Raw genomic sequence first — 144,179 nt, 5'->3', positions numbered from 1 at the left:
TGTGTGCGTGTGTGTGTGTGTGTGTGTGTATTCATATACAATTGAGAGAGAATAATGGAGATGAGAGGCAGGAGGCAGGGTAGCGTGAGGGTGGTGAGGGTGACACCTGTTAGGGACACAGGATAGCATGGGAAGTCACAAGCAGAGAAGGTTAACACACATCATTGCCTCATGGTGCTGTAGGTGAAGTGTGACTGGGCACTAATGCGAGTAGTCCAGAGAATGCAAATAACATAATTACTGTAATTCTTACATGTACTCGATCTTCTAGTCAGTTGAAGACAATATGAAGAGGAGTTGAATCACGTTGTGCCCAATCAGTTTTATTTGAGTTTGTCATCCACGTCATATAATGCATATTTGTTCTTTAACATACGGTGCCTTGCTAAAATATCCACACCCACTTTTCACGAGGGCCGCTGTCCTGCAACCTTTAGATGGGACTCTGTAGCTGATTGGTTGCTGAGGAGGCAGTTCAGTAATTTGATGCCACTGTGTTGAACTGGGAAAAATCTAAAAGTTGCTGGACGTCTGGCCTTGAAGACTGGAGTTTGACACCGCTGTCATAGACCAACACAGTAGTGCAGAATTATGACCTGGAAGGGCATTTGCACATTTCTTACAAATAAAAATTTGAAAAGTATGACATGGTTTTATATTCAGACCCCTTTTTCTCCTACCTCTAAATAAAATCTAGTGCAACCACTTATCGTAGAATCTCACCTGATTAGTAAAATAGAGACAGCAAATTATTTGAATTATGAATACAATTGTTCTGTGAAGGCCTTAGAGGTTTGTTAGAGAAAATTGGTGAAAAACAGCCTTATGAAGACTAGAAACCCATGGCACGCACAAGGGCTATGGGTCACAGGTGCAAAAAAGGTGCAGACAGCCCTATTTAAAAGAGGAAAATGCATGTGCTACTGGCTGGCTGCTAATGCTCCTAGTGGAACAAAAGGAAAAGCAAACAGATCCTGTCTATTGTTACACTGCATTATTATAAATGATCCAGTTGCTGTTTTGATTTCCTTTTGTTTCGCTCTGCTTCTGTTTTTCTGAACTGTTACAGTTTGTTATCCTTTTTCATTACCATTTACAGCAACAGGTTTATCAACTCAGCCTCTGCCCTGACGAGATTATTTCTCTTCTCTGTTTATTTGCGCAGGGTGCTTCTGAGTTCGTAATTAGCCATGCAGAAGGCTGAGTTTGAAGTTGTTCTGCTAGCAGATGCTTTATGTTTGTGGTCCGGGCACACCCAACGAGGCAAAGACTACATTCTGCTTCACCTTTAATAAAAATATTGGATTACAGGTTATTGCCAGGAGGGCAGAGCTGAGTCCAGAGTAGCGGACGCACTCTGCCATTGGTGTGCACACGGGGGCAGCTGGTCTAGGCTAACAACACCACAGGAGCGCACACAGCTTGTTAGCTGTTGCTCGACTTAACTCGCAACAAAGTGGCCAATCAATATTAACAATATAACAGACAAACATGCCTGTCAATTAATTTATTAGAGGTTTACCTCCGTTGATCTTCTAATTCTTTTTGGGGATTCACCGGGTTCTGGCTTTTTTTTTGTTGAGAGTATTTGTTTGAAGAGTTCGGAGTTTATCAAAAAACAGCCACAATATTTAAGCCTGAACGTAATATTAGCAACCTAAAATAGTTAGTTGCAGAAGTTGGTAATAGCTTTGCTAATTTTAAAACATTACGTCATCATTGTCTTTCAATGGAATATTTATGTATGAAAAAATTTATTATTTTACAATGATTTTACTGAATTTGTTTTGTTTTTTTGCTAATATTGTACTGATATATAACGTATTTGATTGTGTAAATTGCTTTTTGGTAAATTAAACCCTCCCCTGGCATATGTTTACATTTAAACAACATAATCTAACCGATCCAGATCCGATTGCTCAGCAGTCTATCCCTCCTTCTCGCCACAGCAACAGCATATGAGGGGTCAAAGTGACAAAAATTAACTTGAAATGAATTGAAGGTGTGAAATACTGAACATGGTAAGAGTGCCGTAAAAACCAACTTGTAATTAATATCGCCTCTGTGAAAATTAGAATATGTGAATTTGGATGTCATTAAAATGATAACATATTAGATGCTAATGTTATAAATATTAAGGTTATCAAATTTAACGTTGCCTGTTTTCATTCACTGCCTTGATTTTAGCGCCCCACTTTTTGCCACTTTAGTTTTATCATTCATCGAGTTCACAGTGTAATTTTTGTTACTGCCGGTAGATTGGAATACGGCAGCAGCCCCGGCGCGACAGCAGAGTACTTGTAGTCCATAGCCATTCCCAAGCATTTTTAGTAGTAGGCAGTGATATCGCTCGTCCTTGTACGAGAACAGGACAAAAAATGATTTGCTTGAAGTTCTTTAGGGTCCAGAACTCGGCATACGGTGCTCTCAAAAGTTGCTTACACGAATGGAATGCTGTAGGATTATTTTCAGACTATGTGTGCTGACTATTTGTCAAAGAAAACAAACTAACCAAACTAAGGACCTAACTCAAATAATCACTGATGAATTGGGAATCAGGCGCCTTCTCCTTTTTTCGTTTTTGTTTTATTATTAACAAAGTACAAAACAATACAGGGCACAATATAAACAGACATTAGAATGCAAACTCTTGTTGAGGATTAAAAGCTAGAGGGTGTGAAATAATGATACAATAAATGAATAATTACAGAATGGAGGAGCAAGGCAACTTAGAACAAAAGGTTCATAGCAATCTGTTGTGAGATGATTCTAGAAGTTTTCCATTTTTTAACTTTACTTAATGATGAATTATATATTTTTTAATTTGTTAATAAAACAGGGGAATGAGGGCTTATTACTTCTCCACTTACTGCAATGAATGGGGTATTTAGCTAAAAGAACAAGAACATTTATAGCATTTGAGAAAGCTGGGCTTAAGTTATCCACATAAAGTAAAATGTCACAAACATCAAATGAAGGAATGTTAAGTTTGAGATTAATCCAGTTTCTAATGTCCATCCAAAAACATTGTGAATAATGACATGTTGATGACATGGGATTCTTTGACATACAGAAAACACATAAATCAACATCAAAAATCTTAAATCTTCTTTCAAGAAACACAGCCACAGGATAAATTGTATTTATTTTTTTTAAATGGGTCTCCTTCACTTTAGGAGAAATAGACCATTTGACGAATTTGGAATGGGCAAAAGTCATGGTTTTGTAATTTGTCTTCAGAGGTTTCTTGAAAGGATTTCTATTATAATCAAAGTGAATCTTTTGTCTCATACCATCGTTAATAATCTTGTTTGTTACATTTAAAGTCAACTAAGTTACAGTCGTTCACTTTTAAAGTGGGCATTGAAATAGTCACTTTTGAATACCCCCTGACTTTTCTAATTAATTGAACCAACGCTAATGGGATTGCTTTACATATCTTCTTAAACTCTTTAAAACAACTAAGATTGAATTTTCTAACAAAAGATGAAAAATCCAAGAGATCTCCGTGATAATCTAAAATATATTTTACAAATATGACACCATTTTCATACCAGTCTTTTATAAATATCTGCCAACAAACTTCTTCCAAAAATGGTCAAGTCCCTTGACAACCAACGGCTAAGACCTTTTTTCATTTCAACTAAACGATCTTAGATGTTAGCACCTTCTCTTCTTAATACATTTTTAGGTACTAGTATTCCCAAATATTTGACTTACTTTTTGACTCTAATTGATGAAATGCTTTGACATGCACAATTATGAATGGGTAGAATCTCACATTTTTATCAGGTGCCTTCTCTGGAAGAGGGAGGGAACACTGCACAGTCGTACAGCTGCCGAAGCCAGCTGGCGCCGAGAAATGCCGAACTTGTTTTTTTTTATTAAGTGGAATCTTAATAAACCGAGTAAATATTTGTGTTAAACAAACCTACATTCTCGCCTAAAAACATCTTAAAAGTTTTTTTGGGGTCAGAGAAAGCATATTATTTACCTTTTTTATTCACAATTTTTGCCACCATCGCCCACCATTGTTGCCCAAGCTCGACCAATCTGCTTCGACCCGCAATGAATCATGGGAAATTGTGGGTCATGAACTACAAAACTCCTCGGTAGCGACAGAGCAGCTGCCATATTCCGATCTACTGGAAGTAATAAAAATTACATTGTGAACGAGATAATTGATCAATCTGAGGTGGTAAAAATGGAGCCGCTAAAATCAAGGTAGTGAATGAAAACAGGCAATGTTAAATTTGATAGCCATAATATTTATAACCTGCCATACCAGAGACAACAAAGTGCTGGACTTGTTGTATGCCAACACCAAGGAGGCATACAGCTAATCACCTCTCCCTCGCCTGGGGGGCTTAGATCACAACCTGGTTTATCTCCAGCTTGGTTATAAACCGCTTGTACACAGTGAAATAGCTGTGATACGCACAGTGGAGAGATGGTCTGAAGATGCTGAAGTAGATCTGACTGTTTTAGCTCCACTGTGTGGGAAGAGTTCTCTGACCTGGATGCAGAATCAAACTTGGGACAAAAGATACATCCAATGAGTGTTTATTGACCAAGGTGAGGAGTAAAAACTGTACAACAAGGAAGGCTTCTGTGTATGTGATTCAGGAGGAAGAGGGGAGCAGTTTGAAGCAACAGTGGAACTGAACAGAACTGAGACAGATATTCTGAGAGGAAACAGAGGGGCTTGCTGTTTCGGAGTGAGCAGAGAGAATTAAGAGGAAGAAGATCCTTTTACCTTGTGGAGTGAGGCTTTGTGGTAAAGATTAATGTTCCACAGGGCGTTACCATAAAACGGGGCAAATAAAGGCTATCTTGGCTGATGCTGAACTGAATGTTGGAGAGCAGGAAGGCTGGTGACTGCTGGAGATGGTGGAGCTCCAGTGGACAACAGTGGGTGAATATTCAAGGAGAGGGCTGTCACAGAGAGTTGTTGCTGAAGAGGCCTGGTTCTGGTGTTGGAACTTTAACCAAGAACAGCTGAGCATCAGCCATCCAACAGCTCCTTAAATTCAATGCAGCCAAACAGGAGATTGCCGGCAGGTGTGCAGCAAGCAGCTCACCCACCAGCAGAGATTATTTGTTCAGAGATCTCACACATAGCCAACCTCGCACAGGATCATGACAGTATATAGGGACATTCGGTTGCGTCTAAGACAGGCTGGTCTGAGCAGGTCAGAGCAGACTCTACCTGCTATAAACACTGCAATCGTTTGGACTGCAGGAGTCCCTCCTGAAGACATTTTTTGACTCTATGGCGGCATCAGCCATCTTCTATGGTGTAGTATGTTGGAGCAGCAGCTTATCTACAGCTGAGAGGAAGCGGTTAGATAAGCTCATCAGGAAGGCCAGCTCGATGGCCCCTCAACCCAGTACAAATGGCAGGAGACAGAAGGACACTGGCAAAAATAACATCACTGTTGGACTGACTTCCACCCCATGCATTAAGCTGTTGCAGAAATGGAGAGCTCCTTCAGTGACATTTGGTTGTTTATTTTTTATGCAACAATATACATCCATACTTTGTACATTTTATAACTTACCCTACTCAGTTGCACATTTCTTTTAATCTAAGTATGCTTTAATCAATAACAACATATTTTTTATGTTGTAAATTTGCCCGTACTGTAAAGTCTCTTATTCTTATCTTTTATTTTTTTACATTTGTGTGAATCTGCACCTGAACATCCCCACTGAGGGATCAATAAAGAATATTTTCAGTCAAGTCAAGCCAAATTTATTAATATAGTGCTTCTCAGCAACAAGGTTCTCAAAGGAAAAACATTACAATGATACAGAAAATCAAACACAAAAAAACTAATCAAATGACATTAATAATCCTTGGGAGTTTACTGGTAAGAGCTGGTTCTAATCCATTCTTTCTAACAGAGATAATTAGCTCATTAAATCCTCTGTGGTAAGAAATCCATCCTGTGCTAGAAGAAAAACAATAATATTAATCCTTAAGATTGCAGGTATGACGCAGTGTGGTCCCATCATTCAAATAGTAACAGTCATGGGCACTCACTGAAGTCTAAGTAGAGAAGCTGTGTCACTGGTATAAAACATTTTTAGTCCAAACTTTTAAATACTAATGGAATAAGTGGTAGAAAATGACTGACTGACTGACTGACTGACTGGCTGACTGTTTGGCTTTCATTGGTATGAACTTGTTGTAATACAATCCTTCTAAGAAATCTAAAAATCTCAGGTCATTGGTGTAAAACAGCTTTAGTCAAATTTTCAAATACTAATAATATTTAGCTTTTGCTGGTAATCCTTCTGAGAAATCTGAAAATCTATGAAAAGTAATGAAATCACACATTAGGTAAAGTAAGATAGGAGGGAAAAAAAATCACATTTCAGACTCTGTTCTCAGCAGAATACAGTCTGAAGTAGTACAAAAGAAAACTCAGCAGGGGTAAGCAACACACACATAAGTAAAGATTTAGCAAGGATACGGTGGAATCTTGAGGGTGTGAATGTATAATCTGAGTGTGTTTGCAAGAATTATACTGTCAACACTGATAGAAGCGCCATTGTCCTTGAGAAGAGAGGTGGAAGTTTTATCAATTGGTCGCATAGTCCTATCAGCACACAGCTGGTAGGGAAGTGCTGCGGAAAAGTGTCGTGTTTATATAACATCCAGGAGATATTCTGTCGATAGCCAGTTAGCAGAAGTTGCCAAGGCCACATTGGGGCGCCAGATTTCCAATCATCTTTAGTCATTTCCATTCATAAAAAATCTTTATCTCTATCTGTTTTGGTCTGCCATGTAAAATTCCCCATAAAATGTATTGAAGTTTCAGGTTTTTAACATGAAAAAGGGATTTTCAGACATTTCATCATGCACCAGAGATGTTAACAGGTAATTTTCCAAGTCCAAGTTAAGTCTCAAGTCTTTTGCCCTAATTCAGAGTCAAGCCTCTAATGACACATTAAACATTTTCTCATCAAAAAGGAGTTGGCCAGGTATAAGAAAACAGTTATCCTCAATTGTAGCCCATAATGTGGAGTTTTTTAGAGCAGATATATGCAATTTTTCTTCCATTTCATTGAATTTTGCATAACATTTACAAGTTGTTAATTTAGCGGACCAGTTCAGTTTCAGTACAAATATCTTAGTGACACCAGCTGCTTAACTGAATTGTTAAATACTATCCAAACAGGCATCTACTTTTATCTCTTTCCTCCTACAGCCATTTCTCCTCCGTTCCTTTCTATTCTCTGGCTTCCCTGGATATCAGTGTGGACCAGATGCCAGTTTGTGGGACCCTCATATCTCCCCATTGCTCCACACAGACTCACACAGACTGCTACATATTGGTTCGTAATTAATGAAATTAGCAGCTTTGTCTGCTGAGAGGACTCCTGCATCTGTCTCAGGCTGACGGAAGAGAGACAAATGGGGTGGGGAGCCCACAGGGGAGAGGGGACAAATTGATGAGGAAGACACAGCTGATTAACAGGACTGGCAGTAATGACTAAAGAGAATGAGAGAAATTGTTTGCAGGAAGTTTGGGTATGAACACGGAGTCATGTTTGCAGCACTCTTAGAACAATGTAGTCTACACATGTTTTGTTACCCGCTTTCATAGTCTGTCAGCTTTATGGTTGTGTTAGCAGCCAGTTAATTAGAAGTATTGAAGAGAATAGATCAATGACTTTCAGTGGCTGCTGGTGAGAGGAGGCTTGCCAGATATTTGATTAGCCCCTCGCCCCCCATTAGCATGGATGGTGCGTGTCCCTAGAGGAGCATTGTGATGAAAGTGATTTTCTGATGGCTGTCCATCATCACCACAGCTGTATCACACACACACTCTTCCATTCTCAGAGTGTGAGGTTAGCATATGTTTGCTGCTGTCACTCTGTAATATTAACTTTGTGGTATTAATCTCTGTCTTCAGCTCAGAGAGAATCAGCTCTGCTACCAGTCCTTTGGGTGTCTTTAGTCAGGCTGCATGGTTCCTGTCCCACCCAACTCTGTGTTAACACACACACACACACACACACACACACACAGACACACACACACACACACACACACATACAAGAGCTGCGGTTTAGACTAGGTGAGTAAATTGGTTTTTATTCTTGAGGTATTTATCAGCCGCGGTGCCGCCAGTTGGACCAGTGGCTTCCGTAATGGATCTGATTAATGGCAGCTTATTAACAAAAGCTCTGTTGTTCAGACCCTCAGGGCTCACTGTAATTCTAGAGCTCTGTGCTGATATAATGGCCTATTTTAGGAGCTCCGTGATTAAGCACCATTAAGCGGCAACCAAAGCCAGGCCGTGGACAACTTCAATGGCAGCAAATGTAAACGCAGCCAAGTCCCTAGAGTCCCTTCATCCTTCTCTGCCTGTCTCACTCAGACTCCCTCTCTGTCTGTCTGCCTCTGTTATTGAAACAGAGTGCTGTATTTATATTGAGTTTGAGGAAGGACTCTCGGGGGGGGCAAAATTTATCAAAATTTTCTTCAAACACTGCAGATATATTATGTTGCTACAGCCATTGGCAAAATGGGAAATCCATGTTGTAGTGTGAGTAGCAGAAAGCCACTCAAAGAAAATATGAGAAAGAATTATTCTCTGCTTATCTGTTTGTGCTGAATGTCATTATGCACACAGCACGTTAGAAGCAAGAGTAAGGGCTGAGTCTGGTGTTCAGCCAAGCTGCATCATAACTGGGTGCTGAAGCTGGATCCATTTTGTCCTAACCTGCATGTTAATCTGGTTAGCTGGGGTTCAGACCACACAGTCAGACACCCACACAGCTGGCTCCAGCAGAGAGAGGGATTGGGGGAGCAACCGCATTTTAAAGTTTGACTTCAAATTGTTTTTTTTTTATTCTGTTTATTAGAGATTCAAATTAAAGCAACAAACACAAACTTCCATCAATGTGATGCTTACATCCAAAAGGAAATTAAAGTAATTTAGGGTATTTGTCTAACTTACGTAGGCACCGCATCATTAAGTTTTGATCAGGGCAAGGAGAACCATACTTTAAATGGGTAGTTCACAGGGAAGTTGAAGAAAATGAGTTAGCAAATATCAAATCAGCAGGTGTTACTTCATGAAATTACATTGGTTAATGCAGCTGGCTGTATCAATTAGCTGATCATCAGTGTGCCAGGATAATTTCCCAACAACATATCATAACACAGACTATGAAATTTGAATTATTTTGAACTCCTGAAATCTAAAACAATGGATCCATCTGACTAGCTGTTGGCCTTCCCCTGCACTGACATTGCATTATGACATCAGTCTACTGCAGGTAAGGGAGCTATTACTGCCAATATCTTCGCAGAACCTCTGTTCAAAATATTCAAACCATACCTTCTAAAGTATTTGCCCCGATCAAAAGTTAATGATGTAGGGCCTGAGAAAACGGAGATGAAGACACCAAATGACTGCCCAGAGTGAAATAAGCATTTGGATCCTTTGCTGTAAGATGCTAAGATGGCACAGTCGTTTGCTTTTCCAGGTCATGTACAAGATGAAGTGGACTGATACAGCGGCAGTGGTAAACCTACACGACCTAAGCGACAGAACTGTTGCTGTTCTGGGAGAGTCTACATATTTGATATCAACTTATATAAAGTAGCATCCAGAGGTAGAAACATTTCGAGGTTGATGTCTTTTAAACTGGTTAAATCAGCTAACTCAGAGTTTCCATGTGACAAGCTGTTAGCCTTCAATCACTCTGAGGAGTTCTTCTATTTCTACTAACTTGTTGCATTATGACATTTGTCTACTACCAGTAAGGGAACTATTACTAATAATGTTACAAAACATTACTTCAGATAATTTGGACTATCTCTTCAAACTCATGAATCTTCTCCTCAGTTTCTTACGTTGACTGTTTCTCTTCTGCTTGAGCTCTCTGTTCCTGAACAGGAAGACTCTTTACTGTCCACCTCCTCCCTCACTTCCTCTCTCCTTCTATCCCAGCCTTCATCTCTGTCCGGACCCCGCTGTTCTCCCCAAGCTTCTCCAGGGAGGGCAGTAATAATTATTATGTAAATAAATACGCCTGCTGTAATCACATTCGTGCCACTGATCCAATTAGAGGGTTGATAGCAGGCGGCTGATTGCGCGGACTGACTGCTGATGGTCAGGGCTTGTGTGTCTGTGTGGCTGTTTGGCTCAAGTAGCTGGGGGAGCACGCATTAGCAGACAAGCAGGCCAGTGTAATGAAAGCCGCTTGGTGCCGAACTGCATACAGTCATTCACTCTAAATAATGCTCTTTGACCAGGACCCTGCAAGTCTGCCAGCCTTGCAGTCTGCTTGCTGGCCTGTCTGTAGCTGAGGTGCTCTGCGTGTTTGTTGGTCTGCACTTTCGTTATCATGATCCCTGGCTCTGGATCACTTTCACCATGCATCATCTTATCACCAATTACTGCCTTGTTGTGATCCTCATCATCTTAATGACGCTCCACTGAGACCATCATCGTCAGAGCCTCATCCCTCACCCTCCACCTACACTCAGTTCAGCTTCAGCTAAGGCTTTTTTCAAAAGGCATGCCATGATTTCAAAAAGTAATGTAATGCATACACTAAATAAATCAATGCAGGTGTTTTAGGTATGTCTCTATAATTCTCACATTCGATTTCCCCATTTTTCTGTTCTGCAACATAGCTGAAGCTTAGTCAGATTGGTTGAAGAACATCTGTGAAAACACTTTAGACTTTAATTCTAACATAACAATGTGCAATGATATTGCCCTGCTGAAAGGCGAATCTCTTGCCCAGTTTGATTAGTGGATTGCATTACTAATGGTTGTCCTGTCAGCAGATCTTTACACCTTAGCTGTGGATCTCTGCAGCTCTTCCAGAGTTGCCACGGGCCTTTTTACTGCTCCTTTGATTAATGTACTCCTTCCTTGGCCTGTCAGTTTAGGTCGGCGTCCATGTGTTGATAGGTTTTCAGTTGTGCCATCCTCTTCCCATGTTTGTGATATTGGTTTATAACCTCTACTGCTTTAAAGTTTTCCACAACATACTTTCTGACCTGTCTGAGTTGTTCCCTGGTCCTCATGATGCAGTTTGTTCACTAATCTTCTCTAACAAACCTTTGAGGCCAGCAATAGAACAACTTCATTTATGTAAAATTCAGTAACACAGGGGGACGCTATTTACTTATTAGATGACTTCAAAAGGCAATTGGTTTTACTGGATTTTATTTAGGGGATATAAAATAGGCTGAGTAAAAATGCTGTATGCCACATATCAGATTTTTATTTTAACTGATTATCATTTTTCTCTTCTTTTTTTACATGTCCTGTCTGGCAGAGTAGCAATCATAATTGTTGTCTGAGTGCCAAGAAGAAGCCCAACAGATTTACTTTCACAAGTGGAGCATTATGGCTAACGTTGTTATGGTTTGTGAGATATAGGACCCCAGAATGCAGAGCAGAAGGCAGCATGACGGTAAGTGCAAAAGATTTAATAACAAAAAACTCACTCACTACAGGAGGCAGGAACAAAACAAATGGGCAGGCAAGACAGGCATGGCATGATCAAAAAACAAGACTTGAGCGTGAAAACTAGACATGAGCATGAGAGATGTTTCCCCTGACTGTCTTTTGTCTGCTGCTACGGAGGTCAGTGTGGAGAATGAGGTTGAGGAGAACTATCCGGATTTATCCAAGGTACCGCAAGAATACCATGATTTAAAGGAGTTTTTTAATAAAATCAAGGCCACAGCTCTGCCACCCCATAGACCTTATGATTGTGCTATTGATTTGCTTCCTAGCACATCACCCCCTAAAGGCAGAACCTATTCATTGTCTGGTCCAGAGCACAGGGCCATGAAGAGTTATGTTGATGAGGCATTAAAGGCAGGGCACATTCAACCCTCTTCCTCTCCTGCATGTGCTGGTTTCTTTTTTGTTAGGAAGAAGGATGGTTCAGTGAGACCATGCATTGATTATAGAGGCCTTAATGAGATAACAGTTAAAAATAGATATCCCTTACCACTCATGAACACAGCTTTTGATCAGATCCAGGGACCCAAGATATTTTCTAAGCTGGATCTAAGGAATGCATATTATCTGGTCCGAATCAGAGAAGGAGATGAGTGGAAATTGGCTTTCAACACGCCTACGGGCCATTATGAATACAAGGACATGCCTTTTGGACTTACTAACGCTCCTGCAGTTTTTCAGTCATTGGTCAATGACGTTCTAAGAGACATGGTGGGTCAATTCGTATTTGTTTATCTTGATGACATAGTGATTTATTCTCAAGATCTGGAAACCCACAGAAAACATGTCAGAGCTGTATGGAATCCCAAATGACATTGTTTCTGATAGAGGACCCCAATTTGTGTCACGTTTCTGGAAGACGTTTTGTGGTCTTTGTTGGGAATTTCTGTTAGTCTTTCCTCAGGGTTTCATCCTCAGTCTGATGGCCAACCAAGAAGCTGAAACCAAACTTCGTATCTTATGTGAGTCTGACCCGACCAAGTGGTCACAAAATTTTCCCTGCGTTGAATACGCCATGAACTCTATGCAATCAAGTGCCACTGGTTTGTCCCCTTTTCATGTTGTGTTTGGTTTCCAGCCACCCATGTTTTCAGTTCAGGAGAGAGGAGCTAATGTTCCGTCCGCCCAAGCGGCTGCCCTAAGGTGTCAAAGAATATGGAGAAAGGCCAGGAGATCGATGATCAGAATGTCACAGGTTCAGTCAAGAACGGCCAACCGGAGACGGATCCCTGCCCCTAAGTACCAGGTGGAGCAGAAAGTTTGGCTCTCCGCCAAGGACCTCCCATTAAGGGTAGAATCCTGGAAATTGGCAACCCGATTTGTTGGACCTTTCCCAATCTCTAAGATCATCAACCCTGTCGCTGTACGACTGAGATTACCCAACTCCATGAGGATTCATCCCACGTTCCATGTTTCTCAGGTCAAGCCCTTCGTGGAGCCCCAACTTAGTTAGTGGCTTTTCTGATCTCTGCAAAATCTGGAGAGACTACAAGTCACTAATCCCTCTTTCTGCCTCAGTGATTCCTGGAAGCTGTGAGGAGTGTTACCTGTGTGACGTTTTCCTGTGGCTGAATAAACCTTTTAAACTTTCAGTAGTGTCTGGCTGAATCTTGGATCCGCCTTTTTCTGATTCATAGCAAACGCTATGATACTCCGCTTGATATACAGGTCCTTCTCAAAATATTAGCATATTGTGATAAAGTTCATTATTTTCCATAATGTCATGATGAAAAGTTAACATTCATATATTTTAGATTTATTGCACACTAACTGAAATATTTCAGGTATTTTATTGTCTTAATATGGATGATTTTGGCATACAGCTCATGAAAACCCAAAGGAAATATTGGAAGGAAAAAGTGTGGCAGAAAACGCTGCACAACGAGAAGAGGTGACCGGACCCTGAGGAAGATTGTGGAGAAGGGCCGATTCCAGACCTTGGGGGACCTGCGGAAGCAGTGGACTGAGACTGGAATAGAAACATCCAGAGCCACCGTGCACAGGCGTGTGCAGGAAATGGGCTACAGGTGCCGCATTCCCCAGGTCAAGCCACTTTTGAACCAGAAACAGCGGCAGAAGCGCCTGACCTGGGCTACAGAGAAGCAGCACTGGACTGTTGCTCAGTGGTCCAAAGTACTTTTTTCGGATGAAAGCAAATTCTGCATGTCATTCGGAAATCAAGGTGCCAGAGTCTGGAGGAAGACTGGGGAGAAGGAAATGCCAAAATGTAGTACCCACAGTCAGTGATGGTCTGGGGTGCCGTGTCAGCTGCTGGTGTTGGTCCACTGTGTTTTATCAAGGGCAGGGTCAATGCAGCTAGCTATCAGGAGATTTTGGAGCACTTCATGCTTCCATCTGCTGAAAAGCTTTATGGAGATGAAGATTTCATTTTTCAGCACGACCTGGCACCTGCTCACAGTGCCAAAACCACTGGTAAATGGTTTACTGACCATGGTATCACTGTGCTCAATTGGCCTGCCAACTCTCCTGACCTGAACCCCATAGAATCTGTGGGATATTGTGAAGAGAACGTTGAGAGACTCAAGACCCAACACTCTGGATGAGCTAAAGGCCGCTATCGAAGCATCCTGGGCCTCCATAAGACCTCAGCAGTGCCACAGGCTGATTGCCTCCATGCCACGCCGCATTGAAGCAGTCATTTCCGCCAAAGGATTCCCGACCAAGTATTGAGTGCATAACTGTACATGATTATTTGAAGGTTGACGTTTTTTGTATTAAAAACACTTTTCTTTTATTGGTCGTATGAAATATGCTAATTTTGTGAGATAGGAATTTTGGGTTTTCATGAGCTGTATGCCAAAATCATCCGTATTAAGACAATGAAAGACCTGAAATATTTCAGGTTAGTGTGCAATGAATCTAAAATATATGAATATTAAATTTTCATCATGACATTATGGAAAATAATGAACTTTATCACAATATGCTAATATTTTGAGAAGGACCTGTATGTATTTTAAAAATTGGTTTCAGATCATTTCAATTGCAATGGACATGGAAATAGACACAAAAAGGGAAAAAAAGAAGTAAGAAAGAGAGAGAAGTTGGGCAAAAACAAAAAATGGAGGGAGGGAAACAAGAATAGAGGAGAGAAAGAAATAAAGATGAAGAGAAAACAAAATATTAGAAGACTGCTTCTACACCTGCCGAAATGTATATAACAACAGCAATGTTACTGAAAAGTGCATGGTACTAATGAATGCTGAATGTAACACAAAAGATGTATTTGGTGGTAACTGCAGCTCAATACATCTGTTAAAACCTGTATCCAAACACCTGTGGTTGTAAGTGTGAGTGTGCTGGTGTACATAAGGTTTTTCTATAAAAATTTGCAATAGCGAATGTGAGGACCTGCAGACCGTCCCCCTTGGATCTGAGACAGACACGAAGAGATCTTAGCCACAGACATCCAAGAGCCCCCCAGAGCACAGGAACCCCAGGAAGACTACGGCCAGGACTAGTGCAACCCCCCCAGAAAAGAGCAGAGGAGAGCCCCAGGGGAACCACCCAGCAGCCACGGTGCAGAAGCCCCAGGGAGCTCCAGCGACGAGTTCACAGGCCCCACCAGCAGATGGAGCAGATCTAGCCATGGACCCAGAGACCTGAGAAACCAGGGCACATCACCCCCTAAGCAGAGGGCCGACAGAGCCAGGGGGCCCAGGACCTGGCATACAGCCACCGGGAGTGAGCCGACACACACCAAAGCATCCAGCCCCAGACACCGAGAACCACCAATACACCAGCAGGCAGAGACACTAGCCACCGGCTGGGAGTGTGGCAGGGAGGAAATGGGCCCCACATTTGATGGGGTCCTAAGCTGATACAGTAGAGGGAGCAGCCCAAGACCCAACTTGACACAAAAACAGGCGCATACAGTCACAATCACATATTCGCACCCTCATGCCTACACATAAAGGCACTCACACCCACACACTCAATGTAAAGCCCCACAACAATGGACATTGTACACTCACTCACACTTCCCATACATACTATATACTCCCCCAAGGTTCAGGTACTGATACCCCAGAGGGACAACCAGCCCCCAGACCAAGGAGCTGGTCCCTTTCCTTCTGGGAAGAAGACAGGCAGAAAGCCCCAGCACCAGCCCAGACTACGGCCGGCACCACCCAAACCCGAACGACCCCGGCCCAGACCCCGACCCCAGCCCCCAAACACTCCCATCCCCATCCAGAGAGGGGGCCACGAACAAAAGAGGGGTCTACCTGGCCCAAAGGAGCCCGCCAACCAGAGCCGTCCCAGGACAAAACAGTTCCAACCCCCCAATCTCAACCCCATTAGAACTTCATCGTCATGAAGTCCAACATAAATTTCCCCACAGGGCAACCCCCAACCAGGACACAGATATCACACACATGCCCCCAAACCCAAACACCACAAATCACCTCCCCATAGGGCACACCCCCACAGGTGAGCTCCACCCTCAAAAAGCCAATGAAGACACATCCACACAGCTCCAATCACCCCATCACATCCTGCCCTCCACCAGACAGGGCGGCCCGACAGCAGGGCAAGGGCACCACGCAATGCCACCCCAGCCTCCACCAACAAGCGCAAAAGAGCAGACACCCCCGAGCACCATACTCACAACAATCCCCCCGACCCCACACCAAAATGGGAAAAACTCACCCAGCAAGAGGTCCCCAGCCGGTGCCGGTGTGGTTGTGCCACAGCAACAGAGATATCACACATCCTTCCATCCGTCCGTAGGGACATGCTGAAAACCACCAACCCCAAGCGCAAACCACCCACCAGGAACCACCCAGCAGACACGCAAACCCCACCCCAGTACAAGGCTGAGAAGCCTGATGCAACTGCAAAGCCTTGCAATGCCTCCCCCCCAGAACCCACACATGACACCCAGAGCTGCACCACAAAGGACCACCACCGCCATAGACTGGAGGATAGAACACAGCAAAGAGCACCCGCTCACAAAGCCCACTCTGTGCAACAGCGCCCCCACCAGCCTCCCAAAAACAAAGCACCCCTGCGAAAGTTCACCCCCGCGAAAAGAAGACCCACAACATCCAAACCCAAGAGCACATGCCTGACACCCATACACCAGCCAGAAGTAGCCCTACGAGAGAATCCATTCTGAAGCCCACAAAAGGCAAAGAGCTCACCGAGCTAAAACCAAAATCCCAGCCAGGAACCCAACCTAGGGGAGACACAGCGCAGGAACCCCAAGCCCTCAAGGCCAAGCCCAGACCTACCCAGGAGCAGCACGGCCACCAGGCCAGTAACCTATGTCCACCGGCACAGGCCCCCCAAAAGCATCGCATGCAGCCACCAGGTGTCACTCCCGAGAGCCACCAAAGCCCGACCCCGGTGGGGACCACAGCTCCAGACTTATGTAATCCAACAACAGGTCTCTGGTTAATACTAAGAAAATTTTTATTCTTGTAATTCATGTAGATAGTTTTCTTAGCGATTCATAAGGCAGTGAAATCCATGTGAGCTGAATTCTCTGTGGTGACATTGTGGTGAACATCCACTGACCTGTATAATGTGGTGGACCAGAGATGCAGGACGAGCAGAGACAGTCGGTGAGATGATCACTCTTTAATGAGGTGAGCCAACTTACAGTTGCCGGTGCAGGCTTAACAGGAGATCCAGGTAACAAAGTTCATGAATAAACAGTCCTGGTTTCTGGATCGCTACATAGACTTCAATGTAGCAAGAACAGACAGACTAAATAAGACTAACGACACCGCATGGAACAAAGGACAAAGATGAACTTAAATAAAAACGAAGGTGGACATGAAACAATAGGGCAGGTAATCAGGGAACACAGACACAGGTGTGGATCAAGCGTGCGGGGAGACAGAAGAGCAGGTGAACCTTACTAGGGAGGGACGAGAACATGAAGAGCCAGACACGACAAACTGTAAACAAACCCAAGAAAACCAGAACACAAGATGACAGATCTAAAAATACAACTAAAACCCAGTGAACAGAGCAAAACCTAAACTAACTAACAAATCAATAAGAAACTGAAAACACACCTGAAGCAAAGAATCACAAAATAACCATACACTGAAGTAAACAGAAAAACACTTGACTGAATAAATGTAAACAAATACCAAACCAAAACACACCATGACAAGGATTTTACATTGTATACATTGAAAACTTGACTGACAAATCCACCTCCCATTTTGTAATAGTAAGGGATATTGATTCATCTATTTTAGACAGTGTCCTGTATATTTTACACAGCAATTTGGGGGTGTTGAGACTAAGATACTCTTGACAGCATTTGTAACCCAAGGTTATTGAGTCTACATTTATTTTTTATTATAGATTTAATTTGTTGATATTCTAAAAATTTATTCTTGTCCATTCCATATTGTATAATTAATCTGTTAAATGGGATAAACTGAATTCCTTAAAATATATGTTCCAGATATTCATTTCCTTTACTCCTCTAATCTGGAAAGTTTATCATAAAATTTTTTTGTAGGATGTCAATGCTGTTCAAGATGAGTGTACTTCTGCATGGGATTAGTGAAGTCATTTTTAGATACCCTCACCCTGCTGTCAGAGAGGAGATGATATTAAGGCGCTTAAAGCATACATGTCATTTTATATTTGAGCTAATAAATGGTAGGCCTGAAATCTTAATATTATTGCAAAATGCCTGTTCTCCGTCTAGCCACGGTTCATCTAGAGGACTGTGTTTAAACCATTTTGAGATGTAATGTAGCCAATTAGCTGAGATGTATTGGTGAAAGTTAGGTAGATGTAGTCCTCCTATATATTTGGTCTTTTTAGCCTTTATCTTTGTAGTCCTATATCTTTGTAGTCCTATAAAACGCAGGGGTTTATCTTTCCAAAGAAATTTAGTGAACGAGGATTCCAGAGATCTTAACCAGTCAGATGATGGTTTATTTGGGATCACTGAGAATAAGCTATTGATTTTTGGCAAAACCATCATTTTTATTGAAGAAACCCTGCCCATGAGTTATATGGGTAGATATTTCCATCTAGTGAGATCATCTTCCACTTTTTTTAAAAGCAGGATGTGGTTTAGTTTTGTTAAATTTGCCAATCTAGGAGAAACATTAATATCCAAATATGTAATATTCCATGATTGCAGTTGTGTATTAAGGGAATTGTGGAAAGAACAATTAATTGGAAGAACTGTAGATTTTAACCAATTTATAGAATAATCTTAAGCTCTTGAGAAATAATTTATCAGTCTAATTACCTGAGAGGTTTGTGAATGCTGGAGAAAGAGTAATACATCATCTGCATAAAGACTGATTATCATTCTTCTTCTACTTCACAATTATGTTGTATTGTTCTATCACAGATAAATGCCTTAAAATACATTGAAATTTGTGACTGTAACCTCACAAATGTGAAAATGTTCATAGTGTAAATACATTTGCAAAGTGTTGTATATAAAATTAGGTTTCAATATTCCAAAAGACTGAGATTTAACAAAGACTGTAATCACCTTGCTCTCAAGCTACCTCAGAGACTAAACAAGCAAAGATTGACAAGTTGGTTTGGCCTAAAGTCTATTTAAAACATAAACATCAAACACAATGTAATTCAGAAGTACAGTTTTTTTATTTCAAAAAGTGTCTGTCTTAAGTCAGACGCCCCAACATAAATAATAAAACAGGAAGATGAACTTCAACACTGATGTATGATACCTGATGGGCCAAAAACTTCTCTTACATTGATGAGCCCTTTAATTAGAAGAAACAATTGCAGCATCTCGTCACCATCATATGTGTTGAAATACTGTAACATCTTGCAGTGTAGTCTTTTACTGAAAACAAGGTGGGAGGTCAATTTCAGTTGTCTATGATAAAATGTGTTTAACTACTGTCATCCCTCCCTGTGTTGGAGCTACTCATCTCAATCAGTGTTGTAGGGATAGTTAGAACAACCAGGACAACACCTATGTAGTCAGAAACTAGGGTGGTGGTCCCAGATTTGAAGAAAAATGGGAGTAAACACTATGTACTGTGCCAGTTATTAGGATATTAAACTATTTTGCCTTATCCTGGGAAAGTTTACTTTAAGGTGTTGGAAAGGAGGCTGAGACTCAATGAAACTCTGATTTAGGAATGGCTGGTTGTACACAGGTTGCCTATGTTCTGGGACTCAATGTAGTTTGACTGTCAACAGGTGTTTGATGGACCTCAAGAAATGTTATGACTCTGTCCAAAGTGACAGCATGTGCAGGACCGCTGCAGGAGTGTGAATGTGCCAGGGTGTCTTTTAAAGTCCATTAAATTGGCTGACTGTCCTTTAGACACAGCGTAGGTAGCTCCCTCAGTTGTGTATGTATGGGGACCAGACCAGGATAACGTCTGGGTGCATTTGTTTGGAGATGTTCCTCGGACATCTTACTGCTAGAAGGAACTACACATCCATTCTGGTGAGAACACCTTGGTATCTTGTATGAGAGGCAGGATAGCAACATAGGGGAGATACATTTCTGGGTATTCCCTCTTGGACCTACTCCTCTACAGCTAATTACAAATAACTGTGGAACCCTAAAGAATAGATTGATGAACCTTTAGCTTCACGGTGGGCTGCACGGTGGCGCAGTTGGTAGCACTGTTGCCTTGCAGCAAGAAGGTCCTGGGTTTGATTCCTGGCCAGGGGTCTTTCTGCATGGAGTTTGCATGTTCTCCCCGTGCATGCGTGGGTTCTCACTGGGTACTCCAGCTTCCTCCCACAGTCCAAAGACATGCCTGTTAGGTTAATTGGTCTTTCTAAATTGCCCTTAGGTGTATGAATGAGAGTTTGCATGGTTGTTTGTGTGCTGCCCTGTAATGGACTGGCGACCTGTCCAGGGTGTACCCTGCCTCTCGCCCATAGACTGCTGGATATAGGCACCAGCTCACCCGCGACCCACTATGGAATAAGCGGTAGAAAATGACTGACTGATGACTGACTGACCTTTAGCTTCTCATTATTTTTTACAGTTAAGGACAGTGCAGCAGGCTAACATAGCTAATACTTCTAGTACGTTTGCATACTAACACTTAAAGTGTCATAATTCAATTTTGTAAGGACACAAATGCAAAAGAAAACTGTTGTAAATATGAGTATTTAATTAATGTACAGAGTAAACTTACAAAGGTATTCCACTAGAAGAACAGACATGCAGCAGAGGAAATACCGGGGGTTAAAACAGGCAGGCAACAGGGGAATCCAGCAGTGAGCAATGAAAACCTGTGAGTTTAAATACAGAGGCTGGGTGGATAAATGACCAATGAACCAGAAGAGCTAATCAGAAGAAATGTGGTGCAGCTGTGGCAGAGAGAATGAAGAGCCACTGAAGGATTGAGGCCAAACACAGATGAGCAGAAACACAGAGAAGTCCAGGGAAGTAATGGAATCTAACTGAAAATTATCTCTAGATGTCGGGACTGGGGAACACTGTCTGGTGTGTGTGTGTGTGTGAGTGTGTGTGTGTGTGTGTGTGTGTGCTTAGTCCCTAGAAGGTGCTGGAGACCTTGGTGGAGGTGACAGGTGTTTCCTATCTTCGGTGATGAGCCCTGGTGTATTTAAACAGGAGGCAGCCAGCATTTCATCGCTCGAGTGTTAGCCTTCTGTGGTAGAGCTCCAGCCAACTTCTAGTTGCTTCTAAGTATTTACAGTTTTGATCTTTTGCTAATCTGCCTATGTCTTCTTTTGTGCGCTAGACCGGTGACTATCTGGATGTTACCCAGGCTGACCCGACAGACTGCTTCCCTAAGCTTACTCGGTTTCAGACTGTTGAAGAACCTGAGCTTCTCAGATGCTTCGCTGCTACTGATCTACTGGATCACTCCTGCTGGCTGCCTCCAGGCAACTCTTGCCTCACACCGATTCCGCAGAACCTGTCCACCCTCCACCGTTCTCAAGCAACCCAGCCCCGGCATTGTTCGACCAGGGACCATTGCCCACTCTGTGTACTAGGTGCTCTCGTACTTACCACACGGTGCTCCTCATTATGGTCAGCCCGAGTCCCTCTCCTCCTGGCGGAGTTCACACCCGGCCTACCGCTGCTGCGTACCAGAGCCACCCTGTATTCCTGAACACAATAAAACGTATTACAAACTTTTCTGCTTCTCCTGAGCGTTCTCTGCATGTGTGTCAAGTCGGTTTTCAAAACTATGACACTAGATGGATTAAGAACACAAAAACACAAAAGAATAAACCAATAAGAAAAACACCTAACAACAAGCAAAGGAAAAAGACCTAAAGAACAAAGTAAACAGTGAAGAAATGGTCAAAGTACCCTCAAAAGAAAATCAAAACTCAAACACATACAGATCATCACATAAAGTGCTTTATAATCATTTGAGACGCCATGCAGAACAATGTCTGAAAGCTCTTTAGAAATATTTTATAAAGTCAGAAAAATGACAATATTTTCCCAGTTTTTCTTGTTCGTTTCATTGCATGATTGCAGTCTTGCACTGAACTGACTCAGGTTGATGAATTAAATCTGAAGATGCTTGGTAATTGAGTTGAGTACCTTGCAAATTTGTAAAGCTAACTGGATGACATTTTCAAACCTTCATAACTCTAAAGCAATAATATTGAGGTATATCAGAATTTTAGAGTTAGAATTCACTTCAGAATTCCAAATATAATAACAGAAAGAATATTTCTTCTAAAGTCTAAGGTCTCTTTAAGATGTATTTTCAGTTTATAAAAACTGCAGTAAACTCAATTTGGATTATTGGAGGTAAAACATTTATTGAAAAAATATGAAACCTAACCGGTTATTGTGGTTTGTGTTGACTCTTCAAAGTCAATTATAAAGCTGGGGGAAAATCAGGACTTTGGATTCATCTCCATTTGTTTTGTTCTTGTCATGTTTTGGTTTGTTGGGAAACAGCAGAAATGTTTGACTTGTGCTCCACTTTAAGTGCTGAGGAAACCTGAGCTGGAAAAATGAGCAAGTGGTCTCAACATGATGACTCCTTACCTTAACAGATACCACAATCTGAGAGTGTTGGACATGAAATATGTTGGGGTTCTAAACGTATCGTTGGACCGCTCACCACAGCTCTGACTTCAATGGTGTCTGCCTGGGCAAGTAGAGGCATTAGTTTTAACCTGAACATTTGCCAGGGGGCCCTGGTCCCACCACCATGTGTTGGCTGAGTAGACTACTGTTAATGTTGGGAAGTAATGTATGGCTCCCAGTGCTAACTCCCTGCCTTTTACATCTCAATCAGGTCACTCTAGTTTATTTATATATTGTCGGGTGGTGGTGGTGGTGGGGGGAGTGTGGGGGCTAAAAGATTAATGTGGCAGTATTTTTTTTTCTCGCCCTCGTTCTGTATTTAGTTTGCAAAAAGCTTTTATAATGAATTTGAAAGGCGGCTCAGATCCAAGCTTTTGAAATTCCCAGAGCGGCACTAAGTGAAAGGCCCAAGCAGGGCAGCGTAGAGAAGCCAAAATAACAGAATGCTTTAACTTCAAATATGGAATAGATTTTATAAAAATCGAAATGAATTAATCTTCATTTTTCTCCCTGCACTGCTTTCTTTTTTTATTAGTTTCCTTCCCTGCCCCTGCATCTCCTCCATGCTCCTGTTGCACTCTTCTGCATTCTGCTCTTACCCACTCAGTCGCACGCTATTAAACAAACACTCCTAATATTTTGAGCAGGCTGGCAGTTTGAATTTCATCTTGCCGACGCATCTTGTTTCTCTCAAGCTCTGACTGTTTTGACATGCGGCCCGATTAAATTATAAACAAGCAGGCCTCCTGATGGTGATGCTGGAGCCACTAATTTCCCTAATTGTTTGCAGTTGTCTGGGAGGCCAGCCTCGGAGGCCCAGGCCTGATCCCCCTGACTGGCACTGCTGAGTTAAAGGGAACACAAAGAGGGGGAATGAGGAGGTGAAGGAAAAGGAAAGAGGAGAGGAAAAGACTGGATGGGTAAATAGGAGGCTTAGCAGGTAAAACAGGGGGCTGGGGTAAGAAATTAGAGTGGAGGAGTAATTTAGAGGTTCTCAATCAGTTCACCCACTGGTCTTCAAATCCCCCCATTAGAGAACAAAATGGCTGACCTGCAGGTACCCTGCAAGAACATCAGTTTATTGAGAAGGCTCTCTTGGTGTTTTCCTCAGAGCTTTTCTGAGTCATGTGCAGTATTGCAACTCAAACAAGCTTGGTTTTGAAACAGATTTTATCATTCTTGTCTCCAATTTGTTATCCATTTTTAAACCAGCCAATTTCCATTTTAGAAGATATTGAATTCTCCTCAAAAACTTTCCTGTAAGATGATATAAAAACAGTTTTGAATATATTTTATCTTAGTATTCCTTCTACAAACAGTCAGTTTTTATTATTACCATTATTATTGGATACAGAACCTTTGTGAAAACGCTGTTTTATAGGAATATAAGGTGACATTAATATCTATCACTGATGGTCATATTTCAGGAGTTAATTTTCTTTATTTGGTTTGTCTTTCAGGGTTTTGTGATTAATCTAGGTATTTAAAAAAAATATGTAAATGGGCTAAGACAAGATCTTTAAGCAGTTTAAGTTTCATAAATAGATGACCAGCTCACCTTTGTGATTTATCATAGGTTTAGACCTAAATCTAACCCCCAGCACCAGCCTGTTGATATCCAAAAAACAATAAACCACCTCAGAAAATGTCAGTACCAACAGAGACTATCTGGATATGAATCAATATGAACAGAAGAGGACATAGTGTGGTGTTGAATCACATACCTCCTTCTGTTCCTGCTATTTTATGAAAACCAGACCATCTTCGTCTTGATAATTCCTTCACTCACCAATCCAATTTGTAATGTGGCCAGTACATCATAACATTTTTATCTCATCTCTTTGTTGGAGATGAGCTCAGAGACTTAATTTTCCTTTGTTTGGTCCCTCCAGTAGCAGGATACGATTATCACTCTGTTCTGCATCACATGTATCCTGTATATACCCCTGGCAGTGTTAAGAGTTAAATAATCTTTTCATTTGGCCAATAAGTTTCATCTGGCTGGAAGTAGTATCACCATTTTAAAGTGGCCCAGGCATTTAATCTGATCAAGAATTGTAGACCAGAAATTACATAAAAGATCTTCAATGTCTCATTTTTTTTTTTTTTACTATGTACATAAAAACAGATATAACTTTTCTCAACTGATTCCTATTTTGACATGATTTTATTATGTTTTTTTAATAACCTTTGACTTTAATTTAACTGAGTACTCCACACCTGACAGAAAATTTCACAATAGTAGATCATTAGCAGACAATGCTGTAACAATCCTTAAAGAATCTTTTCCATTTTTAATTTCCCCATTATCAAAGAAAAACAAAGATGACGGCAATAATTTGGTTTCTTCCCTTTCACAAATTGATTCTCTTGTTCAATTCAATTCAGTTTATTTATGTAGCGCCAACCCACAACACATGTTGTCTCAAGGCACTTCACAAAAGACAGGTACATACATTCCAATTAATCCTAACCATTGAACGGTGCAGTCAGATTCAGTTATTTATTCAAATTGGATAAAACGTTTTTCTATCAAAGGAAACCCAGCAGATTGCATCGAGTCAGAGACTTGTAGCATTCACTCCTCCTGGATGAGCATGTAGAGACAGTGGACAGTCACTGGTGTTGAGAAGAGAAAAGAGAGAGAAAAGAGAGAGAACAAAAAGTTAAAAGCTAATATAACAGCAAATAATGCAAAATTGGAGAGTAGTGTGAGAATGTAGCGAAGAGGGTGTTAGTGGTCATTATGTCCTCCAGCACCCTAAGCCTATAGCAGCATAACTACAGAGATAGCTCAGGATAGCTTGTTCATAGTGTTACTTCATCATTGCGTGGTGCATTAGACAATGCAGCCCCCTTGAAAAAGAAGGTAATTATTTATAGGAGGCTAGCTCCTTGGTTTAATTCAGAGCTGCATACTTTACAGCACTGTGTTAGAAAATTGGAGAGAAAATGGCGGTCTACACACCTAGAGGATTCCTACTTAATCTGGAAAAATAGTCTACTGTTGTATAAAAAGACAGTTCGCCAAGGCAGAACAGCTTATTTCTCATCATTAATAGAAGAGAACAAGAATAATCCTAGGTTTCTCTTTAGTACAGTTGCTAAACTAACACAGTCATAGCTCTGTTGAGCCATCCATTCCCTTAGCTCTCAGCAGTCATGACATTATGGGATTCTTCTTAAATAAAATTGATTCTATTAAAAATAAAATCTTTGACATACTCCCAAAGATGATTACTTCATCCTCAGCAAGTGAGACAACACTGGAAGTAACTGTAGAACCTGATTTGTGTTTGGACTGTTTTGATCCTGTGGAGCTTCCTGAGTTATCAGAAATATTAGCTTCATCTAAACCTTCAACTTGTATGTTAGACCCAATCCCAACCAAATTATTTAAGGAAGTGTTCCCTCTGATTACCAGCCCCATTTTAGATATGATTAATCTATCTTTTGTAAATGGATATGTACCACAGGCTTTTAAGGTAGCTGTAATTAAACCTTTGCTTAAGAAACCTTCCGTTCTTATCTAAAGAACGGAAGACTAAGACTAGTAATCAAGTGTGTGAGCATTTACTCCTCAGAGACCTGTTTGAAGAGTTTCAGTCAGGCTTCAGCTCTGCTGAAAGTCACTAATGATATTCTCATGGCATCATATAATGGACTTATGTCTGTACTTGTCCTGTTAGATCTCAGTGCTGCATTTGATACAGTCAATCACAATGTTCTCTTAGAAAGGCTGAAACATGCTGTAGGGATCAGGGGAACAGCACTAGGCTTGTTTACATCTTATTTGTCTGACAGATTCCTGTTTGTTCATGTAAATGATAAATCATTTTTAAACTCCAGGGTTAATTGTGGAGTACCACAGGGTTAAATGCTCACTGCTCATTATGTGGGCAAATTCTCTATCTATGGTATGGACCCTCAGGTATTAAACAGGTTTCTAGGATTTCCTTCTTTTACCTCCGGAACCTTGCCAAAATCAGAAATATTATGTCCAGGAGTGACGCTGAAAAACTAGTCCATGCATTTGTTATTTCAAGGCTGGACTATTGTAATTCTTTACTATCAGGATGTCCACAAAATGCAGTTAAAAGCCTTCAGCTGATCCAAAATGCTGCAGCAAGAGTTCTGATGAAAATTAAAGAGAGAGATAATTTTTCTCCTATTTTAGCTTCCCTTCATTGGCTCCCTGTTAAATCCAGAATACAATTTAAAATTCTCCTCCTCACATGTAAAGCCCTTAATGATCTAGCTCCATCATACATCAGAGATCTGATTGTTCCATACGTTCCTAACAGAGCACTTCGTTCTCAGACTGCAGGTTTACTGGTGGTTCCTAGAGTCTCTAGAAGTAGAATGGGAGGCAGATCCTTTAGTTATCAGGCTCCTCTCCTGTGGAACCTGTTAAGGCTTGCGAGATATAGGACCCCAGAATGCAGACGAGCAGGCAGCGTGATGGTAAGTGCAAAGGTTTAATAATAAAAAAACTCACTCACAGCAGGAACAAAACAACAAACGGGCAGGCAGAACAGGCAAAAACAGACATGGCCAGGCGAGACAGGCGTGGCGTGACTACAGGACAAGAGTATTATCAGAATAATGTTTCCGCCAAAAACAACTGAACAGGAGTGTATATATGGAAAGTAAACCAGGTGGAGCTAGGAGACAGATTAGTTTGAAGCAGGTGAACTGGATAAAGATAATTAACAGAAAGTGGTTGGAGCAAGAACAGAGACTCTTGAATACAAATAGAAAAACAGGAAGCAAAAGCATAACCAGATCCGAAAACCAAACTTGACAAAACATGAACAAGACAACAAAACAAAAGCATGACCAGGAAAACAAACAGAAACATGATTCAAAACTTGAACTGTGAATAAGACCAACAAAAACCCAGAAACCAAAAACCAAACAACCCCAAATCATAACAGAACCAGCTCCTAGTTTTAGTCCGTGAGGCAGACACCCTGTCTACTAAGGCTAGGCTTAAAACTTTTCTTTTTGATAAAGCTTATAGTTAGAGTGGTTTAGGTTATCCTGAGCTATCTCTGTAGTTATAGGCTTAGGCTGCTGGAGGACATAATGACCACTTTCACTCTCTTTGCTAGATTCTCATACTACTCTCCAATTTTGCATTATTTGCTGTTATTTCAGCTTTTAACTTTGTTCTCTCTCTTTTCTCTTCCTAGAAGCTACACCTGGCCTGACTATGTGTCTACCTGTGACACCTTTCTGGAGGAGGACATCGTCCAAGCTGCTGCTGCCAATAACTTAATGCTCACCCTCTACAGATGATAAAGTTGGCCCTCTCTTTCAGTGTTTAATCGTGTTTCTCCTAGACATAGGTGCTGGCTGAACTTCTACTGTGACTAACTGTATGTGCTCTCTCTCATACTCTAGACTTGAAAACTGCCTCAGAGTTCATCTGCTTAGTTGTCTTTCTCTCCTAAATGAAGCCTCTAAATGCGTTATAACCATTAATGTTTCATTATTCTTTCCTATAGAAATTACTCCTAGATCAGTGCTTCTGTGTTCTCTTTGTGTCTCTACTCTGTTCTCTCAAACCCCCAGTTGGTTGTGACAGATGGCTGCTTACACTGAGCCTGGTTCTGCTGGAGGTTTCTTCCTGTTAAAAGGGAGTTTTCCTCTCCACTGTCGCTAAATGCATGCTCAGTGTGAGGGATTGCTGCAAACTCAATGCAAGCAACTGTCCACTGTCGCTACATGCTCATCCAGGAGGAGTGAATGCTGCAAGTCACTGACTCGGTGCAATCTGCTGGGTTTCCATAGATAGAAAAACTTTTTAACCAATTTGAATAATAAACTGAATCAGACTGCACTGTTTGATAGTTAAGATTAATTGGAATGTATGAACCCAACTTGAAATCTGTATGATTCGATTCAATTTACTTTGTGAAATGCCTTGATACGACGTGTTGTGAATTGGCACTATATAAATAAAACTGAATTGAATTGAAACTGAATGTTTTAAGATATACCTGTCTCACCTCCTCTCAGAAACAAACTTCTTGGTGGAATGATATGACATGATGAAAATGTAAATAATTTATTGCTGGGATTAATAAATAACAAAATTAATAAATAATTTTTAAAATCTCTAATAATAATAGAAGTAAATCTGGTAATACTTTCGGATCTATTTGATAAAATCCGACCAAAAGATATATTTCATCTTATTATTATTGTGTCTGTGTGTGTGTGTGTGTGTGTGTGTGTGTGTGTGTGTGTGTGTGCGTGCTTCACACCGGTGTTAAAAGGCTGTTGAGCCGAGCTGTGAATGTTATCCTTGCTGGCATCAACAGACAAGCATCGTTACCTTGCAGACAGCACTGGAGTCATATCACTACTGTCATCACCCAATCACTGGTGTCCCCTGTATGAGGATGCGTGTTTGTGCGTAAGAGTCCAATGTGGGTTCATTTAGCGTGACAGTGGAGATGGCAGCCTTTGTTGTTGAGCAGGTGAGCTAATACAGCCCTTTTATACAGAGGGAAGACCTGGGGAGAAACACGTACACACACGTCTCCGGGTACTGCTTATGCTCAGAGAAGGAAAAAAAGTTCTGCCAGTGTTGGTCCATCTGTTACACTTCCAGAAGAAATTATTTAAATTTGAGGTCACCTAAAAAAGAAAATGGAATTGAATTTAAAGATAATATACTGGAAAAGGCTTTGGGCTGAGAACAAACCACATCAATAATAAAACTCTACATGTACCCCCAGTGCATATTATACTGTGTCTTCCCTTAGTAGCTACTTATCTTTCTCCACACAGTCCAAAAACATAAATGTTAGGTAAATTGGTAAAATTGTGCTAAGGCGTGGTTGTGTTGGTGAATAAATGTTTGTTACTTCTTTGATCCACTAATCATAGGCATAAAAGTGATAAACACTGGGCTTTTAATGATGTAATAAAATAATTACTGTGCAATTTCTCTAATCTAGATATGGCCAAATTTATGCATAAAGGCTCAAATGTGTTCAAACACTCCCATTAATGTTTGTGTAAATGTTGCTTAGCAAGCTACCAGTCAAACACACTCTGTAGCTATCAACAAGCTATTTGCCCATTGCTAGTTGGAGAGCAGAATTGCTAGAGTTCATTTAAATTGGTTCTATTCCTGGCACAGACACTGCTTTTAAGTTGAATCCACATCTTTTTTTAGATGGTTTAGACTGGGGCCTTAGCACTGTAACAGAAACGTGCTTTTGCCCATCCATTTTAAACACCTTATTGTGTTCAAGTCTTAACCATGTTGTGATGGCCACACCTGCAGCCACACAGTCGGTAACCCCACACACAAACACTTTTTCATTTTGAGTTTTCATATACACATTCACTGCAGCAAAAATACATGGGTTTCTGTTTATATTTTCATTTGACAATATTGAAATACATTAGTTCTAATTGTAGCGTGCACATTTGGTTAACTTTTGTATATTTAATTTTGTCAAATATTTAAAATTTTCTGTGTTTTTTTTACTGGTGCTGTGGGGGAGTACCTTGAACAGAAGCAATGGACTCTGGCTGGCACACTCAAATTCCAGATTGACTGATTGGGTGATACCATCTGGAGTTCCACCATGGGGGAAGACCATGGAGTCTTTATTCTAATTTTTGCATAAGTTCTCTTTGTTTTGTGATTTGCTTATTTTGTTTAGTTATTAGTCATTCAAGTACATTTTTAAGCTAACTGTTTAGTTATTTTTGCCAGTTAAATTTCTGTATATGTTTTCCTTCCCTTTTCCTCATTGTGTTAGTCTGGTCTGATCAGCCAGTATTTAGGTCCCCTTTGTTTGCTGTGTATGAGGTCAGTTTGTTTGTTTGAGCAGTTAGTTTGAGGTTTTGTTATGTTTAACCCTGATTTTTTTGTCTTGAGTTTAGTTTCTTTATTGGACCTCTTTTAAGGGCATTGTAACCATTATTTAAAATTTGTTATTTTGGGGAAATAAAACCCATGTTCTTTGAAAATTATTACTGTGTCCTCATGCTTGACCGGCTCGGTCCTTCACACATGTACTTGCTGGTATGAAGTTAAGTTGAATAATTTATAGGTGGTCCTTTTTCTTAAATATTCCTACAGCTTTGTGCAATATACCCATTTGTCTGGCAGCAAAAGAACCTGTTGGCATGATGCTACGTCTACCTTGCTTGACAGCTGGTATAATGTTCATTTTGCCTGTTCATGTCGGCAGCTGCAATTTTCACATGAGCTTAGGAGTTGTCCATTTTGGTGCAGGGGACTATTTCTTGGTCAGCACAAAAGAAATTTGCCAAGTTTGTCACAAAGAGTGGTCAGCTATCTAGCCAGAATTATGGAATTAAAAATCTTGATGGCAAAAAAAAACCTCTTGTCAAGGAGCAACACTGTAAGGCTCAATTAAAGGTATTTGTTGGGATGTATATAAATGCCTGAGTTCAGTATTTATAATTTTGACCCAGTTTCAAAAGAGAAAATATACATTGAATTCAAATTTGTGCACTCACTGTTTTTGAAATATATTGAAGTTGTGTTTTAAATGATCATTCTACCCTGATAAAAACATGGTTCCAACATATCCTTATATGTCTCAAATTCATTCCCATGATCCGTAAATAAAAACCTTTCGCAAGAACATGCATGCAGATAAGCAATGGGTATGCAAAGATCTGATTTGTATGAAAAAAAAACATAATTGTGTGTTTTGGACAGTTGCTGAAGCATCCGATGGTCAAAGCAGTACCTGAAGGTCAACATACAAAAAAAATGCCCAGTGGCTATATCGGATAGTTTTGAAGCATTTGGGTACACATGAGGTAAGGTACACAAAAAGTGACTTTAATGAAGTCCTGGCAAATGCCAGTCATTGTCATTTACATACCTGAGGCTGGTCTTCAGATGTGGCAAATTACACCTTAATCACACTATTGCTTTTAGGTCCTTAAATTTTTTTCTGTGAATTTGTGAAACCAAATCTTACGTTAAAACTGTACTAACTGAGAGCACAGCGTTTCAGATCACAATTTAAGTGCTCTAAAGGTATTTTAAATATTTGGTCCTTTGGGGCTTTGATGTATCAAAATGTGGTATCTTGTATTTTAAGAATATTTTCCCAATATATTCTGTCATCACACTACGAAGAACTTCAGGACAAACTATCCATTGCAATCCATCCATTGTTATCCCACTTATACAACATTGGGTTGCAGGGATAACAGGTCCAGCAGAAACCCAGACGTCTCTTCCCCTCACACTGAGGGTTATAGCAAGACATTCCCTGGCCAGAGCATTGCCGAGGTTCGCCCCTCAGTAAGGTGTGCAATGGACAGCCACCAGAAGGTGAGACCCAGGAATGATCCTAATCAGATGCCCATAGTGCCTCAGCTGGCTGCTTTCTATTTGGAGGAGCAGGGGCTCTACTCTGAGGTATCACTGGATGATGGAGCTCCTCATTTAATTAGTAAGGGTTAGCTCAGTTATGCTACAGAGGAAACTACTGCAGTACAGACTACAAATGACTCAGGGGACCAAAGTTTTAGCTTTCTCCAGATCCAAAACAACACATTTAGACGAGACAATCAAACTCCCATAAACCCATAACACTGAAAGTGGCATCAATCATGACATCCTAATGTGTCTAGAGCCTTCAGCATCTCATGATGAATTGCATCCACTTCTGGCACCCTGCCACAAAGGATCTTTTAAACTGCCTTGACCAAATGCTATGGCAAACGAGTTACCCTTTCCCAAGGTTCTCAGACTCTGCCTTCACTCCCTAGACATGGTGACCGTATTAAGGAGATCCTCAAATAGGACCATGCTTTCCTTTTCTGGAGTCATTCAACTGCTTGCCCGAACTTCTTCAAGGCTTCTGCTTAAAACCCTTTCAACATAGCCTCTCCAAACTTCCCCCCAAATCAGAATTTTTCTTATTTACATACTTGTAATGCTAGTCTTCAGGTGTGATAAATTATACTTTAAATGGACTATGCCTTCTAGGTGCTTAGCTATGTGCTTGAGGTAGTGCATTTGCAAAAAACCCTTTCAATTGGAAGTTATTGAAAGAATGCCACTGTGTTTTTGTTTTTGTGTTAAAATATAATATGTTGTATTTAAGTAATATTTTTGAGTACTGCTTTATGCTTGAGTACTGTTTAAGTACATTAAACACATTCTATGTGATTAATAAAACCAAATTTTTTCTTCAGGTTATATTCTGCTCTTCTTACCTATATACTCGCTTATCTTGATCTATTCTTATTTTGCAGTAACCAGAGGAAGTGTGCTGTATGCTAACTGCTCTGTCAGCTGTTTAACTATTTCTACTGAAAAAGCCCATTATGTGACAGCTTGCGGTGATGAATATTGAATTCACTGTGTGCCAATGGTAATGTCTCCAGATGTGTGCAAGAGTTTTGGCAAAGTGTGCGATGAGATCTGATAAATTAGAGAGGAAAATGCACGCAATGCTGGAATCACGTGTTCGTTGTCCTTGCTTTAGTTGATTAGCACATACAAACACACACATCCTGCATGTATTACTTATTTTCGTAGTAGTAAATATTTGAATGATTCCTGTTTATCTTTGCTCTGCATGAATTGCTGGAGACCAGAGGTGGAGGCACCAGACGTCCTGCCAACAGTCTGTGTGCTTCAGTGTATTAAGATAAACAAGCAGAGGGAATAAGTGACAGGTATCCATTCAAGCAGGACAGGCTGCTCGGTGAGCTACAGAGGCCGTTAATGCCTAATGAGAATTCCCCATCCACACTCAGAGATGCTGAAAATAATAGTTACTGACTGACAGTTGGCTGCAATCTGCCTCATTCTTACAGTTTATGATGAAGGTAAAATGTCGGAAAGACAGGGGGAGTGGAAAAACATTAAGGTTCACGGAGGAACAGGTTTATGGAATTATTGTTGTGATCCCAGGATGTTAGGGGATTTTCAGGCGTTCTGCCCCTCCCCTACTTGTTTCTGCTGCTGCTTCTTCTGTTGAACTTTTTTCAGGCTGTATCCCTGTGTTCAGGGATTTTTTCTTCTACTCACTCTGAGCCATATGTTCTTGCAAAACTTTGTAACGCAGTAAAATGTATACAAGGCTAATGATGCAAGGATCAGGATTTAGTAGCATATTCCTGATCACTAGTTTTTGTAAACCTTTGACTTGTCAATATCAGTTTTGCTTGATTTAAAGTTTTCTTTAAGACCCACAATTTAAGAAGATGTGAGAAACAGCAATAAAAATAGACATTTTGTCTACTTTCTGCTGTGGTCATTATTTATTTTGTTTTATTTACATTAGGAGCATAAGTAACGTTGGACCATGTGGGACTAAGCAGTAGCTAGACAAATGGGTTTAGAGGAGTTGACAAGGGCATTTAATATTTGTGATTAGTGTTTTTAGCGCAGCTAGTATTATTAAAGCGACAGTCTCCAGGTATGCTTCCTACAGAACACCAATCAGGCATTATGACCAGCATGACTGGTCTGTGGCTGCGGCACCACATGCAGCAAACTGTGATGCTCTAAGTATTCTGGCATTTTAAGAATCACCTTTAACTTCATCAGCAGTTTGAGTTACACTGGGTTGTTTGCAGCATAGTCACCATAGCCCTCAGAGAATGTACTTTTTTAGAGATTTCACCATTCTGTCCAACACTTTTTAAAAAGGCCTTCACTGTGTTAAACTGCTATAAAATATACCAATGTACCATAGGTGATGTTCCAGAGAAATGTATAATGATAAGGAAGATGTGATCAAGAACCTGTTTAGTTGAAGTTAGAACCTGTCAAATAGTGTCAGTAAAAGGAACGATCATATATGGCTAGTTAAGAACTCAGGAACTTTTTGAAATAGGGCAGAACTAATTCACAGTCTGTTTTAACCTTTGAACAGTGATTTAATGTGTTAAAGCTGTAGTCTGTAACTTTTTTAAATGAGGAGAGGTAGAGGAGATTTTGAAATCTAACCACCTTAGCTCCTGCTGCTGCTCCGCTCCCCTCCTGAAGGAGCTGAAAGTCACGCCTACTATACATACGTAAACGTGCAGGGCGAGTGGTGCATAATTGCATCGACCCAAAAAGTAAAAACAATAGGCTCATGTTACGCAAGGTTGAACACACAATTTTAGTCCTCCCTTTTAGAGCTCTGTGTGGTCAAGCCCCAACCTATATTTCTGACCTTTTGGAGCCCCTCTGTTCTTCTTGCAGTCTGAGATCTTCCAATCAAAGGCTGTTAATGGTCCCACAAACCTGCTTTAAAACTAGAGGGGATAAATCTTTCAGAATTGTGGCCCCCAGGCTTGTTCTGGCCTTGAATGGATGCCTTGTTACAAACACACACCATCTAAACTGATCAGAACCTGATGACGTCATGATGGGTAACTTCTGTGAACCGTATAATAGTGTTTCATAGAAGAGTCTGAGACAGACTAAGGAACATACAGAACAAAGTAATCAGTGTGATTCAGTGTGATTCAGACCTTTGACCATAATAATTTTCTGTCTTTTTCCCTGCCATATCTCTGCTTCGGGACTTAATATCAGGCAACCCCAAGCACTGACTATGATTTCACTTGGGTCTATCTGTTTCGCTGGTGACATGCGCTGTACAATGTTAGCGATACACGCACAACTATGGGCACACTAAGGTTTCTCACATGGAATGTGCATGGAGCCGGCACCAGAGAGAAAAAGTAAAAAAAATTTTATCAGCTTAAAAGACTACAGGCAGACGTTGTCTTATTACAAGAGATTCATAAATCTGCCACAGCTGCAAATGATCTTAAATCACCTGAGTTTCCTAATCTGTTTTCCGCCTGCTATAATTCTAGGCAAAGGGGAGTAGCGATCTTAATTCACAAAAATGTTAACTTTACAGTATTAGACACAGTTACAGATCCAGAGGGTAGATTTATAATAATAAAAATATCTATACATAACCAAAAGATATGTATTGTCAGTATATATGCCCCAAATGTGGATGACCCCCCATTTTTCCATTCTTTTTTTTCTGCACTGTCTAAACACTTGGATTGCTCACTTCTTCTTGGGGCCATCTCAACTTTGGTCTAAACGAAGAAATAGACAGGCGGAGTACAACAGGGACTCAGCGCAGTTGGCAATCAATAAATATAGTTAGACAGTACATGAGTGATTATGGACTTTGCGATGCATGGCGATCTCTTCACCCTAATCACAGAGAATATACATTCTTCTCACATGTCCATCAATCTTACTCTCGTCTGGATTATTTCTTAGTCAGCAGCTCATTGTTGACTGACATTTCAGACACTGAGATACACCCTATAGCTGTCAGCGATCATGCACCTGTCTCCTTAACTCTAGTAAATAAGAAAGAAAACCCACAAAGCAAAAACTGGAGGTTTAATACATCATTGCTTAAGGACGAAGAATTTATAAAATATTTTAAAAAAGAGTGGACTTCATATTTGGAATTTAATGATATCCCGGGGACATCAACATCTGTTCTCTGGGAGACTGGGAAAGCAGTGATGAGAGGTAAAATAATCTCATTCTCATCACATAAGAAGAAAAAAGAAAACAAACATATACAGGAATTAAAAGAAATCATTAAACTGTTAGATGTTTCCCAGGAAGAGGAAAAGTTGGGCAAACTACGTAAAGCCAAACTAGAATTAAATGAAGTCATCGGCGAAAACACCCAATTCTTAGTACAAAGACTTTGTATACAAAACTTTGAACATGGCAATAAATCAGGCAGATTTTTAGCTAACCAACTAAAAATAAATAAAGAAAGAACAACGATATTTGCTGTAAAAGACTCGACAGGGAATACAGTTTATGATCCTGAAAGAATAAACAGCACTTTCAGAGATTTCTACCAAGCTTTATACTCACCACAGATAGACCCGTCAGATAATGACATTGATCAATTTCTGGATAAAGTAACAATTCCTAAACTATCAGGTAATCAAGCGATGGCCCTGGATGTACCATTGACTTCAGCTGAAATCCAAGAAGCTCTAAAAAGCATGCCCAATAAAAAGGCTCCAGGCCCAGATGGATTCCCAACAGGGTTTTACAAAGAATTCTGGAATATTTTGGCCACAATATTCCAAAGAATGGTGCAGGAAACCGAAACAAATGGCAGACTTCCGCCAAATATAAATTCTGCCAACATCACTCTCTTGTTAAAACCAGGAAAAGACCCAGTACTCCCTACCAGCTACCGACCCATATCCCTTATTAACGTCGATCTCAAAATAATCTGTAAAGCCCTCGCAAAAAGACTAGAAAAGGTTACTCCTCTCATAATACATCCTGACCAAACTGGATTTATTAAAGGTAGGCATTCATCCACTAATTCACGCAGATTACTTAATTTAATAGATCATTCCCACAGTAAAAATATTGAGACCAATATATTATCTCTAGATGCAGAAAAAGCATTTGATAGAGTTAACTGGAAATTCTAGTTTGCAACCATGACTAAATTTGGTTTTGGAAGCTCTTTCATAAACTGGATAAAAATATTATACAGTTCCCCAGCGGCATGTATCAGAACAAATAACCAAACATCTTCCCGCTTCTGTCTTCAGAGGGGCACCAGGCAGGGATGCCCACTTTTGCCCTCATTATTTGCTATTTTTATTGAACCCCTAGCAGCAGCAATCAGACAAACTACAGATATTAAAGGCATAAAATGCAGGAATATTGAACATTACATATGTCTTTATGCAGATGACGTATTACTCTTTCTCCAGCATTCGCAAACCTCTGTCGTTCAGGTGATTGGATTGATTAATTCTTTCTCAAGAATTTCAGACTATTCTATAAATTGGTTAAAATTGACAGGTCTTCCAATTAATTGTTCTTTCAACAATTTTCCTAATATACAACTACAATCAGGGAATATTACATACCTGGGCATTAATGTGTCTCTTAGATTGGCAGATTTAACAAAACTAAACCACATCCCGCTCTTAAAAAAGTGGAAGATGGAAATCTCTACCCATATCACTCATGGGCAGGGTTGCTTCAATAAAAATGATGGTCTTGCCAAAAATCAATTACTTATTCTCAATGATTCCGAATAAACCGTCATCTGACTGGTTTAGATCTCTGGACTCCTCCATCACTAAATTTCTCTGGAAAGATAAGCCCCCACGTATTAGCCTAAAAACACTACAAAAGACCAAAGATAAAGGAGGACTAGATCTGCCTAACTTTCATCTTTACTTCTTAGCTAACAGGCTACATTACATCTCAAAATGGTTTAAACACAGTCCTCTTGATGAACCCTGGCTAGATGTAGAACAGACACTATGCAATAATATTAAGATTTCAGATTTACCATTTATTAGCTCAAATATAAAACGGCAATTTTCTGTCGGATTATATAAGCCGTGAGACAGCCTCTGCCTCCATGTCAGATCAATCTCTCTGGGCTCCTTTAATTGGCTACATCACCTAGTGGGGGTGGGGCGCCCTTGGCTTCATCCTGTGGGGCGTTGTGGCGGATTCAGGGGGGTGTCTGGGTTGGGGCATTTGGGGTGTCCCTGGGCTGGGATCGCTGGGGGGTCTGGCACTGGGGGCTGTGGTCCAGGCCGGGGTGGGGCTTTGGTGGCTCTTGGGGGGGACATCTGGTAGCTGCATGCGATGCTTTTGGGGGGCCTGCGGCGACGGACATAGGTCACTGGCCTGGTGCCCGTGCTGCTCCTGGGTGGGTCTGGGGTGGGCTTAGGGCTCGGGGTCCCTGGGGCGTATCGCCCCCCGGGCTGGGGTCCTGGCTGGGCCTTGGGGGTCTTGGGTCCTGGCGGGTATGTTGCCGGGGTTTTGGGCTGGTGCATGCCCGGGCGCCCGGCCCTGGCTTGGGGACCTTTGGTGTATCGGTGGGCATAAGGGCCTCTGAAACTGGCAGGTAGGTCCCATCTCATTGCAGGTGCTCCTTCCTTCAAGGAGCACATTCTGCTGGTGGGGAGGAGTGTCTGCGGGAGGGGGTGGGGCGGTGTCAGCCTGGGTGTCCAGTGTCTTATGTGCTCTGGGAGTTGTTCGAATGTTGGGGTGGGTGTGGGTTTCCTTCTGAGGTGGGGAGGTGTTGTTTGGTCTTGGGTGGTTCCGGCTCGGTTTCTGGTTCCTTGTCTTGGTTCCGGTTACTGACGCTGGTCCCTTTTCTGTCTGGGGGAGGGGGTTCGGAGGGGTCTGCATGGTCCGAGTGTGCAGGCTGGCCGGGGTTGGTCTCGGGGTGGATTGGTCTCGGCTTCCGGATGGGTTTTGGTTTTGGCTCTGTGGGCTCTCTTGCCTTTTGTGGGCCACGGAGTGTAGCTTTGCGGGGCTGCTTCTGGCAGGGGTATGGGTGTCGGGCATGTTCTAGGACCTGGATGGTGCGGGTCTTCTTTTCGTGGGGGTGCACTTTCATGGGGGGCTTCGTTTTTGGGGGGCTGGTAGGGGCACATTTGCGCAGTGTGGGCTTTGTGTGCAGCTTTTGCTTTGGGTGCCCTTTGCTGCATTCCGTCCTCCACTGTATGGCGTGCTGTGGTGTTGGGGTGGTGGTCCTGTGCGCGGCGGCTCTGACCTCCGGGCGTGGTGCGGCAGGGCGGGTGTCGCTGGGCTCTGTGCTTGCGTCGGGCGTCTCGGCCTCATACTGGGGTGGGGTTTGCTCATTTGCTGGATGGTTCCTGGTGGGTTCGGTGTGCTTGGGGTTAGTGGTCCTCGCCGTGCCCCTACGAATGCACAGAAGGATGGGTGGTGTTGCTGTGGTGCTGGCTCAGGGGGATCTGCGGTCTGGCTTGGCTCTATCGTTTTTGCTTGGCTGACCTGGATGTAGGTGGGTCTGCGTCTCTGGATGGGGGTGTGACCTCTTTGCTCCGTGTGCTGGGGCCTTTCTGTGGCGCCCTTCGGCTTGCTGGGCCGGTGTCTTTCCCTTGGGCATGGTAGTGGGCAGGGTGGTGCATCGTGGCGTCTGCTTGACTGCCCAGCTGGTCCGGTGGTCTCGGTTTGCCTGTTATTGGGGGGGGGGTGCATGTACCTATCATGGCCTGGAGCTTGCATTTTGGGTGGGCCTGCCATTTTGGGTCGGGTGCGGTTTGGTGGCGGCCTTGGTGTTGAAGTGGGATGTGTTTTGTTGCCCTGCTTGCCTGGTTGTGGCTGCTGTCTGGTGCCGGGCTTCGGGGGCTGGGCGCTCTGTTGGCTCTGCCCTGTGGGTTCGGGGGTGGCTGGATGTGCCCTCCTTTGTGTGGCGTATTTTGGTTGTGCCGGGCTGGCTGGTCTGCTCCTTTGTTTGGAGTGGGGCCGCATTCTTGGCCGCTTGGGTGCTTGTGGCTGGGTCCTTTTTGTTGGGGGTCGGTGGCTACTGCGGGCGGCGGACTGGGTAACGGGGCTGGGGTTTGGGTCTGAGGGGCTGGGTGGTTCGGGTCGGGGGGGGGGACGTTGGTCCCGGTTTTCAGTTGGTTCTCAGGGCCTGTTACCTGTCCCTAGTTTTTTGCCCGGCGGATGTGCCTATGCCTTCCTCCTTTGTTGGGACTCGGCAAACGGGGGTGCCTATTGGGGTCAGCCAGGGAGCTGGCTCCCTGGGAGAGCGGTTTGCCCCCCAGTCTTTCCTTCCCCATTACCAGACACCTCCCTCTGCCAGCTCCATCACAATACCACTCATGGAGGGCCTTGTGGTGCGGGTGCGCCATCGGAGTGCCGCAAGGGTTTTCCATCTCTGCAGTCCCATGGCAGCCTGTGCCCCACTTTTATTGTACAACTTAGACACTCTCACCCACCCACACCCTCGCATGGCCGTGGTGTGCCATGCGGGGGTGCAGGTGGCCGGTGGGCTGGGGCGCCCCCGGGTTTGGGGGTGGGGTTGGCAGGGTGCCCGGTAACTGGCACCGCCGTGGCCTTCTTTCCACGGCTTCCTTCTGTGGTCCTGGCCCGGGGTATGGCGCTGGGCTGCGGTTGGCGGTCGGGTGGGTGGGGCGGCAGAGCATGTCTTGTGACTACACCGGGACGGCTGGCGGGGTGTGCTTGGCCTGGAGCAGTTGGCCCGCATGGCCCAGGTCCACGGCCGGTGCATGTATCCCTCTCGTGGACTGGTGGGCTGGAGCTGCTGGTACTGTCTGGGGGGGTTGGGCGGGCTTGGAGGTGTGCTGCTCTGCTGGCTGTCTTGTCCAAGGGAGGATCGGGGCGGTGGACTGGGGGGTGGCGTGGAGGGTCTGCGGCCTGTGGGGTGGAGGGGTTGTGTCCACTTCTAGGCGTGGGGTCACTGGCGTTTGGATCGGCTGGGCGGCAACGGTGGAGCTGAGCTGGATAGTGTTTCTCCCTGGGCAGTCGTTGCAGTGGCAGTGATGTAGTGTTTTTTGTTGCTGTGGGGGGCATGGTGGGGTCACTGGCCCTGGGTGCCTGGCGCTGGCCGGGGACTTCTGGGTGGATGAGTTTGTCCCATCATGGTGTGGGGTTGGGGGTCCGGTTGTGGGTGCGGTCCTGGGTGGGGTCTGCCCTGTTGCGCCGGTGGGCGGGGGTGGCGCTGCGCAGGGCCCTTGCCTTGCCGTTGCGGCGCGCTGTGTGGTGGGGGAGCGAGGTGCGGCGGGGGTTCTTAGAGCGGGGCTGTGTGTGGAGCTTGCGCTGTGTGAGTGTGGCTTCATTGCTTCTCGGCCACGGAGTTCACCTGTGGGGGTGTGCCCCTGTGGGGGTGGGGATTCGTGCCGTTTGGATTCGGGGGGATGTGTTCGATATCGGTGTCCTTGTTGGGGGTGGCCCTGTGGGGAGGTTCTTGTTCTTGTTGGGGTTCACTGGGGGTGGGAGACTCATGGGGTTGAGATCAGGGCTCATTGGGGGGGTCGGGACTGCTCCGTCCTGGGGCGGCTTTGGTTTGGTGTGGGCTGGCTCACTCCCGGTGGCTGCTCGCCGGGGCCTGGCCCCCTGGGCTCTGTCGGGCCTCTGCTTGGGGGGAGGTGTGTCCCGGGGTCTTGGGCCTTTGGGTCCATGGCTGGATCTGCTCGGGCGTGGACGGCTGCCGGCGGGGCCTGTGGACTCTTCGCTGCGGCTCCCTGGGGCTTCTGCACTGTTGCTGCTGGGTGGTTCCCCTGGGACTCTCCACTGCTCTTCTCTGGGGGGGTTGCGGTACTCCCAGCGGTGGTTCTCCTGGGGTTCTTGTTCTTTGGGGGGCCTTTAGATGTCTGTGACTCAGATCTCCTCAGTGTCCATCCAGGGACCATGGGGCAGGCCTGTGGGTCCTCACACTCGCTATTGCATATTTTTGTGGAGAAACCTTGTATACAAAAGCGCATCCACACTCATACTCACAGGTGTTAAGCTTCAGGTGTTGACAGATACACAGATGTTCTATTTTGGGCTGCACCTCTCACTAAGTACATTTTACATTCAGAATTACCGTGTACTATTTTGTTAAAAAGAAAAAAAAAACTGTAAGCTATAGGTGTATAAGCAAGCAGGGTTTAATCTTGTATTCTCTTTATCCTTCTTTCTCTCCTCCACTCTCCTCCTTTTCTCCTCTTTTTCCCCATCTCTTTTTTGAGCTTCATTTTTTCCTTTTCATTTCAGTCTCCGTGTCCGTAACAATTGAAATATTCCCAAAGAAGTTTATAATAAAGTTTCTTCTACACATATCAAGCAGAGCTTTAAAGCATTAGCTTTGATGCTCTGCTTGTGAAAGTAAAACTGTTGGGCAATTTCTTGGCACTCAAACAACAATTCTGAGCGATACTCTGCCGGACAGGACACGGTAAAAAAAAACAAAAAACTGTAGAGGCCAGAGAAGGGACCACAGTAAAATAACAGATTTCACAGAGAACCTACTTTTCGTCATAGAACACGGTCAGATAGTCAAATTTAAACATTTCTTCTCAGCAAGAGATTACACATATAATACATTGAAATAGAAAAGGCTATGTCCAGCCAGAAAAATACTTTTATGAAATGTTTTGGAACTTTTCTTTTGTTCGTTGATTAATCAACTTGCGTTTGAAAAAAACTAAATGTCAATCTTATTCTGGCCTTGAATGGATGCCTTGTTACAAACACACACCATCTAAACTGATCAGAACCTGATGACGTCATGACGGGTAACTTCTGTGAACCGTATAATAGTGTCTCATAGAAGAGTCTGAGACAGACTAAGGAACATACAGAACAAAGTAATCAGTGTGATTCAGACCTTTGACCATGATCATCTTCTTTAAGATTCATTGTTCATTCATTGTTTATAACTATTCTATTTGTTGATCTATTAATTCTTCTTTTCCCACATTTTGTTTGTCTTCACACAGCTGCAGTAGTGAAGAAGCCCAAATTATTCAGCAAATTTGTTTCTGGTCCTGTTTATAATTTCGGTCCAAATCCAAAGTGAGAAACCAGTGAGGTGTTCAGAGACTGTACCACAGAACAAATAGCCATCCAGGTTCAGAGTGAATCTGACAGAACAACTGTTGGAGCTGAAGCTAACAACCCCTTCAGCCGAGTGGGAAGGGACTGAAGAAACCCCGGAGAAGAAACCCAACTTGGTTTAGACAAAGGTAAACAGCAATTTCATCCGCAATCAGGCACTTTCTAGTCCTGTTCTATGATCCTGGCGGTTCTGTGTGGAAACTAATGGACTCAAAGGGCTTTCTTATTTTGAATTGCTACTTTTTCACTCTTCCGAACTCTTCCCTCGGATTTAAGTTGGCGAAAATAAGTTCAAATTCTATGGACTCATATCCATGTCAGGCTTGCTCAAATACTTGAACTTGCCCATTGTTCTCTGCTTCTAACACATCAAGTTTAACCTCTTACACCCAGAGGGGTTTTGTAAAGTTTGTGCTCAAAATAACGTACAAATCTAACTGAATTTTTCTGAGAATTTACATACTCTTTCTAACACAATTATTATGTTAAAAATTATGTTTTTCAAATGAGACTGATAATTCTGGCCTTCCTTTGTAACTGGTTAAGTAAAACCTGAGTGGATTGGGACAAAATGTATTTTTTTGGAATCTGTGAGCTCATGCTGTTTGTGTGTGTAGAAGCCGTGTGGGGAACAACTGAGACCGAGTTTTGCAGTTACGTCATTTTGTCGAGTTTATTTTCTGATTCAGCTGCCTTTAGTTTTTGGTTTTGTAGAAATGGTTTATATCAGCTTTGAGCCAAGATGTTTAACTAATGGAACTTACAGTAAAGAAAGTAGAAGAAAACAAAAGTTAAAGTCTGCTCCCAGTGACGGGGGTTGGGCTTAAATGGCCACATGATGCCTAATACATCCCACCAACTAACAGGCAAGAGGAATGTTATCAGTGTCATCAGTGGTAATTGTTTTAAACACAGACTCACATCTGCTGATTGTAGTAGAAAAACAGCTTGACTATTTCTCCTTGCCAGATTGTCATGTTAGTTTGGCCACAGTATTCCAGGCTTACTTTATACCTGCAGTTTGTGCCTACAAGGAAAATGGACCTCTCTTTTAGCTTCACAATGATGTGCTACTTTTTGCAGAGGGAGTGAGTTATGGTGGTAAATCACCCCATTCCTTGGTCAGGTCTTTTGATGTGTTGGAGAAAAGTGAAGATTTCGGCTCTCTTATCCAAGAAGATTGATGTGTGATTCTTTGACTGCGAGCCTCCCAGCTTGGATCCAGAGTGTCCATTCCCCACATGGAGGATCCTAAAATCTGTTTGTGGTATTATCACATCAGACGCTCTGAATGACATTCCTGTGAGTCTAACTCGAGAAGTGCACTTGAATGAACCCTTTCGCTTGACTTCTGACTATTTTCCTGTGACTTTTGTATCAGACTTGGAACACTGATTGAACTCAGAGCAACCGCTCACAGGTGAGAACTTGAGGTGACTGAGGCTCAGTAGGAAGAGTAGTCATCTTGCAATCAGAAGGTTGTGGGTTCGATTCCAGTTTGCTCCTGCCATATGTTGATGTGCCAGGCACTTAACCTCAAGTTGCCTACTGATCTGTGTGTTGGTGTATGAATGTGTGAGCATTAATGAGTGCAATTGGGTGCCTGTGGCTCTACTGTAAAGTGCTTTGAGTTGTCTGTATGACTGGAAAAGCGCTATATAAGTTCATTCCATTTAACTTTCAGCTTTCTGAAGAGATTTTTATTGGTACATTTTCGTATGTTCTTTTGAATGTGGTAATGTTCTGCATGTTTTGACTAGAGGTTCTCAAAACTGCTATTGCAAGTTTGTTTGGTTATTGAACTACATCTCAGCTCCTACGAACCTAGACTGTAGCACACAACCAGGGGCAGAACAAGGGCGAAAAAATTTTTTTAATAATAAAAATATTTATTTTCAATCACACCCTTAAGGACTCAACAATCCCTTATTTGCATATTCATTCTCAGGAAATGGTCAAGAAAAAATTGCAATACACAACATATGACCGATGACACTAATGTTGGTATCTGACCAGCTATTTATTCAATACTATATTGAAGGGCTATTTTGTTATTTCTACATCTGGTCTGCATTTATTCCTCTCTAGTTCAAAATTAGCAATATTTAGATTTGTCAGAAGGCAGGATTATTCTTCACTAAACAGAGATTTTTGAAAACACAGTTTATGAAGCCTTGATTCTAATTTTAAAAAGGAGCATTTTTTGTAATAGTGTTTTCGGGTATTGTACCACTTCAGATTTAGACAAGTCTGAAAACTATCTGGTATCCGTACTCGTACTTGTCTCCTTTCCCTTATCCGGGACCGGGTCATGGGGGAAGCAGTCTCAGCAGAGAGGTATAGACTTCCCTCACCCCAGACACCTCCTCCAGCTCCTCCGGGGGGAGCCTGAGGCGTTCCCAGGCCAGCAGAGAGACATATGCCCCTTTTCTACTGGCTCTATTTAGGTTTTACTGGTCTCCTCCTCTTAGTCTCTGTCCACTCGACATGGAACCTTATGTGTTTCTATTGACTCACTGACGGCTGGATCTATGGCTGGAAGACTCGCCTCCAGTCGTCAGTGTAGTGCTCTGTGCTGCTATTAACATTACTGTGTGACACTGACACATTAAAGTAATCTGCATCAACCGATAAAATAATAAATAAACGAATAAAATACAAACTTAAAAAAACGAAATACAAATAATGTTTGCATTATTGAATATGCAATAATGTCTTTTTAATTCAATTCAATTCAATTTTAATTATATGGCGCCAATTCACAACACGTCATCTTCTGGCACTTTACAAAGACGACTCAATCAAATCATACAGATTTCAAATCAAGTATTTAGATTCCAATTAATCCTAACAATCAAACATTGCAGTCAGGCTCAATTTATTATTCAAATCGGTTAAAAAGTTTATCTGCCTAAGTTTTTCTATTCCCAACTTAAGTCTTATGTTTTTAATTTTTTTTTGTTCAGTTTTTCAAAATTTATAAAATAAGGCTCAAGGGTTCTGATGTGAGTGGGGGTGTTGCAGGTGAATCGGAGAAGACAGACAACGCTGTCTGGACTGGTAATGCTCCAAATCTTGCCAGAAAAAGTAAACGTTTTGGGGTTTATGAGGACATTTTTGTCTTAGCCATAGCAGTAATGAGGACAAGGACTTCAAAGTGCAAAACGGCAGAATTTTGACAGTGGTGAAGTTAGTTTTAGGCTGGATGTTGGACATTCGTGATCCAGCGAGGTTTTCCTCCCATTTGATCCAATGTAGGCAGTCTGATAAAGGGCAGCTGCCCTCTCTGCTCCCTCCTCCTGCAGACGTTAGTTCGCCTGAGGACCGTCAATACATTTCTGAACCAAACTCGCTGTTTCATCATGGTATTGTTTTGAAACTACTACTACTCAGCCCCAGTCATACCTGCTCAAGAAAAGGTACAAAAAAAGTAGGTACCGGTACAGAAAAAACAGTAATGGAAACTGGCTGAGAGGAGTGGAGCCGGGCTAATAGGAACCAATGGAAAAGGGACAATAAACCCTTTAGCGTGTCCTGGGCCATCCCCGTCCAGGGGGATTCTGGAACCGATGCCCAGTCGACCCCTCTCGATGTGGAAGAGCGGTGCCTCTACTCCGAGCTCCTCTCGGATGGCCGAGCTCCTAAGCCTAACTCTAAGAGAGTGCCCGGCCACCCTACGAAGGAAGCTCATTTCAGCTGCACGTTCTCATTCTATCTCATTCTTTTGGTCATGACTCGAAGTTCATGCCCATAGGTGTGGGTAGAAATGTAGACTGATTGTCAATTCAAGACCTTCTTCACCACAATGGACCAGGACAGTCTCCGCATTACTGCACTGACCACATCGAGCCATCTGTCGATCTCCCACTCCATTCACCCCTCACTCGTAAACAAGAGATACGTACTTCTCCACTTGAGGCAGGAACTCCCCACCAACCCGGAGAGGGCAACCCACCCTTTTCCGGTCAAGAAACATGGCCTCGAACTTAGAGGATCTTCATCCCAGCCGCTTCCTGCTCAGCTGCAAACTGCCCCATTGCATGCTGTAGGTCTTGGCTAGAGGGAGCCAGCAGGACCACATCTTCTGTAAAAAGGAGAGACAAAATCCACTGGTCCCCAAAAAAGACCCCCTCGGGCTATTGGCTGCACCTAGAAATCCTGTCCATGAAAGTTATGAACAGGGCCGGTGACAAAGGGCAGCCCTGTCGGAGTTCAACATGCACCGGGAACAGGTCCGACTTAATGGCAACAATGCGAACCAAACTCCTGGTCTGCTTGTAAAGAGACCGGATGGTCCCTAATAAAGGGCACCAGACTTCATACACCTGGAGTGCCCCCCAAAGGGCACTATGAGGGACATAGTCCAATACCTTCTCCAGGTCCACAAAACACATGTAGACCACTTGTGCAAACTCCCGTGAACCCTCAAGCACCCTCCTGGGGGTGCAGAGCTGGTCCAGTGTTCCACAACCTGGTCAAAAACCATACTGAAGCCGAGGTTCGACCATCTGCAGGATTCTCCTGTCTGACACCCAGGTATAGACTTTCCCAGGGAGGAGTTTTATTCCCCTAAAGTTGGAACACACCCTCTGGTCTGCCAATTTAGAGGTACTGTCACCGACCGACATCCAATGTAGAAGAGGCCTGTCAGCCACAACAGCCCCACAACATCCAGACACCTGAAGTACTCATCCACCCCAAAGCCTTGCCACCACGGATCTTTTTGACTGCCTCAGTGACTTCAGCCTGGCTGATGAACAAGTCCAATTCCAAGTCCTCAGTCTCTCCTTCCAACTGCTCCTCGTTAAGGCTTTTGGCCTATCTGACCCATCACCCAGAGCCTGTTCGCCATGGGAGACCGTACTGGGTGCATTTAAGCCCCGGACAACACATCCTCTAGGATCATTCATGTCATGTTAATTTTAAGTGTTTTATGATGCATTTGAACTGTTCTTTTCAAGTAAATTGTACTGTTTCACAAATCAGAATAGTTGATAGTTGTGCTTAGTGAGAAGGTTAGTAATCCAACATCTCTACATTTTATGCATTAAAACATTGTAAAAATACTTTCACAAATGGAGGTTAAGCAGCAATGTGAGTGTTTAATGATATACAAACCATCAGAAGTAAAAAAAACAAAAACACCACCCTATTACTGGCACTAGGCTTGGCCTGGCCAGGCTCCTCGAGAAGTAACCCGGCCACCGTGTGCTCAGTAATGACTGGCAACCCCAGGGTTGGGGCCCCAGCTCCACCATACCGGTCAACGTCACGTGCCCTGTTCTTCTGGTCCTTATGAAGGCTTCTGTAAACTACCTGGTGGTCTCTGCAATTCATATGAGATATTTTTTTTATTGTTGTTATGTTTCAGAAATGGGCAGAAGGAAGGTCCTGCCCAGAATGGCTTTAATTGAAGAACAGCCAATGGGTAGAGAATACTGAAATAGGGAATACAACAACATTTCTGAACTGTAAACCTTAGAAATGTCTGTAGTAAGAATGGGAGGAAAGACACCTAAAACACATACTTTAGTATACCTACCGTCTGAACATCCTTAAGCTGTAACGTGATAAGGAATGGCCAATTTACAATGCTGACAACTTTTTAAATTTTTCTTTTTTTGTTTAGAGGGTCTGTCTTTCCTCCTCAAATGTGTTTAAAAAGGAGCATTTAAAAATAAACAATATTGGATGGTGCTTCTGCAACTGATGTACAAACTGGCTCAAACTTAACTCTGACAAAGAATAAACCTACAACTTAAGCATTCTTATTGGTTGTTGGTCTGTCAAGAAGGATCAGTGATGGCTGATGCGGACTTTAACACCCAGGGACGGCCTCGGGCTGCCCTGGACACTTGACTTTGACCAGCCATTACATCAGAGCTCCTGCCATCGCAGCCTGAGGGGCTCCAAGCTGTGCTAGTCGGAGGGATGAAGGGTGATGGTTTGCTCAGGTGGATTTGATGTTCCGTGCTCTATCAAACTGAGCAGAACATAGATCTTTTGCTTTATGGTTCAAAGCTCTATGTGTGTAGGCTCTGCGACAGCCTGACAAATCCAAGCCAAATCCAATCAGCTCTTCTCTCTAAAGATAATCTTCATTTTTAGCATAATAAATGTGAGTCCAACCCATAAATTGAAAGTACTTTCAATTGTATATTCAGATTGGACAAAGAAAACCTGCACATGAAGTTTATTTTCCAACAACTTCTTAAAATAATATGTTTACAAGGGGTGCTGTTTTTGAAACAATCTTCTCAGAGACTTTGGTTTGATGTGTTTAAGCAAATCCTTTGATGGATGAAATTATTACATTTGCCCCCATGCATAATTCATGTCCCAGTCCAGATTAGTTATTCCAGGGTTTAGAGAAATGCTGAGTGTGATTTATTTTTAATCACAGCAGCTGTTTGCCTTCTCGTATCAAAGTTCTCGCCTGACAAAGACGCAGACTTGACGAGACAAACCCGACCCCATGCGACTGGTACGCTTTTAATCCTTGCAGCATTTTTTATGGTGGAAACAGTCGTATTCCAGCCTGCAGTGTTCAGTAAAACAGACATGATTGTGGTTTCCCGTCACACTCCCTCCATTTCCTGAGACAACATCTGAAAGTGTTCTGATCACTTCGAAATATCAGAAGCCATATTCACAGAGTCGGGATGAAAAGCTAAACCCTGAAAAGCAGTTGTTAATCTCTTTGTAACATTTGCTAATTGAATGTGTGCTGCTGTTTACAGTTTGCTTCCATTTTGCCCCTCAAGTGACACTGTTGCCTTAAGATTTGTCAGTGGATTAGTGTTGGTGTACTGCAATGCCATGCCAGCTGTCTCTTTGTCCCGCGCAAAGCTCCAGTAGGGGTTTGTTCCAAGATTTTCTGCCGCCTACTCCCATCTACAAGTCCAGCCTCAAGACAAGTGTATTAATCTGAGTTTTTAACATTCTGCAAGTCTGGAAACATATGGAATTTCATTTGATCATTCTTAAAGTCTGATAAAATAAATAAAATTGTTTAAAAAAAATGTTTGTGTTGCCAAGTCTGACTCAATTCCTCATCCTTTGAAAATCGGAAATTCGGTTAAAAATGGTTTCTGTATAGTTTCATATTTAGATCATTGATTTGCCACATCAGGAAAAATGCTTTTTAATAATCGCTTTGATTTTTGAGTCAGAGAAACCACAGACAAGTACATGTTCATAAAAAAAATCATAAAGGGTCCATTTCACAGCATTTTGGCATCTAGACCCTCTGAGTTAATAGCTTTATACTGGCCTTGTGGATTTTAAAGTGGGTCAGGTTTAGATGCCAAACCTTACAGCTCCTAGTTCATAAAGTGTTAACGAATCTGTATTTAGCCCTCTGGGGTCTCTTTATTTTGTGTTCCACCTAATTGGCTTGGACACAAAAAACACAAAAATATTCATGAATTTAGTTTGAATTTTGACCTATTCAGTTCCTTTTATAGCAAGTCTCTCTGTTTTGAGAAAATACACAACAGATTTTTTGTATTATGTGTGTATAAAATGGAACAATTTGGAAGATTTAATATCCAACATTGAGTGTCTAGCAAGTGTCTTGGTAGCAAGAGTAATTCAGATATCTTTTTTTATTTTTTTGTACAAAGACATTAAAAATAATCAGAAAATAAATATTTTCCCATCACATCAAAAAGATAACCTGTTCACCTGGTTGACAACAATAAAACATGACATTCTGGACCAATTTTAGCACACTGAAATGAAAAAAGTCAAACTGTAATAGTAGTGTATTTCAAAAATGCATTTTGAACTGAAGTCAAGGGCCCACAATATACAGATAAGGGGCTTATATGAAAGACTTGAAATTAACAATGAAAATTAGAAAGTCCCAAAATAATAAATAAACCAAATTTTATCAAATTCTATGAAGTTTGCATTAAAATAGATAGCTATGCAAAAATAAAATAAAATGTACAAAAACTGTCAGGGTACCTATGAGGGTTAACGCAGAATAATCTAGTTCAGGTTTTACAAGAGTTAACTTCTTTTTTACAGATTTTAAAATAGAGCTGATCGAAGTTCGTCCAGATGCCAAAAACTTTCAAACAGTGAAATAGCTCCTTACTACACTGACAAATCTGAATCCTAATCCAGCATCTTGTTATGTTCTAATTTGTGGAACAAACAGATAATAAAACCTAACTAAGTAAATGTTTTGTACTCAAATGTCCAGAATGTTGTAAAAAAACTGATGGAAAATTCATTTGAATCAGGAAAGGTTTGGATGTTAAAAATGGAAAATGTGGAAACTGATTATTGTTACACAGTAAAGCTTTTTGATTTTGATTTACAATAACAGCGATATTGACCATCAGTTAATGTTCTTGACTCTCTGAAAGATTATCTTCTGAGCCAGCGGAAGGCCACAGGTGTGTGAAGACTCTGCAGAAAGCCTCCCTTTGGGTGCTGCATTGTGGGTAATAATAGTTAGCAGCAACAGCTGTGCCCTCTCTCCCTCCTTCACCTCTAATGTTCTCTAATCAGCCCTCTATCAGGCCTAATGCCCTGCAGTGTTGCCCTCACAGCTGTCTGAGGGGCCCTGGGTATCCAAACCCCTGTCAATCTCTCTCTGCCTCATTTATATGCACCAACAAACAGAGGCACAGGCCAAAAAACTCAATCATCCCGCTCTGACAGTGGGAGGATTTCCAAAAATGTTTGCTTCAGGCATAAAATAGAACTGGACTGTATGTAGGAAACCTCTGCTGTAAAAAATATGTTTGTCCTTAAAGTAGTCCATTTGTCTATATTCTCCTAACGGGAAGAAATGTAGAGTCCCTGGCAAAAGAGTTCGACCCTCTTTTATACATTTTTGTCCTATTAAAACAATACGTTTCTTTTACTGGGATTTCATGTGACAGACAAACACAAAGTAGTGTTGGTCTATCACTGATCTGAGGAAGCTGTGCAGGGATAAGGAAGAGGCTCACAGCAGTGGGGACCAGGGCCTGCATAAGCAGACCAGGAAACAAACTGACCAAGGAGATCAAAACAGTGAAGAGAAGCTGCAGTGAGAAGCTAAAGAAAAACTTCTCACATGGAGATGCACCCCACCCAGGGATGTACACCAGGATCCTGTTTGTGGATTTCGGCTTGGCCTTCAACACCATCAACCCAGACATCCTTCACCAGAAGCTCATCCAGCTCAAAGTCTCAGCCTCCACCTGTAAGTGGAACACCAGCTTCCTGGAGGACCGACAGCAGCAGGTGAGGCTGGGGAGCATCTTCTCCCGCACAAGAACAATCAGCCTCCCAGGGATGTGTTCTCTCCCCACTACTCTTCTCCCTGTACACAAATGACTGCACCTCATTGGACCATCTGTGAAACTCCTAAAGTTTTCAGAAGACCACTGTTATTGGACTGATCCAGGAGAGTGATGAGTTTGCATACTGACAGGAGGTGGATCGGCACACTGGTGTGGTCAGAACCACCTGGAACATGACCCACTCAAGACTGTGGAGAGGATGGTGGGCTTTTGGAGAACACCACATACCCCCCCACCATCCTCAACAACACTGTATCTACTGCAGACCACTTCCTAAGAACCACCATTTCTTTACATCTGAGATGGTCCTCCCAGATAGACAATGTTCTGAAGAAGGGCCAGCAGAGAATGTACTTCCTGAGGCAACTCAAGAAGTACAATCTACCACAGGAGCTGCTGGTCATCTTCTACTCTGCCATAATTCAGTCTGTCCTGTCTTCATCCATCTCAGTGTGGTTTGGTTCATCCACCAAACAGGACAGGTCCAGACTGCAACAAACTATCAGGGCTACAGAGAGAGTCATCAGGGCTGACCTTCCCTCTATCCAGGACCTATACAGGTCTATGGTCAGGAAAAGGCCAGCTATAATCTCTGCAGACCCCACAAACCCTGCAAACAAACTCTTTAGGCTTTTGCCTTTAGGTGGCGCTACAGAGTATTGTCTGCTAAAACCAGCCGCCACAGAGATAGTTTCTTCCATCAGGCTGTTTCTCTGATGAACACTTGACAGTCAGAGTTCCAGAACAACATCATGCATACTTGGACTGATCTCACATTATATTCTATTGTAAAGTCAATTGTGTATATATGTACATTAGATATTTTATATTTCCATTATTATATATGTATTAAAATAAATAAATGTTCACTGAGAGCAAAGAGTACCCAAGTCAAATTCCTTGGAAGCAAACAGTAAACTTGGAAATAAAGCTGATTCTGAGTCTTCTGATTCTGATTGTGCCCCTGCATGAACCACACAGGCCTAATTTCTTCTTCCTCATGGACCACAATGCTCCAGCTCATCAAGGTTGCATCATTAGCAAACGGCTGCTGGAGACTTTGGTACCTTGAATAGAGCGGCCTGCACCTCCTCCTGACCTGAATCACATAGAAAACCTATGGGATCAGCTGGATCACCTTCTAGGGGGTAACTCTTTTCCCCAGAACCTCAATGACCTAAAGGCTGCCCTTCAATAAGAGTGGGATGCCATGTCTCAGCAGACAATAAGTAGACTTGTGAACAGCATGGGAGATAGTTGGTCAAGCTATAATTGATGCTCAAAAGCACATTGAAACCATAATTTTTTTTTGTTGAAAATCTTATGACATGTTATAACAAAAAACACTTTTGTTGGCTTTTGTTTTAATACCTGTTTGACATGAGGAAATCATGTTTCTACTTAAATGCCCTACTTTCATGATATAATATCACTGTAGTGCAAACGTTTTACATCACAGCTCAATGCACACCACTTTAGTCTGTCAATCAGCCGTCCCTTGGTGCACAGATACGTTGTTGCACTTATTCAAACTCCTCAGAATGTTGCTGCAGATTCACGGAATCTCGATCAGTTAATTTGTTATTTTTCAAAACAACAAAAAATATATTTACTTTTGGGAATCCAGGGGCTATACTTATGTAACCAGATACCTTCTGAGTTCACCTAAATTTTAGCTAAAGTGCCCCTGTGTGCAGTTAAATCACAGAAGAAATCTAGCTGATGGGCCTCATCAGAACATGGAAAGAGCAAACCTAAACTGACAGACCAGACAAGAAGTCCGATCAGAGAATCAGAGGCCCGTAGCTCTGGAGGAGCTGCAGAGATCCACATGTTTCAGGTGGGAGAATCTGCCGACTATTTGTTATACACTTCACAAACCTGTCCTTTGTTGACAAGTAGCAAAAAGAAAGCTGTAGTTGAGAGAAAGTTGTAAGAAGTCCTGTTTGCAGTTTTCCACAAGCCATGTAAGGCAGTGGTCCCCAACCTTTATATCACCGAGGACCGGCCAACGCTTGATAATTTTACTGCTGTTGGTGTGCCCGCTGAGACTCACAAACTTAACAACACACAGCTGCTCTGTTCTGCATATTTCTGCTGTTTTTTAAGGAGAAATATTATTGTGAGAGCCAAGAGCAGCTCATTCTACACAGATTTTGTGGTGTTCTATTTATACTTTTGGAACGGCGTCGACGAATGCGTGCTACAAGCAAGAGACAGCGTTCTCTCCCACAAAGTGTTGCTAAGCAACACCCTGCTGAACAGGTATGATTTTATAACTTTATAGTCCTTTAATACCAGCAACAATGGCTTGTTAAGTTCAAAGAGACGTTTTGTTGCGTTTAAAGCGGACCAAAAGTAGCAGGAGTGATTCCACCTGCATCTTTATGAGCAGATCTTTTGTCAAGCTGCGGCACTCTTTTTGTCCCATCTTCTGAGAAAAACACGGTCCCGGTCTTCATTTCCTGTCCTCAGCACAAAACTCAGCTGTAATTTGGTCCAATGCTTCATTTACGGTTTAAAACATTTTTCGGAAAGCCATTGGGCTTAAAAAACCAAATAATCCAACATGAGAAATTATTTAAAAAAAAAAAAAACACATACAAGCTCAGCTGCATAGTCGGTTCTGCCCTGTTTGAACTCGATGTGGATTTTTGAAATACGCGCCATTACGCATGCCCATAACTAGAGTTTGGATGGGCCGAATTCCACAAATGACGCCTCCTTTTCATCTTTAGAGCCAGTAGAATAAAGTTATCTCCAAGTCTTTCATGTCAATCCCACCAATCAGGAAGCAGAGGCCGAGACTCCCGGTGACTCCATTTTGTAGGGTGTGTTTACTTTCTGATTCGGCTGCTTGTAGTTTTAACTGTGTTTGGTGTTCGTAGAAATTGTTTATATCGCCTTTTAGCCAAGATTCTGATGTGTCAGAGGATACCACACGTCTATGTTTAACTAAGGGAAGTTTGAGTAATAAACATAGGAAAAAAAAAACCTGGAGCTTGGGGCCTATAATTATTTCTTCCGCGGCCGAGTACCAATTGATCCATGGACCAGTACCAGTCCGCGGCCCGGGGGATGGGGACCACTGATGTAAGGGACACAGGAAACATGCGGAAGGAGGTGCTCTGCTCATGGCACTGCATATGTGTGTGAGAGAGTTAATGCCTACTAACACACTACTCAACTGCATCACAAATCCTGTCTGCTAATGACTACCAGCTCTGTAAGACCCCAGGCAGGAGGGGCCTAAGCCCACCAATTGGGCGAAAAATGAGTTGAATTAGTAGATGTAGGGGTGAGGTGGAAGGAGAACGGGACGGATAGTACTGAATAAAAACAAGAGGTGCTTACCACAGAACTGCAGAACGGAGAGACACAGCAGCTTTGTCAAAAACAAGGCAGATGCATCCATCCTTTAATGTTCTCTTAAATACATTGATGAATTTATTATGTATTTTGGTGATGAGAAGAACATGCAGCAAAAAGCCCACCAATACAAATTACTACTATAAAGGTATTCTCCCACCCCTCAAAATTCTGGTGTTCCAATCACTACCGTGGCCAGTGTATAAAATCCAACACCTAGACATGCGGACTGATTCTGCAAACATTTGTGAATGAGTAGGTCGCTGTTAGGAGCTCAAAGAATTCCAATGTTTCAGCAAATCAAGACATGCAGGACAATTTCCAGCTCCCAACTTTGTGGTAACAGTTTGAAGATGGCTCCTTCCTGTTCCAACCTAAATGTGCAACATCCATAAAGGCATGGATGAATGAATTTGCTGTGGAAGAACACCTGACTGGCCTGCACAGAACTGACCTCAAGCTTTGAGATGAGTTAGTGAGACTGTGAGCCATCATCAGTGTCTGACCTAACAAATGTCAGGAAAAGAGCTCCTAAAATCTCTGCAGACCCCACAGACCTGCACATAAACTGTTTAGAGTTTTACCTTCAGGCCGTCGCTACAGAGAACCATTTACTAAAACCATCCACCACAGAGACAGTTTCTTGCCCCAGGCTGTTTCTCTGATGAACATTTAATACAGTACCAAGCAAATGCGCCTTTGTATATATGTATATTTGAGGACATAAAGATATATGCATAAATATATTTAAAATATATTTAAAAACCCACAGAGCAAAGTGTACCAGAGTCAAATTCCTTGTTTGTATGTACAAACGTGGCATTAAAGCTGATTTTGATTCTGATTGTGATGTGTTTCTGGAAGGATAGTCAAAAACACCTTCCAGGCAAACTGCAGGGGGTCAATGAACACACTGTTAAACCCTGTGGAAAGCCTTCCCAGAAGAGTAGAGCTGTTATAGCAGCAAAAGGTGGGTCTACATTATATTAAACTCTATGGATCAGGAATGGGCTGTTTCTCATTTCATTTGTGTGTGAAGGCAGATAGTGGCAATTTAGTTTGTTATTGCTTCAGCAAATTTCATCACTGAAGAAAATAACATTTTAACCAGGACACTTGCTTCTTTTTTCAGTCATATGTAAATTGAGAAAAGTATTTCCATTTAGATTAAGTTGATGTCTCCTTTAAATGGCTTCCTTTGCATAATGTTTTGCTGGAGCATTCCAGAATGATGGGTTTGGAGCATTAACAGGAAAATGTGCATCCCAGTGTTGATCAGTTTTGTTCAGTTTGATGAAACAGAAGAGCCACAGAGGCCTTCTTAGTAATATCATTTCAAGTTGAGTTTGCTTGCAGAGGAACTGGCAGGTTTGAACAGGATTAACATTCCGACTGAGCTGCTGCCCACTTATTAGCTTTATGTTGCATAATATTTAGTTCTCTTTGGTTGGAGATGGATTACTTTGGGCTATCTGAGTGAAACTTGGCCAGAAGTTTAGTTTTTAATTTCTCAGAATACCCATATTTAGTAATTGTGCTTTTAAAAGTGTACTCTGTTATTGTATAAACAGAGGAACAGAGGAAGCTGCATTGTCATCCAATGTTTCCAGTAAATTCCACCCTAAGCGGCCTCTTGGGTTGTTGTTTTGTTTTTGTTCCATTGCTGGTTTGCTTTGATTGTGTACAAATGAAGTATTATTTGGTTCCTGCGGCCACGTAGCTCACTCACCCCAGCCCCCGTAATCACTCCCACTGTTCTCCTTGAAGCCAAGCCTTCTTCAAGTTTATACACAATACACAACATTGTTCAAAAGACAAGGCGCTCCTCACTCTTTGAACATCATAAAACAAAGTTATTCTAGGGTTTGCTCAGACAGCCGAACATAAACTCTCAGAGCCGGGGGATTCATGCTAAAACCGACGACAGGCTTTGGTTTTGTTTTATGAAAATATCACCAAAGTAAAGGCAGTGAGGAAGTGGGACAGCTGCTTTGTTTCAGAAAGACCAGCTGAGTCCTTATTTTGTCGTTTTTGTGCAGGTGTTTTAGTTAGTTTATTTCTAAGGTGGTTTATCCATGTTCAGGTAGGCAGTGAATTCCAGAATACACATTAACCTATTTTCAGGACAACTCCCAGGAAGGAGGAGTCAAAGCTGGAATCCCCATGACATCATAGTACAGAGCTCTGGTGCGCAGCATAATTTGTCTTCTTAACGAGGGTCTTCACTAGCACGGCATTAGTGAGAAACACGCGTAGATGTCTGACTTCGCTGGCGAAGTTAGACTACCTCTTCGAAGAACCCTGGATCCCAGTAAAGTTAAGTGTGGTGTGTTTGTGGATCTGACAACTGTATCCCACCTCAAGGTGGCAGCAGGTTGGAGTAGCTCTGTTACTTTTGATTTTGATTTGTTCTTTTTTCGGAAGTATTCCTCTTTTGGAGGATACAGTTGATTTTTTTTTGGACGACTGTCCACTCCGGTGTCGGATGCTGTGCAGCTTGGAGGATTTTTCCTAATACTTTTCTACTTTTGGACATTTGTTATGATGCATTGCCATGGCAACGGGGTTGTTTCTTACAACCGGGAGCAGCTGATTAATATCTCAAAAGATCAAATAATACTTCAACTACAACCCCAAATCCCTGATGAGTTGAAAAGGAGACGCCGTGGATGCAGAGCAGGAGCTAAGAGAAGAGAGAGAAGGAGGTAGTTCAAACCATCTCTTCCGTCGATTATGATGGGCAATGTGAGATCGTTGGGAAACAAGTTGGATGAACTCCAAGTCCTACAAAGGACCCAGACAGAGTATCTGGAATGCAGTATTATGTATTTTACTGAGACATGGCTGCAGGATCATATTCCAGACTCCAACGTCTCTCGTCTCTGCCGGACTTTTTAACCATATGAGCAGACAGAGATGTAAAGAGGAGTGGCAAATGTAAAGGAGGTGGACTGACAGTACTTGTGAACAGATGGTGTAATCCGGGACATGTTACTGTGAAGTGTCGTCTCTGTAGTCCAGATATTAAACTGCTGGCAGTAAGTTTTCGTCCATATTATTTACCCAGAGAGTTCACCAGTGTTATTTTGGCAACAGTATACGTTCCACCTTCGGCTGTTGCCGACACTGCATGTGATGTCAATTGCTCAGTTGTTGCTAAGCTACAGACACAAAACGCCAATGCTTTTGTGGCAGTTTCTGGTGATTTTAACTATGCTTCACTCTCTACTACACTTCCAACGTTTCAACTGTTTGTCAGCTGCTCTGCCAGAGAAAACAAAACGTTGGATTTGTTTTATGCAAATGTCAAGAACTCATTCATCTCTACAGCAAGACCTCCTCTAGGCAAATCAGATCACAATCTTGTTTTTCTCTGCTAGAAATATAAGCCCCTTGTTCAGAGGCAAACTGTAATAAAGAGGACTGGGAGAAAATGATCACAGGAAACTGAAGAAGCCCTGCAAGGTTGCTTTGAGGCTACAGACTGGGACGCACTGTGCCAGCCACATGGAGAGGACATAAATGCCATGACTGAGTGTGTAACCGACTATATAAACTTCTGTATGGATAACATCATCCCCACCAGAACCGTGAGATGCTTCCCCAATAACAAACCTTGGATCACCAGTGACCTGAAGGACCTGCTTAACAAGAAAAAAAGAGCCTTCAGAGAGGGAGACAGGGAATTATTGAGTATACAGAAGCAACTTAAAGTCAAGATAAGAGACAGTAAGGAGGTGTACAAGAGGTGGTGGAGGGGTTTGAGTGCTCAAATGATCCTAGAGGCTATGTTGTCTGGGGCCTAAATGCCCCTTGTAGGGTCTCCCATGGCAAACAGGCTCTAGGTGATGGGTCAGACAAAGAGTGGTTCAAGAATCCCTCATGAGGACCAAAATATCGAGGCACGTGACGTCGCTCGGTACGGCAGAGCCGGGGTCCCACCCTGGAGCCAGGCCTGGGGTCGGGACTCGTCGGAGAGCGCCTGGTGGCCGGGTTGCTCCTCGCGGGACCGGCCGGGCCAAGCCCGAACGAGAGACGCGAGGCCATCCCTCAGTGGGCCCACCACCTGCAGGGGGAACCGTGAGGGACCGGTGCAAAGAGGATTGGGCGGCAGACGAAGGTGGAGACCTCAGCGGCCTGATCCCCGGATGCTTAGGCTGGCTCTAGGGACGTGGAATGTCACCTCGCTGGGGGGGAAGGAGCCTGAGGTTGTGCGGGATGTCGAGAGATATCGACTAGAAATAGTCGGGCTCGCCTCCACGCACAGCGTGGGCTCTGGAACCCATCTCCTTGAGAGGGGTTGGACTCTCTTCTACCCTGGAGTGGCCCACGGGGAGAGGCGGCGGGCTGGTGTGGGTTTGCTTGTTGCCCCCCAGCTCAGCTCTCTCGTGTTGGGGTTTACCCCAGTGGATGAGAGGGTCGTATCCCTGCGCCTTCGGGTTGGGGAGAGGTCTCTGACTATCATTTCAGCCTACGGGCCGAGTGGTAGTGCAGAGTACCCGGCCTTCTTGGAGTCCCTGTCGGGGGTGCTGGATAGTGCCCCTCCCGGGGACTCCATTATTCTGCTGGGGGACTTCAACGCCCACGTGGGGAACGACAGTGACACCTGTGTAGGAGTTTAAGTATCTTGGGGTCTTGTTCAAGAGTGAGGGAAGAATGGAACGGGAGATCAACAGACGGATCGGTGCAGCTGCCACAGTAATGGGGGCACTGTGCCGGTCCGTTGTGGTGAAGAGAGAGCTGAGCCGAAAAGCAAAGTTCTCAATTTACCGGTCGGTCTACGTTGCTACCCTCACCTATGGCCATGAACTTTGGGTCATGACCGAAAGAACGAGATCCCGGATACAAGCGGCTGAAATGAGCTTCCTCCGTAGGGTGGCCGGGTACTCCCTTAGAGATAGGGTGAGGAGCACGGCCATCCGGGAGGGGCTCGGAGTAGAGCCGCTGCTCCTCCACATCGAGAGGAGCCAGTTGAGGTGGCTTGGGCATCTATACCGGATGCCTCCCGGACGCCTTCCTCGGGAGGTGTTCCAGGCACGTCCCACCGGGAGGAGGCCCAGGACATGCTGGAGGGACTATGTCTCTCGGCTGGCCTGGGAACGCCTTGGGCTCCCCCTGGAGGAGCTGGAGGAGGTGTCTGGAGAGAGGGAGCTATTTGTCTCTGCTGCGGGGGCAGCAGACTCTGCTGAGTCTGCGACCCGGTCCCGGATAAGCAGACGATGACTAGTACGATAAATTCTTCTTGGGGGAGTGGTGGCCTAGTAGAGAGCAGGGCATTTCGTCCTGGAGAGGCCACAGGTACCCTGGTTCGAATCCAACAGCCTGACACTGGGTCCCTAAGCATGATTGCTCCCCAGGTGCCACACAATGGCAGCCCACTGCTCCCTATGGGATGGTTTAAATGCAGAGGATAATTTCTACATTGTGAGATTAATAAAGTCTTTTTTTTAAATTCTGGGTAGAAGTTGTTATGTTTATTCTGTAAAGTGCAGGACACCCTATTAGAGAAATAATTTATCTTGTTAGTAAATAATTGTTAATTATAATTATCAATAGTTAAACCAATCACTGTTACCTGACATTGGTGCTAATTTGTTTAGTTTGACTGAAAATGTTACATTATAACTTTATTAATAATTTCATTAATAATTGTTAATTAATAATTACAAATAAAACCAAGCCTATTGTTGCACAACAAATGTTTACAGAGCAGGTTTATAAGAACATGTTAAATCATTGCTAAACTTTTCTCACCTTTTATATGACATATATCCTGTACCATCAGAAGTAAAAACCACCAAATCTGTTTGAAAAAGAAGATAAAAAATCTGAACAACCTGTTTGTACCAGTGTGCATACTCTTAAAAATATTTTGTTGAAGCACCTTTTGATTCATGCTCAGTGTTTAATTTCCATTTTTTATATCCTTCAGATTGTGAGGACATCTCTTGTTTGCAACCCTTATTCAAGTGATCCCAGAGGTATTTCTATCAGATTTAGGTTTGAATATTAGGTAGGTTATTCCAAAACTTTAAGTTTCCACTCATGGAGTAACCCCAGAGTATGATGCTGCCACCATCATGTTTCACTGTGGGTATAGCATTTCTTCAATGATGTGCAGTTTTGTTTGGTGGCAAACACATGTCTTGGAATGATGGCCCAGATGTTTCCCCCTTGTTTCATTAGATCAGAACACATTTTCCTACGAGGTTTTGGGAGATTTTGTCCAGGCCCAAATGTTTTTTGGGGACAAAAGGCATCTCTTTTCCACATGTACAGTATATCTTGTAATCATTTCTGATCATTTCTGTTGCGCTGTTATTCTAATTATTTCCATATGACGTATTTGGTTGTGTGTCAATGGGGCACTAGAGAAAGATTCGGGATGTGGATCCTCTGTGGTGTCTCTGTGAACTATGGCTTTAGCTGAGGGATGCAAATGAGCCAGTGATAAATCCTGCTAAACTATACCTCATATTATAATTTATTTCAGGTTAATCTGTTTTTCTGTAAATTATGCCAGATGTTTGTTTTGAAGAAGACTAAATAATTTAAAGGGGCTTCTACAAAGTATTAGTATCATTATAAGGGTGTCCACAAAATATACAATCAGGTTGCTCCAACTTTTTTATTATTTTTGTATTTTTCATCTGACAAACTTTTTTGTTTTTCCCTCAAGTGGAAACTGGAAAAGGTTCTAAAATTATTTTTTTATTTTTAAGTCAGAATTGTGTGGCTTTTTAACAGGGGTGTGTACACTTTTAAGAAACACTGTTTCTCAGCAGGTATAATCAGCCTACAGACAGAATCACAGCATGAGCTGATTGTCTTCAGTCATTGAAGACACACTGAGTGGGGATGCGTCTGCAGGAAGACCTCTACCCTCCAGCTCATGAGCTGCACTCAGACTGTATTGTTTACTGAAGGAGTCAAGAAAGGGCATAAAGAGCCCTAGAATGTCTGATCCAACCCCTGGTGGCAGGTTAAACACCCCTGCTGACCTGGAACTCATTAGAGAGGCAGCTTGTGTGTTTGTTCCACTGATGCAAATGATAGTCATAATGAAGTTGTCAGGTAAGTTTTTCTTCTGTACTTTTCTTGCAGCTTGGGGTCAGGATGCCACTCATATTGTAGCTTCTTCATATGGAGGGTGTAATGTTTTAAACTTTCAATATGCTCTGTCTTACTTCTGTCTTACCCAAAAATATCTAAAATAACCAAAAAAAAGGGTCTCAACTGAGCCATGCCTTTTGGTGTGATGCTTCTCCAGAGACTGGAGGACAGAAAACACCATGCCTTCTCCTCAAACATCTATTTTTGTCTTAAAGATATAGCACCATTGTTACTAACTTTGTGTTGACTCTGCTGGAGGTATATTCCTGAACAAAGTGAGTTATCTTCTCTGTTACCCAGCTATTTCTCAGGATGGAGGTTGTGTCTGAATGCAATTCAAGAGACTCAAAGAAATGAATCCGAGTTTATCTGCTTTTCACTTAGTTGAATTATGCAAGTTGAAAAAAGATACACTGATTCAACTTATGAAGCTTACACTTGCCTGGCACTTTATTAGGCACACTTAGCTAGTAAGATGTCACTCTTTGTGACTCCCTTTCTCCTTCAGAACTGCATTAATCCTATGTGGCATAGATCCAACAAGGTGTCAGAAACAATTTTGGTGCATATTGAGATGAGATTGGGCTAAGATCTAATGGCAGTGGAGGCCATTTGAGTACAGTGGACTTATTGCCATGTTCAATAAGAGTTGAGCTTTAAAGAATAGTATATTATTCAGCTTTAAGTAGTTGTCAAAAGATGGGTAAACTGTACCAAAAATAATTCTCAGGTAGGGTGGGACTTTCAACCAATGCTTAGGGACCCAAAGTGTGCAAAGAAAATATCCCCAGACCATTATACCACCACCATCATCCTGAACTATTGAAACAGGGCAGGAGGGTTCCATTTTGTCATGTTGTTTTTACCAAGATCTGACTCTACCATCTCAGTGTTACTGCTGAAATTAAGACTCATTGGACCAGATAATGCTCTGCTAACATGTCATTATGCAATTTTAGTGACCCTGTGGGAATTGTAGCCTCAATGTCCTGTTCTTAGCTGACAAGAATGACACCTGGTGTGGTCTTCTGCTGGTTTAGCCCATCTATTTCAAAGTTCAACATGTTGTGACTTCAGAGATTGGGTTCCGCATGCCTTGGTTGAGCCACTGCAACCATTCTTGAACCAATAAACCCATTCTCCTCTGACCTATGATATCAACAAGGCATTTTGGTCCTTAAATGCAACTCAACGGATATGTTTGTTACTGAAATAATATTTAAGAAAATATTATTTTAATAAATAAAGGCAGCTAATTAAACACCGTTGAGAATTGGTCAACCAGAAAGTTGGTTTTATTCAGCAAATCATTCTTTAAAATGTTATTTTATTAAAATAATGTTTTATCTGATTTTGCAGTGTGAATGGTTGTTTGAAGGTATACCAGTTGTTGCCTAAATTAGTTCCAAGACTAACTTAACTTCATTTCCAGATTCTTCAAGATAATCCTTGGTTCTCAAACATAAATAACATTGCATGGTAATGTTGCATCACTCTGTCAGTCATGGTTTTAAACCATTTTTGATTCACTTGTTTTTATTGTACATACCCCATTAGTCTTCCTATTCTTTAATTCTGCTTGGTAGTTTAGTTGTGTTGTTTTTGCATAGTAAAGAGTTTGTTGATTGAAATATGTTGGACTTTGAGTTGTCTTATTTTTGTTAATAAATTCCTGTATTTTAAGAAATTGTGTGAATACATTCCATGTGTTTACAGAGTTTTGCTGTTCAATAATGCCAGAGCTTGGCTCATCCCTTTCAATTTTGTCCTAATACCACGGCCTTATTGGGCTGGTATTCACAAGACAACCCTTAACAGACCGAATTATTATTTAATAAAATATTAAAGTATTAACATTAAATATTAAACAATATATTCATATTCATAATCACAACATTTTATTAGCTTTTTCAGACCGTTATGTGTCAACCTGAGGGATGGTTGTGTGCAGTAGTTTCTGAAATATTCAGACCAGGCTGTCTAGTATCAACCCTATGCCACTTTCAGTCACCTAAATCTAATTTATTTTCTAATCTGATGCTCAGTTTGAGTTTCAGCAAGTTGTCTTCACCACATCTAGATGCCTAAATGCATTAAATTGTTGCCATGTGATTGACTCATTCACTATTTGTGTTAACAAGCACTTGAACAGCTGGACCTAATAAAGTGGCTAGTGAGTGTATATTACACTATTTCATCATTAATACAGCAGATCAGTTATTCAGTAATTTGTCAACATGTTTTATTGACTTTCATGATAACCTGGTTTCTATATCATCCCCCTTTTACCTGCACTAAATTATCTCAGAGTGATGCAGAATAACTACTCTATACAATTGTTCTGACAAAAAAATGCAAAACTTGTTCTTCTGGTTCAAACTTTTACAGAGACTTCTGATGAAAATAGATCATTAAATGTGATAACTCATTGTATTTTTCTTCCCTGTACAAATTATTCCTAGCTTGATGCTTAGCTATGCTTATTTCCTGAAAAAACATTGAAAGACCAGTGTCTTTGTGCTTTTTTATCTTAAAATCCTCTCAATCCTGTGCCAGTCTAAAATATACCTGCTCATACTTCCGACACAGTTCTAGTTATCCTGGTGGTTTGTTATTTCTCCAGCAAAGACTTGATGCAGTTGACTAGTCTCCCTTGGATAGATAATTGTTCATAGTTGGCATTACATATGCTTCTTGACTTATCAGTTGCATTTGACACTCTGGCATGAGCGTTACAGGGAGATCACACTCCTGTTCTAATTTGTATCTCACTGTTCAGTTATTCAGTGTTTCCTGGCTTGGTCACACTTCTGTTAGGCACCCTTGTTTCTACAGGCTTCCTCCATAGCTGAGCACTGGAACCTTATCTCTTTGCCATATACACTTCATTGGGCCACATCACCCAATCACATGGCTTCTCATACCACCGCTATGCTGATGATACTCAGTTCTTTCTTTCAATCCCACCTGACGACCAAAAGGTCTACGCACGAATCTCAGACTGTCTTTCTGACATAAGAACATGAATCAAAGCCCATCATCTTCAACTGAACTTCACTAAAACTGAACTGTTGTCTTCCTAGCCAAACTGACCACATACCACAATATTTGCATCCAAACTAAATCCCTGTCTCCAGCTCCATCAAAGGCACTTGGCGTTCTTGATTGATGACCAGCTGTATTTTAATGATCATGTTGCCTCCATCACCTGATTGTGTCACTTCGTGTAGTTTAAGAATAAGAAAAATCACACCGTACCTAACCCAACACGTCACCTAACTCCTGGTGCAGTCTATGGTGATCTCCCATGTCTCCCACTACTGCAGCACACTCCTAACAGGTCTCCAGCCTGTGTTCTGAAAGCTCTGCAGATGGTCCAGAATGCATTGCGCATCTGGTCTTTAATCAGCTTAAAAGAACACACACTGAATACCCTTAGCTGCCCGAATCAAGTTAAAGTCAATGATAGTGGCCTACAAAGAGCTTAATAGAACAACTCCCACCTTTGAATTCATGAATGCTCTCACAAAGATTCTGTCAAGACTGGATCCCTCCGAGTGTCAAAGGATTTTTATCTAGCAGTGTCTACAATCCAGACTCTATTTATTTGTCGTTCCACAATGGTGGAATGACCTACCGATCACTACAAGAACAGGGTCCTGTTTATCTTCAGAAAACTCTTGAAGAACCAGGTCTTCAGAGAGCATCACCTACCCTAGCACCTTCCCTGTACTTTCCTTTTCCTTCAACTGCAACATCTTTTTCTACATTTCCCTCCATGCCTGAACTTTGTTTCTACACTGTCATCTCTGACAGAACCTGACTAGTGATCGTCCTTGTAAGTAGCTAATTGTTAGCTTTGATAATAACTTCATTGTTTAAGGTTTAAAAATAGCCTACACTCAAATCAAGTTGTGATGCAGTGGAATGGCCTTAAAACCAGCTCCAGGGCCCTCTGATATGGCTTACATAAAACAATTCTCAAAAGAACAGTGATGTAAAAGATTCATTATCTCTCATTGCAAACATTTGATGGATGGCTTTGCAGCCAAGGGTGGAATAACCAGTTATTAGGTTTAGGGTGCAATTACACTGGGCCAGGTTGGTTTTGGTAGCTTTTTTTTTTCCCTAATGAATTTAATTTGATTTATTTAATTTGGTTATCTTTGTCTGATAATTACATTTATTTGTTTGTTTGTGTCAAGAAGTGTGTCAAAAAAGCAAAAAGAGAAGGAATTTGTAACAGGGAAATACTTTTGCATAGCATTGCACTAAAACTGCTTTCTGTTTTCTTTTATTTTACAGTATCAGCATGATTTCTTTATTCAGGTTTGATTTATATATAATTTATTAATTATATAAAGTTTGGATTTCTTTGTGAGTTTTTTTTCTGAAGGCATCCACACAAGATAATAACAAGACATATTTGAATGCACAAATTTTAATTTACTTCAACATTTATGGACAAAGATTTCATTACTTGAGTCTAACCCTGATTCCTGTTATACAGAAAAGCACAATATCATTAAACAGAGTACTGATTGAAAAGGCAGCTCATTGTTTGTGTAGCAGCCTAACAGGACCGTCCAACCAGACGTTATCCATGCTTAGATAGTATTTCAAACATACTGCATGCTTACACAACTGCACTAGACATCAAATAAGAAGAGCAAGTTTTTTAAATAGCCACAATGACATTTTCACCGAGTCCTCCGTTTCTCCAAACTGGCTCATACATTTAAAAACACTCAGAAAAAAAAATAAAAAAGCAAGTATAACAACAACAATTTATCCCATTTTGGGTATTTACACATAAAAGCTAACAACAGAGTTAAACCCGCCGCTTTTCTTTGAGAGCTCAAAAAAGTAGATTGTCATCAGCAGACAGTCTGTAGCAAAAAAGAAGCACACTGGATTCTTCCTTCCAAGAAGTCTTTTCTATTTTTGGGAAACAGAGCTAATAAAAATGGCATAAGACAACATGACAGAACAATTTTTTACCCAGTAACGCTCAGTAACTGCTTCTCTATATTTATGTCCACCCTAGCTGTCTTTTCCCTCGTCACTTTGACAAGGCACCACACTTTTACCGTCTGCTGTCCACACAGCCGCCCAGTTCTGAAAACCACTGTTTTAAACCTTGGAAATAAAACCTAGAAATAGCACGCTGTGACAGCAATTCTAACCATAATAACAACAATAATAAAAATTATGATAATAATAATCATGGGTAAAGATAGCAATAAATAGCTATGGTGAAGTTTAAGTGCGGGTAGGTGTGGTGAAACACAGGACTGTGGGCAGGGAGGGAGAAGGGACGGCTGCCGCACATAAAGTGACTGATTGTTTGGTTGCTGAATATCTAGGCGCTGTCTTTAAACCTTCTGGCCATTTATTTTTCTTCCACCACACATTTGTGCGTGGTGCCAGGAAGGAGTCAGGCCTGAGAGTCCCTCTTTCACTTCTTGTTCTTGATCCTCCTGGCAGGCTGTTCCTCGAGAGCAGAACATCACACTTAAAAACTGTCAGTCTTTGTGAACTGTAAGTGCTAAACAAGATTCCCAGTGAGTTTGAAGTGTAATTCGGCCTCTCCCCTCAGTGAATTAAAGCTTGATGATGCACAGAGTGTTGTCCTTGTGCATTCTCAGGCAGGCAAAACCAATGTCATTATCACCTGGATGTGGGTGAAAGCCTCAGGTTCTCATCACCCCTTGGGAGAAAGCCTAACACGCAGGTGACTATGTTCCTTGTGAGGTGTGCTCAGAGTTCAGCGATTAGGAGGAGGAACATTTTCATTAGACTTTTAGAAATCTGAGGCGGAATATTAAAACATTTCTGTGGTAATTTTGTCACAGTTATACAACCACTCCTATAAACCTGCAGTCTTTTTCTGAGGTAAATTCACAAATTCCACAAATCTGAGATTGTTACAATAAACTGTCAGTCTGGTTGTTTCAGTCAGCAACATACAGGATGTCAGCTCAGTGTGCCTGTACAGACATTCATGCCTCACACAGTTGCTTCGTTGCTGTCCTGGCAAGTTCCCAATCTTCTTTTTCAGTTTCTTCTTCATCTCATGATGTCTGTCAGTTTCTACCTTTGGTAGTCAGTCTGCTCTTGGGGACTGGATGAGGAGCTCCTAGGAACCAGAGAACCCCCAAGACGATTGGGCCCCTTATCCTTGCCCTCCTCCTGAGCAACATTTGTACCTGAGGATGACTGACTAGAAGTGGAGCTGGAGGAGGTCAGAGGCTGGTTCAGCCCCCCCGAGCTCCCACTGCTCCCTTCTGCTGTCTGGTAGATTTCCTCAACTCCATCCTCACTAGACTCTGGATCCTCTGAACCCGAGAGCAGCTCCTCCTCTCTGTATTCGCTGACATCAACCCCTCCACTGGCAGCCGCCCCTTCACCCAGGTCTTTAAAATGGCCATGGTGCTTGACGTGATAGCGCTGGTTCTGGAAGAACTTGATGATTGTGTGTTTGGGGAGGTCAAGCTGCGCAGACAAGGTGTGGATTGCCTCCTGATCGGGGTACAGGCCCACATCCTGGATGAAGCTCTGCAGGATGCCAAGTGCTTCTAAGGAAATCTAGAAGGAAACATCAGATTCAGACAGGAAAAACAAATGAATGTATTGGGGAGACTAAGATTTGTGCCCATTTTGCTTAACACCTCAATCTCAGCCAAATTGGATATCTGTCTTCCCATCAACTCTGACCATCTTTTCTCCTTCATGAAGAAAAGCCACATGTAGACCAACAAGTTCCATTTTGATCTTTTCTGACCAGAGCACCTCTTACCTCTTGGCTGCTTCTCTGAATAATGCTCTCATTCCCTGTCAGTATAGATGTCACAATTGTAAAACTAATAAAATATGTTGAAGTTTGTTCTTTGAATGTGCCAAAATGTAAAAAAAAATAAAGTTTAAGGAATTCCAACACCCTTTGAAGGCACTGTAAGCCATGGGCCAAGGTGTAGAATGACTTTTTTCATAGCGTGACCCCTACCACAAGATGTCAGCTGAACCAAGGGCAAAGGCTGAAAGGGTATTTTAGTGGTTGTACCTTAGTGCGTGATCGTGGCTTCTTGTTACTGCCAGCGCCGCTGGCTGCAGCAGGAGGACATCCGCCTGCTGCTCCGACTCCCACATTGTGCGACATTTTCTCATTTGCTTGAGTAGGTAAAGGCTCTTCACGCATTGGAGACAGATGGTGCTCCTTTACTGGGAGCGGTGGTGGCCTGTGAAGTGACTGCCGAGAAAGAAAGTAGAGCTGATTAATGGGGCACAGTGACCCCTGATCAAAATCCCAATCAGAAATCCATTTATTTTAAAAATTACTTGAATAAAGCTGGATTTAAACACAAAATAAAATGACCTGACTTCAGGAAATTTTCTGCACACTGTGATGCAACTCATCATATAAAACATCTATTAACTGCCCCTCTTCTGGTACACAGTAGTCAGGGCTACAGGGTGAGAACAAATGTTTCACAGCTCCAAAGTGTCACGCACCATTAACCAGCTCTAAGGCTGCATTTAAATAGCTTTCTGTCCAGTAAACCTTTGGCCTAATGTGTGTAAGATTAGCTGTAGTGAAACACCAACCAGCTGTCTGCCAGGAAGCGTCTTACAGCCTGATCACTATTTAACTAGCTCGTTCAGAACCATCTGATGGAGGACGAGGGGAGAAGGGGTGTTTGAGGACAATGAAATGACAACAAGGGCCCCAACTGTTTAAGCTACAAATATAGTTAACATAGATAGAATGAAATATTTTAAGTTCATGTCCCTTTACACAAAATGGATGAGTCAAATGCAAGTCAAAATAAATTAAGACATGCATTTTTGGAAACTATGGTATCAGAACAAAAACCCATACACGTTAAAAACCTGAAACTTCTATGCAGAATCTGTGCAAATTTAACCTCTGAGCGAAATCTGCTTGAATTGACAGAGATGCTGTCTGCTTTTCATCCTGAAAAAGCAGTTGAAAAATGAAACTTTACAGTTAAAAGGAGTGTAATGAAATTTTATGATACAAACAGCACTGCTTTTCTCATCACAATGAAGTCTGACCCCTGAATTAGTCGAACTCCTCCTGAGTGTTGGCTGGTGATTTGGCATTACATTTCATCAATGTGATTAGTTTAGTCTTGTTCAGCCTTAGAAAATGATATCAGAACAAGGTTTCTAACTTCTCCTGTTTGTCACACTTCTTACAAAGATATGTCCAGGTTTTTATCAACACAAGCAGCTTTAAAGTCACATGTGGGGAGATCTGGGTAGGTGTGCTGTCGGGTGATCCTCCGGCTGTCAGGAGCAGCTGGGGGCTGTTTGACAGCTATGAGGAGGCCAGAATGAAGTGTTGGGAGGAATCGTTGGGATTTTGGTTGTTTGTCAGAAGGTAGTGGTTGTTGTGAGAGCCTTGTGGTCACGTCCCACCCGCTCTCTTAAAGAAAAGGGAGGGGCATCCCCACTGGAATGCCCAGCTATAAATCTGTGGCACATTAAAATTAAAGGACCCACATAAAGATAATAGTTTTTCGCGTTTCTCCCTCTCTTTTCAATAATAACAGGGTATGACTTAAATAATAATGTGACAGGGCAGACCATGAAATTGCTCTTATTTTATGCACAGGGGCTTTATATTTATTCCGGGGGAAGGGGTTGACCAGTTTACAGGAATTTACTTTTTTTCCTCTTTTTTTATCCTTCCATAATGCAGATTTGTGTTTCACTCACGCAACTGAGAAAGACTTTAAGAATGCAGGAGAGTCAAGAACAGAGAGATTTAAAGCAGCAAGTTATGAAAGATGTGTTTCCTCGCCCTAACGAGGACCACACAGCCACATACACCCCCCACAACCTAACCCAGACACTTATTAGCTAAATTGAGGGTAAATCATGGAAAGGATAGTGTAATCCACCACACCCCCCCAACTCTCATCCACAGACCTTCATCAGTTCTCTGCTTATTTGTGCTGACAGCAGGGACTCTTGGATCAATGACCACACACACACAAGCATGCATCTGTGGTGAGGTCTGGTCTCCCTCACGCACTAATGATGACGTTGGAGAGCAGAGTAGAGCAAGCAGAACTCCAAAGACATCCCGTCTATTGCTTCAATCCTTGTCTCACTGTGGTTCCTTCTCTTATGGCAGCAGAGATTCCTGCTACCTCGTTACCCGACGACATCTGACTTTTAAATCAGGACATGACTAGATGGAGAGATGCTGCAAAGCAAACCTAAACCAACTATATCACACAAGGTTTGAATGATACCAATAATCCACCACCACCTCCTGAAACTCTCTTACTGCTTCTAAAACTGTGCTTATCCTGCAGCTCTTTGTTCATCTCAATTCTCCGCCTTACAGTTCTTTTCTGAGAAGTTCCTGTAAAACTATTCATACAATGCAAATTATTGATAACCCTTAACCTTTCTCACATTTCCTCTTATGACAATCACAAACATTAGTGTATTTTATCAAGATTTTACTGTATGTAACAGACCAACACAAAGTAGTGCATAATTGTGAAGTGGAATGACAATGATTAATGCAATTTTTTTCACAAAACGTAGGCATTAATATTCAGAGCTACTAAGTCAGTACTATGTAGAAAAACTCTTGACTACAAATTGCAGTTGCAGGTCTGCTGGTGGTACACCTTTACCAACTTTACTCATAAAGATAGGGGATATACAATCCAGGTGAAAACTATTGAACCAATCAGCTCTCTCTGGTAGATTTATTTAGAAACTCAAAATAGAGTGAGAGCTTGATGTCACTGAGGTTGACTTACTCTGCTGGAACATCTAGCTAGCCATGTAGCCAAGCAGAGCAGTACAGGGTGGCTGGGGAACACTCCAACTCTGGTTGCTTTATAAAATGTTTTCTGATCCTTTTCCCCCTAAAAATTAAAAAAGCATGTTTCAGACTTTGAGAAAGTCATTTGTTTGTAGGAAAACTGAGTCATATGATGACTGTTTACCGACCTGTCACACACAAGGATAAACTCTATTTAAGTTTAGGAATAAAAACTATTGTGTTAAGGTTATGTAAAGATTGTGGCTCTGGTTTACAAACCTCTGCAGAGATGTCCAAAGAAAGATCACAGCTAAAAGAGGATCCACTGTAATTACTTCAGGAAAAAGTTGAAAAAAGCTTCACGGCCAAAGCTTCAAGGAATGTAGAATGCTGATATTGTTAAAAAAAAAAAAAAAAAAAACTGGCCCATACTGGACACCACCCATCTCTTTTTTCCTACTTGTTTTCTGTGGTTTGACCTGAACACTCATATTTCGCTCTTTTAACAAAGTCAAATTTGATAACTCTCGATTGGAATAGTTTTTGCTAACTTTGACCCACCAATGCTCTCTTACTGGAATGCAAGTTTATGTGCGCATTTATCAACTCGTACATTTGAAACCAGTTATTAACATGCACTATTTCAAAGACTGTTTCTCTTACTGTCTGACATGAAATCCAACTAAACATTCCTGAATTAAGTAATTTACAAGGACCAGAAATATTTCTATTTTGTAAATGCCAAAATAATGATAGAGAGGCTTTTTAGAGAATGTCTTTTAATTCAGGAGTTTATATACTTTTTATACTACATGTACTACATTTAGAACTCAAATCTAAACATTTCACACAAGCAGAAGCCTAACATTTGTATGACGTGGAGTACCCAGCTATAAGGAAAGCCAAAAGTGCCACAATTCAATAATATAAAAGTCCTGACTTTTTGCCCATATGCAACCTATGTCTGACTATTTCATGGTAGTCAGAACAGCCCAATTCTGTATTTTTTTCACCTCCATAAAAATCAGAATTGTGCCACTTCAATATGTGGTACTAAATCAGATATGTATTAAAGCATCCACAGTCTGAATGGTCATGATGCCTTTCGACTTTCATGTCGTTGTCCTGGCTCCAACTACGCCTCCACACTGACTTCTCTACAGACATAGCAAACATTGCTCCACCTAAAGGCCATTGTTAATGGTTGTTTTCTTACCTTTCTTTGTCTTGAGATGCTGACATTTTTTTATTACTTCTGTTAACAGTGTGCTGCCGTAAGACGTCTGCCTTCTCCTTCGACGCATGCGGGTCACTTCGGGTTCGTGAACCATTCAGACTGAAGTCTGATGGTAGTCGAAAATAAATTGTAATTTCAACCATCACATAAAAAACCTCAGATTTCCGCAAAAAATAGGAATTGAGCATCAAGACCTGCTGTGTGAGTGTAGCCTTAGATGACTTCTTACTTCTAAAACCTGATGTGGGTCATTTAATGAATTTCAAGAAACGTGAGTCAGTCATGTTTTTCTTCAATTTTACTTCCTGAGGTGTTTGTTCTCTGTTTCGTAGCTCTGCTTTTTAACTTTACTTTTCTCTCAGGAACAATCACCATACAATTAGAACAGATAACAGCCACTAACCTTGGGACTAACCAGACTCCAGGGCAGTTTCAAAGTCTTGCTTGTAAGATGCCCAAAAAAGACAACCGGTCCCTTTAGAGCGACCCAGTCTAACCATAAGAACTGGAACTTTGCAGTGAGGCCATTTTGTTTTGTGGGGTGATTTTAATATTCTCAAAACCTTCTTTTTTCCATTCCTCTAGTCTCCGTGACCCCCCCCCCCACCCCCCACCCCCCTCCCACCCCACCCCCTCTTCCTGGCAGCACTCTGAGTGCTCTGCAGTAAAATGAGAAGGTTTTCTTTTAAACGTAAATCAAGTCAAATTACGACGCAGATCTATGAAAGAATTATACAACATGAAACATTTATCTCTTCCTTAATGAGCTCAGGTCCTCCAGGGTGGCTAACTCTTCCCCTGTTTCTGCCTGCCTGTATGTCTGAGTGTGTGTGTTTGTTGGGGGGAGTGCGTGACCACCAGAGACACCATTAACACGGAGATAAATATGTAATGAGGAAAGAAATCCCTTTTCTCTCAGTTTCTTGCTTGACTTCACCTTTCTTTTAATTTTTGCTTTATTTTCCCCAGATCCTCTGTCTGTCTGTCTGTCTGTCTGTCTGTCTGTCTGTCTGTCTGTCTGTCTGTCTGTCTGTCTGCCTTCTGAGCCTCTCAGTCTGTTTGTCAGAGTCTGTCTCTATGTCCCTATCCATGTCTGTCTCTGTATCTACAACTGTTTCGATCTTTGTCATTTGTCTGTCTCTATCAGTCACAAAGTCCGGATTACACTTCATTCTTCTTTATTTAGATCACACTGAGTTTTTCCAATTAGAAGACATACACGACATGCGTACGTTGTGTGTGAGTGTGTGTGTGGATCTGTAGACAGTATATGTACTTGCACTCCCATGCACATGCTTGCATTGCTGCATTGTCCTTTCATGTTCTCACTGTGTGTGGTATTCATTCCATTTATCTGCAATTAAAGAATTAACTTAATTGTGGTTCACCAAAAAGCCCAGACTCCACCCTGCAGCAGTGAACGGGAGGCCACCGGGGTACAGTGCTGAAGCAAATACACTGAGGCAAGCACAGACACTAGATATACAGCTTAACCTCAGCCGCTCGCCTCCAGCCCAGATCCTCAAAACATAAAGCAATAAGCTCCAACAATCAAAGATCCAAATAATAGCACTTACATTTTTAAACATGTGATTTAAAGTTCCTCAACATGCTAAATTGAAGTTGTAAATGTTTTAGGGGCAGGAAGCCTTGTAAAACAATTGCCCAGTACTAAACACATTTTCCAAATTAAAACCGTACAGTAATATAAGAATGTCAGACCCAAACTTTGTACTTAAGCACCACGACAGAAAATTAACAGATAAAGACGTAACCCAAAGCATTCCACACCAAAGCAATGCAATTTGCTTGATTGTTTTTAATTTACAAGGTGAAAGAATTTTTAGGTTCTTAATTGAGCAATGGAGAACCAGTGGATGAGATATGGAAAGTTAAAAGGGTCATAATCTGTCCTTTACAACACCTGATGGTGATTATAAATGCTGTTAAATATGCCACCTGGTGTTTATTAAGCTCTAGCTAAAGTTTAAACCCTGTAATAGTAAGTCAATAGGTAATGTTTAACATTGTTTTTTATTTTTCCTTTTCACATTGGGAAAGGTTCTTTTTGTTATGTCATGTCATATTAGTTATTTTGAGCTTCATGGATGTTGTGTGACTCTTGACAAATACCAATCAAATAGTAAAGTTTTCCTATGACTGTCAATTAACATAATATTAGAAGCCTTTTTTATCAGAACATCTTATCTACACATAGGAAAGAGACTTAATTCACAGCCTCCACCCAGCTAAAGTCCATCACAATTGTGATGCCCACAATAAAATGTAATGAGCTGACTTGTAAAACAGATATTTTAATAGCTTTGTTTATCATCTGTCATGTAAAAGCATCAGAGAACTACAGAGAGAAACCGAGTATGCATTGTGGTCATAGTTCAGGTAACAGTAACACTGAAACGATTGTGCTTTAATAACAGTGTATATATATGTATATACACCTAAGGGGTTTTATTTATATAAATATCTTTAGAATAAACTTGTTTGTGTCTGATACTGTCAAAGCACACCTCCACACAGAGGTGAGACACAAAGGAGTTGCTGTCCTTTTTTTTTTATACTCCAGTACTCCTGAATTCTTGTCCACAGGAGGCTGTCACGCTCACAGAACTGGAGTAAAAAAAATTAATGGAGCAAAAAACAAAAGAGAAATTATTTATAGGGGCAGACTATCAAATTAGCTGTGGGACACTCATAACTGCTGTGAGAGCTGCGGAGATAGTTCTGGAGAATTATGATGCTGCAAACGCACTGACACACGAAGCACCTGCAGATCTGACAGACACTGTCTGGCAGTCAGTCATTTCCCAAAGCCCGTATTGCACAGGACCGGCTCACACTGCTGAACAACCAGTTCTGTCCAGATGCACACTTCAGTAGTGTGTGGCTTCACCTCTGAGGGCAGTTGGGCTTTCATTTTTTATATGCATCTGCATCGCCACAGACTGTGTAACCACCCAGCAGCAGTGCAAGACTGTGTGACTATGTGAAACATGGGAATCATGTGGGACCTGCAGTGGAAGACTGGCTGGATCATAGCAATAAGAACATGCATATCTCATTTCTCAATAATACATGTTTAGAGCATCACCGCGGTGTCTCCTGAGGGGGACAACAGGGTTTCAAAATGGACAAAAATAATTTTCAGAAGAGCTGAGAACTTAGAACCAGAGTAGAAGGAGAAGATGGCAAAGACATGGTGAGTAGGACGTCTGATTAAGCCATGAGCCTGCCTCACCACTGCTTGTGAGCTTGTGAGGTAGAGACAGAAGAAAATGTAATGTTGGAGCATTTGCTTGTTTTTGATTTCTAACATGTGGTATATACTACATTGGAGATCTGATGGATTTCCAGAGGAGGGCTTGTGGTTAAACACATTTATAACTGGGCTCAGGCCAGTCAGCAACTACCTTTAATCTTCATTGAGGGCCATAAGATGACAAAGGAAGTGACTCATTTTTCTGGTGTACTGGGTCTGTAGTGGTTTTGGAAAATGTACTTGAAAATAAGAGAAAAAATCTGATTAAGTCCAAACTGTTTTTTTTCAGAATGAAACTACATGCACAGGCCCGTTTTTTATCATCATCACAACATGATAACTGATCTCAATCACTGCGGCTGAATACAGCTCTCTTGCATAACTGTTTCTATAGACGTATAAAGTACCTGGATGGAAAGAACAGTACGGTTTTCAGCATGATCAGACATTTGTTTTGGTCTTTAAGCTCTAAAATGTTGGTGTTTTGTGTGGCTGGAAAGGTGTTTAATGCAGTAGCTTGGATGTCACTGTAACCTGGAAAACCATCTTTATCAGCTGCATCTGGAAATAATGTTCTTCTGTATGACCTTATAGAATTCTGCTCCTCTCCTCGTTGCTGCACGCTTGCCAATTGGCAGGTCTCTTGTGGTTTCAGCATTTTAATCAGGTTGTAGGCTATTCCAGCAATCTAATAACACTATTTCCAGGTGCTGTTGTAGATATGCAGATGTTCAAGGTCATTGTCCTGTTTATGACCCAGTTTGGACCAAGCTTCAACTATCACATCTGACTATAGAAAGAAATCGAAAGAAAAATAAGTTGAGTCAAGTTAATTGACTCAACGGGTCCAGGTCCTGTAGCTGTAAATCAAGCCCAGATCATCAGCCCTCCACCACCATGCTTGTCAGGCATGAGGCACTTATGCTGATATGCTACATTTGGCAGAGTGTTTGGGAAGACAGCTGTATTGAATGTTTTCCACTTGTGGTTAATATTTCTTATTGTAGAATGATGGCCTTTACATTGTTTGGAAATGGCCAGACTAATGTGCAATAGAAGTTGCTTCTCTACGTTTGTTACTAATTCCTAGTGACATTGTGTTAACAAACACCTGTATGCTCCAGACCAGCAAAATAACAAAACCTGCTTTTACAGAACTGCTCACGCTTACTGATAGTTATTCAAGAGGATTTACATAGCAGCACCTGGATGTTACTTTCCTTCTGATTGCTATGGAAACAGTAAACATGAACTTTGTTTTATACTCATTTTTACAAGTTCTAACATGAGCATAATATAATGTGACAATATTTTCAATTTATTTATATAGCGCATTTTCCTTCTAATAGAATAGTGGCATAACACATTGAACTTTAATTAGTTGCTTTACTAGAGATTATCATGTAAAATTATGTGAAGCACCAGCAAATCAGAACCTTACTTTGTTACTTACTAAGTTATTTAAACTTACTAATTTCTGCTGAACTTAAATAAGTTTCAGAAGTGTCATTGCTTTAACTGCAACTTTATTTAAAGCCAGGTTTAAATTCATACATGCAGATTAATGTTAAAATTGCTTGGCCAGACTATTTGCTCAAGATGAAGAGGGTCTTCAGTAGGAGAAAATGAGTAATCTTGACATTGTGTGTTAGTGAGAGGGTGACAGTAATGAGAAAGGCTGACACGTCATCATGTCCCTACCCACCCACCCTCCTCATAAACTAATGGGGCATTTCCTCTGATGCCACGCAACCCAGCAACACTGTTTATTCTACGCTCCAGAGGGCACGCAGGGACACACAAACATATGTGCACTCAACACAAGATCAAACAGCCCCATGCTTATTTCTGAGCGAATAAATATAAGCACTCAATAATGACAAATGAGCTGCGTGACAGTGGACATATCCAGAAAAACAGTTTCATATAAAATGCAACGGAGGTGTTATAGTGAGACATGGAAATTAAGCAAGGTGGCAGCAATATGTAAATAAAGTTTCACCTCTACAGTTTATGGAAAATGGGCATTTTTTCAATGCTTCAAAATCTAATTAGTGTTCACAAGGATCAAATAATCATCAGAGACACTTCTCTGATACCAGCTGTGAATAAAATCCACACAGTTTGGAATGGTTACCTGAGCGTCCTGCGGCAAGTGGAGGACAGTGTGCAGCCGTTCGCTGTGATGATGTCGGGACTCCTCCTCATATGCCATGTCCCTGTCAGCCTGAGACAGCGCCAGGAACTTTCGAATGGTACATAGGTTGTCCCACAGGGTACGATTCTCCGGGCTGGGGTTCTCCTTCCATCGAAGCAGTTCACACAGCCAGCCCTGTAGAGGAAATGAGCTTCTGTTCAGTTTATTGGAGTGTTCTGTTATGAATCTATAGCTCCAGAGCGCTCTGGTACAAAACATTTCATTTGCTAATGTACAGAAAAATCAGCTGGTGGCCAAAATCAACCAATTTTCAGCTTCATCAATCTGACCAGTGACAGGTCGGTCAGAAACTGAAAATACTGACCTTTTTTTTCAATTCATGAACACACCATACCTAAGCACTACCAGATTATGCTAACAACCACTACTTTCAGTTTTGGTGAGGTGTTTAAATGAAAGTCAGAGGAAACACAGAATTGCAAAAAGTTATTTAAAAGGAAACTGTATTTTTACGACAGTTCAGATGAGGCCGCAGTTCATTTAGGCTTGGAGAGGGAGAGAGAGAACAAGACTCTAACCTGTTAAGCCCTAAGGGGTTTTAGAGCATATATGTTCCAAAAAGGTTTATAGGGCAATGTGCCAGGCGGAAATGGCAGTTAGGCAAAGGGTGCCAAAACGTTTCGAAATGTGTTTTCCACCTCATAAAAGGAACTAAAAGGGAATCTGGTCAAATAAAATAGCTGATTTCCATTGTAGGAGTCCTTCTGCATATGACATAGCCTTTGGTTATGACATTTACCCTGTGTATCATCAAAATGTTCAGTTGCAAACATAATTGGAAGCTAAAAAGAGTAGCGCGCAAGCTACCAGCTGGCAGACTGTAATGTGCAAGCAAATTACATCACCAGAGAAGGTGCTAGAAAGACAAGTTATGCCTTGTTACAAAGGTGAGTGTCTCTGGTTTGTTATAATATGAGACATGTGGGGGTGCTGTAATGAGAAAGGTGCTATTTGTTCCGTTTTGTTTACAGAGTCAGCAATGTCTGAGGGAACTTAAAATGTCATTGCCTGTTTTTAAGTTGCTGTAAAACCAGATAAAGATAGATAAGGTATTTGTGCAAAATGCATTTGGGAATGGTTTTGTGAAAATTAAAGCCTCCTCGTGCGATATATTTAATTTAAAAAAAAAATTGGTGGAGTTTTACCTAGTTTCTAGACCGTTAAAAAGGGGCATGGCCTAGCAGGTTGAAGAAATAAAGCAGATAACAGGAAGTCTGAACAGAGTACGCCAAGGTTGCTCTGCTTTATCCTCCATCTGACTTCCACCACTCTGAGATACCTTTTTCTTTTTTCAACAATCTCACAGTGACATGAAAGCCTTCAACTGCAGGTAAGGGAACTATTAACAGTAACTTCACAGAACCTCACTTTGAAAAGTCCGAACTAACCCTTTAAATTGAGCGGAAAAGTCATGGATCTACAGGACGTTTAATGAGGATGATGAAGAGAAAGACGAAGATAGAAAGGATTCAATTATGTCTGCTAGACTGCTTCAGTTTGTGACACCAGCTGTTGTGTTCAGCCAGGCTCTTCGGGCAGCATGTGCTGCTAATAGCCTGATCATCTCTCTCCTCCTCACTCTCCGTCATTGTGGCCAGCTGCTGCAGATGGGTGCACCGAGCCGTGACCCTCTGCCACCCCCGCAGACCCTCTACCCAACCTGGGGGACGATGCTCAACACAAACATATGCATACACACACAAACACAAACACACAAAGACAACACATGTCCTGTAAGTACCCATACGTCTAGACACACTTCGATGAACCAGATGCTGCTGTTTAGACGTACTACAGAACCTTGAAAAAGATTTAGAATCATTTGAAGTTTTTCACCTTTCATCACATTAGAACCTCAAACTACCATGTATTTTATTAGGATTTTATGCAATAGAACAACAGAAAGTAGTGCATAAGTGGAAGGAAAATGATGCATGGTTTTCGACATTTTTTATAAGTAAAACTTCCCTAAAATGTGGCATACAATTTTCTCAGCCCCCTTTACTTTGTTAAACCTGAATAAGATCTAGAAAATTGCCTCCAGAAGTCAGCTAATTAGTAAATAGTGGGTGTAACAAACTATCAGCATAAATGCAGCTGTTTTGTTTCCGGCCTCAGAGGTTTGTTAGAGAACATCAGAGAACAAACAGGATCATGAAGATCAAGGAACACAGCAGACAGGTTGGGGAGGAGGATGTGGAAAACTTTAAAGCAGGGTTAGGTTCTAAAAAAGTATCCCAGCTTTGAACATCTTCCAGAGCTTTCTGCTCAATCCATCATCTAAACATGGCAGGAGGAAGGTACATCTCTCTTCAGCTCATCTCTGACTTGCTGGTAGATTTCAGAGGTACCACATCTTTTAGGTTTAGGTTTAGAGTTTTATCTCTAACAAATTTCAAAACATAATTTTTCTTCATCATAAAAATTAAGCACTATATTTTTTGGTCTGTCACATAAAATCCCAATAAAATATATTATAGTTTGTGACTGCAAGGTCACAAAGCATGGACAGGGCAGATGCCACATTTAGGGTATTACAATACAGCTTACATTGTATCATAGCTCTGGATCTTCTCTGTCCCACTTTAGGAGCTTCTCAAAGCAACTTTACACAACAGGATTTTGTTTTTGCATCTTATAATTTATATTTATAGAATTATGGGCCAGAAAGAACCATAGGCCCAATGAGTACCACAGTACATCTTTATAGCCTCCTATTTCAGCTCACCTGGCTCTTGTTGGCGGCCACCTTTGCAAACAAAGCCTGCGACACTTTGGCTCTCTTCATCTCCTGCTGAATCTCCTCATAGATGCCAGACGTGATGTTGACCAGTGACTCCAACTTCAGAGGGAGGTCAGGGCCTGGGCAGGATGGCTTTGGCTTGGGTGAGAAGAGTAATGCATGATCACAATAAGAAAGAGCTTTAAACAGTGATTTAAGGAGAAAAAAAAATGAAACCAGTTCAGACATTTCTCTGCAGAGCGGTAACATGTGAGGAGAAGGTTATCAGCTGATGATCGAGATGAGCTGCTCTCAGAACAGACATGCTGTGTTCTCTGCACATCTGCAGTGCACGTCTCCACATCACTCTTTGTTTACAGATCGAAGTCATTAAGAACCCCTCTTTTGTCTCTTTTGGCTGTTTCTGTTTGAGCGGACATGCGCTGGCTCTCCGAGAGCTTGTATACACAGTGTTTGAAGTCATCCACAATACATGCACGGACCAGCTCGCTTACATTCCATCAGCATAAACGATGCTAAGATAATTTTACATAGCCATAATAAGAACAGGGCACTTATTCAGCTGCAGCCATGAATGGGCATATGCCCTGACATCAGAGGGAGTGCCTTATCACTGCAGCTGCCAAACTCTGAGGTGCACATGGAAGGACGTTTCTGAGTACTGTTTAAATGTGTGTAATGTTTACAGTGAGCTCGTATGAAGGCTTTTAAAGCTGCTTTAAGTCAGAGTTTTTGGATCATGACCTGCAGCAGTCAGCTTAAAGATGGCGGATAACTCACAGAGTTGGAGATCTTAGCCTTGTTCTTCCAGATGGAGGCCCAGGTATCAGGGGCTATTGGGTCATCCAGGCTCCTCTCCCACACTTTCTATGCACAAACACACACACAAAGACACACAATTAAACGTTAGCATCCTTGTCATTTCCCATTTACTCTTTATAAAAAAAATCCCACAGTTCTCTTGTTTATTGAGTTTGGAGAAGACTTCTAACCTGTGAGAGGCGCTGGGCTCCAGGGTTGGTGGAGTTGGAGGAGGGCAGGCCAACCGATGGGTTCAAGGTGCGCTCTCTCTCCTCCTGGTAGATGCGGTCTCTTTCACTCTCTGGCAGGTTCAGGAAGTTCTGCATGGCCTTCAGGTTGACCAGCAGGGACTGCGATGCTGTGCGAGGGTCCTCCTCCTTCCTCAGGATCTCCGACAGCAAGCCCTGATCAATAAAAACCCCAAATAAATCATGACCAACACCCAGTGCGCAGCTCTGCAATTTTTAAAGGGGTAGTTCAGAATTTCTGTAGTGAGGGGCCAAGACCAACAGGACTTGTAGGGTTTTTAAAACAACTCCAACCTCAGAGATGTTACAGCGGTTTATTCGAACAGTATTTTATGAACCTTTAACTTGTGGGCATGTTTGCACAGACACTGATGAACTTCCGGTTTGAAATGTGCTTAGAATAGAATTAGAAAAGCATTTTCTGTCAAAACATTTAAATAATAACGGAGAAGTTTCAGTAAAGCAATCTTACCATGGACAGTTATTATATAACTATATACAGGGGTTGGACAATGAAACTGAAACACCTGGTTTTAGACCACAATAACTTATTAGTATGGTGTAGGGCCTCCTTTTGCGGCCAATACAGCGTCAATTCGTCTTGGCAATGACATATACAAGTCCTGCACAGTGGTCAGAGGGATTTTAAGCCATTCTTCTTGCAGGATAGTGGCCAGGTCACTACGTGATACTGGTGGAGGAAAACATTTCCTGACTCGCTCCTCCAAAACACCCCAAAGTGGCTCAATAATATTTAGATCTGGTGACTGTGCAGGCCATGGGAGATGTTCAACTTCACTTTCATGTTCATCAAACCAATCTTTCACCAGTCTTGCTGTGTGTATTGGTGCATTGTCATCCTGATACACGGCACCGCCTTCAGGATACAATGTTTGAACCATTGGATGCACATGGTCCTCAAGAATGGTTCGGTAGTCCTTGGCAGTGACGCGCCCATCTAGCACAAGTATTGGGCCAAGGGAATGCCATGATATGGCAGCCCAAACCATCACTGATCCACCCCCATGCTTCACTCTGGGCATGCAACAGTCTGCGTGGTACGCTTCTTTGGGGCTTCTCCACACCGTAATTCTCAGTAAAGGTGGACTCATCAGAGAACAATACATGTTTCACATTGTCCACAGCCCAAGATTTGCGCTCCTTGCACCATTGAAACCGACGTTTGGCATCGGCATGAGTGACCAAAGGCTTGGCTATAGCTGCCCGGCCGTGTATATTGACCCTGTGGAGCTCCCAACGGACAGTTCTGGTGGAAACAGGGAAGTTGAGGTGCCCATTTAATTTTGCCGTGATTTGGGCAGCCGTGGTTTTATGTTTTTTGGATACAATCCGGGTTAGCACCCGAACATCCCTTTCAGACAGCTTCCTCTTACGTCCACAGTTAATCCTGTTGGATGTGGTACATCCTTCTTGGTGGTATGCTGACATTACCCAGGATACCGTGGCTCTTGATACATCACAAAGACTTGCTGTCTTGGTCACAGATGCGCCAGCAAGACGTGCACCAACAATTTGTCCTCTTTTGAACTCTAGTATGTCACCCATAATGTTGTGTGCATTTCAATATTTTGAGCAAAACTGTGCTCTTACCCTGCTAATTAAACCTTCACACTCTGCTCTTACTGGTGCAATGTGCAATCAATGAAGACTGGCTACCAGGCTGGTCCAATTTAGCCATGAAACCTCCCACACTAAAATGACAGGTGTTTCAGTTTCATTGTCCAACCCCTGTAACTATATTTTGGATTTTTTGATCACTTCACTTTTATATCAGGCAGTTATTTTACCGTTAACTATTTACATGTTCCTCGTTCAGCACGTTTCACAAAGGAAGGTCTCCTATAATCGAGCTTCTCATTAGCTGCTCATATAAGCTGCTCATATAGCTGCCCCTTTACTCATTAGTAACTCATTGTGAATAAAAAAATATGTAATTTATTAATATTGTAGTTTCGAATTTAAGCAATGGTCTTAAAGGTTCAGTGTGTGAAACTTATTAGCATTTGATTTGTTACTGCACTCAACTGAAACACCCCTGGCTCCAAATGTGCAGGAAGAACTTTACTAGAAGCCAAACAATTTGGAAAAACCCATTTCAGAGCCAAAGTTAAAACTGCAATGTGACCCATGTTATTCCAAAAGAGTGTAAACACAATCCTTATGTATAGAACAATTTACAATAATACACATGTGGTCATGAATATTATATTGCATTTATGCAGAATGCAGCTGGCAATTACCTGTTGGAGCACAGAAATGTTTTGGAAAAAAGGCAGAGTATCCTAAAAATAATTCATTTCTTTATCTAGGAGTTAGTTAGTTAGTTAGTTAGTTAGTTAGTTAGTTAGTTAGTTAGTTAGTTAGTTAGTTAGTTGTGATAAACTGTGTATTAGAAAATAGCAAAACCAATTATTTGTACAGTCCGGTGAAGGAAAAAAAGGCTTCCATTGTTGTTTCTTTACGGGATCAACCAGAAAGACAATGTAGCCATCTGCCCAGGGGTCCCTTACTTAACGGGGACCTCTAATGATGTACAAAAAGAGTGCTGTGGGCTGATAAAACTTTACTAACTACAATTTCATTAAAGCTATTTTTTATAAACATACCATGCCATTGCTTTTGATTGGCTTCTTAGGTGTTGACTAGTGATCAATCAATCAATCAAAATCCACTGTTTTGATTGGCTGGTGCCCATCAAGTGTAGGCACAATGACTGAGAGAATTATATTCCCTGAGTCATATCAGTTTTTTAGAAATTGTTCAAGGTGAGACAATGTTTTGGCTGATCTAGCACAACACAAGGGGAAAGAAAAGAATCACAGTTGAATGAAAAAGGTGCGTTGGATAAACAGTTGCCCCAAAAAGGTGTGATGAAGTAGTTTTTTCTTTAATAATCAGAGGATAGAGAGCTAGCTTGTAACGACTGCAGACCAGCAGATTAATGCACTGAAGTAAGATCATTGCAGATGTTCTTCTGAGGCTTGCTAGGCGCACAATCCGCCCAATCCCCTCAGCTTTACAGCTGAGGAGATAAATACTCCCTTGGTTCTTCATTTTTTCACCCACTCCATAACTGACATGAGAACCAACGGTCGCCTTCAGGTGCTGCTAATAATGACTTTCATCATACCTGAAAACAGCTTTTTGATGTAAAACACTTTCAAACCCACACAGATTTTCTAAAGGGATGATACATTTTCCCTGAATGGAGATCAGGTGTCAACACATTGCTCTTATTTGAATATTAACAGCTAAAATGTAAACCTGTTGTTTACAGTATTTGACCAGATGATTTCACAAATAAATGCACCTCTATAAACAGAGATGCAAAGCTGCCTACATCACACCTGGCCTCTGCACCAGTAGGTCTGTGAGCCTCCTCCAATTACACTGGTCTAATGGGGCATGCTGTAAGTAGTTTAGCGTAGCATGAATGCATCAGGAGTTTGTACTGCTGCGAATGCGGGGGAGGCGACCCAATAACCCAGCAGGCCACCCATCCTCGCTTCTGCTAATCACAGGGAACATAAGACATAAGATCAAACAGCAAGAGGAGTTCTTCACTGACGCTGCTGTCTATTTCTTTCTTTCCAATATAGCAGTTATGATGCTTAGGATAAATAATGACTTCAATGACTAAGAATGAAACAGTTTCATGTTAGGATGACAGCCCTCTCTGTCCTGAGTCCACATTACTCCATGTTTCCCACAGAGCTCCTACCTGCGTGCGGTTGAAGGCCACGCGAGCGAACACGGCCTGGGAGACGCTGGCCCTCTTCAGCTCATCTCTGACTTGCTGATAGATTTCAGAGGACACCTCGGCAGCTGATGGGTTGGTCCCAGGATGCTCGCCTCCACCTTTGGATGAACCCCGAGGGATGGGCGGGTGGTTGAGGAACTGTTGGTTGAGGGTTTGAGGGTGCTGGTGTGCCAGCAGGCGGCTCACTGCCAGCTGCTGGTTGATGAGGTGGGCCATGGCAAGCTGTTGGCGAACCAGCTGTGGGGAGAGCTGCGGCGAGAGTATTCCACCTGGCCCCAGCAGGGGCTGCAAAGCGCCAGGGGGAGGCGGTGGGGGAGGGGGAGGCACCTGTCCTGTGCGGAGGGGAGGGCTGTGGTGCAGGGGGCCATGAGGTGAGGGCTGTTGTTGGGAAGGAGGAGGCTGCTGAAGCGGCTGCGAGGGGGCCTGTGGGTCACCAGATCCAGTTTTGAGAAGGGGGCCACCAGCACTCAGATGACTCAACTGAGCAAGGTGCGGAGGAGGTCTCTGTCCTAGGAGGCAGAAGTCGGAAATGTCCCTCTCAACTGGAGACAGGAGAATCAATGTTTAACAAACACCTTTACCTAAAACCAATATCAGCAACAGTGACTGAAAGTCTTACTTTTAATGTCTGCGGCGTCTCGACCAGCCCACATCTTCTCCAGGTAATCCCCTGCTTAATAAAACAACCACACTTATTTACCACAAATCCGTTTTTTTTCCAAAGAGGCTCACAGAGATTAAAATATCAAGCCTGGTAGAAAATAGCTACAACAACCTAGTTAAACGTTTCTGAACTCTGTTGTACAACATTATAATGTGCCAACACAACACAAAAATATGCCAACTAAAAACAACAAGGCCTTCTTATTTAGAGAATATTGTCTATTAAGTATCACTGTTCAGGCTGGCCCACACTGTTACATTAACTGGGTGGCAACAATTTGTCTTCTCAGTTGACAAAAACGCTGACAGAGACATTTGTAAGCATTGTGAAAGCACAGCAACTGGCTAACCGTTAGCTGCTAACATTGTGTATGTATTTGGTTCAGAGCTTCCTATAAGTGTAAACCAAAAGCTTTTTTAACATGAAGTTTAAAATCTAAAATACATAGATGGATTATTTGTGAAAACATCAATAGTTAACAGTAATTCTTAATACTTCCTAAAACAATGCTAAAACCTCATCTAATTCACCACCAACTGTTGTGGTTGTAATTATTGCAATATTAAATATCTCACAAATGTACCAATACCAAATGTTTTACCAGAGTTTGGTTAGTCACAAACTAAAAGATTTTGGCATAAGTTAACATTCACTCTTCTGTCATAACATGAAGACAACAGCTTTCACTGCTACCTCTCAGCTAAGGTTTGTATTGAACATACTGGGTACAAACAGAAGCAGGGATGAAGGCTCAACTCATACAACATGAGCTTCCAGTTTTATTGAATAATGCATAGGGCTTGTGTTTTTTATAGTGGTATTTGTTGTTTCAAACTATTTAATATAGATTTTCAAAAGATTAGGGATGCAAAGAGAAATCAACTGGAACTAGCAGATTAGCTTGGTCCACCACCTATTGGAATCTCAAAAATCTGTTATTTTTCAACCAGAAAATGCATCAGAATTGAGCACAATGTCTTATTAATAACAACCTTACTGAAGGAGGTAGACTCAATGTTTGTCATTTTCAGTATCAGAGATGAAGCACAGAAATTAATTGGATTGATTTCTAACTTTTCTTCCTGAAATCATTTCTCCCCATTTATTTTGGAGAATATTGCCAGTATTAAGCTAAATAATGTTTTCTAAGGAAAATAAGAATAAGAGCATGTATGTGCATGCTGTTGACAAGTTCTTGTTTAAAAACGTCGGTTATAGTCTGACCGACTTATAGTACAGGCCTTACCTTTGATTTTCTTGTACTTTTTATACCAACGTCCAAACTCTTGACATTTGGCAGTGGAGACATTGGCATAGTAAGAACTATTCACTATAGAGGAAATCATGCTCTGAGGGGGAAAAAAGAGAGGAAAAAGATAAATATTAACTAACAACATATGAAATGATTTGGCTCATGCAACAACCACATGGGATGTACACACACACAAACACACACACACGCACGCACGCAGGCACGCACGCACGCACACACACAGTAGAAATAGACAAACATTAATCATGACTGGAAGCCACCCATGGAAAGCCGAGCCAGCACAGTGCAAAGAGGGAATCTCCAGCCACATACACATATGCAAACAATTAGTGCAGCGATCGACACCCCCACTAGAGATGGTATTAAATACAACATGCAAACACACTGCACACATTTATGGGGGCAGGACCAAGTAAGGCACTTGCAGCTGGCTGAGGAGACAGCACTTGGCATTTATGGCAAAATTTCATAAAAGTGCTGCAGCAATCAGAATCATGTATGCTGGGTTGCTTCTAGATTTGACATATTGGTGTAAAAGCTCATAGAAAAAAAACGAATACTCTTAAACGGTGAAAGGATCAGATGGTGGTGCTCTTACCTGCGACAGCGGACACTCTTTGGCCAGAGTGCTCTGGTTCATCTCCTTCAGCAGCTCTTTGAGAGCATTCCTGACAGTTGTGTGGTTCCACTGCTCACAGGGCAGATCTTCCAGCTTCGCAAAGCTTCAGCAAATAAAAACCACACATCATTCACATCTTTCTGTAGATAAACTGAGCTCAGACAGAAACGCATCAGTCACACTAATCATTTGGGATGTGTTTGACATCATTACACAGGGTGTGTTAGGATAACCACTTCATCATGATTATTTAAATTATTTCTAGGAAAACAAATGTATCGCTGCCCTTTAAAAAAAAAACATATTTATGTTCTTAATCCCTTTATGCTATAAAATGATTAGCATGTGACACTACAAGTTTGCTTAACTTAGTATTTTGGATTTTGAAGATACTGTAGAAAATAAATCAGCTCCATGTGTTACAGTGAGATGAGATGAAGACGTGTTGACGGGTCAGAAACAGAAACTAGAGAATTTTTGGTTCGTTCTACTCTCCTTGTATTACTTCTCACTATAAAAGGTTGTTTTTGCAATAACAATAACAAAAACAAAACACAAAACCACAATATGGCAGGTGAAAGACAAGCAACAGGGCTGTCTGTTTCTAACAGGGAAGAATACAATAGCAGATGCTCCATGAGTTAGCTTATATTGTATTAGCACAGAGCTAATGTTCTCCAGAACCACACTGAAAGACAGAAGTGAAACAACTTTAGAGACTCCCACACCGAGCTTAAATAAAACATACCCACATTGGATATCTCCATTTTGAAACAGCCAGCAATATAGCTTCAGGTCCTTGCATAAAAAAAGAATAAACTGTGCATTTACCAAGATATTGGACTGGCACTCTGACATTTAAATTTCAATGAATTAATTCCACTAAAAAATTACATATTAAAACGAATAATGCGTTTAATCACATCTTTCTCACAACACTGAGACACACTCTGGTCCTGTAGGTGGCAGTAACGCACTTATAGTCTGCTAGCCATGAAGATAGGATTCAATGAAGCATTGAGTGGTGAACAGTGATGGACAGCTTTGTTGGTCTGAAAGTTTTTTTTCAGCTTCCTGAATAAGAGCAAAGTTGTGAGCAAATTGAGCAACAAAAGGTTTTCTGATCACAGCGACACTTAAAGCCCTCAGTATCCAATGCAAAACCTGTTGTGGCGAGCGTTGACACAAGGGCTAATGTTAGCTACGATTATTCATTCATGAAAAGAAAATGTTAAAAAACTTGGCGCATTGTGTCAAGTTTTACTTCTTCGAAAAAAATAATCGCAATTTACTGAGATTATTTGTTTACAAAGTGTCTAAATACTTCGATAATTTTGTTAATCACATCCCTTCACCAAGCCAGGTCTGATTTTTTCAGCAGTAGCGATTGTTATCTTGTGTAAGGCCAAGAAACAGATTCTGGTAGAATAAAGAGAATGATAACCTACATCATACTGTTTCTTATGTTTCCACGTATGTTGGCGTATCTAACAATCCATTTACATGGACATAAGCATAAAAAAATCTACTTCATTGTGTGAAGCCCTGTCATGTATATGAAGAATGTGTGTCTCCCACAGTCCACCCTGGTTTGTATGATGTGTGAAACATTTGACATGTCTTTTCATCAGTGCAGATAAGGTGTTTGCATGAGATTAGATCTTTTTATTATTGGATGAACACTGCTACATTTGAGTTGCAAAAGAAGGCATAAATTCTGGAGCAGTGGTGCATATGTGCATTCAATACATACGGCGTCAGTTGCGATGCTCATGCTGCAGAACCCCGAGATACTAAAACTACTCCACTTGAGGCAGGAACTCCCCTCCCAACCTGGCTCAGTTTTAGGACCCATTAATAGTATGAACTGTTTCTGTAGATTAAATTTCCCTTCTGAGGTTCCCTCTTTCTACAGTCTTTCAGTTTTTTTCTGTTTTGTTTTTAATTTCACCTTTAAATAAATGACTCAGACTCCAAAGCTCTGCCCTTGCTTTGAATGCACACACAAACAAGCCTAGCTGGAATGTACCACAACAATAGAAAATAAATTCCTCTCATGTGGAGTTTATCAGTTTTTATCTGTTCATCACGATGCTGCTTCATTTCTTCTCTGGAACCAGGAGGTCCCAGGGCACAGACTCCCCTCTGATGCAGGCAGTTAGTAGATAACTCTCCATCAGGGAGGTAGTGTTTCAAAACTGCTGCAGTCACATCAGCTGCCCTGTAGACTATGTACCTGACCTCCAGCTGTGTTCCTACATCTAGTCTTGGCTCTGCCAGGACAGGATGACGTGCTTTTTAAAACTAATAGCAGTTGGAAGGAGGTAAATCTCACCTTTGCAGTTGAATGTGTAGCGTGACCATGTGATAGACCTCCATCAGCATGTCCGCAACAGTTGCTTCAGGAGCATCGGTAAGAAAATGGATGGGCAAAGGGTTCCACCTTCCCACCTTGATGATTCCTGGACACAAACAGAAAAAATTGATGTAAGTTTTAAAATATAGTTCTTAACTATTTGACAAAACAACATCAATACCTTGTGATTTGAAAATCACAAGAAAGGCACATTAACTAACCATATGTTGGAATCTATCTGTGATTACATGAATATTGTTTTGTTTTATTTCTATTGTGAGACATTTGCTGGAATTAATTTTTGTAGTAATTATCTCAAACACACAAGTATTCCTCTTTTTTTCTGAGTTTGTTCATTTACATCTCAGCCAATGACTAGATTCTTCTGAAATGTCAGGAATAACTGAAAATTAAAAGCCTGAAGTAGAGGAAAACAAAACAATAAAGGATAATTAGAAACAAGAACTTTGACAGTGTAGCTGATTAAAACCTTCTGTCTGTTAAACGTTTCTCACTCAAATATTACCACCCAGATATGTTTACAGGTCTTTCATACTAAATTAGAAAGAAAGCTTGAAGCACACAAAGAATACCACACAAAAATGTATTGCAACAAAGTGGTCTATAAGTCCCACAGGCTCAAGTCAGTTAGTATTTGAAAATATTTGACCAACACCCCAGTGTTTCCCCAATATGAAGCAAGAGTTGCAAGTGCCTGAACATAACCACAAAAACTGTCAGTCATGCCTAATATGTTGAGTGGAAACTGCTGAAAAACAAATGAAAAACATTTCTAAACTGTTCATGAAAAACAGCTGCTCCCACTGTCAACTTGCAAAAAATCTCTAAAAGACAGGTAACATTTCAGAGAAATGACTGAGCCTTTTAAAGATTGATGGTATTGATTAGAACCTTTAACTTATAAAACATAATAAATATAGGATAATAATCACAGGCAGCAACTGACTGACTGTGATTTTAAGATATATTGTAACATACTGGGTGAGACATACACTATATTCCCAACAGCATTCACTCATCTACTCGAACTGAGTTAAATCTGGTCCAACGGTGAAGGTTTAGTAGACTTCAGAATCAGGTATGAATCTCTAATAAATATCTAGGTTAAACAAAAATGAGCACGTATAAATTAAACTGCTGAGCCATCAGCTGCAGTATAAGACAGTAAGCAGCTGTTTCAGCCTTCATCACATCGCAGAGACATATTAGCCAAGATAACTGTTAACTGAGTTAACAATAAGATGGGTAGAGCTAAAGGTCCAGACCCAAACCCAATTGAGAGTCTGTGCCAGGACTTGAAAATAGCTGTTCACAGACACTCTTCATCCAATCACGCTAAGCATTTCAGCAATATTGAAATTACTGTTTCTAGATGTTCAAAACTGTTAGAGACATACACCAAAAGACTCCAAATGCAGCGAACAGAGATTCTCCACAGTACTGAGTTGAATACAAACATGTACCACACTTTTTAGACTTTTATTAACAACTTAACAACTTCAAAATACAACTTCAAAATTCCACTTCAAAGTCCCTCACTATATTGTGATAAAACACATTGAACGCTGTATGTGTCCTCATTAGTGAAGCATGTTTCTCAGAGGATATTTGGCTGAATTTTAGATATTTCAACTGAAGCAAACAGAAGTTGGACAATCTGTGTGAAAAATGTCAGTGATGATAAGCTTATGATGGTATTCTTGTAAAATTCCAAGCACTTCAAAAGCTTAAAGCCCTCCAGCGCTGCAAAGCTGCTACAGGTCATGTGGCAAGCATCAAGAGCTGCTTCTAGAAAATCTTTTGCTTCTGAGAGCACCAGACCACACAGACTTAGATATGAAGTAACCTTAGCAATAAATTTTGCATTATAGTTGTCTATAAGGGGAAATTTATTTGGAAAAGCTATGGTGTGCCCTAAAGGCAACAGTACAATATTTGTGGTTGATGGGCAACCATAATACCAGTTCTTTCTTTCATTAAGTACAAAAAATAATTACTACTACCATCGTGTGATTAAGAGAATCCCCATAAAACACATTTTGTATGTTAGAAGCACCAATGTAAAGTACATCAGAGTCAGTATGCTTGAGCACCGTTTCAGCATGAAGCACATGTTCCAGGTTTCTGCTGCTGGAGATTAATGCAACAAAAAGACACATTTCAAAATTTGGTTCTCAAAATCTATCTGTTTATAGAAGAAAAAATGTGATCCATTTACTACCCCTACATGGAAGAGATTTATAGACACAAAGCCTTTTGTTCCATACTGTCAGTAGGTCAGGTCTAACAAAGTATAAAAAGAAATGATGGTTCGGGAAAGTTGGAATGCAAGCGAATTGTCAAACATACAGTGCTTCGCAAAAATATCCATAACCCTAAAACCTTTTACACATATTGTCACCTCACAGCCACAAATTCAATATTTTGCATTTTTTTTTATTTTATTTAAATTTTATGTGATAGACCAACACTCCAACCATCTTCCCATTAACTCTGACCAGCGTCCCTGTCCCTGCTGAAGCAAAGCATCCCTTCATTATGAGACTGACACCCCCATGTCAGACACATGGTATTTTGTGTTTGGACCAAGAAATCTTCCATGTTTGCCGTGTTGCCAACATAGCTTAAGGCAAACAGCAAATTGGACTTTTTATTGATTTCTCCTAACAATGGTTCTCTTCTTGTCACACTCCCATAAAGGCCAGATTAGAGTCCATAATAGTTATTCTGTTAGCAGATTCTCCCACCTGATTTTTGGATCTCTGCAGCTCCTCCAGAGTTACCATGGGCTTCTTGACTGCTTCTCTGGTTGCAGCTCTCCTTGCCTGTTAGTTTAGGTGAAAGTCCATGTCATTGTGGTCTCTCAGTTGTGTGTACGCTTTCCATTCTCAGACGATGGACTGATGTTCAAAGATTGGGATGTCATTTTGTAACCTTACCCTACTTTGCCACAACTTTCTTCCTGACCTGTTCCTTACTCTCCAGGATGCTGTTTGTTGTAAAACCAAATCTTCTATTTCATAATTATGAGCATCTTTGTGTTGGTCCATCACATGAAATCTCAATAAAACACATTGTAATGTGACAAAATGTGAAATAGTTTAAGCACTATGAAAATGTATGTTAAACACCATATCTTTAAATGAAGTGTAGGGCAATGGAAGACGATAATGTACAGGGACAGCTCACCTTTTCCCTCTAGAACACAGATTCATATACACACAAGCTTCTTCATGGGACTGGCTGGAGCTGTGAAAACTAAACAAAGCTAATCACATTACTATCCTCTAAATGAGATCCAGACGGGTCCTGAGAAGTTTCCCTTCATCTCGCTCCCTTGTTCCTCCTGCCTTCATCCCCCTTCCACCCCACCCTCTGTTATTTTCTTCCTCCCGTTTTCTCTGCTCTCTATTCTCAGATCTCCTTGCGGTGTGTTTACTGCCCAGTTATATCTGTGTTTCCACTCAGCCGAGAAGTGTTCTTCATTATTTGGCCATGCAGAGGGGGCATTGTTAAAACACAATGTACAGAATGGACCGCTCTCCCTTAGGGCCCAGAGGAACCCAAGAGGAACCTCAGACCACCATGGGAACAGGCAAGAACTCAAACAGAATCAGAACAAACTTTGTTGGAGCAATGGTTGTACATGTGGGTTGATGAATACATAAAAGCTTTTCATTACTGTATGCACAGTTAATTTATAGGTTTTAAAAATATAATTGAACTTTCTTGGAAAATGTTGGAATATAATTTTGCCTCTTTTCTTCTTTCCACCTCTCACATACAGACATCTTCTACTGACTGCCCACATGCAGTGTCTGCACATCTAAACATGAAACTAATGTCAAGTTAGGTGGAAGCGAACGGGTGAATAAACAGACAAACAGAAACTCACAGAGGAGACGACAGAGCTGCGGACACATGCCGGCTCGCATGCAAACACATACACCTCCCCTGCTCGCTGTGTGATGCATTAATAATTGATCCATCATTCTTGGTCTGCCCCCATCAATGGGCTGTGCTTCTTGTGCGCATTTAAAAGTGGGAATTATTGTTCTCATTTCCACATTAAAATTCCATCTCCCAGAGAGGAGCTTTTATGTGGCCGCCTGGTGGCTTGGCTCATGTCTGAGTGTGCCCATCTGTACAAACGCACACTCATGTCTCTGACTCCTCTCATCAATGCTCACATGGGCCTGCATGCATGGATGCATGCATGCACACGCACTCATGGGTATGCATGTATGCACAGTAATCCCATTGTCCCATGCCACAGTAAGACTTAATGGTAGAAGCAGCCTGCATGAGAGTCTTGCTTTTAAAATTGTTCCAGGTTCCACCCCTGGCACAATCTGAGGGAAACCCTGTGTGCCTGACTCATCCCTGTCATATACACAGACACTATTGTTTTTTTTATTAAAAAATAAAACGCATCTAAAATGCTCATAAAACAGAAAATGTATCAAATACACATAAAATGCGTGAGATGTTTTTGATGTTTTGTTCAACATTTTAACTAATTAAAGACAAGCTGTCATGATGCAGTTAACTTTAAGCTTTGTTGTTTTAAGCAAACATTTAAACGCTACAACAGGGTATGAGAAGCCATCCATCCATTTTCTATACCCACTTCTTCCATACAGGGTCATGCGGGAGCTGGTGCCTATCTCCAGCAAGAGGCTGAGTACAACCTAGGCATGTCGCCAGTCCATCGCAAGGCGGTAAGAGAAGCATTTGGCCCACGAATATGTTTGGGGACACTGAGAAATGCTTATGTAATTCAAATACATATAAAATTACATTTGGAACTACTAGTGAAGTAACAGTATTTTTGTACTGTACATAGCAATACAGAAGTCAGGTTCTGGAGCATGCAGTGGAAAGCAGATAGTGTTTTACAGGTGAGTACCACTCTCATCCAGAGAAGTTTTTGTTTTTGTTGCTTTTTATTAAACGTCACAACAGGAAATGACAGGACCAAGATACAATAAAAAGCACTCCACACCTGGTGATGATGAAACACAGGCACGTGAAGACCAAAGAGTTCAGGTTTCTAGCAATGATCTTGGGCAACAGTGGAGGTTGAGTGGTGGATATATGGAATGCACAATTGACATACTTTATAATGTCTAATAAATGCTGCAGAAAAATGCTGGCAGCATCTGTTCAGTTAGGCACAAGCTGGTAATAGGTTAGTGAAGAGTTTATAAAAATGTATAAACTTGCCAAATTTTTGAGAAGGCTGCAGAGTGGTGCCGGTCTTAGAGAGTCACCCTTAAAGTAGGAAGGTCCTGGGTTCTGACAGGCACTTTGACTGGTTTTTCAGTGTCATGCAGGAGGCTGCAAGCTGTGCCCACTAAACAGAAGGAGGTAATGTGGCTTCATGACAAGTCTACTGCTGTAGGATAAATGACTTGTCACCAACCAGAGGTGACTTATGACTGGCAGGATCTGTAGCTGGATATACCCCCCTAAGGCTTCTCACATTTGCATCTTTATATGTCCTAAGAAATTCAATTTACTGTAATAGCAAATCAAGCCAGTTTACAAACTGTTTTCTCTGTTCTACTCCACACAGCAGTTTTGACCTCTTTTGACCTGGAAGACGTGGCACTGTTAACTGTTCACTGATTGAAGCTGTAAAGTACAGGTCTTCTCTCATTCGTTCTATAAAAGCTTTCAAACCCTTATAATTGAAATAAACAGTATCTTCCAGCTAATTACTGGGCTGAGCTAATTAAAGAAAGGCCGCGGTCCTTTAAATACACCGCTGGGACGCAAGAATGCAGGACACAATTCAAACAGGGAGAAAATAGCTAGGACTCTGTGTAATTTTGGTCATGGGCCGCAGGGGAAAAATGTATAATTTAAGCCAAAAATTATTCATTTAACATAAACGCTTGTTTGAAAAAAACAAAATGTATTTATTTGAAAGAAGCTTGGAAGAACTTTGTGTGAGAGCGCTTTGTCTGAGATACTACTCTCACAGTGACTGTGTGCAGATGCGTCCTTGTATTAGGTATGATTGTCTTCAAGTGTGCTCACATGAAGGTGAGTACTGCTTGAGTCAGCTCTGTGATTTCAACTCATGTAAAGAGGTGATGCCTCCATCAGACTTTTCTTTGAAGGCCTGGTATTAAGCAAGGATGTGGCTCGCTGATGAGACAGACAGACCTCCACTGATACTTGGCAAAAACTCTCAGGTTACAAGTGTGACTAACAGCATTCATCTGTAGACCATACCTAACCATCCCAACACTGTTGGCTCCTCTGACCGCTGCTGTCGGCTAATGTACATCTGACTGTTTGTATTTGTGGCTGTTTACTGCAGCCCTCAAGTTTACAACCTGCAGCAGAAACAGCTAAGAACAAGAAGTTAAAGAGAAAAAGACAACAGTTTTGTATTTGCCTAGCATCTGTAATTATAGAACCAAGCAAAATATCAGCACATCCAACAGCTGAAACTAGAGCTGCACCAGGAAATCAGACAATTTTTAGCTTGTCTGGCCATGACTAGTCACTGGAAACTAAAAATCTTTAAACACCCTGTACCTAAGAGCTACTAGGTTATGCTGACAACCACATTCTTTGGTGTTGGTGCTGTTACTGAGTGAAACAGACTAAAACTTAGCTATTTTCAGTAGAATGGAGTTTAAAGCTGAAGTCAAAAGGAAGCACAGAGTAAGAAACTACATAAAATGAAATCATACTTTCTACACGTTTAGATCTGTCTGCGGCTCATTCAGGCTGTGAGAGAGAACAAGACATTCAGCAGATAATAGAAAGATGAAACAGATTACAACAAAGTTGCTCTGGTTTACCATTTTGAGCTTTCACTCTCCGTCTGTTTGGATTTTAAAAAGTTGGCAGCCTTTTAGAAATCTCAAAAATAAGGTCAGGATCGATATTCTCTGGGGAGTAATCACACAGACTTCCACTTTAGTTTTCCTTCTGCTATCAATATAAACAAATAACCACTCATGCCAGGAGAGCTAGCAAAAAAAGGCTTTTAAAAACAAATGTATAATTCAAAATCTCAAGCAACTCATCTAATAGGACAGAAATTGGAGTGTTAAATAGAATTCTGATATTTAAAAGTGAATTCAGTACAGTATATTGCTTCATTATGCAGCAACCTGGTGTCTTACCTTTAAATTGTGCATTAGTAAAAAACAGAAAAAATCATTGTATTTATACTAATGGTCAAACGTTTTGCTTTTCCTCATGATCTCCTGTATGTAGTTTAAGTTCAAGGAGAATACCAACAAACAGATTGGGAAGCTTCAGTGACAAAGTATGAGTAAATATGTGTAACTTCAAAGTAAATCTTCCTATCAGGATAGTTTCATAAATTCAAAGACAGGCCACTGGTCACTTACATCACATGTAGATTAGAAATTGGGTAAAAGATGAGTGACACATTATACCAAACAGAGATAGACAGTTTATATTTAATCCACAGTGTTAAAGGATGGCTTCACCAATATTAATCAGTTTGTCATGATGCATTATAAAATACAAGCTTTACCTTTTTTTACTCTAAATGTTGCCTTTCCTGATTTCACTGGCGTAAAAAACAAGCCATCAGTGTTATTAGAGCAACTCAGTTTTAATTAGGAATAAATAGAACTTTTCTGTTTAAAAATATTAAGTTAGACTTGTATTTTTAAACAGAAAAGTTCTGTTTAAAGTTCTGTTCCTAATGAAAAATATTAAGTTAGACTTGTCCCCCCCTTGAACCGCCACCTTAACGTGGTGGAGGGGTTTGAGTGCTCAAAAGATCCTAGAGGCTATGTTGTCTGGGGCCTAAATGCCCCTGGTAGGGTCTCCCATGGCAAACAGGCTCTAGGTGATGTGTCAGACAAAGAGTGGTTCAAGAATCCCTCATGAGGACCAAAATATTGAGGCACGTGACGTCGCCTGGTACGGCGGAGCCGGGGTCCCACCCTGGAGCCAGGCCTGGGGTCGGGACTCGTCGGAGAGCGCCTGGTGGCCGGGTTGCTCCTCGCGGGACCCGGCCGGGCCAAGCCCGAACGAGAGATGCGAGGCCATGCCCCAGTGGGCCCACCACCAGCAGGGGGAACCGTGAGGGACCGGTGCAAAGAGGATTGGGTGGCGGACGAAGGTGGAGACCTCAGCGGCCCGATCCCCGGATGCTTAGGTTGGCTCTAGGGACGTGGAATGTCACCTCGCTGGGGGGGAAGGAGCCTGAGCTTGTGCGGGATGTCGAGAGATATCGACTAGAAATAGTCGGGCTCGCCTCCACGCACAGCATGGGCTCTGGAACCCATCTCCTTGAGAGGGGTTGGACTCTCTTCTACTCTGGAGTGGCCCACGGGGAGAGACGGCGGGCTGGTGTGGGTTTGCTTGTTGCCCCCCAGCTCAGCCGTCTCGTGTTGGGGTTTACCCCAGTGGATGAGAGGGTCGTATCCCTGTGCCTTCGGGTTGGGGAGAGGTCTCTGACTATCATTTCAGCCTACGGGCTGAGTGGTAGTGCAGAGTACCCGGCCTTCTTGGCGTCCCTGTCGGGGGTGCTGGATAGTGCCCCTCCCGGGGACTCCATTATTCTGCTGGGGGACTTCAACGCCCATGTGGGGAACGACAGTGACACCTGGAGAGGCGTGATCGGTGATCGATGATCGACTTTGTTGTCGTATCATCAGACCTTCGGCCGCATGTTTTGGACACTCGGGTGAAGAGAGGGGCTGAGCTGTCCACTGATCACCACCTGGTGGTGAGTTGGATCCGCTGGAGGAGGAGAAAGCCGGACAGACATGGCAGGCCCAAGCGCATAGTGAGGGTCTGCTGGGAACGCCTGGCGGAGCGCTCGGTCAGGGATATATTCCACCCCCACCTCCGGGAGAGCTTCAACCAGATCCCGGGGGATGTTGGAGACATAGAGTCTGAGTGGACCATGTTCTCCGCATCTATTGTCGATGCTGCTGCCCGTAGCTGCGGCCGTAAGGTCTGCGGTGCTTGTCACGGCGGCAATCCCAGAACCCGGTGGTGGACAACGGCAGTAAGGGATGCTGTCAAGCTGAAGGAGTCCTACCGGCTGTGGTTGGCTTGTGGGACTCCTGAGGCGGCTGATGGGTACCGTGAGGCCAAGCGTGCTGCAGCCCGGGGTGTGGCAGAGGCAAAAACACGGGCCTGGGAGGAGTTCGGTGAGGCCATGGAGAAGGACTACTGGTTGGCCTCGAAGCGATTCTGGCAAACTGCCCGGCGCCTCAGGAGGGGTAGGCAGTGCTTCGTCCAACACTGTTTACAGTGTGGGTGGGGAGCTGCTGACCTTGACTGGGGACATTATTGAGCGATGGAAGGAGTACTTTGATGATCTCCTCAATGATGAGATGAGATCCACCCTGAGTACCTCAAGTCTCTGGATGTTGTGGGGCTGTCATGGTTGACACGCCTTCACACTCCTCAGCCTCCCTGGTAAGGCCTACGCCAGGGTATTGGAGAGGAGAGTCCGGCCGATAGTCGAACCTCGGCTTCAGGAGGAGCAGTGTGGTTTTCGTCCCGGCCGTGGAACACTGGACCAGCTCTATAACCTCTACAGGGTGCTCGAGGGTTCATGGGCGTTTGCCCAACCGGTTCACATGTGTTTTGTGGACCTGGAGAAGGCATTCGACTGTGTCCCTCGTGATGCCCTGTGGGGGATGCTCCAGGAGTATGGAGTATTAGGGGCCATCCGGTCCCTGTATGAGCGGAGCAGGAGTTTGGTCCGCATTGCCGGCACTAAGTCGGACCTGTTCCCGGTGCATGTTGGACTCCGGCAGGGGTGCCCTTTGTCACCGATTTCTAGACGCAGCCAAGGGCCGGAGGGGGTCTGGTTTGGGGACCAGTGGATTTCGTCTCTTCTTTTTGCGGATGACGTGGTCCTGCTGGCCCCCTCTAGCCAAGATCTACAGCATGCGCTGTGGCGGTTCGCAGCCGAGTGTGAAGCGGCTGGGATGAGGATCAGCTCCTCCAAGTCCGAGGCCATGGTACTCGACCGGAAAAGGGTGGCTTGTCCTCTTCAGGTTGGAGGGGAGTTCCTGCCTCAAGTGGAGGAGTTTAAGTATCTCGGGGTCTTGTTCACGAGTGAGGAAAGAATGGAGCGGGAGATCGACAGACGGATTGGTGCGGCTGCCACAGTAATGGGGGCACTGTGCCGGTCCGTTGTGGTGAAGAGAAAGCTGAGCCGAAAAGCAAAGCTCTCAATTTACTGGTCGGTCTACGTTCCTACCCTCACCTATGGCCATAAACTTTGGGTCATGACCAAAAGAACGAGATCCCGGATACAAGCGGCTGAAATGAGCTTCCTCCGTAGGGTGGCCGGGCACTCCCTTAGAGATAGGGCGAGGAGCTCGGCCATCCGGGAGGGGCTCGGAGTAGAGCCGCTGCTCCTCCACATCGAGAGGAGCCAGTTGAGGTGGCTCGGGCATTTATACCGGATGCCTCCTGTTCCAGGCATGTCCCACCGGGTGGAGGCCCAGGACACGCTGGAGGGACTATGTCTCTCAGCTGGCCTGGGAACGCCTTGGGCTCCCCCTGGAGGAGCTGGAGGAGGTGTCTGGAGAGAGGGACGTCTGGGCGTCTCTGCTGAGTCTGCTGCCCCCGGGACCCGGTCCCGGATAAGCGGAAGACGACGAGTACGAGTACGAGTAAGTTAGACTTGTTATATACTCGTTATATATTTTTGCCTTGAAGATTTACATAAATACTTTAATACCTTGAGTCATTTAAGGTCACCATACCATGAGATTCTCATCCTGGCCAATACCCGCCTGGAAGGGGTTTTGACCCGGTCTAGAAGGTTTAAGGGAATGTTAGATCTACCTACTCTGTACCACAGAAGCCAGAAACCTTAAAGAAAAATCACAACTTCCCACTATTCAGACAGCCGACACAGATAACAAGGCATCCATTCCAGCAGTATGAATCCTGGTGTCTTTGTTACCTTGATATAAGATGTCACAACTAAACTTTTTCTTTAACAAGTGAGATGCTGTCCCATATCTATGGGATTACTATTACGCGGCCCAGATGAGGCCACTAGTTTGTATTGGTTCAGCATCCTACACATCAAGTTGGAAGGAATTGGAAGGTAACACTATGAGGGATATCCCAATAATGGCCCTCTTGACAGATGATAAACTACAGAGTGAACTGAGGGCTTCAGAAGACCCCCTATTGGACTGTCTATTTTACCCCCTAAAAATGTAAATAAAATATGTAAACTAGAATGTAGAGATGGTGCGGCTACGATTCTGATTTTGAACCCAACAAAAGTGATGACAGATTTAAGAGGTGGTCTTTTAGGGGCCTCACATGCAACAATTCATTTCTTCACAAAAGGTCATTTAAAAGTTTTGAAGCTTTAAAAATTGAGTATTGTTTAGAAAAAGCTGACTTCTATAGATACCTTCAAGTCAGACATTATTTTAACCAAATTCTGAAACAACCCTTGAGTGATAGCAATGTTGGATTTTTGGAGTTCTTCCGATCATTAATGAGTCTAGGACAGTGTAAAAAAGTGATTTCCAGATTGTACGATGGAATTTACCTTTCAAAACAAGGGAGTACTGACTATATCAAGAAGAAGTGGGAGGCTGAATTAAAGGAACTGATCTCAACTGACACTTGGGAAAACATATGTCAACTTCAGTAGACCTTCACGGCATCAAATGTATGGCGGGAGTTTTGCTGGAAGAACATTATGAGGTTTTTCATCACACCAATCCAGAAAAGACATCTGGGCAGTGGAGATTCTTGTTGGAGACTGTGTGGGACTGGGGGAGCCACACATGAACACATGTTTTGGGGCTGCCAGATTATTAGACACTTCTGGAAGGAGGTACACTGTCACGTAGAACGTGATTTTGGAGTTAAGATTCCTTTGAAATGTATCACTGTGTATATGGGTGATGTACAACAAAAGTTGGATAGAGAAGATAAAAAATTATTTGGTTTACTTATTGCAGCCAGTAAAAAGGCTATCAGACGAAGATGGCTGAAAACGGAACCAGCTACCATTGAGGAATGGATTGCTATTGTGCATGGAAAAGATTACATTTTCTCTCAGGATACAAAAAGATACATTTTATAGGATTTGGTCAAAATGGTTGGAATATGTAAAGCCTGTAAGGTCGGACTTCATGTAAAATCACATCCTCCCACCTAATACCCTTATTTTAGGACACGGTGAGGTGTTCGTACCGAGGTATCTGGTTGTCAACTAAGCCTCTATTGCTTTCTTTTCCATTTTTATATATTTGTTTTTATTATTTTTCTTATTTACTCACTCATGTTTTGTTGGTGTTATTTTTGTTTCTTTTCTTATTGGTGTTTTCAAGTTTTTCCGTTTGTCGGAATGGGCTATTTGCTTTTATATGTTAAACTATCAGCAAAAGAAATAAAAAGACAATTACAAAAAAAAAAACAAGTGAGATGCTAAATGATATGACGTCTAAAGTTACACACACACTCCAGTGATTTAGGAGTTGTAAGAGAAGTCAGAGGAGGAGGCTGTGTGTGCTCTGCCTGTTTCAGGATGGTTGGAGTAAAGATAAGAGCTAGAGACCTCAAGGCAATAAAGGGATTACCTGAGGTAACAGAAACACCAATGGATGGTGACAAATTAAAGGAGAAACCTGAACTTTTGAACTGTATCTTGTATTTTGTAAAGGGAGCTTTGTACAAACAGATAATCTTGGTGTGTTTTAAACAGAGGTTTGCTCATATACCAGAGATCCACATTAAACAACTGTGCATATCATATCGGCATACATGTAAGTCTGCACACTGAAACAAGAGCTAGCTAAGATAGCGTGAACACACACAAACACAAACACCATGGAGGATTTTAAACAGATGGGGATCTCCCACCATTCTCAGCCTGCTCCAAAAGCTCTGCTGCCCCCCATCACTCTGTTGTCCCATTTTATAACTTTGTGAGGCAACTTCTCCAGATGGAATATTCTGCATACTTGAGAGAAGACAGCAGTAAATGACACTGTCCTGCTGCAATGACTACCATGTGTGTGACAATAAATTACAGAGTTTTTCTTTTTCTCTCTGTTTCATAAACATTCTCACACGTACGCCGCACACACAGTGTATTTTTGTCTTTCTGGGACATTCCTGTCCAGCTTTTTGTTGGGTCTTTAATGACTTTTACAGCCTCTGTCTGTGTCTCTGGTGTGTGTTTTTCAAGCATTCTTGTGCTTGTTGCCACTGTAACAGTGTCTGCTCTGTACACACAACTTCTCATCACATACTCTCAGATCGTTGATTAAGGGGGACGTTGTCCTGTCAAAGACTTTTTTCATCTTGAATCCTAAGCTGTACTAATGTAGTTTACATTGAGACAGACACTTAGAGGCTAAATATGTAATACAGTTTGCATGGAGCTTTACATTCTGAAAAGAAGCTTACTTTGAGTTGTGCTGTTTTACTGAACTAGGAGGCATGGACAATTAGGGCTTTTACTTTGGAACTGGTAAGTAAGCCTTACAGTTAGGATCAATAGGTAAAAAAGAACCTGAAGCTAGCTGGCAAGCAGTGATGGTTTTTAAAGTATGGGCCATATGGGCAGTTTCCCAGGGCGGCAATAGGGGTGGAGGGGGCAGCAAGCACAATGTAAAAAATATAACTTATCTGTCAGTTCCCGCCCATGTTTGCTACTGAGAGGATGGAGAGTATTTTATGTGCTTTGTATGGAAATGCTCTGTATTTTATCCCACCCCAGAATTAAGATGATTGATTCAAGCAAGAACCACAACTCCTGTTATTTAAAGTGGAGGATCTGCAATGTTCTGTTTCTCTTCCAAAGGCTCCTAACAATCTTGTTAGAGTGACTGGTATCATGAGCACCTGAAATTACCATGAAACTTTGAAGGAAAATCCGATGGCCTCTGTCAAGAAACTGAATATGAGTCATCATCAGGTCTTTCAAGAGAATAATAATCCAAAACATACAAGGAAATAGTTAATCAGACACAAAATCAACCTTTCATTATCATGTCTGTCCCTGGAAGTAAACTATTAAAAAAAAAACTTGCAGGGTGAGCTGAAGAAGAAAGGAAATGACCCAGGATGATTTAGAGAGAGTGTAAAGATGAAACCTCAAAGATCCTTCTCTCTGGATGCTCCAGCCGTGTGGAATGTTAAAAGGGTGGAGCGATAAGTGTTGTCCTATTGGCAAACTGGGTACTTGGTTAGTATTGCATTTCCTTATCTGTACTATTACAATACCACTTCCTAAGATTACATTAACACAAGTTTTCATGTACATTTAACTGTTTTGTCATTATCAAACAGAAATCTACATATAAGCTATGATTATATTGGCTTTCTTAATGAAATTTAATTTGTACTGTTTAACCAGAATAATGTAACTAGATCAAAAAGACATGCTTGAATCACATGGAAGCGATTGCCTTCAGAGCAAACACGATTTGAGCGTCAAAAAGGCGTCTAATGCCTCAAGTTGAACGCTTGTGCCCTTTGAAGTCAGACGCTCTAGACGTGCGTCAAAAATGCTCTAGATGCGTCTGAGCAAAGTGTGGACAGACGCGCGTTGGGAGGAGCTCCCCTTAGTTATTTTCCTTTGCCGGTCTCTTGTGTACAATGGCAGATGCAATCAAGAGAGTGGCTTGGCTTTATTTGCTGAATAATGACAGGACGGGCGCAAACCACGACAATAATGCCCCTTCTCCACTGGCTCATTTTAGGAGCTGTGGCTCCACTCCACTCAGGTGGGGGGTGGCAGGAGAAGCAGCGAGGAGAGACTCCGCTGTTTGGATTGCAGAGACTCCAGAGTTTGCCTGAAGAAGTTCCAATTTTATGAGGAAGTTCTTGTCTCAGCCATGGCAATAATAAGGACACGGATTTTAAAGCGCATAACTGTGGACTTTTGACCACGGTAAAGTTAGTTTTAGATTGGATGTTTGTGCTCCACGGATACAGCGGGACTTCCTCCTGTCTACAGACACTGGTTCGTGGCTAAGGACCATCAATAAATGTCAGAACCAAACACGGTGTTTTATGGTCATGCTGGTATTGTTTTGTGTGTGTTTTGTCTTGTTTGTGCATCTGAACAGCTGATTTTATGTGTGATGAACTGGTTTAGAATGTTGTTAAATACAGTGTTCCACCTGTGTGTAATTCAGAAAGCTGATGTGTAAATAGTAAAATGGTCCACCCATCCCATGATAAAATATGTCACTATGTTACAAAGCTGAGCTTCTCTGATTAGTTGACGCGCTGCGTCAACTAATCAGTTCAGATCACCCAACTTTAGCGTCGGCCACTTTGAACGCGCGGAATGTGCGTCAGACCCTTGAAATCTCAAAACGCACAGTGCTCAACACGCGAAACGCATAACAACACGCCACGGCAGACGCGTGAAACGTGACGCAAGACTTCTTGACGCCCATGAAAACCAGATGCCCCTGACGCTCAAATCGCATTCGTCTGTATGCACCATTAGCTTTGTTGGGAGATTTGGGAAATCTCCCAACAAACATGTAAATGAGTTAGAGGCAGAAGTATGCAAGTAAGTATTGCTGCATTCTGGTGAACTTAGAAATCTTAACTCTGATCCGGAACGTCCCACTCAACTAAGCCTTTTCCAGTTGCTGAATGGATTTCTGCAGGATTTATTAATTTTTTTGCTCTTTACCAATGTAAGTAATTTACTCCTTTTCATTTTGTACATTCAACACTGGAGCAACCTCTTTGTGAACAGAGGTACAGTATTTTGTGTTTGACCAATTTTATGAGATACAACTGAAACTAGATGTTTGAACCCAATGTATAAAAAGACATATAACCTGTTTAAGGCCTGTTAGGGTTGAGAAAATGAAATCTATTTGATAAATGCCAGAATAATGAATAGGAAGTGGAAGCAGAAGGATGTTTTATATAATAGTTTTTTTCTTGTAGGCTGCCTTGTTCACACACACCTTTTCAGCTTTCCCTACAGATTTTCTTTGGGAGTTTAAAGCTATGTGATGGCCACTCCAAAACACTGTGTTGTTTTTAAGCCACTTAATAACTATGCTGGTGGTATGTTTAGTGTCATTGTCAAGCTTTAACTTGATGGCTGATGTTTTAAGATGTTCAGTATATCCACATACATTTTGCCTTCCTGATGTCATCTGTTTTGTGAAGTGCACCAATCTCTCCTGCAGTAAAATATCCACACACCATGATGCTTCCACCCCCATACAATTCAACTGAGATGGTTTTCTTAGTCTTGAAAACTTGCTCCTTTTCCTCCTTCTTTCTTTTGGATATTATGGCCAAACACTTACATTTTAATTTCTTTAGACCACATAACACACCTCCAAAAATGAAGGTCTTTGTCCCTGAGTGGATTTGCAAAATGTAATTAATATTTTTCAATTGCTTGTGTAATACTGGCTTCATCCATCCTGAGTGGCCTTTCAGCCCATAATGGTACACTACTTGTTTCACGTTGGATAATGACTTTCTCACCAGCTCAACCAGCATCTTAACGAGATTATTTGTTTTTCTTCTAGGTTTGAATTGCACATTTTTCACCAAAACACAATCGTCTCTGGGACTTGGAACCCGTCTCTTTCCTGAACAGTATGATGGCTGGACATTGCCTAGGTTCTTTATACTTGCATATAATTGTCTTAACAGATGAATGTGGCACCTTTTAACATCTGGACATTGTACCTTACGATGAACCAGACTTGTGGAGGTCCACAGTTTTCTTCTTGATATCGGAAAATTGTTGACTAATTTAATATAAGACAGTAAAAAAATATATAGTCTTTTTATACAGTGCATGTAAATGTCTTGTATCCACTGTATCAGAAGACATAAGCCTATAAAATAAATTTTTTATTAAAAAAAACCTAAATAACTGACTGTATTACAAAGAATAAGCAGAATGTTATGTAGATGTGTGTTGACTTTTTGACTGACCGTGGGCTTGTGCGGCTGAGCTGTGGGAGTAGCCGAGGGCCAGCAGAGCCGTCTCCACCAGCTGGGAGAAGAGAATATCTTTCCTGACCAGCACAAACTCAGCATGCTCCTCTCTTCCCTCACATCCGTCACTATGAAGCCCTCCATCCAACTGCTCCACCACACAGAAGACTGGAATCATAAGACCTGTTGAGGAAGACAACAAGTTAAAGACAAGGAAAGAGAACTTTTCCTTTAAAAGCCTGGCATTAAGTGACTATCATCCAGGCACAAATTGATCTTCTCAGACAGGAAACGTGGACCGCATTCACTGTCAGTAAAGCCTATGTTCACTTTAATATATTTTCTTTTGGGGTCTCTTTTTTGGGTATTGCAACACCTTAAATGTGCTGAAGTCAAACAGTTATGTAAAATAAGCAACGCACGGTTCTTTCTACAGTACACTGTTAAAAATGCACTACCCAGCTGCTTACCGGCCTATTAGATAGGTATTCATAAGAAAACTCCTCTTACAGATAGGCAAAGCCAATATACAAAAGAGCCACTGTGATAACGGCAGCTGCCTTCATTAGGACATTAATAACACTTATGATGCTATATGATAAACGTATTCTAACGCCCTCCTTGCATTTCAGATATTTTTCAAACCCATCACTGGTCTGCAGATGTACCAAAGTAAATCTAAATCAGACTATTCTTAGACCACCAATGGTGCAAGATACAGTTGGTCTATTTACACACAGTTGAATTCTATTTACTAATTAGGTGACCTGAAGACAGGTGCTGGCACTTCTTTTTATTAAGGGTTGTCAGACCCGGCCAGGGGTCTGTCTTCATGGAGTTTCCCTGTTCTCTCAGTGCATGCATGGGCTCTTTCCAGGTACTCTGGCTTCTTCCCACAGTCTGAAAACATGACTGTTAGGTTAGTTAGTCTCTCTAAATTGCTCTTAGGTGTAAATTGGGTGTGTGCATGATTGTTTGTTCTCTATGTCTCTGTGTTGCCCCGCGTTGGACTGGCGACCTGTCCAGGGTGTAGCCTGTCTCTCACCTGTAGACTGCTGGAGATAGGGACCAGCTTTCCCATGAATAAGCTGTTATAGAGAATGGATGGATTTTTTTTCTTCAACTTCACAAATATGCACTACTTTGTGTTGGTCTACCATATAAAACTCCAATAAATTACATTTGTTGTTGCAACTTGACACAAGATCAGATGGTTGAAGGGGTAGGATTACCTTTGGGAGACACAGAGATAACAGTGGAGAAGCCTGCTTGTTTCTCTTCTTGGGCTTGCTCTCGGTAGGAATCTAATTCCGAAAATTCCTTTTCTTGGCTCTCATGTTAATTCCTCTAGTCAATTCTAGACCTTTTTCTGACAACAGCCAATTATTTAAAGTCCCCTGAAGAAATGATGGACTGGAAGCATTAGGCAGCGTCCCAGCTCTAATAATACAGGGTTTGTGTTTTACCGTATGGCCAAACAAAACCACACACATGCACGTTTCTCACACGTCCACACTCACACACACACCTGTACACTCCCACACACACACCTCTACACACACACACACACACACACACACACACACCTCCTCCACACACCCCGATCCATCTCCTCCATTGTTTTAATCAGTCAATTCCGATATTTCTATTTCCTCCTCATTAATCACTCGGCTCCCAATCCTCCAGGCTCTCATGGAGTGAATTACACACTGGAGGACCGTGCCAATTGAAGTAAGTGAATTTCCTCCAACAGGGAATTATAACTGTCAACACGGAGTAGTTCGCTCCGACCAGCGTTCCTCTCCCTCCGTCTCTCTCTGTCTTCTCCAGCATCTTGTCACCGGATGATCTGGTTTGGATGATGTGATATTGCCTCAAAACTCTAATCCCTCTAATATGTTGGGGGATGAGTGAATGTAGATATTAAAGTAAGATATGTGTGTTTTGGCAGGTTCTGAGTGTTGCAGCATATTATAGTTGGTGTGTGAGCTTGTAAATCTGTGTGTGGGGGTGTTTGCATGCAGCTTTGTCATGCAAGCTTACATGTGTGCGTTTGGCCCCCATCCTTGCAGCAGCAGTGTGGTTTAGGGGCGACACATGGAGTTTCCTGTGTTCAAAGTCAGCCCGTCATTATTACAAGCCATGCTTCCTCTGAATGCAGGAAACCCCATCCTTTTCCGTCTCCCTCACAAGCCTTCCTCCATCCACACGTTTTCCTCTTCTTCTTCTTAACGTGTTATCATTCATTCTGTCATTTCCCCCTAATCAGACCTGACCCTCCTGCTGATTTGTTAACTCGTCGTAACCACAGATGGATTATCTTCACAAACTTTTCAAACCCACAGAAATGGTTTTGCTTTGCTCAAGAGAAAAAAGATCCAACATTGTAGGAATATTCCGACATAAATTTTAAAATATGTTAACATAAAAAGAACCACATAATGTCAAATAAATTGATCGACTTTTGTTATTGCGCTGCACATTTAAAACTGTGCTCTCTACAAGAGCTTTAGTCAGAATTTCCATTCTGTTGGATTTATAACACAGCTACAAAGGAAACCCTTCTGTCTCCTTTTTTCCAGGGTTTAGAGTCAACACTGCCAACAGACACTTAAATATTACATCTTTTCCTTTACTGGGGCATACTGCAGGATATGACCAGCAATTTCTGTGTTTTAATTTCATCCTAATGGGCAAACCTGGGTTGGGATGCTCTCATAGACCTTTGAAAACTCATTGTTTATTTTCTATTAGACCTTAACACCAACAGGACCATGGGCTGGATTGAAAAGCATTTTAACGTGCTAGAAGAACTTTAGAAACAAAATGTTAAAAATCAAATATTAAGACTTAAATAAAAATCATAATACATGTAGATGTGCATTATATAATGCAGGCACTAAACTCTACAATGTGCAAGTGTGTTTTATTTGCTTTGTGAGTATTGAAACTGTGTGAATTATATGATCTAAAGCACTCCACAACAAAGAAATGCTGAAATAGTGGACAGTGCTGAAGATGGTTGGGTTTGTTTTTATTCAGCAGTGTGGAAAATGTTTCTAGTTTTGGATGATACAGCATTGGGCAGCAAGTGGTGCAAATATGGAAGGTCAATGAGTTACGAGTATCCAAGAACCGCAATGACTGGTGGAGTCTAAGAAACACTCGTAAAATATTTAATAAGCACCAACCAGGTAAAACACCAGTTGGGCGATTTAGTTGGAACTAGATGATATTTTTTATATGTTTTCTATGGTGAAGTTACCAGTAGACAAATCCTGTCTTGCTGTTCAAAGCCAGCTAGCCTGCAGTCTAGCAACAGTAGGCAAGGGTTGGTTGGTGGCATCTTTTTAAAAGCAAGGTTTTTAAAAAGATGCAGTTTTAAAACATCAAATTATCATTTTGTAATACTTGACTAAGCCTGTAAAGAGTTGAACAGCAAAAGGGCATTTGGTAGATGTTTTTACTTTTCTGTTTTTATAAAAGCAATTAGAGTTCTGTTTCATATGTTTCTGATAATACTAAGATCCTGTAAAACCATGGCATTTTCACTCAAGGTTTATTTACCGTAAGAATCTCATGACCTATGCTTATGCAGACTGGTTTGTTTTTCTGTCTCTGTTTCAGGGAGGGTTATTTTCCAAGTTAAAAAGTGTAAAAATAAACCTGTCGTCTAGCATTTTCTTTCTTTGATTGTTTTACAGGATCCATATTGAATCATGCCACTAGATGCGAGTTATGTAGCTAACTGGTCACTGAGTCTCACTGTGACCACAATTTGGTTTGTTAATTTAATCCAACGATGACCCAACGAGCTTATAGGACTGAACCTGTGATCCATTTTTGAACGTCCCTGAACAATCGTGAAAAAGATCAAGTCTTTGCAAATGAAAACCTGTTGAATATCAAAGCCATGAGAAAGGTCATTAATGCTTCCAATAAGATATCTCTGCAGGTCTTTTCTTACTGAATACAGATAAAGCTAAACAATATGCTAAGTCATTTCTGTGGGACTGTTGTTGGATGGAGACAAGCTGACATCTCACATGCATATTGGTGAATAACTAATCTGTGTCTTTCTATTTTTCTGTTTTTAATGTTCTATATTTTACTTAAACGTGAACATTACCATAAAGGCCACTGAAAACATAAACAATTCATGCTTTTGTTCTGATCTGTAGCAATTTCTGTTTCAATGTAAAGATCGAGACATTTCTGCACAGACATGGCAACACAGACTTGTAGGCACAGACATGCACACAAGGAGGAAACAACTTTTATAGTTGATGCAGGGATCGATAACATAGAGTGACTTGTATAAATCTTGTTTATATGGAGCAATCTCTTCATTTGGTAAGCCTCTGTTATACAGTTCCCTCCTGACGTATAGATTAACAGCTCAAGGCTCGCATAGCAACACAGCATGGAACATGGAGCCAAACTTGGCCCATGTGACTCACAGCACAGCCAATGGCTGTCTTTGTGTTTGGAGTGAAACACTGTCAAAACCTTCCGGCAGACGGAAAGGATCTAAAAATCATCATACAGTGTTTGATTAGTTTATGACAGTTCTTCTTCATGTGTTTCACATTTCATTTTTTAGCAGGTAACTAACATCAAATATTTAATGCAAAAAACTAAAGTGCATTTTTTAACTGTTCTATCCAACTCCACATAGAGTAAATAAAAGTTGATTGCATTTCTCTGTGAGCTTTATTGTTACCTCCAAGTGGACGCGATGGGGCTCCATTGTGGCGAGTTCGTGGCCCTGTAGGGCTCCCGTTGAGCTCCAGGCGGCTCTTCTTTCCCGGCGGCGGGAGACCACTAAGGTCCGGGCTGCCTCCCCTCCGCTCAGGACTGCCCTGGGTGACAGGACTTTCCCCTCCTCGCTCCATCCTCCTCCACACCCCCAATGGAGCTCCAGTCAGAGAGAAAGAGTCTGAAGGGGTTAAGCATAAAATCGGAAGAATCAGGAATCCAGTGATTGAACATGTTCTGGACTTTTCTAGTCTTGATTTCATTCAAAAATACAACTCAGATTAAAGTGAAATCCCATCAGACAGTTTCATATCAGTTTTTTTAATGGCGTGGGAAAATATGAAAATTGATTTCAAGCTCATGGTGGCCACCACAGATTGTTTTTGGATATATTTATTTAATATTCCAAAGTAGAATATCATGGCATGGATGCCATATGTATCACAAACACGCTTCACTGCTATGAAGTGTCTGCAAACAGTGACCCAAAAATAACATTACTTATTCTCATGCTACACTTTGCAGGGGCTCCATCTTCACTGATGAAGATTCACTCGTCTCAGTATGCCAAATGCTTTGACTAGCTCTAACTGACAGCAGCCTAGCCTATTTTCTAATTAATTCAATGAATAATTATTCAACCACTTGGCAAGACAGTTTCAGGAGCATTGGCAATAATATCTATGGAAAAATAAATAAAATGAGATGGCAACACCAGCAAAAGTAACTTACTCTGTTCTGACACAGTAGAACAATGTTTATTTTACTCCCTTCATCCTATTATGGACACGCTATACAAGAAGACACACATATGTCATGTTTAAACCCTAATCATGTTTTTGGACATGCCAACATACATAGCAAAATAAGAAACAGTATGAGAGTGAAAGCATTTCTGCACATTGTGCGGCTGTTAGACCAAGTAATTTATGGCTGAAAGAAGCTCCAAACATTTCATAAATTTTTATCTTTGCTTAGCAGCTTGTTTGTGTCAGAGGAATAACAAATATTCCAAAACTATCAAAAAATACACACTAAATCAGTTTGGGAAGTGTATCTACCATTTCTGCAGGCTTTCTTCAGAAAAAGTAACACAGCTGTCACTTTGAGAAATGATGAATGCATTATTTTGTTAACATTTTCAGACTACTTTTTTGTAGTTTTATTTTTTCTTATTTTTGAGCATGTTTGGGCAAGGTAAGGATGATTCAAACAGAGTTTTAACATTCATCATTTATTTGCAGAAGATGCACCTACCTACCTATTACGTTTTACAATATATAATCTCTGTCACACACCCAGGCAAGCATTAGTGCAAATTACAAACAAAAACAAAACATCTCGTAAAGTTTTAGAAAATGTTTTGTGCTCCTTGAAATTATAAGGCTGATTGACCGGATATTAATTCAGTTCACTTTGCATATTTAGAGCCACTTCATACCCAAAAACTCAGCTCAGGGCAGTACAGAGTTCGATCCAGGTAAATGCAGCCTGGTTGGGTCCGAATATTTCCATCAAATATTTTTCATTCCCAATTGCAGCCCTATTGCATGGTGAATATCCTTCCCCCAGCTGTTCTGTCTAGTTATCAGAAGAAATCAAACTGTGAAATCTTACCAAGTTAATAACTCTGAATTCAACATTAACCATAAATAAAATGCTAATTTGCAAAGGTTCCCTAGCATAAAACTATCAAACTGTTTTGACTCAGTGGAAATAAACCAGTTCTTAATTATCAGCATATTACATTTAGGTTTTTTTTTCTGTTCCATCACACAGAACACTTAGCATCTTGTTGGTTGCAGCAACTAGAGAAATTCTACCTCAATAATATTATCTCCCTGAGGAGAACTTAACAGGGACTTTGCACTAAAATGGCCTGAATTTATATAGCGCCTTTCCAGTCATACAGACCGCTCAAAGCGCTTCACACTAGAGCCACATTCACCCAATTGCACTCACTAACGCTCACACATTCATACGCAGATCAATAGGCAACTTGAGGTTAAGTGCCTTGCCCAGGGGCACATCAACAAACAGCAGGAGGAAGCTGGAATCGAACCCACAACCTTCCGATTGCAAGACAACTACTCTTCCTACTGAGCCACAGTCGCACTAATAAGAGTTCATAGAGGCACGTCTGCTCTTTTTGTGTTTCTCTCTTGATTTTACATAGATTCATGAAATATTGTTTTTCCATGCTGTTTTGATGCTGTGCTGCCAGGGTTATCTCTGCTGTTTCGTCTTTCAGATTTTGATATCTTTAATGTGGAGTAACAAGGCTGATTTAGGAGTTTTTACATGGAGGCAGAGCTCCTTGGGCTTTTCTAAAACTATTGCCATGTATAAAGGCAGCTGAACACAGTGACCCAGCATTATGCATTTATTACATAACTCCAAAAAACAATGATCCCATGTATTCCAGTGACTTTTCATCTTTGCTCTAATTGTTCTGCATTTAACAAAATACATAAACCATTCAATAACAGAATTTTTAAACATGGATCTCACAGCACTTTAATGGGTCTCTATGAGCCCACCTCCAGCCGCTGAGGAAAGGGGTCCTTTGCTCTGGCTCAGCAAATAGTTGATACCAAGATAATAGCAATCTAACGGTGGTGGAGTCGGTGCTTTTAGCAATGAAAACAGAAGGAACTAATGCCAAGCAAAAACCTGCCCTGGTTTGGTACTGAAAAAATGTAGGCAGAAGAAAAACTTATCAGCAGTTTGTAATGGAACCCAGAACAACACAGAACAGCGGCTCCTGAACATTTCAGGTTCCGGCCCCCAGCTAACAGGGGAAGACATCAGTGACCTTGTATATCAGTTCAGCATACAAGTGTTGTAGGTAAGTCAGTTAAGCAGTGGTGTAGTGACACAAACAGCATCAACTACCAATTTGTTCCTTTAATAATGATATATTAATGAGATAATAATAATGAAAAATATTGTATGATTTATTACCATTTATAATAAATAATACCATAAAATCATAATGATGGTCATAACATATTAAATAATAAGGCGAATAGAATAAAATCAGCACAATTCTAATTTTTTTAAGAATTATAACATTAATATGTTTTTTTACTTTGATTTCTGACAAGAACCTAAAGCCTCAAACATGCTCATTTCTAACCCCTAATAGGGCAGCAACTCTGCAAACTGATGTAGAATATTTTCTAAAAACTAAGAAAATCCTTTTCATAAATCCCAAACTGATTAACTTTTTTTTATTTCCATTAAATTATTTCTTCTCTTATAACTTCGTTTTCTGCAGCAGCATTACAGGGACTTCATAACTATTCATCCCCTTCAAACTTTTTCATGTTTTGTCATGTTAAAAACCACAAATGTTCTTGGGATTTTATATGATAAATCAACACATGTAGATCACAACTATGAAGTAGACTTTTAGAATTCCGATTATGTTCTACAGTATGACAATATGTCTAGCAAGCCCCTTGCTGTAAACTGTCCCAGGGAACCTGCAGAACTGTACTCCAGGAAAAGTCAGCCAAAAGTCTAATGTGTGTAATGTCATTAGCAGCCCTGCCAGGCCTGACTGGTAGCTTGTGCCAGCAAACTGGAGCCAAATGGGCAGCTGCTGTTCAAACAAAAGCCCCTCTGCAATATCTGAAAAAAGGGCGGAAGCTGTGGGACCAAGTCACCATATTCTCAAGAAAGTATCAGGTCCTTCTACTCAACTGCCGAGTCAAACTCCAAATAAAAACGTACAATTCAAAAAATCGAGTTCAAACTCAACATTTTCGAGTCAAAGTTTTAGTCTCAAATCCTACATTTTGAATATTAAATATGCTGTAAATCAACCACATATGCAATTTTTGGCAGGTTCCAAAAATGATTTACATGACTCTGAAGGTGTACTTTTTGCCAGATCAAGCGGTCCTGAAATCAGAAACCAGGACTGAAAAATATCATCAAACAAGGGCTTGAATGATTTGTTTTTTAAAATACTGTTTGTATGAAAATCAAGACTGAAATTTTGGACCACTAAAAGGAAAAACAGTTTGTATTACAATTTAACATACTGTGTATTATATTATAAAACAAAACTCATATAACCACTTGTTTTCTCTGTTGTTTTCATTACTGGTTTCTGATAATAAAATGTAACTTTCCAAACAAGCACTGACCATCTCACAGTATGACAGCACAAGGAATTTTGCGTTTTTTTGCACTCTCTTATTGAAACATTGCCTTTTTGTTACCTTAAATTGAAACCAAACGTTCATAGCTACATGCTTTTTTTTTATTTACATAGAAATATAACATAGACAAAACAAGTTAAGAGTGTCACTTCGTACAGGGTAACTTGTGAAAATTGGCAAAATCTGTGGATTTTGAGTGAGAACACAATTTAACTAGCAAACTAAGAATTGTTTTGCTGTTTCCAGTTCTCTTCCTCCCTATTCTCCTCATTTGTCCATCTACCTTCCACACACACATATTCTGCCACAACAGCCGAGTTGAAAAACACCACAGAAAAGTAAACAAACTCATGGTCTTAGAGGCACTTGGAGCCTGGGGAAAATGTCAAAATGAACAATAAATAAAAGACATTAGCTCTGGCATGATTAAAAAGTGTGGGATGCCAAAGAGGCCAAATATGTGGGCGGCAGAGTTTAATAAAAAAAAAAAAAAAGTTCAAAGAGCTGAGCTGAGCAAGGGAGCAAAAGGTTTAAATGTGACTACAGTGGAGGCTCTAATTCACAATATGAGGCTCCCAGAGAAAAAGGGGAGGCTCACCAAATAAATCCAACCGCTGACAATGTTGTAGCTGCAATAAAGAGCAGCTAAATACGATAGCATGTCAGGGGAAACTGTTAATTCTCCTGGAGGCTCACGCTCATATTGTAACTGATTTAATGCCCCGATCCAGCCTCTTATTTTCAAATAATCCTCCAAAGAATCCGACGATATCAGCAGCAGGTCCAGTCCTGCTTCAGCTGCTGATGATAGCCATCAGAACCAGGCTTTGTTGACATCTTCTCATCTCGCCTGGAACACTAACACACACACCCACCTATTCCTAGCATCTACTTCATCTCTACGCACATCCTGCTTCTATTACACTTCATGTGGTATTTGATCCAGAAGATATCAAGCAGCATTTTTTGTTGATGTTGTTTTTGGGGGCAAATCTAAGAGATAAGACGCTCCGCCTGAATGTGAGCAAATGTCAGGAGGTCAGAAGACTTCAATTCTTGAGATTGAGAAGAAACATGATCAAAAGAAATTTAGAAAAACGGTCACTGCATTAGATTTCTATATAGGGTTAGGGAATCTACACACCATCCCGGCTGTATCCCAGGCCTGCTGCAGTGACCACTGGCACCACAGACACACTGACTTTCTACAACTTCTGTCATTCTTCTTTGAGTCCTTGGTATATCTCTGCTTCTTGTGCTTCCACCTTCACAGACAACACCTTGTTGTCACATTGGACAGCATTACAGGTCGTATTTTAGGTTTGCATGAGGCCAGGCGGTCTTCGTGGCAAGTACCTGGAATGTGAGTCGCACAGATAAACTGTGGCTTGTCAAACAATTCATATTCAACTTTCTCACATTTTGTCATGTTTCAGCCACAAACGTTAGTGATATTTATTGTGATTTTGGGCGGCAGACCAACAAAAAGTATAGCCTCATTGTGAAGTAGAAGAAAATGATACATACTTTTTATTTTTCAGATCTATTAAGGTGTGCTGTGTGTCAGCATTCCGCCCACCAGTGTCAATACTTTGTAGAACCACCTTTGGCTGCAGTTACAGTAAGTCTTCTGGGGGTTGTCTCTCTTTGCAAAAGAGCTCAAGCTCATTCAAACTGGATGGAGACCATCTGTGAATATCAATGTTTAACTCTTGCCACATACTGATAGTTGGATTTAGCTCTGGACTTTAACTAGGCCATTCCAACACATGAACATGTGATCTAAACCACTGAATGGTAGCTGTTTAGGGAAAGTTTAGGCTGTTCAGTTTGACAATGAGTTGCAGCCTCAGTCTCAAGTCTTTAGCAGAATCTGAAAGGTTCATCTTGCCATCCACTCTGATCACCTGAACAGTCCCTGCTGAAGAAAAGCATAATGTTGCCATCACTGCTACTGTTTCTTGATGAAGATGCTTTTTTCAAGGCAGAGATGTTCACAAATTATTTTTCCTAGGTCCAAGTCAAGTATTTAACAACCCACCGTTTAAGAACCTCAGTGGCTAACAAACGAAGCATATCATTTAACAGAAACATATGCACAAGCAGCACATCAGCTGTCAGACCTGAAGTCTTTAGGTTATACACTGGCCCACTGTCACTCCTGATTACATGATTTAAAGAATCTCTTGCTAAAAGTTCTATTACATTTTAAATCATATCAGCTATTTGCACACACAAATACATAGATCGTTATACACGTTAGATAAGCATCAGCCAGACCAGAGCCCCTTTTACTCATCATCCAAACCGTACCATTTCTTCTGAGTGTTCTACTTAGTGATTATTATCAAAAGAGAAATGAAATATTGTCAGATGGTCTTCGGGGGTAATGATAAATGACAGAGACTTTGAAAAGTTGTTGACTGATCATCTGGATTTGTAAAGAATGTTTTACACTTTGTTAGTTTTCACAACATATTAAATAACCTCTGTTGCCTGTTTACATGTAACAAGACCCATTGATGTGCATAATAATGTTTCAGTAAGGCCTAAAAAGGATCTGGGTATTTTTAGGTAAACTACAAACAGACAAACTGTAACCTTGTTATCAGCTCTGTTGTGTATTGTTATTATTATTAGAGCACCATTTTGGTTCTTCCTGATCCCTGCAGCAAAGGTCCAGGCAATTTTCATTTGTATGAGTAAAGGAGCAAGAAAAATGAAGATGTGTTTATTTAAACAAACAAAATGTGATAAAATGACTTTCCATTGTTTTAAACGTTTTAAGTTCAGGAGGAAGACTAATACTGACGCTGATTTAGGAATTTATGATGTATACTTTAAATCTGTCTTTGAGTCTGTTGTCCTGAGTTACAGCTGAAGTTTTTACGATTTTAATCCATGCAGATTTTCAGTTTTTACAAACTGATAAGTGAAACAAACTCTTAGACCATATGTTTATGTTTTTACCTCCACAATCCAGATCTGTGGTGTGCAAAGAGGAAACAATTACTTATGTGCATTCTGTTTACGTTGGAAAGTTTGTTGAGTCCAGCAGGGGGCAGTATAACTTTCAGCTGATGTAGAGATGGACTGCTCAGTTTCAGTGTGGACAGATTTATTTATTTTTACATTTATTTTGATCAGTCTGACAACTTTGGCTGCTTGTTGCAAACACTTGAGTCAATGCATCAGCAATGCATCAGGTTTGTTCAAAAACACTGTTCTGAGAAGTGACAAACCTTTCTGCATTTTGGTATTTTGATTAAATGAATTCCATTATTCAGACAATATTTTAGCTCACATGTTCACATGCAAATAGAAACTGCCAGAGAGCATGTGTGGAGAAGAGGCCAGAACTGCTTTTAATTGGAAAATATTCAGTGATTTGTGAGAACTTCTTAAGAAATAGAACAGACATGTTACTTACTATTATACTGCTTAATGTTTTTTTTTTTTTGTTGGAAACCTTTTTGCTCTTATTTTGAAAAACAAAAATACTCTCCACAGACTAATTAATAAAGGTTTTATGATGCTTAACTAGATTATTGTTAAAAAGATTTCCCTCCCTAATGTGTGTCTATAGTGTACAGTATTTGTTTTTATTTTTACAGTTAATAAAATTGTGATTTTTCTTCTTCCCATCCATTATAAGTGTGCAGTCTTCTCTTTTCATGCTTAATGTTAGTCTGCTCTATCCATTGCAAAACCAGTTTTGATGTGTGATTGGGATAATTGTCCTTTGGAACACCCTAATGGCTCCACAGTTACAACCATCAATCATAAGTTTCAGCTGTCTGATCCAAACTGTCACCTGCAGATGAAAGGAAATTGGTAAGGATCTGCAGGAACAACTCAAGAACCTCAAAGATTCTAGCCTGGCATGAACTGAAAGCTGCCAGCTCATGCCAGTTCTTGCCATTTCATGCCAGTTCATCCCAGTTTATGCCTGGCATTAACACCAGTGTCTCTTTTCACAGTAAAGTTAGTCAAATTAAATTAAATGGACTGAGATGGGACTGACTGATGATGAAGAAGGCCTCTGCTCCAAAACAGACAGGTTAAAGCTTGGCTGAAATCTGTCACTGCCCATATGGACAAGCCAAATACCTTCTGGGAAACAGTCTTATGATCAGACGAGACAGAGCATTTTGGTCACCAATGACAAGAACAAAGACTGTACAAGTGAAAAAAAAAAGGTTCATCTGTGAAGAATGGTGTGGTGGTATAATGCTGCGGGGCTGTTTCCTTGGTTATTGGTATTGCACAGAGCGGATAGAATAATAAAAAAAAAGAAATTCCTTCAAATCTTTCAGCTTCACCCCAAATCAATAACTAGATGGTTGAAACATGAACACTGTTGGGGTTCTAACAGGAAAACGATGTCATTTTATTAGCTCTCTAATAGATAAAGCAGGAGAAAATTAATCTTCTGGAACATCTGGAACCACATTGAAAATCTGTGGACAATACTCAACAGCCCGGCCAAGAAAAGAAACAATTTAAATTAACTTTACCAGTTGTATGTCTAAGAGTGGTCAAAAGATCATCAAGAAAGACACATTAAGGTTGTGAGTGGCTACAGAAACTATTTGCTAAGGGAAATTATCCAAATACTAATGGGGATGTTAGGATATATTTGAGCCTGTATGTGTAATTTTGTTAATGTGTGGTTTAGAGAAATTATCTGTAATTTTAACCTTATTTATCCAATTCTTGTTTATAAAATTCAATAAAGCAATTTGTTGTGAAATCATTCCAATGTGAAAAAAGAATCTTTCAATTAAATATCAGAATCCTCAAATTATCGTGGCATTCATGCTCAGGATGAGTGGATGAACACGTCTAACTGCTGCTAAGGCTTTCATAATATTTGATACAGTAACTAATAGCACTTCACTGTGAGAAAAAGCAAATCTATTTCATGTGTTTTCCTATTCCTTTACAAAGATGTTTTAGTGGTTCTCAAAATGGAAACCTAACTCTGGGAGCTGAGTGTGAGGGAATATGGCATAAACATAACATTTTTCACACTGATAAATGCCATCTGTTTTATCTATTATTGGTGTGTTGAGCAATAATGACGCATTGTTCTGGAGACTGTACCCAAAGACTGGTGGATGGTATGTGGTGCATCACATGTAAACACACCACACTGCTATTAAAACAGTGCATTTGACAACAGGGCTCAGATACTCAGATGGCTATCATGTCCGTAATAATCATAAGGTGTGTGATAGTGAGGGGAGTTAATAAACAGGCGATAAGTGGAGCTGTTTAACGTCTTTTGTGGAGACCGTGCGTAATATGGGTTTGATAAGGAAGGGGTCACAGCATTTTATTGCTCCTGAAGGGGCTGTCAGGCAGAGCCGGCCTGAGCAACAATCAAACTTTACAAATGCTTTGTTCCTCCTGCTGGACAGAGGTGAACCTCACTTTAAAAGATATGAACTATCCGTCTAATAAGAGTAATTAGTTTAACCACTGTGGCTGTTACTAGGAAGCAGCCATATTTGTCTTTTTTGTAAGCAAGGAAAACATCTAGCAACCTTTTTATGGGTATGCAGCGCGCAGCAACATGTGGGGGATGGGCAGCGCAGCCCTCTCCGGTTACACTGACACTTTCTCTCACATCTCTTTAAAAGGACTGGAAATGATACCGTAGAATTCTTCAAACCCTGGTATAGTTTGACTTTAGTAACCGGTCCATGCCTTGTTGCAAGTGAATAAAACATCAGACTGCACTCATCCTCCCTGACTTTGCCAACTGTGTAATAATTGCTTTTGACTTAGCTGGAAATGAGACCCCAAATAAAAGTCTGCTTAAGGCCCCATACAGCTACCAGGACTTTGTTTTGTTGTAGTGTTCCAGCAGAATGAGACTGTGTCCTCAGGTGGAGCTTTTCTGCCTGTGGATCGCCCATTCAGTTCACTTCTTGTGTTTCCATGAGAAGCACTGACACACCAAGAGCCGAAAATGGGATATGTAAAACAAAATGTGGACACACCAAAAGACAAATCAACAAACACACCTATAAAATATATGTTCTGCTCAGAGGCATAAACACACACACTCAGGCGACATATAATTCACGGACAGCCTAAACTCCGTCCTTTGAGCTCTGCTCACTGTTTTCCCAAGTTTATGAGAAAAACTCTTCTCTGATGGGACCAAATCGTCAAAATACAGCTAAAAACAGACCAATCAGAAGGTCCCCTCTCAAAGACAGCCTCAAGGCAGTCCCGCTGTGAAGCATACAGGAAGCAAAGGCCAGAACACGCTCCAGCACACAGACACACACACACACACACCTTGCGCTGACACCCATTAAGGAGAAGTTGGGCCCTTTTGCAGGTATAAAACTAATGAAAGTTTGAGAAAAACTGACCTCTGACCCCCACTCCCCAGAGCTAAACACCTCCACGCCTCTCCAGCTGCCCCGTCTTGCTAACGGTCTCTCCTGCTGTCCTCATGCAAACCAGGCAGAGACGGAGCGTTATTAGCGCTGATAGCGGGGGAGGGGGAGGCGTCACCTCTAGGGAAATGTCCTGAGATACGGCCTCTCTTCCCTGTTCTACATCAGGTTTTATAGCGGGGCTATCAGACTATTGGTTAATGCGTGGCTTGCAGCACAGATAAAACAATGGCACCGATATTAAGAGTCCTGCTGTCTGATGAGCATGCGTGCAGGGCGTGCACGTGTACACAAGGAGCCGGCAAAGTATTCAAGGAGAACAGACAACTGCAGCCCCCCCCCCACCACCACCACCTTTCTAGTAAAGTCAGTGTCATGATTTGAATAATTCCAGCATGCAGAGGGACCAGAGGGACACTCAAACTTTGACTGTTTCACTTTTAACAGAAATATTTCTGTTAATTGACTTCTCTGGCAGCAAGAATTATCCTTAACACTCAAAACTTTTATTTTCCCTCCTAAATGTTTAGACTCATCTAGACAAGGAGAAAGAAAGGGATGCACAAAACAAAATGGATTGCACCAACATCAGGAGATACTGCATTTAATTTGGTTTAACTAGAACACAGAATCCTGAACATAACATTTTTCCTGGGCTTTGGATCTGGTTTACCAACTTATATAGAAAGGAACTGGTGTGTTTCTGGGGTATGCATGACATTTATTTCTACACATGCACCAAAAGACAGGACTGTTCTTTAAAGGCTCAAAGCAACACGTTGCTCAGCAAGAAGAATGATTTTATTTGACCTGCTGAAATTGGAAGGAAACACTGCTGTTAAACTGCTGTAGAATTTGCTGTTCAAGGCTTTCTGATGTGAAACTGTGTCTGTGAGAAGACCAGGGGAGAAACGCTTAAGGCTCTCATGTAAACACCTTGTTTGATAAGGTGAAAATAAAAGCGAGCGAGCGTGCGTGACCTCGACCTTCCGGCCCGAGGATACACACATGGCCTTGAACACACCAATCAGCACATGATCTCACATGTGTCACACCACAAATGCATACAGACACATACACACACACACAGAGGGTGCAAATTATATAAACTCAACAATGGGAGGGGTCGACTTTTTTAAAGAGGTGAATGCAGACCTAAACAACCCAGCTTCAGTAAAATTAATTCTTACAGTCTTTCCAGTTGTTCCTTTTGTCACATAAAAAGCACTGACGTCAGACTGGGTATGTAATGATTGGAATTAGGATCTATGAGAAAATATATTACAGTTATCAGTATCATCACAGTTTTGTTTAAATGTGTTGTTGTTTAAAACAGGTAATTCTCTAAGAGTTATTAATAGTAATAGTTGATTAGTATTATATTACATATTAACTTATTTGACATGTGCCCAGTATTAAGCAATGTCACGGTGAATATCTTTGGCGTAGTCTGATACAAATGCTCCTGTTTAAAAGACCACCTCAGACGCTGCCTTCAACAGTCATCACATTTGGTTTTAATGGTAATTTCCATTTTAATGCTGTTTTACTAATAGTAGATCATTTGTCGTAGTAATCATTAAAACGAAGAATATTTCATCCCTGAGTCAAACATCACCTACAAACTGTTCTGGTGCTGAAAACTGGGCCTTCTACATACAACAGGAGCAGATCAGTGTCCCACCTCCAACCATTACCAGCGAGCTGACAGAGAGGGAAACACTTCTAGACAACATATCGAATCACAATATCAGTATGAACAATACTGCAATCAAAAAGGACTGCTTGGATGCAATATTTAGTCAGCAACACGATCACTAAAACCAAGACAATCTGGATTAATTTCTGTCAGTTCTGTCACCACAATATTTAATAATTAAATCACAATTTCATGTTTCCTGCCCAATATTTTTGCTTGCCAGCTGTAAACATATGATTAATTACAGTTGGGGGAAAATCATATTTCAACTTTCTCCTCAGCTACATGAAAAATAAGAAGATAAATTGCTTCTTTTATAAAATATTATGAACATATTATATAACATGAAAATATTTTGAACAATAATAAAAAAACAGACATAAAAATGGTCAAAAACTCCATGTTTAGTTTCCCATCTTTTCCAGTTATTCCAGCATTTCCAGTTTCAGTGTTTAGGTAGTGGAGGTCTTAAAGGCTAATTGTTTTATATGGATGGAGCAGAGAACTTCAACTGGCACAACAACAGATAGTAAAACAGCAGAGATTCTCACACAGAAGGATCAGAATATAAAAGCAGACATGAAATGATTATAACTGTAAAATCTTTCGCTTGACACAGAATTAATTTTAATCAGAACTTACAAACTTAAGCCTTGAAGTAGATATCTTAAATTGTTAGGAAAGAGCTCAGTAGATCTGCTCGTCACTCGTGTGGATTAAGTAAAACCTTCATGGAACATGGAGTCTGTTCTCAGCTAGTTTTGTGACCTTAATAAAAGCTGCATATTTAAAGTCCTGTTAATTCCTTAAATTCACACAATTTCATTGCTCATCCATGGAATAATGCTAAAGAATTTCCAAAACATATCACAGCTTTAGAATCATGTTTGAAGGACAAACTGCTTCAGTTGAGATGCTTTACTAAACATATCGTCTCCATCTAAACATTTGATTAAAAATGTGTTTTTAAAAGGAAAAGCAACTTTAAACTTAATTCCTGCGTACATACATGTGTACTGTAAAACTAGATTTTGGAGGGTATTAAATATTGCTAATACTAATACATTTATTTCAGTTTGAATAAAGCTTATTAGTTTGTAATAGTCAAGTTAAATAATAAATAACATTTTGATTTTGGCAGGAAAAACAAGTAGGTTTAATCCTAACTTAGATGACGGTTTGTTTTTCTCATGTGCGGGGTCCAGTGGAGAACAGAAAGGTTTTATGTTCAGATGGCTTTCTGTTATGAATGACCGTATCAGCACAGTTTGGATCCAGCTTCAGCTATAGTTTAGCAGCAGCAGTAACGCTTAAGTCAAACATGCTAAGCATAGCTTCGTTCCTATGAGGCAGTCCCTGCCAGTGACCAGTACATCTTAGCCATGTCTGTCTGGGAAAGGTTTACTCCTTGTTAGAATACAGTTAGAAATGTTTTACTAACGTTGAATACATTAATCACAAACCAATTCTGTTTGTTTTTATCGTGGGGGATAAACCACATGAGCTAAGTCATCTTAAAAATGAGCTAAATTTAACTAATTGTGATGAGTAACTAGATTTTAAAAATTGGTTGGAGATAAACGTATTTATTTATGTATATTTTAACGGTTAAACTGACAGCAATTCAAACAATTGGTTTTTATTAGTCGGGGGCATATGTCAAACTTTCCCATTTAGAGGCAGCACCTTAAGCTTTGACTGGACGTTATTGAAGGATGAATAATTCATGCGGGAATAAAAAAGTGTGACAACCAGCCCCGGAATTACAACGAGTCTGATCCAGGAATGGATGTGTGTGTACCTGGACGTTTTAAAATCTATTTCGGAATTGTATTCATTTGGGGAATCATTTGCACAGCCAGTAATTCCAGGAACTAACAGACTGGCCCTGAGTAAAAGCAGAGGGTGCATCGCTGATGTTCTGCACCAACAGTAACAGCTGCCTTCATATGGAGAAATAAAAGGAAGTCATTGTGATTTGTCGTGGCTGCAGAAATCTGGGCTCATAATGGCGATCATAAAGCAAAATGAGTCAGATCAGGCTTGTTAAAGTCGGCTACATGTGAGCAGGGCCGATCTGACCCTCACACACACGCAAGACCTTCACAGTCCAGTCGGTGCCAAAAAGAAGCCAAAGCCTGCCACTGTTCTTCTGGACGCTTTGCCTGCGCCATTATAAGCCAGGAAAGTTGGACCGACGCCTCCCATCACACCGACCGAGACCAATCTGGTTCTCCACGCGGTTATGGAATTTAGCTTTTGACACCAAGCAGACAAAACCCGTAAGAGAGAAATTAAAACATTTACAGAAATCCTGCCTCATGACAGGGACATAGTTATAGAATAATTTAATGCGCTTCTAAAGAAATAATGCGCAACAATTCGTCTTATGATTCAGCTTTGCCTGCTGCCGGTGCGAAAAAGCTCCCCTTTAAATATCACCTGTGTGAGAGCATCGAAATCTCAAAGAAGCACAAAGAGAAATATGCGGCTGAAAGAAGCGTAAAAAACGCATCTTAATTTCTCTCTAACGCAAATAACATCTGAGCTTTACGCAAACATATAAATAAATAAAAGGCTAAAATGCAAACATATTGAGCGGAGACGATTTTATAAATTAAAGTTTTGCGTTGAGCAGAGGGACAGAGGATTGCTCCTGACAGGACGGTCTGCAGCAGGACTGCTTCTCATGTGTGGCCTTCCAGCCTCACACTCCGCCGCCTCGTTTCCACAATCCTCCTCTTTTTGTTTTAGTTTTGTTTTTGTTTTTTTAGCCTGAACGCACCGCAGCTCATGAAGCAGTCCGAATAAGGCCTGTATCTTTGCTGTTTCCTGCAAAATATTCGGTATATTTAGCTCAGTTTCCAATGTTGATCCAATGAAAAGGGACAAAATGATACAAAAACCTGCGCAAAGTAATCATTGACTCCTCTCGCAGTAATTGGTCATTAATTGTTTTTCTTGCGGAAGTTAAAAAGTGACAAAGTGACGCATTTTAAAATGGATTGTAATTTAATCCGTCACCAGTGTTAAAGTATTATAAATTACATATATTTTATATATATATATATATATATATATATATATATATATATATATATACATATATTTTATATATATATGTATATATATATAAATGTTATATATATATATACATTTTATATCTAGATGTTATATATATATATATATATATATATATATATATATACATATATTTTATATATATATGTATATATATATAAATGTTATATATATATATATATAATATATATATATATATATATATATATATATATATATACATTTTTTATCTAAATGTTATATATATATATATAACATTTAGATATAAAATGTATATATATATATATATATTAATGACAATTCTATGAGATATGATAAAAACTTTTAACTAAAATGAAGGGTTGAACCGAGGTATTGAATGAGATAATCGAAGTCGGTTCAAGTTTCCAGTTTAAATGACGGTAAATCAAACCCATAAATAACAGGAAGTTTAAACTATAAGTTTTACTAAGGATTCAGGTTTTTAATAATAGCAGCAGTGAGTCTAATTGGAATTAAGTCTAATTTTTGCTCTCTTTATTTAGTCACCTTTACTACCAGGTGTCCTCAAACGTTCTGTGTATGTGTGTGAAAGTGTGTGAAAGTGTGTGAGTGTATTCTGCACTCACTGTTTACGGCGTGTCTGTAGCGCTGCTGCCCGCCGAAGAGGCTCTGTCCATTGATCAGCAGTAGTGAATCCAGGGCTGGACCTTGGTTCGGGTCCGGGTCCTGCAGTTGTCGAACCAGATCTGAACTCGGAGCAGAAGATCCGGAGTGAAAGAAAAAGTTGGCTTCTCGGCTTGTGCGGATTGTGCGCAAAGCAGCGCGGTGTGTGCAAAGTGGCGTGTTGGCCGGAGGATGAGTGTTCAAAAGCAGCTGCCGGGGTGGTCTGCGGATCGGACTGTGCGTTCTGGATGTTTTCTATTACTTTTTTTTTCCTCCCGCCGTCCCTCTCTGCGTCTCCAGGGTGCTCTTGACTGGGTTCACGTCTTCATCCTCGAAAAGAAAGACAGAAACAGACAGAAGGCGCAAAAAGGAGGAAAAGAACGCGGTCAATCCGACATGAAGAACACAACCCAAACCTGAGCGAAAAGTAAAAAACAGCAGCGTCTGAGTTCCAGCTGTGCAGCGGCGCAGAGGAGCGCTTTCTAATCATACTGTCACGTTCAATCGTCCCTGCGCTGACGGCTGCACAGACTGAGAGAGGGAGGAGAGAGGGGAGGAGAGACGGGCAGAGGGAGGGAAGGAGCCAATAGGAGCCACGGCTGGGTTCAATGGGCCGGATCTCTACTGGAAGTGACCAGAGGAACTCTGCTGATCCGGATCAGCAGAGGGTCGTGACCCGCGGGACATCCTGCGCCGCAGACTCAGCCCAAAGCATAATCGAACTATGCTGCTTATGGCCTGCCGGTCAACAGGGGGCCCTCAAGAGCACTTGTGCTCTCACACAGGTTATAGATCTCAAAACTTGAAATTCAGAGTAGTACTAGTGTTTTATTTACTCCTTAAAAAGAGAATAAATCACCTTTGGAGAAAATCCGGTCTGACTACAGTCTGAAGTACAGAGTTTCAATGCAGAATCAGTGGAGTCAGGACACAGGGGCCTGTTGTCATGCATTCAGTAATTATACTGCATGTGCCCATGATATGGAACGCAGAGGAAATGCCTACAACCCCATCATTAACCTATGACTATTAACATAACTATTGTACTATAAACAATTTCCTGCGTGTGATCATTTCAATCTTACATAAAATAACAAATTCAATTTTAAAGAATTTGAAATTGTTTTAATTTTGACATCTATTTTCTTTGAGAGAGGTCAAATGATCTTAGGGTCCCCCTACTGGCCCGGGGGACCATTGCATCCCCTCAGTTTGCTTACCCTTTGGGCTGGCTCTGTAGAGTTGGGGATGGGTTTAAAAAAAATTAAGTTAAAATGTTAACAGTAACAATGTTTTGTTGCTAGTTTAATTGTTTCTACTGATGCTTGTGTTTGAGTCAAATTTAATTAATTAATAATAATTCGTGCTTCCTAAATCTGCTGAGTGTGCATTTAAACACTGCACTATTTCAGATCACCTGACCAAATGAGGAAGTTTGAGACTTAACTTTGTCTCCAAAATTTATTTTCGGTTGAATTTTAAATTAGAAAATGTAAACTTCAATTAGGGGCCTCGATCAAATTCTGCTTAGGGTCCCATACATTCTGGGACCGGCACAGCTCTTTGTCCTGTTACCGTTTTCTAAATTTCTTGTCACATGCGAACAAACCAGCAGACACCTTGGCCTTAGAGAACAAATAAACTTCTTGGGGTTTTCTATGCCTCACAGCAGGAACTTGTCTTTCTGGTATCTGCATTGCAGCTTCTTTCAGTCTCATCCAACAGGCACAAACTGAAGTCCATGTTCTGATGCGTGTTAATAAGTAGCCTAATAATAAGTCCAGGATGAGCTCCCTCCCTCTCCCTCCTCACTGTGTCCATATCAGATGCGCAGTGGTGTTAATCATAAACCTGTGGGGTGATAGACAGATGTCACAGTGCTTGTGTCTAATAGATAAGGAAGCCTGAGAAGGTCAGATGCCACCGAGTGCTGCTACAGGGAGTGTTTTCCCAGAGCGAAACAGTTTCTGTCATTTGTTGTGATGTTGCAAATGGAATAAAAAGACTTTTACATGAATAATGCCTGCATGTTTTTCAGGTTAACGAAGTTTTTCTAACATGGAGCACATTATTAGAGTTTTAAAGGGCTTATATTTCCATATAGTCAGAGCCGGCCCTAGGTCGTTAGGGGCCCTGAGCAGAAATTGATGTTGGACTCATCGCCAGCGAAAGACCACAGCATCACAAACACACTAAAAGGAAAAAACAGAGCTGAATTTCCAGAGTTTTACTCAGGTGTGTTGCTTTGATGGAACTTAAATAAAAAAACAAATCTTGATCTTGTGCAGAATGTTTTTTCTAGCTCACACAAGTATTGAGGGCGGGGCTTGGACTTAATACGAGACACTGTGAAAGACAAAAAAGAAAGATATTTATACAAAACATAAATGTTGCTAGTTTCAATCTAGCGATCCAACTTACTCAAACCTGACTGTATGACATTATGTATTTTGATTTACTAATCGCATCAGTCGCTTTACTTTATTTATTACATAAACAAAAGCTTGTAAAAAAGTGTTTGGTTCTTACAGCAGATGGACTGCACAACATTTAAATACAAACTCCAGAAAGCTAAGAAAAATTGGCAGTTATACGTTAAGATGTATTTATATCAGTTACAGAATGCATGAAGTATCAAAAACAACTGAAACAATTCAGCTTGTAGCATCAATCTTTAAAGGCTTTTCTGAGCTGGGATGAAAATTAGAACTAGTAAATTTATAATCTTAAGAAAACTGGGATTTTAAATTCAAACAGGTGTTTGAAAAAAAAATTAAATTCCAACAACATCAGAGCAAATTTAATTTAAAAGCCGTTTCGTTCTTCATTCACTTCATGACTAATATAAAGTTTTAAGATCTAAGTTCTGTAACAATCAAAGCTCTCTTGGGGGCTTCCAACTGGAAAGGGGAGCTTTACTCTAGCATAGTTTGCATCTGTGTTGGACCGGCTGTAGGACAAAGATATCCTGCAGGAGTGTTTTCAGCAAATAGGGACTGCATTTTCATAACATCCGTGACTATGCGTAAAATTTAAAAAATTAAAAACGTCTAAGTGGGATTTATTATCACAGCGCGCGAAACGCCGCGGGGTCACTTCGTTCACAGAGGCTGCGCAGACCTGTTAGAGAAGCTGTGGAGCGGATCTCAGCGCGGCTGTGCGCCACATTAACTATTATTCTGACATATATGCGATAAATGGAATTAAATGAAACTAACTGATGGAGATGTTGATCCGTCCGTAAAGAGCCTAATATAAAGGATAATCTGACGCCGTGGAAACACATAGAAACGCAAAAGCTTTTTCGCTTTTCTTTAAACGACGCTGCTTTATATAAAAGCCACAAATTGTCAGTTATGGCGCAACTGGAAACATATGCGCTTTTGTGTTTAATTTCTCTGAATATTTCTGTTGTCCCACAAATCATTAAAACAATCAGGTGAATTCACTTTATTGTTGCTGCTATTGTTAGTATTATTATTAGTAGTAGTCGTTTAGCCATATCTTATTATTATTGGATGAATACCAGCTGCAGATTAGACAAGAAAGATTCGAGTAAATTGAGTCCAACTCTGAAGGTAAAACATGTCTCGGGTCAGAACATACGCTGAAGCAAAATACTGTAAAACACTTTGCAGAGTTCTAGTTTGCCGAATTTGATTTAGAGGCTGTTTTGTTGCGCAAACAAAGAAAAGAAATCATCCTGTTGCGCAGAAACATTCTGCTGTAAATTATTGAAGCCTCTCCTTCTATCCTCCCTCCCTCTGTCTTATTTTCCACTTCTTGGGGATCTATCCACTCAAAGCGTGCAAATTCCCACGGCAAAGCGAGCCAGGATGAAATATTGATCCCTAAAACAGGCTGCACAAGACTGATTCTGAGGCAAAAATCCCAGTGATCGGAGACTCATTAATGCGCAGAGGAACACGCTTGTGGCGCAGGTAAGGCCTCCGCTGACCGCCCGTAACCCCATCAGTCCTGCACCACTGCCGGGGAGTAAAAACAGAGTAATAACAGGATTTTATTTTAAAGAGCAGATTCATAGAAAAAAAAAACCTATGATTTTCCACAGAGCAGACCTTCGGCACAATGCTCATTTTAAATTGAACAACTCAGCGGGACCATTTGGGGAAAATGCGCCTGGCTTGGATCAAGTAAAATGAAGCGTTAAGAAGGAAGCGCACTTAGTTGAAGCCTGGAGCAGAACTGATGCGGAATAAATCATTTTTAAACAATTAATGACAACCTTTCATTTCTGGGTGTTTTTTGTGCAGCTCCTCTGATTAAAGTGCATGCTCCGGCTGGGTCTCCCGGTCACCTGGTTAGATGAAACTGGTGGCATCATTTGTGCAAACAGCGCGGCTGTGTGGTGAGCAGGAAGAGACTGAAGCTGCAGAGGAGCAGGCCCAAGTGGAGCTAAGCTGCGTCTCAGACTCGCTCAGTATTTCAGTTAGAGTGGGAGAAGTTTGCTCCAGAAGGTGGATGTAAATGGTCGCCGGGACTGCTGGGATTCTGGGAGATAATCGGAAAACAGAAAGTGTGTGGCGTGGAAATCTGAACGCGCTAAACAGCAAAATGAAATCAGGTTCAGTTAAAGAAATAAAGTATATTCCTGGCAGGATTGTTGAAATATTAAAGACCATGAAAACAGAATGTGGCGATGAAGACGCATCAGAAAGACGTAGACTCCTTCTGAGGCCTTTTATTCCTAAATACAAACATTAGGTAATTTATTCCCGTTAAAACAAATCATGCCTGGTCGAGGGAAACGAAAATATCAAAATCAAATTCAGCTTTGTAACATGTCCGTAACATCCCCAAGTCACCTCTGACCCTCTACTGTGATCTTTTTTTATTTATTAAAAACTCATTTAGTCACAAAGTTCAATAAGTAAGCTAGAAGGACAAGTTCATGCCATTCATTTCCACACACGCAGAGGGCAGAGAAAACCGGGTACAAGAACCCAGACTATCAATTACCAAGAAACTCAGAAACACGTGGACGTTTATTAACAATAATTGTAGAACTAAAATGCACATTATTATTATTGGTGATAGGCTTGTTATAATAATAATGATAAATTGCAATAATTATAATAAATATTAATAATAATAATACAATGTTGTGCATTTTCTACTTAGGCTGTCAGTGATGATTTATCTTGCTATATATCAGCACTAATTAAAAAGAAAGTTTCAATATAAAACATACGGAGAAGGAGAAAAAGGAAAGACAATAATAGAAAAGAAAATAAGAAAGTCGAGATGCATGGTTTTTCCCTCTGCTGATCAGTTTTCCTCACAGGGAATGACAGAGCAGCTGAGAAGGTAAAGATGTGAGCTTCCTTAGAATGGTTAGATATGTGTTACCCCACGCAGAGTTGGGCTCCTGTGTGTCTGCAAGCTGCGTGGGCTCTGGCGCTGCATTAAAGAGGAGCTGATGGCCCAAAGCGGCCCAAATGGCTTGTTTTTAAAGGATGGATCTCGTTTCCGCGGAGCATTAATTTGTCTTTAATTTGTCACTTTCGAGCCGCCGACTAATTGCTTCCATGCAGAGGTCACGGCTCACGGATCCATTATTGCTGCTCCGCTCCATTTTTCACTGAAAAGCGCCGCAGAGTCTCTACATTTCTACCCGTTTAAACCCAGTGCCACGGTTCAGTTCGCATTCACCTTTTAATAAAGTTAAACTACCTGGGAAAAACACAGGTTTTACAAATCACTCATCTCATTATTATTATTATTGTTATGATTATTATTATTATTTGTGGTAGTACGAGTAGTAATTTTATTATTGTTATTATTTTCATTTTTTATTTATTATCAAATCTCTCACGTCGTTTAAGATTTAGAAACTATTAATTATATGATCATTCATTTATATTAAGAATTTAATAATTTTTTAAATCTTAATTATTATTATAATGTTGAATTATTTTGCAACTAGTTAGTTATTCAACAAAATATTGGGCCGTCTGTATTTTTTCTTTTAGAAACTTTTAAATAAATTATTTAATAATAATAATAAATCTGTCATTTTTAGAGTCTAATAATAAAGAATAATAATGTATGTTTTTGGGAAGACCACTTTATAAAGGAAAAAAAAAATCTGAATTTTTATTAATAACTATATTTATACAATATATTTGCACAGTGTAGTTATATATATATATTATGTCTATTCATTCACTTATGAATTATTATAATTTATTTACTTTATTAGTTTAACTGGTGGAAAATGCATCACACTTTTTTCAATCAATATTTTACAGCAGTGTTTTTCCTGGCACACCCAGAACTGTTTAACTGAGCCTAGAAGCCTCTGAAAAAAAATTATAAACTTGACCAAAACAAGTCTGAAGTTTTAAAAAGCCTTTTCTCTGGGTTATATATTTCATCTCAATATTTCTGCTTAACTCGAATTATTAGAAATGACTCCTGATAACTTCATTCTCTTGAAGTAAAGCTACGCAAAGCTTAAAGTCAGAAAAGGCCCAGCGTTATGAGTCCAAAATACATCAGGGCAATTTGATTCTATGGCAGACAGCAGCTATCTGTGCCTCTCAGCGCCTGGGCTTTCTTTGAGCTCCGATCTGCAACACGGAGGATTGTTTTCCTTTCGGTAAAAGCCCTCGTTGGCCTCTTTTCCACCCAATAATAAGTTCTTACCTGAAATCAAATCCGCCTGCTTAACGAGGAAGTGGGCGAGCAGGAGGAAGGGGGGTGAGGGGTGCAGCTCTAAACGTCAGCACTCTGCACTATGTCATAGAGCTCAAGTATTTGACAGCTGGAATTATGTGTAAATACTTCATTAAACTGTGTATGAGCCCCCACCACTCCCACCTCCCTCCACTGTGCCTCATGGTCTACTTCTGGTATGATCTACAAAATGATAACATAAACAAAAAGAAAAAGAAATTCAATTCTCAGTGAGAAGGGCAAAGGGGGAGTGGGGAGGCATGATCAACAAAACAGTGGAGGTCTCTGTAATGAAGTTTGGAGTGTGTGTTCGGTGTTTGGGGCTTAGGGTTTACTCAACTGAGCCAGACGCTGAGCTGAGCTGCAGGCGTCCAACCTGCAGCCTCCTGAAGCTGATGGGAAACAAAAAGATGGGTCCATTCGACAAAAAAGGTGCTAAGCTAGTTCTGTCCTTGGAAAATCAAACATATACACCTGACAACCCAAAACAAAGATCTTAGATCATTTATTTTCACTCTCCTTCTACATAAAATCCCTTCCAGTCTAACCCCTGTCCCCGTCTGAAGGACTGAGACGCAGGCGGCTTCACTTACCTCAGAGTCTCAGGTCAAGAGCTCGCTCACAACCGCAGAAAACTCAAACTGATATGTTTACAAACGTCCTTTGGGCCAAGGAGGATGAAGCATCAAGACTGAGCTTTTAGAAGGAAAAAAGGGGTACTTCCAGCCCGAGGTCATAGGTCACCCTGCAGGCCATACTATGAAGCGTGTTGGTCACTTCCCTCTGAGAAACGCCCGGCTCAAGTCGTCTCGTCTCCAGTTCCTCTCTGCCGAGACGCAGACGAGCAAACAGCCTTGTGGCCTGACAAGGGCGCGGGATGATTTCACTTTGGAGTTCTGTCTGATTGGGCGGAGCCCTTCATTCAAAATAAATGTCAATCATTTACTGTTGGACAGCACTGAGCATACCCCTTTAAATTCTCCAGGGGAAGTCAATGATTGAAAACAAGTATTGAGGGAGACCCATGATGGCAAGTATGTGTGTGTGTGTGTATGTGCATGCGTGTGTGTGTGTGTGTGTGTGTGTGTGTGTGTGTGTGTGTGTGTGTGTGTGTGTGTGTGTGTGTGTGTGTGAGACTATTCAGTGACTGTCAAAGTGATAGTGATCTGGCTGGCTGTGTGGAGGGTGCAGGGTCAGAGGTGACCTCAGTGCTGTGATCTTGTGTTTATTATTGCTTTGCTGCCCTTGGACGGGTTAACATAGCACACACTGCGTCAGCTGCTTTGTGCACTTCCTGTCTCTCACACACACACATGCTGCTCAGCCACTGGGTCTGTGAGAGGCGTCTGAGGGTCACTTCCACATGTGTTGATGGGTCCTGAGTGAGCCAACGCAAACTGGTGAAATGGTATATCTCAGTGCAAGAAGGTCAGGATCTCCTCACATCATGCACTGATCTGCATATTGGCTCTTTGGTGAAATGAGAAGATTCACTACCTGCCTGTTTGACTGAATGCTTCATGTTTTTGAGAAATGATTTGGATTTAAAATGTGACCTGATGTGGAGATGGGCACTCATTCCCATTATCCTGCATAGATTAGGCAGCTACATCCTGCTAAATCCAACAATGGTGATAATAATTAACTGAATCTTATTTTATCAGACAATTTTTAGTTACACTGTGTGTGTGTGTGTGTGTGTGTGTGTGTGTGTGTGTGTGTGTGTGTGTGTGTGTGTGTGTGTGTGTTTTACACCAGCTAAAAATAAGAAACAGTGAAAATGTCCTCTCCTATTATGTTTGGTCAGAGCTGGCCCAAGGTACTAGTAAGCTTAGCAGCTGCATAGTCACCCCAAACCAGCAGGGGCCCCTCAATAGCACTTGGATTATCAGACACAACAATGATCCTAATGCTTCACTTTTTAAAATAAAAATTAGCTTTTCTCTAAATTTCCTCTGATGGTTTTGGAATTATAAATTTGAAAGATTTGAAATTGTCAGTCAGTCATTTTCTACCACTTATTCCATAGTGGGTCACAGGGGAGCTGGTGCCTATCTCCTCCAGCAGTCTATGGGCAAGAGCCAGGATACACCCAGGACAGATCACCAGTCCATCGCAGGGCAACACATATACAACCATGTACACACTCATTCATACACCTAAGGGCAATTTAGAGTCACAAATTAACCTAACAGGGATGTCTTTGGACTGTGGGAGGAAGCCGGAGTACCCGGTGAGAACCCACACATGCACGGGAAGAACATGCAAACTCCATGCAGAAAGACCCCAGCTGGGAATCAAACCCAGGACCTTCTTGCTGCAAGGCAACAGTGCTACCAACTGTACCACCGTGCAGCCCAATTTGAAATTGTTTAAATCTTAAATTGTTGTGCTAATGTTATACACAACACAGTCAAATGTACTATCAGCATGGAACATCATAAAGGTGTCTTTAAATTTCAATCTGATCTCACATTCTGCTCTCTTTAGACGCTGCTTTCACTCCTATCTTCCTGCAAATGTAGAGATTTCTATTTTAAATAGAATGTTACCGTGAATAGAATAGAATAGAAATAGCCTTTATTGTCCCTCATCAGGGAAATTCAAGTATATCAGCAGCAAAGGTAAACTATACTGATAAAAATAGGAAATTAGTGTGTTTCTTACTGTTGTAATGTTTCTTCATTTGGGATTTTGCCATTCATGCCTTGTGAAAGGACACCTATCAATGCTTGGATGTTAAAATTAACTGTTTAACATATTTTATAGTTCTTCATCATAATAAATTGGCGCTTTCAGTAATGTAACAGCAGCCTTTGAAGTATGTCTATGTTTATGTTTTTTTGCTCTGGTGACAAAATAAAATATTCCCTAAGAGATCAGTAAAGGAATCTTATCCCATTAAACATCAGCAGCAAAAGCAGCAACTTGGAGTGTTTTGGAGACTCTAACATGCTGATTTGCTCACTACCTCTACCTTGATACACTGAATTAGTGCAGTAGCAGACAACAGCTGTATTAGGTTCACACTAATAATGCTGGGTAAAAACAATTTGGTTTGGGTTATCTTGCTAACCTGGTTCTGGGTCACATATGGACCGGTCCAGATCCAGCCAGGTGATGTAACACCACAGGGTTGGGTTATCTGTTTGTCCTGGCACACTGTTCCATTTTGAAAGCTCTAAAATGGGAGTGTGGCTTGAAAAAAATAACACATAACCTGGATTACTGGAAGTATAATGATCAATTTTTTATTTTTTTAATTCTGCATTATAGATGGTCAGTCAAAAAAGACAGCAGTCTTATAATGTCTTACAAGAATTTTACTGACCATTGAACCTAAATAGCAGAACTGGTATCAATATACAACACTGTAAAACTGATTTTCTGTCAGTCTGAATCGACTTCATGTCATCAGTTGCAGATGTTTGAGTTCTGTTTTGGGTCTTGCCTCTGATCATTATTGTTTATGTTCTCCAGGTGGTGCTTTATTCGTTCATTCCTTAAGTTTAGATTCTTACTTATTCTTGTATTTGTGTTCATTGGGGAATTTTAGTTTTGTTACATCTGTATGATTTTCCTTTAGTTAGATATTTTCCTTGTATCTCTGTTTAGCTCCATTCTTGTTTTAGTAACCACTCCCTGCCACAGTTAATCAGCTTCATTCAGTCCACCTGAACCATGCCAATCAGTCCCCCTGTTTCACCTGTACCATGCACTATAATCTTCAGTTCTGTTTGCTCCTCATGGGTTGGACAGCTTTGTTCTAGCCAAGTTGTTTTCACTTCTTATTAATTTAACTGTTTTACTCATCACTGCTTCTGCCTGTTGTCTGCATTGGGTCCACCCCAAGAACCACACCTTGACATTTTATAGGTAATTCATTACATGTCTTTTGGTTTGAACCACTAAAATACTTCCACCAGTAAATAGAATATGTTTAGTAATATAATCAGTTCTCTTTTTTAAACTGTAAATAAAAAAAGGAAATTATTAAAGTTTTAATGGGAACTGTCAAAACCAGTTGCTAGGTGATTCTAAGATTTTATAGCTCAGGCTTCTTTTTTTATCATATTGTCCTCACCAGTTCACAGAATTGCATCATTCCAATATTATTTTAGCTCTTCGAGATTTAAAAAAAATAGTTAATTTAAATCTGTCTTAAGGTCACAGAACAGCCTTTCACAGCATGATTATATTAATTCAAAAATTTTCCAAACCTATTTTAACCTTTGCAGGGTAGCTGGAATTTGTTCAAGCTGTCACCAGGCCAGAGTGGGGTATACCCCAGACAAATTGCCAGTCCATCAAGGGACCAACACAGTGACATATGCAAAACAAATAACTAAGTATGCACATTTAGCTAAACATGACTGCTCCCCTCTATTCTTATCTTTATTTGCTATTCTGCCGTAGAATTGCTACTGTTTGGACTCTTCAGTTCTTCTGGCTACGGATCTCAGACAGATGGCCTCACATTTGACTGGACAGCCATTTGACACTCAGAGGCGTTCATGTTTAACTCAAACTGCACAGGTCGTTTGGGTTGCAAAACAAGCCCAAATCATGATCCCTGCACCACCATGCTTCGCAGTTTGTATGAGGTGTTTCTGTTGATATGTTGTTTCATTTATTAATTTATTTTTTATAGTGCTTTTTATTAGAGACAAACTTCTCCACTCTGGTCTTGTCTGTCTAAAGAACAATGTTCCAGTCATTTTGTAGATCTTGTAGATGTAAACTTAGACAGATGCTAATATTCTTTATAGAGAGAAGACAGTTTCTGATGGCGGCTTTTTCAAATAAGCCAAACTTCCTGCAGTTATTTTAGATTATACTAGCACCAGCTGCAGACTCCAAAGCAGCAAATTTTACTTACTTTATGTTTAGGGAGGCGGTCACACTGACTGATGATTAGGTCATCAATACGTGTGATTATTTGGGCTCAGTAACAATAAGGTATCCTCTTGACTTTTAATACTTTATATAAGGCCAAATAAAATAACAGGTATTTTTCTCTTTACTGATATGAACATGGCAACACCACTTCCATCTGTCCACTTACAGCAAAACTGTTTTTAAGATTGAGTCAGTGATTAGCAGCTCATTTGACAGCACAGCCTCGGACTTTTAAGGACTTGCTTCTCACTGACAGACCTCCAAGGTGACTGGACCCTGAGGAAGATTGTGGAGAAGGGCCGATTCTAGACCTCGGGGGACCTGCGGAAGCAGTGGACTGAGTCTGGAGTAGAAACATCCAGAGCCACCGTGCACAGGCGTGTGCAAGAAATGGGCTACAGGTGCCGCATTCCCCAGGTCAAGCCACTTTTGAACCAGAAACAGCGGCAGAAGCGCCTGACCTGGGCTACAGAGAAGCAGCAGTTGCTCAGTGGTCCAAAGTACTTTTTTCGGATGAAAGCAAATTCTGCATGTCATTCGGAAATCAAGGTGCCAGAGTCTGGAGGAAGACTGGGGAGAAGGAAATGCCAAAATGCCAGAAGTCCAGTGTCAAGTACCCACAGTCAGTGATGGTCTGGGGTGCCGTGTCAGCTGCTGGTGTTGGTCCACTGTGTTTTATCAAGGGCAGGGTCAATGCAGCTAGCTATCAGGAGATTTTGGAGCACTTCATGCTTCCATCTGCTGAAAAGATTTATGGAGATGAAGATTTCATTTTTCAGCACGACCTGGCACCTGCTCACAGTGCCAAAACCACTGGTAAATGGTTTATTGACCATGGTATCACCGGGCTCAATTGGCCTGCCAACTCTCCTGACCTGAACCCCATAGAGAATCTGTGGGATATTGTGAAGAGAACGTTGAGAGACTCAAGACCCAACACTCTGGATGAGCTAAAGGCCGCTATCGAAGCATCCTGGGCCTCCATAAGACCTCAGCAGTGCCACAGGCTGATTGCCTCCATGCCACGCCGCATTGAAGCAGTCATTTCTGCAAAAGGATTCCCGACCAAGTATTGAGTGCATAACTGTACATGATTATTTGAAGGTTGACGTTTTTTGTATTAAAAACACTTTTCTTTTATTGGTCGGATGAAATATGCTAATTTTGTGAGATAGGAATTTTGGGTTTTCATGAGCTGTATGCCAAAATCATCCGTATTAAGACAATAAAAGACCTAAAATATTTCAGTTAGTGTACAATGAATCTAAAATATATGAATGTTAAATTTTCATCATGACATTATGGAAAATAATGAACTTTATCACAATATGCTAATTTTTTGAGAAGGACCTGTACTTAAATTTCCGATTTCAAACACTCTAATACCCTGTAACACAGAGGATGGCAGAGAAGGTGTGTGTGCTGCATTGGACATGCAAGAAGCAGGAAAAAGTGCACTGTATCCTCCTAATCAGCCAGTATTTATTGTCTGTGGAAGGTTAAAATCAACATGCTCAGGATTTAGAGCCAGGCCTTGTGGCCTCAAAACTGCTGTTCAAATAATCACAACACAGATACCAGATAAACATCATAAAAATTCTTCCTCCACCACAGTCCTTGAGTTGTTACCTAATGTTTCAGTTTGCTAAAAGCATGCTTCACAGACAGGATTCAGGTTTCTTTTCCTGATGTGACACAGCACTTCACTGCATCCAAATTCCACAGGAGCTCTCCTTTTTTAAAGCCTGCATCCTCGGTCAGAAAGTCTACATGTGGTTTTATATCTGTGCACACACATGTGCAGTTATTGGCTTGCATATGTGTGGCGTTTTAGCAAATGCTCGAATGAAATGAAAACAAATGGGGATCTTAAGTGAGATGAACATGACAGATGGAGCTCTGCGCAGGGAACAGAAGCATTAGTGTGTATGGTGAGTGGTCTGGTTTGGCACATGGGCTCTGTGTGTGTGTGTGTAGGAAAGATGGAGCAGATGAGGAGAGGTGGGATGGAGTAAGTGTAGATCTGATGTTGCCAGAACCTGCCATGTCATTTATTAACCAAGTTCAGTTACAATGATTTAGTTGACAAAGCATCACATTAGCACAACAAATCCAAAACTTTCTGTGTGTGTGTGTTCCTGTCTTGGCATCACAGTGAGAACCATTTTCCCGATTTCACCATCAAATTGAGGACCGTTTGTACCAAAGTGAGGACATTTTGCTGGTCCTCACGACCTATTTTGCTAACGGTTAGGTTTAGGACTAAGGTGTGAATTGACTTTAGGTTAAGGTTAGGGTTAGGCATGCACTGGTAATAGTTAGGTTTAGGGTTATTGTCAGGGTTAGGGCATAGAAAGGGTTGAAAATGACTGAAAATAAATGGAAGTCAATGGGAGTCAACACATGGTCCTCACTACATATAGCAAAACAAGAGAGTGTGTGTGTGTGTGTGTGTGTATGTGTGTGTGTGTGTGTGTGTGTGTGTGAGGGGAAAACCAGATACTTGTTTACATTAACTGAGGTGCCAAAGTCATATCGTGACAATGTTTATTTCTCACAGTGCTGCTTGTCAATTATTGCCCTGAGATCATCGAGTACAACTCTGATATTTGCAAAATGACTGGTGTGAAACACTGGGAAATCAGTAAGTATTAAATAAAAGTGCAGGGCAGCAGTTGTTTGGACATTGTTGTAAAACTGATAGTAATTCTAGTGAAAAGGCAATGTTTTTTTGTTTTTTTTACTATTAATGCTGCAAATCAAATCCAATTAAGCGAAAGTCATATAGAGAAAGAATTAAAACAACATTTTCCAGTACACAGAAATAAGATTTTTGGATTATATAGAGTGTCTGAAATTAGTTTACAGATGATATGGAGCTTAGCTATTGCTTAAAAAACATGAAACTGCTGAAGAGCCAAGATGAAAGTAAAAAATACAAGAAACAAAGATTTACGATTGATCAAACAAAAAAACTTTGGTAATCTCACACAAGAAAATGTGTGTGAGTGGGGTGTGGTGGTGATGGTGGGGTGAAAGAGCCAGGTAGGTTGGACAAGGAATGAAGAACTGAGGGCCGATACTTTTCTCAAACCCCAGCCA

At 41.3% G+C, this 144,179-nt stretch overlaps 2 protein-coding genes and 1 long non-coding RNA gene across 3 annotated transcripts; 1 reads left to right on the top strand and 2 right to left on the bottom strand.

The window, feature by feature from the left end:
• Nucleotides 1–20,881: 20,881 nt before the first annotated feature.
• LOC124870822 lies at nucleotides 20,882–21,627 on the top strand. The gene is made up of 2 exons (XR_007038896.1): nucleotides 20,882–21,138; nucleotides 21,227–21,627. It is a non-coding gene; the product is annotated as an uncharacterized LOC124870822 (long non-coding RNA).
• Nucleotides 21,628–38,567: 16,940 nt separating this feature from the next.
• LOC124871382 (proteoglycan 4-like) lies at nucleotides 38,568–40,509 on the bottom strand. The gene is made up of 3 exons (XM_047370652.1): nucleotides 40,303–40,509; nucleotides 39,353–40,008; nucleotides 38,568–39,258 (listed from the first exon to the last, which is right to left on the bottom strand). Exons 1-3 carry the CDS (start codon nucleotides 40,507–40,509, stop codon nucleotides 38,568–38,570), a joined length of 1,554 nt encoding a protein of 517 aa, XP_047226608.1.
• Nucleotides 40,510–67,137: 26,628 nt separating this feature from the next.
• satb2 (SATB homeobox 2) lies at nucleotides 67,138–129,988 on the bottom strand. Its single transcript, XM_047371638.1, has 14 exons — nucleotides 129,443–129,988; nucleotides 113,432–113,647; nucleotides 108,706–108,891; nucleotides 91,720–91,846; nucleotides 89,364–89,487; nucleotides 88,739–88,841; nucleotides 87,448–87,498; nucleotides 86,790–87,370; nucleotides 82,991–83,203; nucleotides 82,779–82,865; nucleotides 81,984–82,136; nucleotides 79,175–79,369; nucleotides 69,776–69,961; nucleotides 67,138–69,300 (listed from the first exon to the last, which is right to left on the bottom strand). The coding sequence occupies exons 2-14, from the start codon at nucleotides 113,601–113,603 to the stop codon at nucleotides 68,806–68,808; spliced, it is 2,673 nt and encodes an 890-aa protein (XP_047227594.1). The 5' UTR covers nucleotides 113,604–113,647; nucleotides 129,443–129,988; the 3' UTR covers nucleotides 67,138–68,805.
• Between the last annotated feature and the right edge of the window lie 14,191 nt (nucleotides 129,989–144,179).

The sequence above is a fragment of the Girardinichthys multiradiatus genome, chromosome 7, assembly GCF_021462225.1.
Source record: "Girardinichthys multiradiatus isolate DD_20200921_A chromosome 7, DD_fGirMul_XY1, whole genome shotgun sequence".
Lineage (NCBI taxonomy): Eukaryota > Metazoa > Chordata > Actinopteri > Cyprinodontiformes > Goodeidae > Girardinichthys > Girardinichthys multiradiatus.
Note: the sequence above shows the minus strand (reverse complement) of the source record. Positions and strands in the feature narration are given on the sequence as shown.

Coding starts and splice junctions, on each gene's coding strand:
- LOC124871382 (XM_047370652.1), bottom strand. CDS start 40,509: ATGCTCTGCCGCCCCACCCACCCGACCGCCAACCGCAGCCCAGCGCCA. Junction 40,009..40,302: donor ACGGCCATGCGAGGGTGTGG/GTGGGTGAGAGT, acceptor GCAAAAAACTAG/GGACAGGTAACAGGCCCTGA. Junction 39,259..39,352: donor GCAGACCCACCTACATCCAG/GTCAGCCAAGCA, acceptor GTGCATTCGTAG/GGGCACGGCGAGGACCACTA.
- satb2 (XM_047371638.1), bottom strand. CDS start 113,603: ATGGAGCGAGGAGGGGAAAGTCCTGTCACCCAGGGCAGTCCTGAGCGG. Junction 83,204..86,789: donor TGGCCTTCAACCGCACGCAG/GTAGGAGCTCTG, acceptor TTTATTGATCAG/GGCTTGCTGTCGGAGATCCT. Junction 69,962..79,174: donor ACTTGCCGCAGGACGCTCAG/GTAACCATTCCA, acceptor CTTTCTCGGCAG/TCACTTCACAGGCCACCACC.